This window comes from Eulemur rufifrons, chromosome 2 (genome assembly GCF_041146395.1).
Source record: "Eulemur rufifrons isolate Redbay chromosome 2, OSU_ERuf_1, whole genome shotgun sequence".
Classification (NCBI taxonomy): Eukaryota; Metazoa; Chordata; class Mammalia; order Primates; family Lemuridae; genus Eulemur; species Eulemur rufifrons.
The window spans coordinates 16,079,020-16,200,915 of NC_090984.1; the positions used below are offsets into that span (position 1 = coordinate 16,079,020).

General features: G+C 43.1%; 2 protein-coding genes and 1 non-coding gene across 5 annotated transcripts; 2 read left to right on the top strand and 1 right to left on the bottom strand.

Moving 5' to 3' along the window:
• Positions 1 to 120: 120 nt before the first annotated feature.
• Positions 121 to 226, top strand: LOC138381091 (U6 spliceosomal RNA). Its single transcript, XR_011233034.1, has one exon. It is a non-coding gene; the product is annotated as a U6 spliceosomal RNA (small nuclear RNA).
• Positions 227 to 59,847: 59,621 nt separating this feature from the next.
• On the top strand, positions 59,848 to 72,180 carry CLEC17A (C-type lectin domain containing 17A). Its single transcript, XM_069491716.1, has 13 exons — positions 59,848 to 59,881; positions 60,036 to 60,110; positions 60,920 to 60,994; positions 61,869 to 61,901; positions 61,984 to 62,034; positions 62,118 to 62,159; positions 62,322 to 62,363; positions 63,412 to 63,552; positions 63,638 to 63,700; positions 67,003 to 67,098; positions 67,307 to 67,458; positions 70,356 to 70,465; positions 71,962 to 72,180. The coding sequence occupies exons 1-13, from the start codon at positions 59,848 to 59,850 to the stop codon at positions 72,092 to 72,094; spliced, it is 1,047 nt and encodes a 348-aa protein (XP_069347817.1). The 3' UTR covers positions 72,095 to 72,180.
• Positions 72,181 to 76,404: 4,224 nt separating this feature from the next.
• LOC138401634 (adhesion G protein-coupled receptor E3-like) lies at positions 76,405 to 117,641 on the bottom strand. 3 transcript variants are annotated; one of them, XM_069497148.1, is made up of 16 exons: positions 117,617 to 117,641; positions 113,147 to 113,197; positions 110,809 to 110,931; positions 108,341 to 108,496; positions 105,472 to 105,509; positions 102,010 to 102,184; positions 99,689 to 99,808; positions 94,198 to 94,382; positions 90,814 to 90,981; positions 88,330 to 88,527; positions 86,659 to 86,894; positions 85,771 to 85,837; positions 85,457 to 85,548; positions 84,121 to 84,289; positions 79,088 to 79,194; positions 76,405 to 76,537 (listed from the first exon to the last, which is right to left on the bottom strand). In XM_069497148.1, the coding sequence occupies exons 1-16, from the start codon at positions 117,639 to 117,641 to the stop codon at positions 76,498 to 76,500; spliced, it is 1,950 nt and encodes a 649-aa protein (XP_069353249.1). In that variant the 3' UTR covers positions 76,405 to 76,497. The 3 variants fall into 3 exon arrangements, with proteins under 3 accessions (XP_069353249.1, XP_069353250.1, XP_069353251.1); XM_069497149.1 differs by lacking the exon at positions 108,341 to 108,496; XM_069497150.1 differs by lacking the exons at positions 102,010 to 102,184; positions 105,472 to 105,509; positions 108,341 to 108,496.
• Positions 117,642 to 121,896: the final 4,255 nt, after the last annotated feature.

Consider the following 121,896-nt stretch of genomic DNA (forward strand, 5'->3'; position numbering starts at 1 on the left):
TTTTGCTTCACAAAGAAGCCATTCAGTTGAAACCTCTGAGTCTAAACTAGGGTAGTTGGATGTAACAGGGCTAAGCCTCACCCATGACTCATCGATACCCACATACAGAGGTGGGGCTTGGTGCTTTCTCTGGCAGCACATATCCTAAAATCGAAACAATACGGAGCAGTTAGCATGGCTCCTGTGACAATATGATGTGCACATTCCTGAGACGCTCCATTTTTGCACAGTCCCTGGAAGGCCATTTGACTATTTGCTGACTAGCTCCACCAAAACTGTGTGAGTCCAGCACCATGGGCGGCACTCGATGTCGAAACTGTGATGGTCTTTACAAAAATATCTGTGTAAGGTAATCTATGAAATGAGAATGGAGCGTAGCAACACATGGCGTGTTGTGTGCACATATGTTGTTGGTACATAGCTCAGAAATGAGAAAATGTCAACTTCCTTTGTGGAACTTAAAAAGGTAGGATTTTATCTTCCATGTCGGTTGGAGATGAACATGGAGGTTAAGCATCATTCTAACAAAGGTCTGCTGGTTCAGAGTCTGAGCAGCTAGGGAGGGAACAGTAGTAGTCCAAGCCAGGTCCTGACATCTATTTGTTTTCTGCCCTTTGTATGACTGATTGTCTCAGTGATGGGGGACTGTAATGTTATCTAATTTAAGGAGATAATGTATTCATAAATACAGTTTGTTAAAAATTGTGAAATAGCTGAGATGGCCTGAATTATGAGCTACAAAAGAATAGAAGAACTAACAACAAAAATTAGATCTTAATAATATGTTCTGCAAAATGCAACATTTGAATATTAGAATCTTGAAAAAAGACAGATTGGGTTTTATTTGGGCTTCTATAATAGCTTCAACAATAAAGTTCAGGAACAAAGTATTCCATTGCATCACTATTTCTCTGAGCATTTAAAAAATGTTGTCTCAGTACCTTTTTATAACAACCTAGTTAAGAACCTAGTTAGGCAGTAAAATCCTTACTTTTAGAAGAAAATATTGAGCCTAAGAGAAGCAACATGGCCATGAACAAATAGCTGTTTGTGGAGCTAGAACCTATTCCAATTTCAGGATATTTTCCATTATGTCTAGCTGGCTCCAGTTAATGTAGTGAGTTCATTCATGAGTACTTCACCTTACTTTTTTTCTTCATTAATTAGAAGCTGTATAAGAAGTTTGTAGATCTTACAAATTTGAAGTGTATATAATACTATTCTCACATTGGCTGTGATATTTTCTGAAGTGCTCTAAGAATTTACTATATTTAGTAAAAGTTTTTTATATCTGTATTAAAATACTGATTTTATTTATTTTGTATATATAGCTTTTTCTACCAAATTTTCAAATATAAGGAAAAAATGAAACATAATAGTCCTCCTCAAAATTGCAGTCCAGGTAAGACTTCTAATAGTGAGTTGCTGTTGGTGGTTCTACCATAATAAGAGTAGGAGGTTGTGACCACAAAAGAGAAGTTAAAAAATTAATATTTAAATTTCTTAATTTCTTTCTTAGAAGCCTCAAATTCAGAATTACTTAAGAAGTTGGTTGTAGGTAATTTATAATGCAAAACAATATTATGAAAAAAAATTTACTTAATTACTTATGGTCTCGGAAATCTTATATGATATTTTTGTATGAATAAGAAAAGAGATGTTTAAGTTAGTATGTTGTAAATTTCCTCTATAGTCACATTATAATGAGTTAGACTTGCTATAAAAATGAATCTTCTATTTAGTATTATAATAAATGTTTTGCATTTAGTAAAGGAATATTCATTACTGTTGACCCTTGAACAACATGGGGGTCAGAGGCACCAATCCCCCTTGCAGTTAAAAATCTGCATATAACTATTTTTTTTGGAGACAGTGTCTTCCTCTGTTGCCTGGGCTAGAGTGCGCTGCCTCCTCATAGCTCTCTGCAGTCTCAAACTCCTAGGCTCAGGTGGTCCCCCGCCTCAGCCTCCTGAGTAGCTGAGACTACAGGCATGTGATACCATGCCTGGATAAGTTCTAAATTTTTGTGGAGATGGGGTCTTGCTCTGTTAATCAGGCTGGTCTCTTTTTGCCTGGTCTCAAGCAATCCTCCCAACTCAGCCTCCAAAATTGCTAGTACTGTAGGCATGAGCCGCCATGCCCAGCCGGTGTATAACTTTTGGATTCCCCTAAAACTTTGTTAAGCGCCTATTACTGACTGAAAGTCTTACAGATAACATAAATGGTTGATTACCACATAATTTTGTTATGTATTGTATACTGTATTCTTACAATAATGTAAGAATATTGTACTGTATTCTTACAATAAAGCCTAGAGAACAGAAACTATTAAGAAAATCATAAGGAAGAAAAAGTATGTTCATTACATGGAAGTGGATCATCATAAAGGTCTTTATCTTCCCGGTCTTCACACTGAGTAGGCTCAGGAGGAGAAGGGAGGGCAAAGGTTGGTTTTGCTGTCTGCTGGCGGCCGAGGTGGAAGAAAATCTGCTTATAACGGGGCCCCTGCAGTGCACACCCCTGTTATTCAAGGGTCAATTGTATTACATGGTGATTTCTGTCAACTAAAAAGGCAATGTCTGTGAACTCAACAATACCTTTGTGGTACCATAAACAAATGGCAATAAGAAGTGCAAAACGTATCCCGTGTGCACCACCAGCAATAGTTGATCATTTCTTAAAGATACCTACTGAGTAGAGAAGTCAGAAGGGCAATTCTTTGTTTTGAAGTACCAGGCATGTTACATATTCTTGTGCCAACATATTGTCACTATTATCGACTTCATTGCCCATAAGTTGAAATTGAATGAAATACATTTACTTTGTTAGAACAGGATGTGTTCTTCTCTCTGCTCGGTAATTGCCACAGTATCTATCAGCAATGTTAGAAGAAGATACTCTGTTACCACTGGCTAGAGTTTTGTCATAGTGTTCCAATAGAACAACTCTGGGCACAACAAATTGTAATAAAATTACAAAAATGCTTCACAGTAACAAAATGCTACTATGCCATCTCAGTCTGATACCAAATCCATTGTATAATCTAAATTGTAATGTAGTCTCTACTTCTGAAAGAATTTCTGTAACTTAAATTTTGCAAGTTGCAGGAGAAGGAAGATGGAATAGACTGAGTTTAGTTCTTTAATGTGCTCAGAGTGGAACTGTTTCTATTAAGAATTTCTGTGATTTTTCAAGAGAATTGTCAAAGAAATCATTTTTATGCAGTTATTCCCTTGCCCACTTAACAAATAACTATCAAGTGACTTTTAGGTGTGAAGCATTTTTCTAATGTTCTAGAAGACAAACATTCAAAAATACTGTCAGGAGCCAGTTATTATCATTGTCCTTTTTATTATTTACTACTTTATTCAGTGTTTCCCGTGTGTCTGATGCCCCCCGGGAGCACATAGTGACCACTTGTTATGTATTTATTATGTTAACTGTAACATATGCCTGACACTTTAAGTCCATGGGGAGAAATTAAAGCTTTAAGAAAAAAGGTAGGATGTGAAGTGAGCATGGCAGAGCGAATAAAAGTCTGCCAGATGAAGAGGCAGAAGGATGACGCTTGGCAGGAGGAACATCTTAGAGGATCGCGTGCTTGTCAGAAGGAAGGGCAAGTGCAAAATCTGGTACTCACGAGTGAACTTTGCAGGGTTTAAAGCAGTTCGGTTTCCTACAGCAAAAGTGTGATATGAGAGTGGCCGGGAATGAGGTGACTGCCTCGCTGAGATGAGCTCATGAAAGGCTTTTCAATGTACAGAAATGAGCAGATCTTACCCTGTAGGCCATGGGCAATTTATCAAAATGCTTTTTGCTGTAGACAGCAGATGACCTAACTAACAGTGGCTAAAACCATAGGGACAAGAGTTGCTTTGGTGGGTCAGTGTCATCAGGATCCCACTTGTCCCTCTTTCAGCTGTGCTCCTGGTGGCATTTTGCTCTTGTCTCCTTTCATGGTTGGCTAATTAGCAACAGCTCCAAGCATCATATTCTCACAGGACAGTATCTGAGGGCTGAAAGGCCTGCTTTTCTTCACATGTTTCTGTTAAATAGGGAGAAAACTCAGAAGCTTGCAGGGGACTTCCTGTAACGCTTTATTGGCTGGGTTACACCATGTGCTCATTCCTAAGCCAATCGCTGGGAAAGCAGATGTAATGACAGTGATAAGCTTAGAATAATCATTTCTGGTTTGGGAGCTGGGTTGGGGTATTGGGCTGAGAAATATCCAGCTAAGATTGTGTTGCCCCAGAAAGAAAGAATAAGGTGGCTGTTGTAGGGAGCCAGCAAAGTGGGCTGCAGGGATTCACTGGTGAATTTTGAGCAAGGGAGCCACAAGATTAGATTTGGTCTAAAACAGAGATTGGTTATGGTCTAAAGTAGAGATTGGCCAGCTCTTTACGCTAAGGGCCACAGAGTGAATGTTTCAGGCCAGGTGGTGGTCTCTGTCACATCTACTCAACCCTTGCACTGTAGTGTGAAAGCAGTTGTAGACGGTATGTAAGCATATAGACACTCCTGTGCTCCAGTAAAACTTTATTTACAAAACCATATGGCAGGCTGGATCTGATGAGTGGTCTGTAATCTGCTGAGCCCCCATATAGGGGATAGGTGGAAGGTAACCACATAAAGAGACTGGGAGACAAAGGAAGCTTTTGCAGTAGTCAAAGCCATCGTTTCCTTGTCACCAATTCTTGGAGTAGTCTCGATCTATTAATATTAGGAGGTTTTCACTGATCCATGGTAAAATACAGAAAGATAGAGAGCTCAGTTTGTTCATTTTAAAATGTTGGTCTTTTTCTTGGCGTTATGCCTTTTCATTTGTTTTGCTTAATGTTTTTTTAATTTAAGAAATAATAATAATAGTTGGCAGTTTATTCTTCCAGTGAAAGCCATCCATTAAGAGCCCATGTTAAACTAAGAAGTATGAATATAATTATTTTATATCTGAATATTTATGTGTATGTTTCCAGTGGTAGTAGAAACATAAAGCAGAGGCAGAAAAGAGGTACAGTTAATATGATTATTGAGCGTGAAATGTTAAGGGGCAGAGAGAAATTTCAAATGATCCATAGGCCGGGCGCGGTGGCTCACGCCTGTAATCCTAGCACTCTGGGAGGCCGAGGCGGGTGGATCGCTCGAGGTCAGGAGTTCGAGACCAGCCTGAGCAAGAGCGAGACCCCGTCTCTACTAAAAATAGAAAGAAATTATATGGACAACTAAAATATATATATACAAAAAATTAGCCGGGCATGGTGGCGCATGCCTGTAGTCCCAGCTACTCGGGAGGCTGAGGCGGTAGGATCGCTTGAGCTCAGGAGTTTGAGGTTGCTGTGAGCTAGGCTGACGCCACAGCACTCACTCTAGCCCGGGCAACAGAGCGAGACTCTGTCTCAAAAAAAAAACAAACAAACAAAAAAAAAAAAAACAAAAAAAAAAAATCAAATGATCCATAGATTTCCATGCTGTACACTGGCATTTAAACTGGACATGAGGAAGGAATAGGAAATTGTCAGGTAAGCAGAGGGGAGCAGCAGGTTAACAGGGAAGACTAAGTTTTTTCTGTACATGTCGCGTTTCCTGGGATATTCATGTAGGAGGTTTTCAGCAGGTAAGTGGATAATAGACATTTCTAGCTGGAGATGGAACACTGAGGTTGGAGACGCAGACTTGGAATAATCTTATTCTAATTATCAGGCAAAGTCGTAGATCTGAATGAACTTATCCACGATGGGGAAAATGCAGAATGAGAAGAAGTCCAGTGGGAAAACCCTGGGCATATCAACATTTCCCAGAGGAGAAACAGTTAGTGTAGAAGACTGAGAAGTGGTTAGGCAAAAGTAGGAGAGAAATCAGAGGAAATGATGTTCCAAAAATTTTAAAAAGTGAGAATTTCAAGGAGGGAGTATCTATTCTAACAAGAAACAATACATGACATCCTTTTCAAAAGAACAAATTTATAGTTGTAAAGCCTACTGTTTATGTGATTGGTTGTTCTTGCATCCAAATGTGGAGGAATATAGCTGCCAAGATCTTAATCAGTTTCTGTAAGTGCAGCAGCTACCTACGCAGGATGAGGGAAAATGGTCTAGACTGGTGAGTACACCTCTCAGCACTTCTCCAGAATTGCCAAAACCTAAGGGTCACATGTGAGGAAAAGTGTTGTCTTTCTTATCTGCCTCTTGTGGAATTACTTGTTTTGTACTCAAGCCCTTGACAAGCTGTTCTGCATACATTCCAAACCAAAAATCTGGCAGTGAGAAATGGAACGGGCTGTCAGATGTACCCGCCCTCCCTGTGGCACAGGATCGTAACACAGTCATGTTTGGGCAGCTTCAAGTTGTCATCAGAAACAGTTTAGAGACCAGCAGTGTGGAAAAACTGACATCTTTTAAATATTTTATTGCAGAAAACTAATATATATATATATCTCAAAAGAAAAATATAAGGTGATATGCTGAATTTACTAGTTCTCAGTATTTGGGGAACTTTGCTGACATCAGTAGAAAAATTAGCTCCTGACTCTTTTTTGTTAGTGTAATTCTCCTCTCATTTGCATTCTGCCGGTATCTCTGCTTTTACTGTTTTTTTTTTTTAAATTTCATCCCAAAGGAAAATACTATCATAACACATTTGTGACATATGTATGCTTGACAAATGTGTATTATTTCCTTTTGAGAGAATTGGCTGCCTGTCCTAAAGTAGATCTGGCATTCTATTGGTTTCTCTTTTCTTTTCTCTTCTTTCCTTTTCTGGATAGGGTCTAGCTCTGTCACCCAGGCAGAGGGCAGTGGTGTCATCACAGCTCACTGCAACCTCAAACTCCTGGGCTCAGACCATCCTCCTGCCTCAGCTTCCCCAGAAGGTGGGATTGCAGGTTCATGCCACCATGAGCAGCTAATTTTTCTATTTCTTGTAGGGACAGGGTCTCACTTTTGATCAGGCTTCTGTTAGTTTTTCATGCTAATCTTCTTTATATCTTTAGCACAATGACTGTTACCGATGATGGTTTGCCAGGAGTTTAAGAGTCTGTGGAATTGTGAAATACAAATTGTTTTATCTGACATAGTTTTCATGGGAAGCACTTTTCCATTACTATATTTCTTTTAGAAATTGGTAATCTGTGGCTTAACTAGAATATGTAGTTAATTGGATTACTTTACTTTTAACCATCTCTATGTAAGATAACTCCCCTTCTCCCTCAAACAAGTTAAAAGTCCTACTGAACCTTAAAGATTGAATCCAGTGTTTCTGCACAGCAGTGGATAGCTCCTCCTACAGTGTGGATACAATGGGTTTTTGTTTTTTTTTTTGACTTTTTGACTAGTTCTGTCAAGAATTGTCTTTAATAGGTGAACTATGTTTTAGTTTTATTAAGAGATTAAGAAAAAGATTAGAAACAAATAAAAGGAATTCTGTGATCAGTAGTACAGCATTATACTATATCCAGTGGCTTTGTTTTTTTACAGATATCCCTGTTACCTGAATGATGCACAATAATTTACTTATTTATTTATGTTATTTATTTTAAGAGGTGGGGTGCAGTGGCTATTCATAGGTGCAATCATAGCACACTGCACCCTTGAACTATCAGCCTCAAGCCATTCTTTTGCCTCAGCTTCCTGAATGGCGGGGACTGCAGGCATGTGCCACCATGTCCAGCCTGATGCAAACTTACTATACAAAGGAATTAAGCCTTTCTAAGTCTGAGAAAATTGATCCTGATCTTTTCGTATTCTTTCATACTTTCATACCTTTCTTACTATAAAACATATTGTCCATCATGAAGATTCTCTATGTTTTACTCTAGTTATAATAGGATTGTTGCTTGTGTCACGTGGTTTTCTGACATTGTTTCATCTATCCCTTTTGTGCCTGTATGCAAATGGGCATGGAAATACAGGCATTGCCAAGGATAATGTGAAGGAAATCCATTATGGAAACACATTCTTTGAAAACCTTCTGATTGTAGTCCACATAAAATATCAACTTAAATAACAAAAATTTCACAGAATGCAGTTGTGTCAGGGATTCTCAAGATGACCCCCATGTTTGGTGACTCACTAGAAAGACTCACAGGACTCAGAAAATACCCATACTCGGGCTCTGGTTTATTACAGTGAAAGGAAGCAAAGCAAAATTGCCAAAGGGCAAAGGTGCATGTGGTGAAGTCTGGAGGAAACCAGGCACAAGCTTCCAGGAGTCCTCTCCTGTGGAGTTACCAGGATGTGCTTAATTCCCCTGGCATGAAATTTTGACAACAAATATGGAATGTTTTCTCCCAGTTCTAGAGTCTCATTAGACGCTCAGTACCCAAGTTTTTTTAATGGATGCTAGTCATAGAGGCATCCTGTCCTTGGCATGGATCAAAATTCCAGACTCCCATAAGGAAAGGCACTGTCCAGAGTAAACCACATTGTGCAAACAGTTTAGGGACAGTGAGCCACTTTTGTCACTTAGGGAATGGTAGGAATCTTCCCAAACCTAGTTCCTAAGTGCCAGCAAAGGCCAGCCTTGCAAGCAGGCCTTTGTAAGGACGGCAGACTCATGCCTGCTGTATGAAATCATTTCTGCAAAGCAGTCATAGCCCTGACTTAATTTTTGGTGTTGTCTTGAAATTTTATGCCAAATAATATCACGATATAACATAACATGGTATTGCTTTTAGTTGCATCATCCATATTAGGTTGCAATACTGGTTACTTTTTTGATTTTTGGTGAATATTGAACAGGTATTTGTGTATTAGTTACTATGACAATATTAAATAATTATAGTCTGTCCTTATATGATTAACTTTGCAGTAAAATTTTTAGGCGAAATCAGCAGAATGATTTCTGATTTAAAATTAGAATAAAAAAGTCTCTTATTTTTATCATAGGATGGTCCAGTTTTGATTCATATTGTGTTAAATCCCTGTTTATAATTATAAAATAAGATAAAATATTCAATCTTTTATATCAATTATTTTCTTGCTTAAGTGTGCAATTAAAATTATTTGCTTTATGTATTTTTATATACTTCCATTTGGGAGATCCATTTAGGATCTCTCTTTAGCTCTTCTCCACTGGCAGCTGGAACATCTTTGCAAGGACCCTTGACCTTGCTCTGGTTGCTGTGTTTCGCCATGCAAGCATAGTACAGTGCCCACATACCTCGTTTTCTTGTGATGGGTGTCTTATGCTCAAGTGAACAGTTTCAACTGAAGAGGTAGAGAAGCTGTGTTGGGTCACAACAAAATAAGTACGGTCGTCCCCCCTTATCTCGGTGGGATGTATCCCAAGACCCCAGTGAATGTCTGAAACCATGGATAGTACTGCATTCCGTATGGACAAAGTTTTTCCTATGCACACATATCTATGATAAAGTTTGTAAATCAGGCACAGTATGAGATTAACAACCAATAATAAACCAAATTAATAACCAATAATAAAATAGAACAATTATAACAGCATACTGTACTAAAAGTGACATGAATGTTGTCTCTCAAAATATCTTGTTGTACTGTACTCACCCTACTTCTTGTGATGATGTGAGATGATACAGAATCTACCTGATGAGATGAATGAGGTGAACGATGCAGGCACGGTGATGTAATGTGAGCTACTGTTGACCTTCTGACTGTATGACAGAAGGAGGAGACCATTTCCTTTGGATGATGCTGGATCACCAAGCCATGGTGACGTTGAGGGCCGGATGTGAGGACTAAGGGGTGGATAGCTATACAGTGGGGGTCCACTGGACAAAGGGATGATTCACATCCTCGGTGACATGGAGCAGGATGGCTCACAATTTTATCACGCTACTCAGAATAGCACACAATTTAAAACTTATGAATTGTTTATTTCTGGAGTTTTCCACTTAATATTTTTGGACTGTGGTTGACTGTAGGTAACTGAAACCACAGAAAGCAAACCAAGGATGTGATATTTGGTCTTTGACCCCATTTCCTGGAATTTGACTTCTAATATCCTTAGACTCTCCAGAGTGATGTCTTTTTGTGCGGTAATGATGGACTGATGGCCAGCAGCCCGTAGGTAGCTTCAGGATGGGGGCTGGTCACCAGAAAGACCAAGGCAGGATTGGAGAGTTGGGACTTCTACCCTATCCCCCAACCTCCTGGGAGGAGAGAGGGACTGAAGGTTTGAACACCAATGGCCGGTGATTTAATGGGTCATGGCTGGTAATGAAGCTTTCCTAAAAACCCAAAAGGACAGGGTTCAGAGAGATCCAGAGAGCTGAATATGTGGAGGTTCCCAGAGTGTGGCCCTTCCCCCATACCTTGCCCTGGGCATCTCTGCATCTGTATCCTTTGTAATACCCTTTCTAATAAACTGGTCGACAGAAGTGTTTCCCTGAGTTCTGTGAGCCACTCTAGCAAATTCACTGAACCCAAAGAGGAGGCTGTGGGAACCCCAACTTGAAGCCAGTTGGTCAGAAGTTCTGGTGTGGGGAAGGGACAGCCTTGTGGACTGAGCCTCAACCTGTGGGATCTGATGTTATCGGCAAGGGGATGGTGTTGGAGTTGAATCAGAGGACACCCAGCTGGCGTCCACTGCAGAATTGATTGCTGGCTTCTTGGTGGGAAAAAATCCCCACATGTTTGTTCACAGAAGTCTTCTGTGTTGATGATTGTTTTGTGATGTGAGAGCAGAGGAAACATACATCGAGTGTGTTTTTCCAACACATCCAGCAATAAGGGGTCTACTATAGACTCTGTGCCAACTGCTCCTAGACCATTAGTCCAGAATTCACGCTCTTTACGGTTGACGCTGTCCTCATGTGACACTGAACCTGCTAATGACAGCATTTTCTGTCAGTGTAGCAGGCTTTGGTTAGGACCATGATTATTGTACACAGCAGGTCACATGTGGGAATTGAATTTTGATAGATCCCATTTATCCTTGTGTTTGCTAAATACAAAGGAGGGAAAGCACGAGTTAGTGCACTAGTTGCCTGCCGGTGTATAACTAATATTAATTCCGGTACAGTCTCCAGGTATGGTCCCCAAATAATATGTTGTAACAAAGCACCAGAGTCTTATTTTAACAAAGCGTAAAGCACTGACAAAAGCTTCCATGATTTTTTTTAAATGAAAGCAGAGTCCAGCTATGTTGTCCAGGTTGGTCTCAAACTCCTGGCTCCTCAAATGATCCTGAGTAGCTGGGATTAAGGTACCTGCCACCATGCCCCCCTACGCTTTTAATGTTCTGTATTTTTCTATTGTTGATTTAAAATGTCTTTTATTTTTTTCTTTAATAGTGGATGAGATTACTGAAGACCCTGGAATCAGGTAGGATTTTACAGATTTTTAAAAATTGCATGTTAACTAAGGCAATACAGAGGAAAAAAAGCTAATATTTGTTGAGTATTCTACTCTGAGCTAGACACCGTGTTACATGCTTAGCATTTATCATCTCATATAGTCATCCCAACAGCTTTGCAATGTATCTGCACTATAATGATCTAGTTTTTCCTAAGCAGGCCACTGTAGTTCAGAGAGGTTGACTGAATGGCCCTTGTTCCTGTAGTTAAGAAGCAGCTGATCCATGAGCTGACGTCAGTCTGTCTGGCTCCCAAATCCCTTCTCTGGCCTCTCAGCATAGCTTGACAGAGACCTGTGCAGCACTGGGAGCAAGGTACTGGGTCCCAATCAGATCACTTCAGAAGATCACGTTTAGCTCTATGTTAACTCTCATTCAGAGTTTTCCTCAGAAGCCCCGACATGTTTGACAATTGCAGTGGTAATGAGCACCTGGTTTTTACCATCAAAGGATTTAGGGCCGGTCTCGCTCAGCTGTGGCCACAGGACCAGGTGTGTCTCAAACTCCCGTCTCCTCAAATGGTCCTGAGTAGCTCAGTCTAGTCATGTGCGACCACGCCCCCTTATGCTTTTAGTATTTCTTCTATATGTAAGTGAGACCGGGGAAGTCCTAGAGAGGAATTATTTACCGTAAGTGAAGGACATCTGTGTACAGGCCATGTTATGTTAATTGCCTTTAGCATCAGTTGAGATGCTGTTTCTAGTTGATTTCTCTAGTTGCTGACGTCCCAGTTTGGTTTTCTCTTTAAGCAAGTTCCTTTGCCTAATTCCATGAAGGTTTTTCTTTTCTAGAGTCTTTTCTCTTCTATGACTTTTCTGTAATCTTTTATTGATTTTTTTAAATGGTCTTTGTTTTCTTGGTGTTCTTTTTGTTTTATTATTTTTTCTATTTCTGCCAGTTAAGAATCCCCAATTTTTCTATAAACAGACTCAAAAGCACAAAGAATTTCAGGATTTTAAGGAATCTTAGAGACTAATCAAAATATCCTCCTGAACCTCAACCTCTGTTGAACATCCTGGTGAAGTGGTTGTTCAGATGGAGAACCTGAAACCCAAAGAGATTAAAGTGACTTATTTAAATATAGCAAGTGGCAGAAATGAGACTGAACTCAGGTTCCTTAAATCAAAGCCCAGTACTCTTCTTGTGTCATCCTGTCAGTGAGTGTTTTAATAATAGAAAGCGAAAATGGCCTAGTGGCTGGAGATTGCTGAACTACATAGATCTGTGGCCCAGGACAGGTGTCCCCTCACCTCTGCCTCTTTTCCCAGTTCACTGATGTCCTTCCCATGCACCTGGGGGCTAGGGCAGGGGTAGGTCTGGCTGGTGAATCAGTCACGGAGCTTCAGGCAGGCAGTTGGTAACATGCCTGTGCTGGGGGCAGGTGACTGAGACTCCATTTAGCCTGTTTTCCAGAAGTGGGGAAATAGAGAGCTCCTACTCTGTATCATTTGGTCCCACCCTTTCAGGAACCTGTGCTTTTGTAGGCTGAGTTTTTAAAGGTTGGAGACTGCCATGGAGCCCTGCAGAAGAGGGATCTGGAAGCGAGAGACCATAGGGAGGACGATGATTACATAGCACTTAGGGAAATAGAGATACAGCTGCCGGACTCTGTTTTCCCAGCAGTCTCTGAGTATCTGAGTGCCTATGAAGGTTTTTAAGGGCTCCCTAATTTATGTGGCCCTGAATAAGGCAGGACTTACATAGGAAAAATTATTAGATTTTATAATTTTTAATGTTTTACTCTTTCTGGAAAGAGTATTCTCGATAACAACATATACATTTGTTCTTTGGCTTTTGTACGTTTAGCTTGGAAACATTCCAAATGGTTTACGAGACTCCCTGTACTGTTTTGGGGAAAGGGAACAGTGGGGCTTTCTTTAGTGGTGTCCATGCTGAAGAACGAAGACTGCCATTTCGAGTGACACCGATTAGCTTTGAATCAGAGATAGATGATGGAGAAGGGACATTGTATTTTTCTACCTTGTTTTAGGTTATCAGGTTTGTTTCAGTTCAGGTAACAAAAGTTATATCAGACCTTTACTGAATTTTCGGTTAGCCTGTATATTCAGTATATTTTGTGAAGACAAATTGTTCTCAGACTCTGCCAGTATAGTGGCTGTCGCTATTGGTTGTGGAACTAAAGGTGTCTCCATTGACTATTTCATAGGTCAGGAGAGATGGCGGTAGAAATAGATAACTAAAATATTTTTTTAAAACAAAAGCCATATTTAATTGTATCAAGAAACATCACTCAATATACAGACAGCTGACATTTCCCCAGAATTTTTTTGTTTTTGTTTTTGTTTTTTGGAGAGCACCCAGATAAAAACTGGCAGATTTTTTTTTTAAAGAAATGAACTCACTCAGTTTTGTTGTATGCTTTTGCCCTAAAGCCTTTGCAGCACTCTGGATTGTGAGGATGATTTACGGAGTACACCAGAGGTAGAAGACTTCAACTCTGCTACCAAGGTGAGGTTGTCGCTTGTGAAATTAATTTTCTCACTGTGCATCTAGTTTTGTACAGTACTTACTGTTAAAGTTTAGCAGTGCTCTACCTATGATCACCTTATGTCTGTAATGGAAAGTTGGTCAGAGGAAACCATTTCATAGAAATATGACTAGTGCAATGTTTTAAAAAGTTTTTATGTTGGTGAATAACAAAGGGCTGATAAATACTTTGAGGGGGTTGGGACTGAAAAAAAGAATGGGCTGAAAAATGCGCAGTGACAGGAAAATTATATTAAGAAAGGCTTTTCCACAATTGAGGAAATATGAAATTTGGTCAAGGTTTATTTGGATAGGTATACTTACTATGGCTTTTAAATCTTATTAACATGAATTTTATAATAATACTTTTGCCTAAATAAATCTTTAATGCATCCAATTACTTATTATATTATCATGGAATCTGCCTGGTGCTTTTCAGCTCCCCATAACAGCTCCCCATAACAGCTCCACATAACATATAGTTTCCCCCTTTTTTCCTTGTACACTTATTATAACCTTCCTATAGGTTTTGCAAGAGAAATTGTTCTCTCTTTCTGTCTTTGGTTCTGTAATTAGACTAAAATAACATTAGAAATTGTGGAAATTTAGCTGGGTGTGGTAGCACATTCCTGTTGTCCCAGCTGCTCGGGAAGCTGAGGTGGGAGGATCGCTTAAGCCCAGGAGTTTGACACCGGCATGGGCAGCATAGCAAGACCCCATCTCTAATTTTTAAAAAATTGTAGAAATAGAGAAATTTAAATTCTCTTTCTAAACATCTGTATTGCAAAGGGATTCCACTGTGTTTTCTAAGTCATTCGTTTAAGAGTATATTTAACACTTCATCTAATTGAAGAATTCATGTTTTGCCCCAAATAACAAACAGTTCTAGAAGCAGAGACTGTTAATAGCCATATGGCAAAACTTTAATTTCAGGGTTTTTTTGCACTGTAGTTTTAAATAGTATCCACTCAAAGTGCTTGTACCACATTCTTAAATCGCAAATTTCAGAGGTTTTTGTATTTAGTTATTTACATAATCATATTGAAGCCTCTGAATTAGTATGAGCTCCTGGAGGTTAGGAAATATATTTGGGTGTATCCTGGAGTGCCTAGAATAAAGTCTTACATGTCAGAATCATTTCAATATTTTTGAATAGGAATAAATGAACACCAAATGGAATTCTATATAATGGAATGTTATAAATAAATAATATGTATACTAGATCTAAGAATTAAATCTGTTGCATTTCTAAAATTATGGCTTAAATTTATATCCCCTTTTATTGTTTATGGACTTATGCAGAGAAAATATGTCATAATTTAGAAGAAAACAATTTGGAAATATGTCATAACTAGGAAATAGGATTACTGAAAAATTTCTAGTATCCTCCAACTGAAGGCCTAGAAAAGGATTTTAAATTAAAATTTCTCAAACTTTCTTAAGCCCCAAGCCATGTTCTCATAAATATATTTTATTCAAGCCATAAGTTTTCCTCTCTAAAATTCTGATTACCAATTATTTCTCCAAGTGGAAAATTGATGGAACATATATGTTTTTCCATTTGGTCTCTCTCTGTTGTCATTATGTTACAGCTTTCAGGCAGTGTAGATGAGCATGTTTAACTAATTGAATACCTTATTTTTTTTAATTATTTTATTGGATTTTCCCATTTCTTTCTTTCTTTCTTTTTTTTTTATTTCAGCATATTATGGGGATACATATGTTTAGGTTACATATATTGCCCTTCCCCACCCCCCCAACTCAGAGCTTCAAGTGTGTCCATCCCCCAGACGGTGCGCATCGCACTCATTATGTTTGTAAATACCCATCCCCTCCTCCCCCCTCCCATGTGCCTGATGCTCAATAAATGTTATTCCTATATGTGCACTTAGGTGTTGATCAGTTAAAACCAATTTGATGGTGAGTACATGTGGTGCTTATTTTTCCATTCTTGGGATACTTCACTTAGTAGAATGGGTTCCAGCTCTCTCCAGGATAATACAAGAGGTGCTATATCACCATCGTTTGTTATAGCTGAATAGTACTCCATGGTATGCATATACCACATTTTATTAATCCACTCATGTATGGATGGGCACTTGGGTTGTTTCCACATCTTTGTAATTGTGAATTGTGCTACTATAAACATTCGAGTGCAGATGTCTTTTTTTTAGAATGTCTTTTGTTCTTTTGGGTAGATTTCCAGTAATGGGATTGCTGGATCATATGGTAGATCTACTTGTATCTCTTCGTGGTATCTCCATATTGCTTTCCAAAGAGGTTGCACTAGTTTGCAGTCCCACCAGCAATGTATGAGTGTTCCTATGTCTCCGCATCCATGCTAACATTTATTGTTTTGGGACTTTTTGATAAAGGCCATTCTCACAAGAGATAAGTGATATCTCATTATGGTTTTGATTTGCGTTTCCCTGATGATTAGAGATGCTGAGCATTTTTAAATGTTTTTTGGACATTGTTTCATCTTCTTTTGAAAAGTTTCTGTTCATGTCCTTTGCCCACTTTTTGATAGGGTTGTTTGGTTTTTTTCTTGCTGATTTTCCTGAGTTCTAAATAGATTCTAGTTATCAGCCCTTTATTGGTTGTGTAGCATGCAAAATTTTTTTCCCATTCTGTAAGTTGTCTGTTTGCTCTCATGACAGTTTCTTTGGCTGTGCAGAAGCTTTTTAATTTGATCAGGTCCCATTTATTTATTTTTGTTGTTGCTGTGATTGCCTTTGGGGTCTTCTTCATAAATTCTTTGCCTAGGTCAATGTCAATCAGAGTTTTCCTCACATTTTCTTCTAGAATTCTAATAGTTTCACACCTTAGGTTTAAGTCTGTTACCCATCGTGAGTTGATTTTTGTGAGAGGTGAAAGGTGTGGATCCTGTTTCAGTCTTCTACATGTGTGGCTATCTAGTTTTCCCAGCACCATTTATTGAATAAGGATTCTTTTCCCCAGTGTATATTTTTGTCTGCTTTGTCAGAGATTAGATGGCTATATGAGGATGGTTTTATATGTGGATTCTCAGTTCTGTTCCACTGGCCAATGTCCCAGTTCTTGTGCCAGTACCAAGCTGTTTTAATTACTATAGCCTTGTAGTATAGTTTGAAGTGTGGAAAATTGATGCCTCCCGTTTTGTTTTTATTGCCTAGGATTTCTTTTGCTATATGGGGTTTTCTCTGGTTCCATATGAAGCATAAAATTTATTTTTTCTATATCTGTGAAAAATGATGTTGGTATTTTAATAGGGATTGCATTGACTCTGTAGATCACTTTGGGTAGTATAGACTTTTTAGCAATGTTGATTCTGCCGACCCACAAGCATGGTATGGTTTTCCACCTGTTTACGTCCTCTGCTATTTCCTTCCTCAGTGTATCATAGTTCTCCCTGTAGAGATCTTTTGCCTTCTTAGTTAAATATATTCCTGGGTACTTTATTTTCTTTGTTGCTATCATGAAGGGTATTGAGTCTTTGATTTGGTTCTCAGTTTGACTGTTATTGGCGTATATGAAAGCCTCTGATTTGTGTGTATTGATTTTGTATCCTGAGACTTTACTGAATTCATTTATCAATTCCAGGAGTCTCTTCATTGAACCCATGGGGTTTTCTAGATATACTATCATATCATCAGCAAAGAGTGAGAGCTTGATCTCTTTTGCCCCCATTTGAATGTCCTTGATTCTGCTCTCTTGTCTAATTGCTCTAGCAAGGACTTCTAGCACTATGTTGAATACAAGTTGAGATAGTGGGCAACCTTGTCTGGTTCCAGTTCTAAGTGGAAATGCTTTCAATTTTTCCCCATTCCGTATGATGTTGGCTGTGGGTTTGTCATATATGGCTTGTATCATTTTTAGGGAAGCCCCATCTATGCCTATTTTGTTAACCATTCTTATATAAAAGGGTGTTGAATTTTATCAAAGTTTTTTCTGTATCTATTGAGGGATCATACGGTCTTTGTTTTTGCTTCAATGTATGTGGTGAATTACATTTATAGATTTGTGTATGTTGAACCATCCCTGCATCTCTGGGATGAAGCCCACTTGGTCGTGATGGATTATTTTCTTGTTAAGCACCTGGATTCGGTTTGGTAGGATTTTTTTGAGAATTCTTGCACCTATATTCATAAGAGGTATTGGCTGTAGATCTCTTTCTTTGTTGCGTCCTTTCTTGGTTTTGGTATCAGGGTTATGTTGTCTTCATAAAATGTGTTGGGGAGGATTCCATCCTTCTCGATGCTGTGGAATAATTTCTGCAGGGTAGCACCAGTTCTTCTTTGTAGGTGTGGTAAAATTTGGGTGTGAACCCATCTGGTCCGGGACTTTTCTTTTTAGGAAGGTTTTTTATTGCTGTTTCAATTTCAGTTCTTGATATTGGTCTGTTCAGGAATTCTATTTCTTCGTAGTTGAGCCTACGGAACCTGTGTGTTTCTAAAAATTTGTCCATTTCCTCCACATTTTCCAGTTTGTGTGCATAAAGGTTTTTGTAGAATTCATAGATGATATCTTGTATCTCTGTGGCATCAGTTGTAATTTCTCCTTTCATGTTCCTGATGGAGGTTATTAGAGATTTTTCTTTTCTGCTTTTTGTTAGTCTAGCCAAAGGTGTGTCAATTTTATTTTTTCAAAGAACCAACTTTTCGTTTTATTAATCTTCTGTATAGTTTTCTTGTTGTCAATTTCATTTAGTTCTGATTTCATCTTGTTAATTTCACTTCTGCTGGGTTTGGGGTTGGTTTGTGCTTCTTTTTTCAGCTCTTTGAGTGTATTCGTTAGGTTGTCTATTTGTGATCTTTCTGTCTTTTGGATATGGGCATTTATGGAAATAAACTTTCCTCTCAGTACTGCTTTAGCTGTGTCCCACAGATTTTGATAACTTGTGTCTCCTTTGTCATTTAGTGTAAAGAATCTTTTTATTTCCATCTTGCTTTCCTCATTTATGGAATAGTCATTCAGCAGAAGGTTGTTTAGTTTCCATGACTTTGTGTAGAAATGAGAGTTTCTGTTAGGGTGGTTTCTACTTTCATTCCACTGTGATCTGAGAAGGTACACAGTATAATTTCTATTTTCTTACATTTTTTGAGACAAGCTTTGTGTCCTACGATATAGTCAATCTTAGAGAATGTCCCATGAGCTGATGAGAAGAACATATATTCAGTGGGTTTGGGTAGAATGTCCTGCAAATGTCAGTCAGGCCCATTTCTTCCAGAGTTCTGTTTAAGTCCATCATTTCTTTGTTTATTTTCTGTTTGGAGGATCTGTCCTGTGCTGTCACCGGGGTGTTCAAATCTCCAGCTCTGATGGTGTTGCTGTTTATCAATTTGTTTTTTTTTTTTTTTTTTTTTTTGAGACAGAGTCTCACTCTGTTGCCCAGGCTAGAGTGAGTGCCATGGCGTCAGCCTAGCTCACAGCAACCTCAAACTCCTGAGCTCATGGGATCCTCCTGCCTCAGTCTCCCGAGTAGCTGGGACTACAGGCATGCACCACCATGCCCGGCTAATTTTTTTCTATATATATTTTTAGCTGTCCATATAATTTCTTTCTATTTTTAGTAGAGATGGGGTCTCGCTCTTGCTCAGGCTGGTCTCGAACTCCTGAGCTCAAACGATCCGCCCACCTCGGCCTCCCAGAGTGCTAGGATTACAGGCGTGAGCCACCGCGCCCAGCCTATCAATTTGTTTAGATCAAGCAGAGTTTGCTTTATGAATCTGGGTGCACCTAAGTTGGGTGCATACATATTTAGAATTATTGTGTCTTCTTGTTGAACTGTACCCTTCACCATTATATAGTGACCCTCTTTGTCTTTCATTTACTTTCGTTGATTTAAAGACTAAGTTATCTGAAATCAAGACCAGGATGCCAGCCTTCTTTGGGCTTCCATTTGCTTGAAATAGTTTTCCACCGCTTTACCTTGAGTCTAAATGCATCCTTGCAGTTTAGATGTGTTTCCTGAAGATGGCAGATACTTGTCTTGTATTTTTTTGTCCATTGGGCCAGCCTATGTCTTTTGAGTGGGGAGTTCAAGACATTCACATTCATTGAGAGAACTGATAGGTGGGGCAAATTTCTGTTCATCCTGTTGGGTAGAACTTTGTTGGTTTATTTTCTCTCTTGAGCCATTGTGGTATCTGGCCTCTGATCTTTAGCTTTGGAGTGGTTTTACATTCACGAGTGTTTATTGTGCTGAACTGTGTGTAACTCTGTTTTGAGTACTTCTTGCAGGGCTGGTCTTGTCTTGGTGAATTCCCTCAGTCTTTGCTTATCTGAGAATGTCTTTATTTCTCCTTTGTATACAAAACTTAGTTTTGCAGGGTACAAGATTCTAAGCTGGGCATTATTCTGTTTCAGAAGAATGAGAATGGGGTCCCAGTCTCTTCTTGCTTGTAAGGTTTCAATTGAGAAGTCTGGCTTTGTTTGAATAGGCTTTCCTTTGTATTTTACTTGTTTCTTTCTCCTCAGCTTGTAGAAGGGCCTCTTTAGTGGATATTTTGGTCAGTCTGATGACCTCATGTCATGGTGTCTTCCTGTTTGCAGTGAATCTCCCAGGGGTCCTTATAGCTTCTTGTACCTGTGTATCTAGAGTTTTAGCAAGGCTTGGGAAATTTTCCTCTATTATAACTTCAAATAGGTTATCCAACCCTTGTGTATTTTCTTCTTCGCCCTAAGGGATGCCCATAACTCTCATGTTAGGCCTCTTCACATAATCCCACATTTCTTGTATGCTTTGCTGTTTTCTCTTATTTCTCTGCCTTCTGTGACTGACTTATTTAATTGGAAGATGTTATCTTCAATCCCTGAGATTCTTTCTTCTGTTTGCTCTACCCTGCTCTTGAGGCTTTCCACTGTGCTTTGTAGTTCCTTGAATAAATTCTTCATTTCCAGGAGTTCGGTTTGATTTTTCTTTAATATTTCAATTTCTTTCGTGAATTTTTCTTCCAAGTCCTGGATTTTTTTTTTTTTTTTTTGGTGGTTCCTTTGTGTTGGTTATCCATTTTTTCTTGCATATCATTGAGTTTTTTTACAATCCATGTTTGAAATTCTTTTGTCATTTTAGTGTTCTGAATTTGGTTAATGCCCATTGCTAGAGAGCTGGTGTTCCTCTTTGTGGGTGCACTTTCCGCTTGATTCCTCATACTCCCAGAGTTCTTTCACTGAGTCCTTCCCATCTGGATCAGTCGTTGCTTCCACCTTTCACTTGGGAAGTAACACGCCCTGTGTAGGCTCTGTTGCAGTAGGTGCTGTAGGAGCAAGGAATATCGCAGCTGCTGCCTACCAGCCCGGGTGTGTATACTTCTGTGGTTACTTGATCTGCCGCTAGGGGAAGCCGCTAGTATGTTGTTCAGGGTTCTTCTACCACAGTTGGGAGGCTGCTCCTGATGGGAGGGGTTGCTTGGGGAGCCTGTTTTGGCCTCTTGCCAGGATTTTTGTTCCCCGACCACGGACCCCACTGTTGGCAGCTGACCGGAGGCGGAAATCCAGCCCCAGAGTTATGATCCCGCTGGATGACCTAAACCGGTCTGAGGAGCAGAGTCGCTGGGCTGCCAACTGTCGATCTGCGCGAAGGCCCCGCAGATTCGCGCTAGTCACGGAGGGAAAGTGGCTGTTCCTGTCCCACCTCCAAGGGTGGAGCCTGCCGCTCTGGGTGCAAAAGATGCTGGCTGGGGGAGGGGGTGGCGCCCAGTCCGCCCAGCGCCCCGAGCCTGTAAGTCCCGCAGGCGCTAGCCGCCCCCCACTAGGGAGGTGTTCGGAATTCACCCGTCAAAACGGGGCTGGCTAGTTGACCACAGGTCGTGTAAGGGCGGAGCGTGTCGCCGGCGTCCCCGGGCCGGGGGCAGGGAGCTGCCCGACACCGTATCACTCCACCGCGGCTGGGTCGTGGACCCTGAAAATGGCGACTGCCGCCCGCGGAGCGCCGGCACCGGGGGCGACTGTTCAGGAGTTGGCAGGTGCCGGATCGGGAGCTTGGTCACCGGGATGCCCCGTCGTCTCTTTCATGTCGCCCTCCCACAATCTCACGCCTGTCCGGCGGGGGCTCTCGCCCTTCCTGACCCGCCCTGAGTGGGCCTATTTGCCCGCAGCGGTTTCCAGGTTGGAGTCCCCTGCTTGGTGCTCAGCTCCATTGAGCTGGACCCGCCGAGGCAAGTGACCTGTCTCCCAGCGGCCTCCAGCGGTGGCCAGGCCGGCCCCTCCCCGCCCGGTGCAGTCCCCGCTCGGAGCTGGGGAGGCCAAGATGCTTCCCGCTGTCGTCTCCCGCAGGGACTTTGCACCGGCTTCAGACGGGTCCCTGGCCGGGCGGGTGCGGAGGCCAGCGGGGACGCGAGACGCTGTCCTGCGGGATGAACCCGCCTCGCCAGGCTCTACTCCCTACTGTTTGTCGCGCGCTTTCCAGGTTTCGCGATCCTATCTCCCGTGCACCTTTTCCCCCCGTTTCGTGTGTCCCACACCGATTCTCTGCCGATTCTCAATGCTGTTCTTGCAGGGGAGCGACCCACTCCTGTGTAGCAGACCGAGGTCCACGCCGCTTTCTCCGGGAGCAGGAATCCGGGAGGTTATGTTTACTCTGCCATTTTCATCTCCTGAATCGGGTTTTTTGAATTCAGTGTTTTCATTCAATTTAAAAATGCACATTACCATAATAATCAGAAATAAATATGTGCATATTTAATAAAAGCACATATTATATCCTTGAAAAAATGTTAAAACATAAAATTTGAAAAACTGATTACCATGAGTTCGTTCACTCCTCTTGGTTTCATTTTCCAGATTTCAGAGTTCTGTATAGGTTTGCATTATTTAATTCTACCAGTTTAGTATATCTTACAAATACTTATCTTCTGAACACCATATGCTTTTCCTGAGTAAGGTCACCTATCTTTATTCCAAAAGTATTTATCAAGATCTGTCTTCTGTGTCCCCTGGGTGCTTCAAATTTGTTATGTCCCAAACTGAAGACATTGTCCCTGACCCTTCCCTGACTCTTCCCTATCTGTGACCTACTCCGTCCTCTGGTTTCCCCATCCCGGTAAATAACACCTAGTAAATATCACTGAAACATTGAATTAGGACAAGTCCTGCACTCCAGCCCTCCCTGAAATCCCAATCCAGTCACTCCCCAAGTTCATATTTTCCACTTGCTAACTAACAATTGTTCATACCTTGTTCCCATCATTTACTTTCTGACCTATGACTTTGAAATGTTCTTTCCTGGTTTCGCCCCTCTATGTTCCTCTGTCTTTACATTGCTACCAAGGTGACCTTTCTAAAGTATATTTGTGATGCTCTGAATCATCTCCTTATTGAGTGGATCCCACTACATGAAGGGAAAGTTCACGTTCTATTATGACACATGTCTTTTGTGGTCTGGTCTGATTCTCCCGTTTTGTCTCTCGATCTGATTCCTTATAACTGCGTTGCAGTTTTTCCAGAGTACTTGGGTAGCCCTCATTTGCCATGTGGTCTTATGCCTCATCCTTTTGCTCACACTCCCCTGTCTGGAAACCGTTCACACTCTCACTCTGCACCTTGTCTGCCTTTCAAAATACAGCCCTATCTTTGCAGCATTTCCTGAGCTTCCCAGGCAGAACCAGCTCTTCTCTCCTTCGTGCCCTTACTGTACTTTACTTTAAGTGTAGAACTCATGAATTATACTTTTCCTGTTTGTTTTCATATGTTTCTACCTCCACTTGAATATGGGACTGAATCTGTCTTCTATTTCTATTTTCAGATTCTCCCCAGATAATGTGTATGATTTGATAAACACAGTATATGTTTGTTGTCTTGCTGAGTGAGTGCATGAATGTGTAAATACCTTTTCTGAAGTTGTTGTTTTTTTTCTCTTTTTAATATGAGGAAGAAAGAATGGTAGAACGTGGTATTGGTATTTTTGAAAGGGATCCACCACAGCAAACAAGTAATGACAATTTTATTTTTGTGTACAAAAATACTACAGGTGGTAAGTTAGGGAATATCTCTGAAAATTGTTCAATGCTCAAATGCCATTATGAAAACACCAATTAATGGGTAGACCCAGATAAAATATCTATTTCTTTTAAATAGTTTTCTTTTGCTGTCTTTATACTACCAGCTTCTTCCTGGAACTGCTTCAAACTTCTGAAATTCTTTTTGGCTATGACTTTTATTTTCTTGAAATATTCATGAATGGAGATAGACTTGTACATGTCTTTGAAATTCACAGTAATAAATTTTCTCATTAATGTATCTGTGAATAACCTTTTATATATGTAATGTCCACATCAGGATCAGGAGAAAAGGAAGATAAAGAACCAAGTTTGTGTTTGGAGGTACTGTCTGTTGTTATTTTTTTTAAATATAGTCATTAGTGTTGTTAAAACATAAAGGGGGATGCTTTGACTTTATCACTTGTGCATATGCCTATAAGGAATTATTTTCTTATATTGTCAGCTCATAATTAATAAATATGTGCTAAGAATGTTACTGCTGCATGGTACAACTCTGCTGATTTGCAGGATTCATTTAAGAAGGCAGTGTAGTATAGTACAAAATAATAAGGCTCATGTAACAAGGAATCAGTTTGGCTTCTGAGATTATGTTTGTTTAAAAACTAGTCTAGAATTCTTTCATGCAAACCTATGGCCAAATGTATGATTCTGTGGTAAATATGGATGTGTACAAGTCCTAATGAGATCCAGACAGAAGCAGTTTGGACTGTAGTTTTTTATAACTTGGAACTTGAAAAGATAATGCCTGGAACTTGAAAGTGTTACTATATTTTAATTGTCCAGCATAGATCTGCAGCAAACATTTTAGGAGAAGGAAAATCATGGGGAATAGTGAATATGTGGGACTGTAATGGCTACAATTTGGTTTAGTGGTGTTTTAATAAGTAGAAATCATTTTTCAAAATAGAGCACATTGAGTACTTTTGTGGCAGCCATGCTTGTAGTAGCATCAGTATAAAAGATGATGCATTCTAAAGGGAAAACTGTGGAAAGAGATGGGAAGGGCCTGACCTCTTAGAAGCAGTGGCTGCACAGTGGTACCAGCGCCGAGTGGAAGTCAAAAGACATGTCATCCTGGTTCTGTCACTTTCTATGGAACCGTCCAAAATTATTTAATTATGAATGTCTGTGACATCACTCCTAAATATGGTGCTAATATCTACCTCTTAGGTATGTGTAATGAATACATATGGTAAGAAATGTGAAAACATTTTGTAATCTGGAAAGTATGTGTACAAATGTAAGACAAAATGATCCCAGTGGTATTTAATGATTTAGCAAATATTGGGAGTAGATTTTTAAACCCAAGGACAGTAGTATGAAGGCAAGAATCAGAAAGTTAGGAAAGTTAGTATGGGCATGTAGATTTCTAGTTTGGGGTATGATGAGTTTCAGCAGAGTATTACTAAAGATTTCCTATAAGAATATAGCGATTTGTTGCTTGAGAACTTCCCGATGAGATTTTACATGTTCTGATCTTGAACAAATTTTTGATATTGATTACCAACTATGTGCTAAGTTGTTAAACACCTAACATACAAGATGAGGACTTATGCTATAGTGGTAGGAACAGAAAAACAAACAGCCAACATTTCTAATTCAGTATAAGTGCTTCACATAAAGAAAACAGATAATATTATCAACTCATATAGAGAATACTGAGGAAGATTGTAGTTAGAATGGGGATGGGATTGGGAGCGGAGGTCTGCAGTCAGAGAAGCTCTGTCTGAAGGTGATGTTCAAGCTGCCAACTAAAGGATGAGAAAGAGCCAGGCATGTGAAAGTCGAGGAGGACATCTGGGGCAGAGAGAACAATGGATCACATGTGTTCATCACTTTACTCTGACCATCCTGGAAAGACCAGGAAGCAGGAAAGGGAGTGACCATCTTGATCATCAATTTCATTTTTCTTATGATGATGTGTAGAAAAGAAAATGTGCAAATACTTGCCTGGCATGCTTTAGATGCTTCAAAAATGAAACAACCCAAATGCCCATGAATTCATGAGTGGATTAGTAAATTGTGGTATATGTATACCATGGAGTATTACTCAGCTGTAAGAAATAACAGTTATATGGAGTCCCTTTTATTCTCCTGGATAGAGTTGGAACCCATTCTGTTAAGTGAAGTATCCCAACAATGGAAAAACAAGCACCACATGTACTCACCAGCAAATTGGTTTCCCTGATCATCACCTAAGTACACATTTGGGAATAACACCAATTGGGTGTGGGACTGAGGTAGGGGTGGGGGGAGGGGATGGGTGTATACCTACATGATGAGTGCGTTGCGCACCGTCTGGGGAATGGTCACGCTTGAGATTCACTCTTCTCCCTCCTGCCCTGCTCCACAAGTCTGCCTCCAGTGTCTGGTTGCAAATGGGCATCTGAACTCACTGAGTTTGCCAGCAGTGGTGCCAAAGGTGGGGGAACTCCCTGTCCAAGGTCCCAGCCCAGTCTGCAAGTGTGGCTTTCCTGTGGCGGGAGCGGTGCTCCACCTGTTTGCTGCAGTCTTGGACCCACGCTGCACTCTCTGTCAGCTGTGCCCACGTGGGCTCCCTTGCTTCCCCAGTTTAGTTGTCAGATCTCCCCTCTGTGCCTCCAAACAACCTGGTCGAATCCTGGGGCTACAGGACCTGGCCCACATGCCGATCCCACTGGCAGGCATCTCCAGGGAGTGCTGGTGGGAAGGGAACACCAGACCAGGCACCCCTATGTCCACCACAGGTCCTCAAAGGGAAAGATGTGGGCCCCACTCTCTGGGGAAACCTCAGACTCGTGGGTACAACAACACAGGGGACTCAGCCACTTTTGAGAGTCTCAGCTCACTCATTGCTCTTGGCTGCAGTGGGTGGGGGAGGAGGGAGGAAAAGAGACTGTGAACAGAGGAGAGCCAGCACTCCAGCCCCTTCCGGTCCCTCTCCCTGGAGGGAAGCCCACACAAACTGTCCAAGCTCTGGGATCACACAAATTCTCCAGGGCCACTGTCGTCTGGGCAGGAGCTGGGAGCAGGTGCGGGAGCAGGTGACGTGAAAACTGAAGGGCCGGTGCTCTCTGGGGTGGGCAAAGAGATGCCATCGGCAGAAAAGCAGTATGGTGCCTGCCATCTTGCTTCCAGACCATGGCTGTTTGGAGAGAGCCCAAAGGGGCTGGAAGCCTGATGCTTTATTTTCAAGAAGCTCCTACTGTGTTGGGTGCAGTAGCCCTTGGGGTCATGTGGGTGGAAAAGCTCCCAAGCAGCTTGGAGGCCGCCTGATTACCACAGGTGTGAGGGATGGAGAAACAAATCCCCCACCCACCCTCTCCATGAGGCTCCAGGCTTCTCTGGGGTTGATCTCTTTTTTCTTCCTGTTCTGCTCTGCACCTTCCTCCTGTGAAACCTCTGGCAGGCTCTGGCAACTTCCCCAGAACTACACTGGAGCTGTGCCCTTTGCCCCCTCTGCTTTCTCTGAAACCCTTCCTTCCCTCCAGGATGATCTGACAGCTCGTGTCTCTACTCAGCCATCTTCCCCTCCTTCTCATATAAATTTTTGAAACTTTGGGAGTCGATGCTCTATAGGATTTGAGGTTTGGATCCACCTTCTCTTTCCAGTTACATAGCCACTGATTTGCAACCCTCTCATTGTATAAGTGTACAGGTTATTTTTTAACTTCAGTGGAAATTATGATATGCCATTTTATTGAGTAACAGCTAACATGTTCCTTTGTTTCACTTAGAATTCCTCTAGTCGCAACAAAGAAACAGATCTGTTGTATAAGAATCACGTTGCGTGATGAAATTGCCCGTCTAAGACTAGAAAGAAACCCAATAAAAATGCAAAATGAAGAAAAGGAAAAGAAATATTTGGAGGACAATAAAATCTTACAAGAAAAGGGTAATGACCTTCAAAACACTATAAAACTCAATGAGGAAAGATTCACCAAAAGAATATCCTTGTATGATTGCAAGATCACTGTTCTAAGGCATGAGAATATAATACTAAAACATGAACTGGAAGAAGAAAAACAAAACATAGAAAAACTGAAAACAGAAGTTGAGTCATACAAACTTAGACTGGCTGCTGTTATTCAGGATCGTGATCAAAGTCAGACTGCAACGAAAGACCTAGGGTTTGTTTTCCAGCGAGCAAAAGATGAGTGGTCTGGTAGAGAGGAATATATGAATTCTCATGCCAACAACCTTTACCAACAGCTTCATGAATCTGAAAGTAAATTCAGAAGGCTACAAGTTGAGTTCCATTGTACAAGAGATGCTCTCCAAGAAAAGACTCTGGTTTTAGAAGGTGCACAAAGAGACCTCAGGTAGACACAATTTCAAAGGAAGGAAATGGAACGAATGTTCCAAGGTGAACAAGACAAAGTGAATAAGTACATCATAAAGCAGGAGCCTTTGGAGGAGAGATTATCTGAAGAGCAACGTAAAAACATGTTACTTCAACAACAACTAGATGATGCTCGCAAGGAAGTTGCCAATGAAGACAAGACATTAACTACTAACCAACACAAATTTCATGTGACTGTAAAAACACTTGAAGCTGAGAGTAAAATGCAAAGTCTTCTGTTAGAAGAGAAGTATCAGAAGTTAATTCATGAATATAATCATTTAAAAGAAAGAGTGTACCAACATGAAAAAGAAAAAGTGGAAAGAGAAGTATTAAGAAAGAAGTATTTTTCAAACTTCCTGGAAGAAAATTTCATTAATATTTAGTGATAGCTAAATGTTGTATCTGGTTGAATTGTGACAATATCAAGATGATAAATGTGTTTGTGATATCAGCCTAGACACATACCTTGTTTCCAGCAAATGAATGTTAGAGCTGAGAGATGCTTTACTTTGAATAAAGACAATGAGTCACCTAGGAAATTTTAAGAGTTTAAGTTACCAATTTTTAATAGATATTGAGTAATATTGCTAACATATTCTGTTAATACTGAAATAATTTAATCTCTTTATCTTGCCTCATTTTAAGACCATGATGATGCAGATAAAGAGAAGTGTTCGTACCTGGAATGTGTATTTGGAAGTTAAGATTCAATTAAGTGACTTACTTTGACAGTTAATACCAGCTTTTCCAGATGAACTGAAGTGTATTGCTGTACCTTGTAATACTTCTTCAGTAGATTTTTACACATTTTAGTTGCTGTAATTTTACTTTTATTCATGTCTACTTGACTTAAGTCTGAAAATATTTTAATCTTAAATTATGTATTTTATGATCATTAATTCTTTAAAGGCATCCACTTTTAATTGTATCATAATTTGGGACAAATGGGCTGAAATTCAGCAAAACTATATTTTATTTAGTCTTCCTACTAGTATTTATAATTTACTTTGAATATTTTTACAAACAATTTGCTCATAGTTTTCATTTCAACTCTCAAAGATTGTCATTTGGATATAACTTTGTCCAGTACAGAGATTACTGTAGCTATCTGTGGTGTATTAGTTTGGTACTGGATCCCCATTTTCAGAGCAGTCAGGGGTGGTAGGATTTATGTAGAGTGGGAAAGGACTGGGTAGGGGACAGAGTTTGAGGACCTGAGGTCGGGGAGGAAGGTGGAGTCCATGTTACCCAGGGTCCGGAGGGCCACTAGAATTTTACTTTTATTCTGAGATAGAAATCTACTGGAAGGATTTAAGTAAGGGATGGAATATGTGGGGAACTCAGAGGGAAAACGTTTCACGGTGTAGAACTGAGCACCCCCTGTCCCGCCCGCATACCTATGAAAGTGGTCAGTGGGTTGTTAAGCATTTCACATTCGTCAGGGGAGGAATGAATAGTGAAGTAAATCTGTGTGTGAGTAACAGAATACTGATCTGGCAGGAAGATAGCACCACCTGTGGTGTCCTTAGCCAAGTTCGGTGATAAACACGAATGGGTACACACAAGGAAAGGAAGGTGAATCGATGTATGTGGTGATATTTTTCAAAGTATATATGTTAAATATTGTTAACATAATTTAATAATGAGGTGATTTATAACATCAATAACAAAAATGTCTTATCAGGCAGTTGTGAGACAACTTCGGCAAGAACTGGTGGATACTGTACAAAAGCTCTCTAGGTCCCAGACTTCGCTAGAGATTAAGTCATGTTGTCACGCTCATTTAGAAGTTGAGGCCCAGGATTCAAAGCAGAAATTAAGTCAGATCACAAGTCAAGTATGTATGAAATTTAACTTGTCAACAGTTCATCTAGAGCGGGTTCAATAATATACAGTATTTTAGGTTACTAGTTTCGGTGGACAGCTTTCTTTCATATTTTCCTTATGATTAGTTTTATTACAATTTTATTATATTTATAATGCACTTATTTCTTAAACTGTGACTTTTGTTCTGGCATCTTTTCTTATAATTACAAGTATATTTTCTTATAATATGTGCCGCCCTTAGGAAACTTGAGGATTATGCAGCATTCTTCACAGAAGTTGAGAGAATGTTTTTACTGTTAAACAATGTTTTTAGTGATTTCTCTATTGCCATGGTGAGGCAGGCCAGATTAAATCAGAGGATAATGTCTAAGGGAATGTTCCAGAACATAGTCTTATTTCTTATCTTTGCTTTTCTGACTCGATACAGAATCGGCGTATACTTATGTCCTGGATTTCAGGTTAGCTTGTACAGAAAGGCTATTATACTATTCTTCAAAATGCAAATGTTTTAGGTTAATTTACGACCTTTTTGAAAGGTTAGTTTCCTTCATTTTCCTTTCATTTAAATTGTATCATAAAAGTATAGAGATATTCAGGGCATGTCTAGCACGTACGTCAAAACAGAATTAAGAAAATCATCCAGATCGTGCCCTTGGATTTTTATTGAGGTCTCATTCACATACCATGGCGTTCACCCATTTAAATGTCTCTTAGTATATTCACAGAGTTGTGTAACCATCACCACAATCAATTTCAGAACGTGGTCATCACTGTAAAAAGAAACCCTGCATCCCAGGGCCATCACCTCCACCCTCATCACAGCCCCCCAGCTCCCCCAGTCCCTGGTGACCACCATCTACCTTCGTCTCCATGGATTTGCCTGTTCTGCACGTTTCCTATACCGGAGTCACACGGGACGTAGTCCTTCATGCCCGGCTCCTTTCACATGGCGTGTTTGCAGGGTTCGTCCGTGCTGTAGCGGGTGTCACTGCTGCATCGCTTAATATTGTCCAGTAACACCCTATTGTCCAGCGACCCATTCAGCACTTGATGGACCTTTAGGTTGTTTCCACTTTTTGGCTATAACGTGTAATATTGCCATGAACATTCATTCACAAGTTATATGAATGTATGTTTTTATTTCCCTGCCATTGAATATTATCCTCAGAGTTAGTTGGCGGATTTCACCACCTTTCTGCCTTTCTCATGCTGTCCTTGCTGCCTTTTCAGTTTCTGGTCATCTGGCCTCATGCATTCAGACCTGGCGCACAATCTCCCCTTCTTCATGGAGCTTTTCTGACTGTTGTGACTCTCATTGATCTTATGCCTCAGCCCTTGTTGTCTAGTCTGTGCAGAATAAGTTAGTCCTTCATTTTGCATTGCTTTGATTTTTTTTATGAAAGTTAATCTTGTCTAATCATAAATTTGTCTAAGGGAGGAATAATATCTGATGTGCCCATCACTTATCCTTATATAAACTGAAGATGTTTTATCTTTATAGCTGTTAGGGTAAAATTAAATACTTTATACCATACCCAAAATTTCTTCTCTGTCAGATTGAGGTAATAAAATTTTATTCTGAATGTACTTTAAGCAATTAAATCTAAAATGGAAACTACTTAATCTAATGGGGAGAATTGTTCATTCAAATACTCGTGCCTTTCTCACTATAAAATAGAAAATTTAAATTAGTCTTCCTTTGTTACATAGTCAGAACTGGGATTTGTAGATGGGCACTGCTTTACCAACTGAAGAGCTCCGGCTGTAGCCTTTCTGATCTGCCACACCACGTGACACTAATCTGCTCGTCAGAGTGCTTGCCAGCGCAGCCCCAAATATACAGTTGCTGGGAACGAATTATTCCAGGCACCTTGATTTAGCAATAGGGTCCAGTGTTTTCAGGGCAGTGGCTTTAGCCTACCTCTGCTGGTCACGTCAGTCCCATGCTGCTCAGTCCTGGAGCTGGTCTGTGCACCGTGGTACGTGACCATCCCACTGAGTGCTACAGACAGAAGACAGCCATGAATTCTCATAAGTAGACAAAAGCTCTGCCGGCTAGTGGAACTGGTGACAGTTCTAGGAAGCACTAGGGACGTATTCTGGACCTCATGCTTCCTATTTGATGCCACTTTCAGTGGAGTGAAGAGTGATTCAATGCAACCGTAGGAGACCACTTCCATGGGCGCGCCACCTGCCTAAAATATAAAATTTTATTAGAACATAAAAAAATAATAATGTTAATAGTAAATATATACATCACTCACTATGTGCCTCATACTTTTCCAAGTACTTTAGGTATATTCCCCAATTTAATCTTTTCCACATCCCAGGAAGGAGGATACTATTAATCTCTCCATTTATAGATGAAGAAACCGAGCCGTTAGTTTGACCTTTTTGAGCAAGGTCACGTACCTAGGAATGGTGGAGCTGGTATTCAGACTCAGGTCTTCTTTCCAGCGTGTAGACCTTGCCTCTCAAACTATTCCACGAAACTTCTCCTTGTCATCTACAGGATCAACCCCACTGACCCTGTGGGTGAAAACGAAGACATGCTCCCCTCACTCTTCTGGAATCTGGAGGCTGCTATGGCCCTGTGTAGTGATGTGTAGAAGTCTAGCTTTTTTTCTCTTTTCCCTTTATATTGGACTCAGAGAGTTCACTGTGTCTCTCTATGAATATAGACAGTTCCACTTACCAACTGGTATCTATCTGCTTTCTCTTGTTTAAAACAAGAATAAAACTGTGTGGTCGTATGTGGTCAGCAAAGCATGGCTCTGACATGGTTGGGTAGGCTAAGTGGGCATTTTAACATGGCTTCTCCTTTGGGATGTTTAATTTTGAGGTTTAACAGGCATCCTCACAGTTTAAGATGGCACTTTAAAAATAAATTCTCTCCTAGTGATGATGTGAGCCCTGCCACGCGATGGGAGAGTCAGCAGAACCGTAGGGTCCTACTTGTAATTGACATTCTCTATTGCACTTTTGATCTTGTTTATTTTTAAATTGTCTTTTTCTCTCCCTGAAAAGGAAAGATGATGGTCAGTATCAGATGTTGAAAGTTTATAAGTTGCCTTGTTACAAAAAGCTAAATATATACATAAAAATAAAATAAAATTCCAGTTCAAGTGGTGGTGCTTGGAACACAAAAATAGAAATGCTCACCATAATGTAATTTTCCATCTTTTCCCATTTCACCACTTTTGTAAATTTGAGTATTTATCTGGTATGATGTAATTTGAAAACAAGAATAATGTTGTATTTTCATCCTAGAGCAGGGGTTGCTAAACTTCTGTGTAAAGGGCCAGATAAATCTTAGGTTTTGTGAGCCAGAAGGTCCCTGTTGCAACAGCTCCACTGCGCAGTTACAGCACAAAAGGAGCCGTAAATATATGCAGAATGAAGGGGTGTGTCTGTGCTCCAGTAAAATTTAGCTACACAAACAGGTGATGAGCAGATCTGTGCTAGATTATTATTTTTTTAATAAAAGTGTGTTAGTCTAAAAGCCGTGTTTTCTATCTACCACATTTTGTTGATCCATTCATGCATTGATGGAAATGCAGGTTATTTTCAAATGTAATTTTTAAAAAATTCCTTGTTTAAGCTACAAGAAGCGCACAATCAGCTGAAAGACTGGGCGACGTGCTGAGAAGCTGGAAGACCACAGGACAAAGTTCAATTTAAAGCAGCACAAAAAATGACTTGAGTATTATAAAGCAAATAAGCTTATAGTTTGAGAATTGTACAGTTATGATAATAACTTTATCTGTGTGAAGCCAAGGAAAAATTTCAGCTTTAAGCTATTTTGAAATGCATATTTTTGTACATTAGTTCTAAATTTGCACATTTTCCATGAACACAGCTAGAAAAAATGATAGTTGCCAAATCATCTACTTTTCAAATCTTTAAGAATTTATGTAGTGATATCTTCAGATGTTTGGTTTGAAATTACATGATATTTTAAAAAATTATCTGAGATTATTTTATAATGTATATTTTAGGCTCAAAATAGAAAATTCAAAATTAAAAGTTACCATCAAAGAGCAAGCGTGCAAATTTGAGCAGCGTGAGAAACACCTGTTAAGTGCAAGTTCAGTAAGTCAGTCTCTTCCTTTCTGTCATACCTGAAAGGAATTTTATTTCTCTCGTAGTACAGGTTGAGTATCCCTCATCCAAAATGGTTGGGCCCGGAAATGTTTTGGATTTTGGAATATTTGTAGATACATAATGAAATATCTTGGGGTTGGGATCCACGTCTAAACACAAAATTTATTTGTTTCATAAACACCTTATGCACAAAGCCTGAAGGTATTTTTATATAATGTTTTTAAATAATTTTGTGCACAAAACAAAGATTTGAGTGTGTTTTCACTGCAACCTGTCACATGAAGTCAGGTGTAAAATTTTCCAGCTGTGGTGTCATGTTGACACTCAGGAAGATTAAGGTTTTGCAGCATTTTCAATTTCAGGTTTTGATATTATGACGCTCAACCTGTAGTACAGATTCTCCTTGACTTACAGTGGTGTCATACCACGATAACCCCATCGTAAGTTGAAAATATCATAAAATGAAAACACATTTAATACACGTAAACTACTGAACATCATAGCTTTGCCTGTCCTACCTTAAACATGCTCAGAACACATACACTAGCCTATAGTTCGGTAAAATCATCTAATACAAAGCCTGCCATATGATAAAGTATTGACTGTCTCCCACACAACCTATTGCTAGTATTGCTAGCCTGGAAAAAGAGTAAAATTTGAAATTAAAAAATACATTAAAGTTGGGATGGTGTCATACCACAGTAAAGTCAAAAAATTTTAAGTTGAGCCATCATTATTATGTCAAAATTGCAATAGTTTCACACCATTATAAAGTCAAGAATTTGGAAGTCAGCCCATCATAAGTCAGGAGTATTTTATATTTTATACAATATGAAAAGTCTCATTGATAAAAATATTTATTCTATTTATAATGATAGTACTTACTAGGAGTCATGCAAGTCCCCATGACTTTATTGAAGAAATTGATTTAATTCCCAAAAATTAATCACGTGAGTAGTAAGATTTTAATAAAAAGACTGTGACAGTGTGAAAAAGTATGTTATTAATATGTATACCACATTCACATTTTGTTTATCCATTCATCCACTGATGGATATGTTGGATTTCCAAGTGTAAATTTTTTTAAATTTTTTGGTTTAGGTGCAAAAATCCCTGGCAGATCAATTGACAGAGGCTTTAAGATGGAAAAAGAAGATGGAAGACCACATTCAAAAGTATAACTAAAAGCAGAACACAAAATAACTTGAGCATTTATAAAGCAAATAAGCAGTGTAATATGAGATTATATCAGTTGTGATAATAAGTACATCTGTGTGGAGCCAAGGAAAAGTTTTAGCTTTAAGCTATTTTGAAATGCATACCTGTTGTACATTTTTCTAAATTTTGGACCTTATCCACAATTGCCAAATTATCTGCTTTTCAAATCTTTAAGAAATTATGTAATTATACTTTCAGATGCTTGTTCAGAAATTACTTGGTATTTTAAAAATGTATTTGTGTATTGTTTTAAAATATACATTTTAGCCTTGAAATTGAAAATTCAAAATTAAAAGCAAGGGCCGGGCACGGTGGCTCACGCCTGTAATCCTAGCCCTCTGGGAGGCCGAGGCGGGTGGATCGCTCGAGGTCAGGAGTTCGAGACCAGCCTGAGCAAGAGTGAGACCCCGTCTCTACTAAAAAAAATAGAAAGAAATTATCTGGCCAACTAAAAATATATATATAGATAAAATTAGCCGGGCATGGTAGCGCATGCCTGTAGTCCCAGCTACTCGGGAGGCTGAGGCAGAAGGATCGCTTAAGCCCAGGAGTCTGAGGTTGCTGTGAGCTAGACTGACGCCACGGCACTCACTCTAGCCTGGGCAACAGAGTGAGACTCTGTCTCAAAAAAAAAAAGAAAAAAAAAATTAAAAGCAAGCATGAAAAAGGCAATGGACAACATTGAGCAGTATGAGAAGCAGCTGTTAAGCGCAAGTTCGGTAAGTCAGTCGCTTCCTTTCTGTCACACTGAAAGGGAATTTTATTTCTGTAGTAGTACAGGTTGAGTATGCCTTATCCAAAATGCTTGGGATGAGAAGTGTTTTAGATGTTAGAATATTTGTATACACACAATAAAATTTCTTGAGGGTAGGATCCAAGTCTAAACACACTATTTATCTTTCATAAATACCTTATGCACAAAGTCTGCAGGTAATTTTATAGAATGTTTTTAAATAATTTGTGCATGAAGCAGAGCTTTGAGTGTGTTTGCACTGCAACCTGTCACATGAAGTCAGATGTGGAATTTCCCACTTGTGGTGTCATGTCCACATGCAAGAAGATTAAGGTTTTGGAGCATTTTGAATTTCAGATTTTCAGATTCAGGATGCTCCACCCATAGTATAGATGCTCCTTGACATACAGTGGGGTCGTAAACTGATAACCCACTGTAAGTGGAAAGTATCATAGGACAAAAATGCATTTAAAACGCCCAATCCACATAAGCTACTGAACGTGATAGCGTAGCCTAGCCTACCCTAAACATTCTCAGAACACTTACATTAGGCTGGAGTTGGGTAACATAATCTCACACAAAGTCTACCTTATAATGCAGTCCTGAATATCTCCTGTACCACATATTGCTAGCCTGGGAAAACATCACAATTAAAAATTCAAAACATATTGAAATTGAGATGGTTTCACACTATTGTAAACTCAAAAAATTTTAAGTTGAAGCATCATAATTATACCAAAATTTCAATGGTTTTATGCCATTGTAAAGTTGAAAAATTGTAAGTTGGGTCATCACAAGTCAGGGACTGTCTGTATATGAGTGTTTTAGCCAATATGAAAAGTCTCACTGATAATATATTTATTGCATTCATATTGATATTACTCGCTACTAGCAGTGCAAGTCCTCTTGACTTTATAGAACAAACTGGCTGCGTTCATAAAATTAATGATTTGGGTATTAAGATTTTAATAAAGAGATTATGATAGCCTGAAAAGAACATTTTATATATGCCACATTTACTTTATTCATCCGTTCATGGACATTGGGGTTGTTTCTGTGGTTTTGCTCTTGAAAATAATGCTGTGGACGTGGGTGTGCAACTCTCTGAGTCGCTGCCAACGGTTTATAAAATATTTTACAATTCTAAGAAGAGCTTTGAGGAATGATTCTAGAATTCTAAAATTCTCTTATAATCTAAAACTGTTCAGTAAGATTTTGAGAATAAATTGCTTTTAATGTTGTCATTTGTATTCCCCATCAAGAGTGGGAACTAGGTCATTATGCAAGATTGATTGTTCCTCTGAAGGGATGTGTTTTTTTCTTTGGATTTTAAAACAAAAGAGATGCCACGGAAAAGGTAGAAACAGCTGCTCTGGCAGGCATTACAGGGTGGCACAGTGCTCCTGGCACTGGAAGTTCAGAAACTAACTTTTTCCCTTTCACATGTGTTCATCAGTCTTTTTAAAGGCTTAAAAGTATGATCTCAGAAAAGACCGGTGTGTATTCCAGGATACTATAATAATTTATTGGTGTGTAGTGAAAACTATGTAACTGTTTACCATGCAGAACAGGAGTCTTGTGTCATCGTGCTTTCCTTTGTAGGGATGAAGATCAGGTGACTTCCTTGTGAGGACTAAATTGGAGCAATGAGGCAGATACACCTACTGACTAGTTTCTTTAAGTCACGATAGGAAGATTGATGCAATTCTGTTTACAGATACACCTATCGGGGAAAATAGAACATTGTTGTTGACTGGCCTTTCTCTTAGGTTTCATATAAATTGGTCACATTTTATTAGCATAGTTTTCATATAAGGGACATGACAATATTTTGATGATGAGTCTTCTGTGAGTGAGGATGGCAGGAAACATGCCCTAAATGTGTGTCTTACATGAATAGATTAAGGCATCAAAAATGGAAAAATTTATAAGAATATTCAAAACCTATTGAGGTTATTGAAAAACGAGGGATTTTTCTGTAGATTCCCATAGAAATGAGTTAGAAATACGGCCTAGAATTACTCACCACTTTGAAGTGTACCCTGCGAATCAAAAATGCCATAAGAAACAGCTTTGCACCAACTGAATCAATAGCCTTAACTTCTCCACAAGGCTCTCATCTCATGAATTCCTAAGCCAGAGACTGCCTGAGTTAAGGTATTCAATGGATGCAATTTTGAGGTGAAGAATCTGGATTGGGAAGACACAATCCTCCAAATGACTGAGCATCTGAAAGAGCTTTATAGGACTTCCATAAGGCCGCGTCTCTATGGAAAAGGAGATTATTCACAAGGAAACAAAGGCATATAATAGACAGTCTAACACTCATGGAAAAGTTTTGCATTATACAAAGAAAAAAAAGACAAAATATGCTGGTCAACAGCCTAAGGGTGAGGGTGCCCCCAAGATTAGAATATGACACTATGCTCAAAGTAGCACAGTAGGAAAACACACAGACTGTAGAAGAGTAGCTGTATCTGTCTGCACAAGTAATCCCCGGCAAGGAATGTTGCTAGTGTGTGGCTGAGAACATTGTCGGTGAGAAGTGAACTAGAAGGAGGAGCCCTCAGTAAAGAGGTCAGGGCTGCAGACATCGATCAGGGAATCTGGGTTAAAGCCTTGATATTTAAGGGGCTCTGAGAGAATTTAAAAAGAGGAATAGGAGGAAACATCAGGGGTGCTGCATTTAGAAATAAGGTGGGTCAGAGGAGCAGAGGAGAGGGTATGGTCAGTGCTAGCAGTTGGTGCTGAGAAAAAACCAAATTAAGGACTAAAAGTAGGTGCTTGATGGCCCTCAGAATGTTTTAATTGGAAGTATAGGATTGAAAATCAGATTTTAGTATAAAAGAAGACAATGATGAAAATAGATCTCTGGATGAGACTATATATTAAAGAATATTAGAGTACATCTAATCCCAGCCCTTTGGGAGGCCAAGGCAGGAGGATCACTTGAAGCCAGGAGTTCAAGGCCAGCCTGGGCAATATAGCAAGACTCCGTCTCTAAAAAAAATTAGCCAATCATGTTGACACACACCTGCAGTCCCAGCTACTTGGAGGCTAAGGCTGGAGGATCACTTGAGCCCAGGAACTCAAGAGACTGTAGTGAGCTGAGATGGTGCTGGTACACTTTAGCCTGGGTGATGGAGTCAGACGCTGTCTCAAAAAAAGAATATTAGAGTTCAATGGAAGGAGAGAAAAAAAGATGATAGAAAGACCACAAGAGGCCACACATGGTGGCTTATGCCTGTCATTCAAGTACTGTGGGAGGCCGAGGTGGGAGGATCACTTGAGCCCAGTAGTTCCAGATAAGCCTGGGTAATGGGGTAAGAATTCATCTCTATAAAGAAAATAAAACAATTACCCAGGAGTAGTGGTGTATGACTGTACTTCCAGCTACTTGAGAGGCTGAGGCAGGAGAATAACTTGGGCCTCAGAGGTGGAGGCTGTAGTGAGCTATGATCATGCCACTGTAGTCTGAGAGACACAGTGTGACCTGTCTCAAAAAAAAAAAAAGAAAGTAAAAAAACAGGCCGGGCGCGGTGGCTCACGCCTGTAATCCTAGCACTCTCGGAGGCCGAGGCGGGTGGATCGCTCGAGGTCAGGAGTTCGAGACTAGCCTGAGCAAGAGTGAGACCCCGTCTCTACTAAAAATAGAAAGAAATTATATGGACAACTAAAATATATATATACAAAAAATTAGCCGGGCATGGTGGCGCATGCCTGTAGTCCCAGCTACTCGGGAGGCTGAGGCAGTAGGATCGCTTAAGTCCAGGAGTTTGAGGTTGCTGTGAGCTAGACTGATGCCACGGCACTCACTCTAGCCCGGGCAACAAAGTGAGACTCTGTCTCAAAAAAAAAAAAAAAAAAAAAAAAAAAACCAAAACAAATCAAAACCCCCAAATTAAAAAACAACCAAAAAATAAAAAGCTTAAGAATCAGGCAAAAGATACATTATTAATGTAGACAAGACTTATACTTTATTTTGTTTTGTAGATTTCTAGAGGGAAGGTGGCATCTGTTTCTCCCTTTAAATATTTGTTTCCGTCAGCATTAAAACTAAACTGGTCTTTCAGATTAATGATTCTCACTATTGAATTACTTGATTATTAAGACCAGTTTGCATAAAACAAGAACATGAGGAAAAGAAAAAAATTTGATTTAGAGATTAGACCACACTCTTGAATTGTTCTTAAGATATACAGTTCAATTTTTAAGGATTTAAAGTGACTCTATTATTCTTTGAATTATCAGATTACATGAGTACTAAAATAAGAATGATTCCTTTTTTATAATTTGATTTAATATTGAATTACATTAACTAGTTGATATCGATGGTAAACATTTTAAATTTCTGCTTTTTTCACATATTTAAAATGACTCTCTGAATCACTAACTCAAAACAAAAAAATACAGTAACTATTCATATTATAATTATTTAAAAATGTGCACTTTCAATTTGTTTTAGACACGACCATCATCTCAGATGGAAACTCAGATGGATCTCAGCGTTACATGTGGGGAATCTGAAGTCTCCGCAATAGAAACTTCTCAAGACAATTTTGATGAAACCACATTTAGAAGACATAAACAACTCTATGTGAAAGAATTAAAACGTAGAAAATCCTCATCTGGTAAACTAAGCAAATAAGTCAATACATAGCATCATAGAAAATAAAGTAAGCTCATTAATTTGCCTCAGAATCGTAAGTTTTGGTGAGGGAGGCTCACAAGATTAGTTAGAAGTGAAAACTAACTAGATAATATCATTTTGGTAAATGATGTTTGTGAAATTACCTTTGACGTATTGCTTTAGGATAGTTCATGTCTTTCTCCCTTTTTCTGGTTTTATATACCTTTTTCCATGTAATACCATGTAGTTAACTTAATCTCTTAGTCCTTCAGCTAGACATGTTCGAAGCTTTATAATTTAGACAGTGGTATTGTTATAAATTGCTTGCCAGCATTTCCCTAAGTAGAAATGTTAATGAGCTTAACTGCCTTTTGGAAGATAGAACTTACACCACAACAGTCACGTGCTGCTGCGGCTGCTCTCTCATCATATTCTGGCACTTCGTAAATTACCTTCTTTTGATTGCCATCTTCGGTATCGTCACTAGTGGGCACCTTGGGACAGACTATACCGTGTAGTTTTCCACTCTACGTAAAGGCAGACTTGTGAAATATGGAAAGATTAACACAGGGATGAAGGGGTGGATACGTCACAAAGTGGTTAAAAGTGATACATTGTTCAGCCTGCGGGTCAGGTGTGTGGAAGACAGAAAGGACAGGTCCCACCTTGATACCTGGTAACAATGTTGGCAGCTCATTTTCACTGGAGCTGCATTAGCTCTTTTTGATCACCAGCTCAGTGACCTCATTTTCCCCTAGAAGTTGTTGCTCTGAATTATTCCTCACTGCCAAATGCTTAATTTTTCCCAGATAATGGGTGAAATGTACAAGGGCGGTGAAAGCAAGTGCTTGACAGTGTCTCTGACATTTTCTTTAAACCTCTGAACTGATTTACTAAATGAAAAGTATTTCTAGCTTTCTTCTAATTTTAATATTTTATTGTGTGTACTTAAGGAGTACAACATGATGTTTTAACACATTTACACATCACTAATTTATTATGGTTATTATAGTCTAGCAATTTAACATATTTATCATCTCACATAGTTACCCTTTAAACACAACCATTTTTAGTGGCGTCCTCAAGAGTCTTACAGAGAGAGCCGTTCCAGCAGGCAGCAAGCGTTGCCTGTTAAGCAGTGCATCATTGATGGCCATTTGTCTCCCAGCCATACTTTGTCTGAACTACTTGTTTACTAGAACTTTCTCTAGAAATAAATGTACATCTATGAAATGATTTTAAAAGTATGATTGCAAACAGTAGGCACGCTCTGACATATATTCAGTGTTAAAACGCTGTTTAATGGGAAATTTTATCTACTTATGGCAACTTTATAAAGTGCAAGTCATTTAGGAATAATTTACAAAAAACTGGAATACTAACCACTTATTTTTGCAGTCTTCATAGAGCTCATCAGACTCTAGCAGAGGTCGGGACCGAACTGCTTGAGGAGAAACACAAGAGTTCTTAATATACCAGTCCTACTGTGTGCGGCCAGTCCTACAGTGCTAACTGTGGACACTTAGATTACTCTGGGACATAGTTTGAAAGATACTAAATATGAGAGAAGCCGTGTACTTAGCTAAAATTTGTTGATCCATTGTTGTTTTGTATATTATGTTTTCATATACTTATATTTAAAAATGAAAAAGTATAAATGAAGTTTCAGATATGCTCTTTGTATTAATGTTGCTCTTGGAGCTACCTCTGCCGTGTGTAAACCTAATCTGTACCTGGAAATAAACAGAAAGGAACAGTGTTTTTATTAAAAGCAGTTTATGTATTTTACTCCATAAGGCTAAGTAGCTTTTGATTTAGTATTATGCATAAAATGAAGATTATCAGCTTTTTTATTTTTTCTGGCAACATTCAGTCTCTTCTAAGCTATTGCTCCACACACTTCAGGAGCCACTGATGGCACCTTGTCTGACTGAATAGGACAGGGATTAATATCACCAAGAGGTTTTTCTCTCCTTTTTGCTGTGATCTTTGCCAGGCAGTGTATTAAGTCACCCAAGTAGGGTCAAAAATTCTATATTTCTAGTAAGAGGAAAAATGTGTGATTCAATTATGAAAATAGGAATAAAATGAAAGGGACTTTTAACAAGTCCTTTAATATTTGCCAGTTTTCACTTATGAATATAGGCAAAACCACCCCAGCCTCCCACCAACTACCACAAAACTGGAGCCATCAAAAATCGAAACACTGTCACTAAGCGTTTGGGTGGCCGTCCCAGAGCAGCTCCCTCTCCATTGCCTGGGTCTGTCCCTTTTCCCTCTGAGCGCTCATGTTTGACCTGGTATCTCTTTCCCAACGTCAGTTGCCCTCAGCAGTCATTTGTGTGGTGACATATTCAAGGGTCAGTGAAAGGCTGCAAGAGACTTGATGGAGGCGGAGGACACTCCAGGGTCGGAATAGAGGCAGCTACTTCCAGCAGGTGCTCTTTAAGAGCTAGGAGAAAAAGATGGCCTCTAGTTAAATTTGTTACGCCATGAGACTTCTCTATCTAGAGAGAGATTTCTTCAGTGCAAAGGTAAGCAATGTGTTGAGAAGAGTACTTCATTTTTATCTAAGTGAAATGTGTGTTATGCAAGTCCCTGCGAAAGGGGTATAAAGAAGTAATAAAACCCATCACGCATATGTAGGAAATACTCAGGAGAAGAGCTCTTGGGGGAAAGGTAAGATGATTATACCTTAGTAGTTCCTCAGTTCAAGTGAGGCAAAGATGTACATTTTACATAGTTTTTATTAAATGTAATAAAAGATTCTTTCAATAAAGCCTTCTCCTTTTATCTGGTATTTAATCTTCGCTTTTGCAAGACCTAGTAGTAATGTTATTGTCACATTCACACATTTTATAGACCCCGTCCATAGTGTTATGGTCACAGAGATGTAATGGAAAACTGTCTCCCAAAATACTGGGAAATCTGTTCATCAAAAAAACTTTGTCTTGGCCAGGCACAGTGGCTCAGTAATCACAGCTTTTTGGAAGGCCAAGGTCGGGCGATTGCTTGAGGCCAGGAGTTCTAGACCAGTCTGAGTAATACCCTATTTCTAAAATTATTTTTAAAAATTAAAAAAAAAATAGTCTTCACACCTAAAATTTGTAAAGGCATTGGCTATCATATTATCATCACCATGACATATTTATTATGTTCAGTCGAGTATTTGAGATCCCGTTCTTGGCATTTAGTGAGAGAATACTTTTACATGAAAGAGTCAAGTAAGAGCCCTCTAGATGGGGACACTTGTAATATTGTTGAAATATTTTCACACATTTCATAATTTTGTTGCTAACTCTAATTAGTCAGATATTTCAAAAATTGATAGTGATTTCTGAAAAGAAGTCAAAGTTACAATGAAAGAGCAATAGATTCTTTTCTTTGTTTCTAATCCTACAAAGTCTTGCATCAAAGAAACTATGTTTGAAAACTGGCCTTAATCTATATTTATTCTTTTCTTCAAGCAGATTTTCTAAATTCTTTGTGTCTGTATGAATAAAGAAATGTCAGTAATAATACAGATGGCATAATATTTTAAATGTTTTGCCAGTAGAATTTTCATAGGACATTATGACAGTAACACTGTCTTCATGTATGTATTTAAGATTCTGTGCTGAAAACTTAATAGCATAGAACATGCCTTAAAATTCTAATTTTCAAAAACTGGAGAGTGGACAGTTGACTTTAAGGAAAAATCCACTGAAATTTAAAAAATGATTAAACTTTTATAAAGAAGAGAGTGCTGGTAAGAATGATAAAGAAATACATTCATTGCAAAATATGACTTAAATTATTTAACCTTTATATTAATAAGAGGAAACAGGCCGGGCGTGGTGGCTCACGCCTGTAATCCTAGCACTCTTGGAGGCCGAGGTGGGCGGATCGTTTGAGCTCAGGAGTTCGAGACCAGCCTGAGCAAGAGCGAGACCCCATCTCTACTAAAAAATAGAAACAAATTATATGGACAGCTAAATATATATATAGAAAAAATTAGCCGGGCATGGTGGTGCATGCCTGTAGTCCCAACTACTCGGGAGGCTGAGACAGCAGGATCCCTTGAGCTCAGGAGTTTGAGGTTGCTGTGAGCTAGGCTGACGCCACGGCACTCACTCTAGCCTGGGCAACAGAGTGAGACTCTGTCTCAAAAAAAAAAAAAGAAAAAAAAAAAAATAAGAGGAAACATCACTCCTCTGAAATGGTGTATATTCAATAGACCAATATTAATTGCGTTTTTGTCAGATTAATCTAAACAATTACACAAGATGTTCTTTCTCTGTTACATAAAATAAGTAGGAATTTTACTTATCTGAATATCTTTTTATTTAAGCAATCTGAAGTTAGCTCTCGTCTGTAAAAATATTCTTTAATTAAGGCCACATTTTGTAAGCAATATATTATTCCCATGATAATTTCTCTTAACTTAAACACTGTAAGTAATATTTGTCTTATTCCAGATACAAGAGTTGGGAGAAAGCATAACTAAGAAACTAGAAGAAGGTACATTGCCAAAATTTATTAATTGATATTGTTGATTTCTGAAATAAACTGTAAATATCAAGTGAAGCCCCTTTCTGTTGCTTGGTAAGAGATACTACATTAAATATTTTTTCTATATGATGCTGTTTTGGGTACTATAGCCTTATAGTATAAAGTCTTACAAGGTGATGTCTCCATATTCTTTTTGCTTAAGATTGCTTTGGCTATTTCTGCTCTTCTTTGGTTCCAAATGAAGCACGGAATTATTTTTTCTAGATCTGTGAAATATGACATTAGTACTTTGATGGGGATTGCATTAAATCTATTAATGACTTTAGGCAATGTGGACATTTGAACAATGTTGATTCTACCCATCCATGAGGATGGGCTGTTTTTCCATTTGTTTGTGTCATCTGTGATTTCTCTCATCAAAGTTTCTTAGTTCTTCTTGTAGAGGTCTTTCATCTCCTTGGATAAGTATGTTACTAAGCATTTCATTTTCTTTGTAGCTATTGTGGATGGTATTGAGTCTTTGATTTGACCCTCAGCTTGGCTCCTTTTAGTATATAAAAATGCTACTGGTTTGCGTACATTGACTTTGCAACCTGAGACTTTGCTGAATTTATTTACCAATTCTTATTGGTGGAGTCTTTGGGTTTTTTAGATACAAGATCATATCATCAGCAAGAAGCAATAGTTTGCCCTCTTTCCTGATTTGGATACATTTTATTGCTTTCTTTTACCTAATTGCTCTGGCTAGGAATTCCAGTACTATGTTTAGTAGAAGTGGTGACCATGGGCACCCTTGTCTTCCAGTTCTTAGTGGGAATGCTTTCAACTTATCCCCATTCAGTGTGATGATGGCTGTGGGTTTGTCTTGTATGTCTTTTATAGTTTTGAGGTATATTCCTTCTATGCCTGGTTTGTTGAGGGTTTTTAATCATGAAAGGGTGCTCGATTTTGTGAAATGCTTTTTCTGTATCTATTGAGATGATCATATGGCTTTTGTTTTTGCTTCTCTTTATGTCCTGAATCATATTTATTGATTTACATATATTGAGCCATCCTTGCATTCCTGAGATGAAGCCTACTTGATCATGGTGAATTATTTTTTGATGTGCTATTCAATTTGGTTTGACAGCATTTTTTAAGGACGTTTGCATCTATATTCATAAGGGATATCAGTCTGTAGTTTTCTTTTTGGTATCTACCCAAAAGATACCTGGGCTGCTTGCTGGCCACTGGCTCTGGCAGGGGGTGCTGGGAGGCACTGCCATGCCTGTCCCTGGGGAGTCTCCTTGCCCCCGGTGCTTTTGAGGGGCTGTGTCCACACAGCTGGACAACCCAGCTCCCGGGGGCTCCCCAAAAGCCCCTCCAGGGGAATTCTGTGGCAAGGCTACTGGGGGTACTCAGACTGCGACGGTTTTATATTTAGCTGGGCAGTGGCTCTGATGCCACTCGGGTTACATCTGGCATAGAAGCTGGCAGCGCCAGGGCAGGCTCGGCGCCTTTCCAGCACTGCAGCAGAATTTGATCATGCCTGCCTGGCCCAGAGCTGCTTCGCGTGGAGAGGCTGGTGGTGGGGGCTGACGGTGGCAGCTGGCGCTGCTGGCCACCCTAGGCAAAGTCGACCCGCAGGGCCAGCGGCAGGCGGCATGGACATGAGCTTGAGCATGGTGGCCCGGGAGACCAGCCCCAGCCTCGGGTCCAGCCTCAGTCCTGGCTTTGGTCTCAATGGGCTCCCCCGGCCCATGTCCCCCAAGGCGGCCAAAAAACCCAAAAAGGCCGTTCTCTTCTTCGAGGTGGAGATTCTGGACGCAAAGACGAAGGAGAAGCTGTGTTTCCTAGACAAGGTAGGACCGTTGCATTGGCTGCACTGGGCCGGGACCCCGCTCCTTCCAGCCCAGGAGCTGTCCAGCTGGTCCTTTGTGCCCCGCCCCTGCCCTTCAGAGGGCACGTGAGGGGTAGCTGTGACCCCTGGGTGTGGCCGGGAGCTGGCTTCCCAGCTGGGAAGGAAGCAGGGCAGCCTCACTGGACCCTGCAGGGCTTCAGGGCCTGGGGAGGAGGTGGACTGACTGGGACCTGCCCCTGCCGACGCCAGGCCTGGGGGAAGGGGTTCGGACCATTCCTGGGGAGGACAGAGGGCCTTCACTGTGGGGGAGTTGTGGGCGGGGGGAGGGGGTGAAGAGGAGGGCAGGGGAGCAGGCCCAGCTGCCCACGCTTAAGCCTGGCTGCCTGGCAAAACTGGAGCCCCCAGCCCACAGCTGTCCCCACGCTGGCAGGGCCCTTGCTGTTTCCGCACTGGCCGTGTGGGTGGGAGCCCGGAGCCCAGCTCTCCCCCTCCCCACAGTAGCAGTCTTGGCCCCCAGTCTGTCCTCTCCCTCCCGCACCCCCGTCCTGGTCCGGGCTCCCTCAGGGCGGACGTCCCTCCGGCCTGTGCTTCCCCAGGTGGAGCCCCAGGCCACCATGGCGGAGATCAAGAACCTCTTCACCAAGTCCCGTGAGTCAGGGGTACTGCGAACGTGTCCCTTCCGTGCTAAACCCTGCACGGCGCCCACCGTCCCAGGACAAAGCCCCGCTCCGAGCGCCTCACTCCTCTCCGCCCTCCCTGCGCCCGGGTTTGCTCCAGCCGTGCCCTCGGCCGGGGACGCCCGCACACTCAGGCAGGGCCACGAGCGGCCCCCGGACTCCTCCGGGCCGCAGCCGGAGCCGATCGCAGACACAAGGCGCGAACCTCGAACCCAGCCCGGGGGACCCTGGGGGCCCTGGGGTTCGGGTCCCGCGCCCCGCCCCCGCCGGCCGCGCCTGCGCACTGGGCCTCACCGCGCTCCTTGCGCTCGGGGAAGCCGAAGTCGGGCGGGAAGGTGGGCATCCGCAGGGGGTCGGGCTCCACCGAGGACTCGCCCAGGTAGCGGCGAACCAGGTGAGCCCCCATGGCTGCTGTGGCCACAGGTTCCCGCGGCCGCCGAGGGCCACCATTCTCCCACCCGGAAGCACTGCCCCCTTCTCCAGCCACGGCTTCCGGGTCGCTCGGGACGCTGTGGGGATAATAGAGATTCCAGAGGGTCGCTCTGGTTCGCCTTTCGCCACCTGGCGGTCAGGAAGAGGCATGACAGGTGCGGCGCCCCGTCGCGGGATAGAGTCGGACCCCAGAGGGAACGTCCCTGAATCTGGAAATCCATCTGGGTTGGCGAGAGGGAAACGAGGTGGGCCTGCGGCCTCCCTCAGCCAGGTCTGGGCCGCTCCTGGTAGCCCGAGTATAGAGCACAAATGTTATTTCTCATAAAAACGTTTTTGTTTGAAAACATTTGAATTTCTCTTAATGAAACCATACAATACTGATTATATAGTGAACATCATAATTGTTAATGAATTACTTAAAGTAAATATTTTGATTGCTTGAATTTAATTTAAATAAACAAATTAAAGTTATTTGTAACATTATTTAAAGCTGAAAACTTAAATCCTATTGAATATATTATATAATATATATATTTTCATCTGGCAAAGCATTTATTGGACATCTAGTGTGTACTGGGTCCAGTGGTCAACAAGGCAGATATAGTCCTGGCGTTGTGCAGCTACAATCTAATGGGAGAGAAAAACATTATATAAGAAATTATGCGGGCCGGGTGCGGTGGCTCAGGCCTGTAATCCCAGCACTCTGGGAGGCCGAGGCGCGTGGATCGTTTGAGCTCGGAGTTCGAGACCAGCCTGAGCAAGAGTGAGACCCCATCTCTACTAAAAATAGAAAGAAATTATATGGACAGCTAAAAATATATATAGAAAAAATTAGCCCTGCATGGTGGTGCATGCCTGTAGTCCCAGCTACTCGGGAGGCTGAAGCAGGAGGATTGCTTAAGCCCAGGTGTTTGAGGTTGCTTTGAGCTAAGCTGACGCCACGGCACTCTAGCCCGGGCAGCAGAGTGAGACTCTGTTTCAAATTTTTTTTTTAATAAAATTAAAATAAAAAAGAAATTATGCAAATAAGAATAGATTCAAAATTGTGATAGGAGGGGCCCATGAGAGAGAAGAAGGAGGGAATGACTTTAGTTTGGATGGTTGGGGGGTATAAAGGGATTTCCACTCCTTTAAAAAAAAACATTTCAAAGATGGGGTCTCACTCTGTCACCCAGGCTGGAGTGCAGTGGCACCATCATAGCTCACTGTGGCCTTGAACTCCTGGGCTCAAGTGATCCTCCTGCCTCAGACTTCCAAGTAGCTGGGACTATAGGTGCAGCCATCATGCCTGGCTCCACTCCTCTTTAAGAGCCTGAGTATCTTGCCTTTTAAGGAACACACTGGATTTTCACGCATTTTTTCCTTTTATTTTTAGTTGACATGTAATAATTGTACATATTTATAGGATACAGTGATATTTTGATGCATATATACTACGTGCAATGATTAAATCAAGTTGGAATATCCATCACCTTAAATATTTATCATTTCTTTGTCTCGTGGACATTCAAAATCTCTTCCAGCCTTTGGAAAACATGCACTAAATTTTTGTTAACCATATTCACCTTATAGTGCTAGCGAACACTAGAACTTACTGCTCCCAGCTAGCTGTAGTTTTGTCTGTTCACCCACCCCTCCCTATTCTGCCTCCCTGCCCCCCTTCCTAGCCTCTAATGACCACTATTCTCTCTACTTCTATAAGCTCGTTTATTTTAAGCTCCCACATATGAGTGAGAACATGTAGTGTTTATCTTCCTGTGCCCAACTTATTTCACTTAACATAACCTCCAGGATCATTTGTGCTGCTGCAAATGACGGAATTTCATTCTTTTCTATGGCTGACTAGTATTCCATTGTGTATATATGCCACACTTTCTTTATTCATTCATCCAATGATGAGCACTTGGGTTGATTCCATATCTTGGCTATTGTGAACTGTGCTGTGGTAAACACGTGGGTGTAGGTGACTCTTTGATACACTAATTCCTTTCCTTTGGGTATATACCTAGCAGTTAGACTGCCGGATCATATGGTAGTTCTATTTTTAGCTTTTGGAGAAACTTCCATACTGCTTTCCATAACAGCTGTACTAGTTTATATTCCTACCAACAGTGTATGAGAGTTCCCTTTTCTCTGAATCCTTGCCAGTATTTATTATTATTTTTTTTTATCTTTTTGATGATAGCCATTCTAACTGAGGTGAGATGATATCTCACGGTGATTTTGATTTGCATGTTCATGATGATTAGTGATGTTAAGCCTTTTTCCATATACATGTTGGCTGTTTGTATGTCTTCTTTTGAGAAATGTCTATTCACGTCCTTTGCCCACGTATTAACGGGGTATTTGTTTTTTTCCTGTTGAGTTGTTTGAATTCCTTGTATAATCTGGATATTAGTCCCTTGTTAGATGTATAATTTGCAATATTTTCTCCTATTCTACAGGCTGTCTCCTTGAAAGGGTGTGAAACTCACATGCAGACAGAGAAAGGGGCAATTAGGTGCTGTGAGTTTATTTCTCTTACGTTCTGTTTGATAGTTTATTTTTCTCTGTTAGGTTATTAGTAAGACCACCTTTCACTCCTCACTCTGTGAATTGTTTCCTTTGCTGTGTAGAGGTTTTTAGTTTGATATAGTCTCATTTACCTATTTTTGTTTTCGTTGCCTGTGCTTTTGAAGTCTTATGCATAAGATCTACTGAATATTTTTGTAGAAGTAAGACAAGTTGCAATTATATTAATAATATTCTTCTAGTTGTTACTGTGGAGAATTGGTATTGCATTTCGCATCTGTTACATTAGGGCTTACCTATATGCAAATTTAAGAGTGTGATACATTGTTTAATGTCACCAAATACTGAGCTCCTTGGCTTCTGTGTGCAACTGTAACAAATGCTGTGCTAATTTGTTACTCTCTGGAATCCTAAAGTGGAGCACAAAGAGAAGCCATTGAACGGGTGCTTGGCAGTATTGGGAAATACTGCTCAATTATGCAAGAATAAATTTCATTTCACATGCTGTCGTCAACTGAATTGTGTCTCCAAAAACGGGTTGAAGTCCCAATGCCAAGAATCTGGGAATATGATCTTATTTGAAAATAGGGTCTTGGCTCATGTAATCAAATTAAGATGTGGTCACACTGGCTTAGATGAATATTAATCCAGTGACTGGTGTCCTTCTAAGAAGAGGGGAATTAGGACACAGAGATACACCCACAGGGAGAACATCATGTGACAAGGGAGGCAGAGATTGGAGGGATGCATCTATAATCTGCAAGCCAAGGAATGCCAAGGGTCACAGGCAACCACCAGAAGGTAGAAAGGGGCCAGGAAGGAATCCCCCCAAGAGCCTTCAGAGGGAACATTGCTCTACCAACACCTTATTTCAGAGTTCTAGCCTCCGGAACTGTGAGATTATAAATTTTTGTTTATCAAAGCCACTTAGGCTGGGTGTGGTGGCTCACACTGTAACCGCAGTGCTTTGGGAGGCTGAGGTGGCAGGATCACTTGATGCTTGGCATTCCAGATCAGACTGGGTGACACAGTGAGACCCACGTGTACAAAAAATAAGAAAACTTAGCTGAGGATGGTGGTGCGTGCCTGTAGTTCCAGCTACTCCAGAGGCTGAGGCAGGAGGATGGTTTGAGCCTAGGAGTTTGAGGTTACAGTGGGCTGTGATCGTACCACTCTGCTCCAGCCTGAGTGACAGAGCAAGACCCTGTCTCTAAATAAAAAAAAAGCCACCTGGTTTGTGGCCCTTTGCTACAGCAGCCCTGGGAAACTAACAGGTGATGCAGTTTCCCTTTTCTCCTACTTAAACTTGCATGGTGCTCAAACAGTCCTCACTGTTTCTGTCATTGTCAGTGACACGACCAGAAGTCACAGGATTCAGAATATTGGCCAGAGAAGCAGGAAACCCTCCCCGGGGGCCTGGATGGGTTACTGCTGAGAGCAATGTTGCCATGTTTTGAATTACGATTGTTCTATGCCAGCTCTGATCACGGGATCCCAAGTTACCGTGGTGTTCTATGTTCTTCAATACGTTTTTTTGTGTTTATAATATGTGAGGTCCTCTGAACGAGCAGGGTGCCTCTGCCTGGGTGTTCCGTGACAGGGCTGTGTATGCAAAGCAACCCCCAAGTGCTCAAGGAACTGAGAAACCAAAGAACAAGGCAGACAGATCCAGTTTCGCGATATAGGATGATTTGTTTAGGGGAACTTACTGACAGAACATAGTCGTGGGTGGCTACAAGGTAGATCTCAACCGCAACCCCCTAGACCCAGCCAGGGCTTATGTCTTGGGCAAAAAGTACATGTGCTCTGGAAGGAATGTGTAGGTGGCCACGTCACAACTTATATATGCAACGACATCGAGGGCTGTTTTGGAGGAAAGGTGAAACTTACAAAGAGTGGGTGTTTCTATATAAAGAGGAATATGTCAACTAGACATTTTGGAGGCATTTCCAGACTCAAGGTTAGTCAGGCATATTAGCATTTAAAAATAAAGTCGCTCCTGTCCCCATACTGAGTCAAAGGGGAGTCCTGCTGTTGAGAGAACAGCCATCCTGGGTCAGAATGCTGGTCATATGGCCTGAGCACGTGCTTCCAGCTCTCTGTCATATGGGGATACCAATGTTAACATTGCACAGATTAAATGTGTTAATTTTTTTTGGAGACAGTGTCTCACTCTGTTGCCTGGGCTGGAGTGCCGTGGACCTGGAGGGGATGAGATTAGGGTGAGGGTGATTTTAGGCAGCATGTGTGAGGGTGAGGAGGCGGCTGGGCCTCACAGTCATGATCCATACCCTTCTTGTTTTTTATTTATTTTTGTGAATTTATTAATTTATCTATTTATCTTCCTTCCTCCCCTCCTTGGGGTCTCAGTCTATCGCCCAGGCTGGAGTGCAGTGGCCTGATCATAGCTCACTGTAGCCTCCAACTCCTGGGCTCAAGCGATCCTCCTGCCTCAGCCTCCCAAGCAGCTGGGACTACAGGTGCCACCACCATGCCTGGATATTGTAAAAAAAAAAATGTATTGTAGAGATGGGGGTCTCTCTATGTTGCCCAGGCTGGTCTTGAACTGCTGGGCTCAAGCGATCCTCCTGCCTCGGCCTCCCAGAGTACTGGGATTGCAGGCATGAGCCACTGCACCTGGCCCCCTTCCTGTTTTTTTCTCTGTCAACCATCTGACAAGGAAACTTTCTTGTGTCCCCTGCCCACCCCCGCCCCCAGGTGCCCTGGTTTGTTGCCCACAACTCCCCATCTCTCCCCCTTCTTCCTTCCCTCCCCCTCCTGTCCTGCCCCTTCTGGTCTGCACCAGGCAGGAGCTATATTAGCATTTTGTGAGCAGAGCAGCCTCGGAGGCCCATGTGTGGCCTGGTGGGGAAGGAGATTCTGAGTGGTGTCTGCACCTCACCATGGTCTGCTGGGTGGGGGATCAGGTGATCTTAGTCATTTAGTTTGAGGGAAAGGAGGAAAACAAGCTCAGTGAGGCCTCACCAGAAAATCCCTGGGGAAGGCCTCGCTTCCACCTAGGGGGACAGAAAAAACACCTGTAATCCAGGTGGGGCGCCAGGGACACCGGGGATTGCTGCTGTCTGTGTTGAGGGTGGCTGGCTGGTCTTGGAGGGATGAATGAGGACCTGCAGTGGCTTGGCCCTCGGGAGTAGCTTTAGTCAGGGCTTGCTTGGTAGGCAGGACGGTCACTCATTCATTCAACAAACATTCATTGAGTACCTACCCTGTGGCAGGCTGTAAGAAACAGTGAACAAAACAGACACAATTTCCTGTCCTTGTGGAGTTGAGCTGCTAACAGGAATAAGACAGGCAGTGAACAGATAAAGAATTGAGACACATGCAAGGGGAAAAATAGCCAATAAATATATGAGAAAGGCTGGCTTGAAATTTTAAATATGGCCATTTTATTTTATTTTTTATTTTTTTGTTTTGAGATAGGGTCTTGCTCTATTGCCCAGGCTAGAGTGCAGTGGCATCACCATAGCTCGTTGCAACCTCAAATTCCTGGGCTCAAGCGATTCTCCTGCCTCAGCCTCCTGAGTAGCTGGGACTACAGGTTTGTACCACCACACCCGGCTAATTTTTCTATATTTTGTAGAGATGGGGTCTTGCTATGTTGCCCAGGCTGGCCTCAAACTCCTGAGCTCAAGTGATCCTCCCACCTTGGCCTCCCAAAGTGCTGGGATTACAGGAGTGAGTCACACCATGCCTGGCCTGAGGCCTCTTTTATAAAGGCATTAATCTCATTCACGTGGGCAGAGCCCTCACAACTTAATTACTTTCCAAAAGGCCAATGGGGATTCAGTTTCCAACTGAATATCACCAATGGGGATTCAGTTTCCAACACATGAATTCTCGATGGACACATACATTCAAACCACAGCAGTGGTATATGTTTCCCTGTTAGTGCCACTTTAGCTGCATGCCACGTATTTTAGACACTATGCTTTCACTTTCATTCAATTGAAAATATTGTAAATTTCCATTTTGACTTCCTCTTTGACCCATGGGTGTTATTTAATTTCTAAATATTTGGGGATTTTCAGGATATCATTCTGTTATTTATTTCTAATTAATTTGGTTATGGCCTTAGAATATACTTTGCATGATTCCTAGTCTGTGATTCTCCTCTTTATTTTAATCCTCCAAATCCCCCACATATGTCTGATTTTCCTCTCCTGCTTTATTTTTCTCCTTCTCCTCCTCCTCCTCCTTCTCCTCCTTCTTCTCCGTCTTCTTCTCTTTCTTCTTCTTCTTTTTTTTTTTTTTTTTTGAGATGGGTCTTGCTGTGTTGCCCCAGCTGGAGTGCCGTGGCTATTCACAGGTGCAATCGTAGTGCACTACATTTCAAACTCCTGAGCTCACGTGCTCCTCCTGCCTCAGCCTCCTGAGTAGCAGGGACTATGGGAGGCCACCAGGATGATGAGCTAGTTTTTAAATATATATATTTTTGAGATAGAGGTCTTGCTATGTTGCCCAGGTTGGTCTTGCACTCCTAGCCTCAAGTGATCCTCCTGCCTCAGCCTCCCAAGTAGCTGGGACTACAGGCATGTGTCACCACATCTGGCTAATTTTTCTATTTTTAGCAGATATGGGGTCTTGCTCTTGCTCAGGCTGGTCTCAAACTCCTGCGCTCAAACAATCCTCCGCCTCAGCCTCCCAGAGTGCTAGGATTACAGGCGTGAGCCACCGCGCCCGGCCAAAGAGTGCTCTTGATAGGCAGAGATGCTGTCAGTCCTATATACCCACCTCTCCCCCATTTACTTTTTCCTTTCCCCTTGCCCCATCCATGTGGATCCTGATAATCCCCGTGAGTGCTTAGTAGGTGTTCGCTGAGTAGGCATGCTCTCTGTGTAAATTCATGGGGCAAGTGTAATTTTGTTACATGGATTTATCGTGTAGTGGTGAAGTCAGGGCTTTTAGAGTATCCATCACCCGAATAATGTACATTGCACCCATTAAGTAATTTCTCATCCCTCCCCTCCCCCCTTCCCAAGTCTCCACTGTCTATCATTGCACACTCTGTATTCATGTGTTCACGTTATTAAGCTCCTGTTTATAGGTGAGAACATGCAGTATTTGTCTTTCTGTGTGTGCCTTCTTTCATTTAAGTTGATGGCCTCCAGTTCCATCTATGTTGCTGCAAAAGACATGATTTCATTCTTTCTTAAGGCTGAATAACATTCTGTTGTGTGTATATAGCACATTTTCTTCATCCAGTCATCCGTTGATGGACACTTGGACACTCCATATCTTTGCTATCGTGAATACTGCTGTGATAAATATACGAGTGTAGGTATCCTTTTGATACAATGATTTCTTTTCCTTTGGGCAGACACTCAGTAGTGGAATTTCTGAATCAAATGGTAGTTCTACTTTTAGTTCTTTGAGAAATCTCCGTACTGTTTCCACAGAGGCCGCACCAATCAACATTCCCACCAACGTACGTGTCCCTTTTCTCCGCATCCTTGCCAACGTATGTTATTTTTTGACTTTTTAGTAATAACCATTTTAACTGGTGTAAGAGGATACCTCATTGTGGTTTTAATTTGCATTTCTCTGATGGTTAGTGATGTTGAGCGTTTTTTTTTTCATATGCCTTTTGGCCATTTGTAGGTCTTCTTTTGAGAAATGTCTATTCGTGTCTTTTGCAGACCGGCTCTTTTTTCCTTCTCGGACAAATCGACATTTCCCCATCTCTTAAATGGATACATGGTCACACCTGCCCACACGCAGCTTGGAAAGGTTCTATGACTCCAGGCAGCATCACTGGCAAAACCCCAGTCCCTGGACTGAGATTTTAAGGGAACGCGAGGCTGATTTGCTGCCGTTCTTGTACCTCGACAGGGCTGGGGCCACACCCCCTGCCCACGTGCTAGGAAAGGTTTTTTCCCTTGTGGAGACTCTGGCTTGCTTATTTCGAGACTGTCAGGTGAGACATAGATTCTATTTTGTTTAAGGTACTCTTGTTCTGAATCTCTGTAATGGAAACCCAACCTAACCTTCTAACTTGTACACGGGGCTGATGGATTTTTTTTCAAATTGTTTGAACCAATTTGAGTTGCATTTCCTCTTCCTTTTAGTGGAAAGCCCCCCCAAAAGGAATTGGGGTCTTTCCTTTTGGGGTACGTATGAGTTTCCTATGGTGACTCTAACAAATCACCACTGGCTTAAAAAGTGGAAACTGATTCTTTTACCGTTTTGGAGGTCAGAAGACCAACCATCGGTTTCACTGGGCTAAAACCAAGGTGTGGGCTGGGTCATGCTCCCTCAGGAGGCTCTAGTGGGAGAATCCGTCTCCGTGCTTTTTCCAGCATCCTTAGCTGCTGGCCCCGTCTTGCGTCTTCAAAGCCAGCGGCATAGCATCTTTCATCAGTGGCCACATTGCCATCTTCTGTGTCAAATCTCTGCCTGTCCCCCTTTTACATGGACACCTGTGATATAATTAGTTAATTAACTAATTAATTTATTGAGTCAGAGTCTTGCTCTGTCACCCTGGCTAGAGTGTGGTGGCATCATCATAGCTCATTGCAGCCTCCAATTCCTGGGCTCAAGCGATCCTCCTGCTTTAGCCTTTGGAGCAGCTGGGACTACAGGCATGTGCCACCACACCTGGCCAATTTTTTTCTATTTTTAGTAGAGATGGGGTCTCACTCTTGCTCAGGCTGGTCTCAGACCCCTGACCTCAAGCAATCCTCCCGCCTCGGCCTCCCAGAGTGCTGGGATTACAGGCGTGAGCCATGGTGCCCAGCCTTTCTGCCCTCCTTTACAGCAGAGCTCAAAGAGTGGTCCTTGCTATGGATTCTTTCCTCCACTCAAGGGTCTGGAGCCTCTCCAATTAGGGTCCCCCAACAGGCCTCCCCCGCCCACTGAAACCCTTCCAGTCAAGGTCACCAATGACCTCCACATTGCCAGGTCCATGGTCAGTTCTCGGTCCCCTTCTGACTCTGCCTTTCAGCAGCGTTTGGCATGGTTGAGTTCCGTTCCTTCCTCACCTGACTTTGAGGAGTCCACACTCTCCTGGATCTCCTCTCCCCTCTCTGGTTACTCATTCTTGGCTGCCTTTGCCTTGGATCTTGTGGCAGGTTGAATTGTGTCTCCCCAAAAATGATATGCCCAAGTCCTAACTCCCAGAACCTGGGAATGTGACATTTGGAAAAAGAGTACTTGAAGATGTCATTAAGTGAAGGAGCTAACAATGAGATCATCCTGGATTTCAGGTGGACCCATATCCAGTGACTCGTCTGTTTATACGAGAAAGAAGAGGGAGATTTAAGGCACACAGACTCACAGAGGAGAAGGCCATGTGACGGCAGGGGCGGAGATCAGAGTGATGTGGCCACAAGCCAAGGAACGTTTGGAGCCACCAGAAGGTGGAAGAGACAAGGAAGGACCCTCCTCTGTAGCTTCCCGGAGGCAGCATGGCCCTTGTGACGCCTTAATTTCACACTTCTCGCTCCAGAATTGGGAGAGAATAAATTCTTGTTTCTTTAAGAAACCAAGTTTGTGGTCATTTGTCATGAAATCCCCAGGAGACTAACACAGACCTTTGATTCATGCTCACTCCCTCAAGAGCTCCCCCCATCTCATGGCTTAAAATACTTTCTTTAACTGATAGCTCAAATTATATACACCTTGGCTGGGCACAGTGGCTCACGCCTATAATCCCAGCACTTTGGGAGGCCGAGGCAGGAGCATTGTAGGAGGCCAGAAGTTCGAGACCAGCCTGGGCAATATAGCAAGACCCTGTCTCTAAAAAAATAAAAATTAGCTGAGCGTAGTGGTGCACACCCACAGTCTGGCTACTCAGGAGGCTGAGGCAGGGGGATTGCTTGAGCCCAGGAGTTAGAGACCAGGCTGGGCAACATAGCGAAACCCCATCTCTACAAAATATTTTTAAAAATCAGCTGGGTGTGGTGGCACATGCCTGTAGTCCCAGCTACTCTGGAGGCTGAGGCAGGAGGATCGCTTGAGCCCAGAAGTTCAAAGCTGCAGTGTGCTTTGATTGTGCCACTGCACTCCAGCCTGGGCAACAGTGAGACCCTGTCCCTTAAAAAAAATTATATATCTCCTGTTTAAACCAGTCCCCTGACTTCAGCCTTGATTATGCAACCAGTGATTCTACCTCTTCTCTTGATTATCTAATGTGTATCTCACACTTCACGTGTACAAAACCCAAACTCCAAATTTCTACCTCCCTCATCCTTCCTCTCCCACTGGCTCTCACATCTCAGGGGTGTGATGTGCAGCTATATTCTTCTAGAAACTTAAGACAAAAGCTCTGGCATCATCTATGGCTACTTTTTCCTGCCATGGCTTCCCAGTGTAGTTAGAATAACGTCCAGTCTTTTCTCCACAGAGAGTTTTCAGCAGGAGAGCAACAGATTTTGATCAACATTTTAAAATGTTGCTCTCTGTTCTGGGGGGAGATGGATGATGCGGGGTGCTGGGACTGTACAAGCGCTCTTGGGCAGGGCACTTCAAGTGGCTTCAGTCTGGTCATTCCACAGGCTTCACTTGGATCACGGGAAAACTGCCACATCTTTGCCGTAAAAAGAGATGCAGCCACTTCCATTGTCCTTTTCCTCCTCCCCATGTCTGTCCTTTTGCTTCATGCACTTTTGGGTGTGAGTCAAAACCCCATCCCCTGGTTTCTCCAAGGGGTGGGCAGGCCTCTCCCCGTCTTTGTAAGTTTAACCTTTTAGATACCCTCACGCCAAGCTCAGGTTCTGCATAGACGACTCATATATGACTCTCAGATTTTGCAAGTTCTGCAGCTATGACTGTGACGGCCGGCCTTTAAGACAGTTTCTGGTGAGCCCTGCATCCTGGTATCCATGCCATTTTGTGGCCTTCTCCCAGAATGACTCAGAGCTGGCCTGTGTGATGGAGTCCTGTATAGTGGAGATCATAGTCTGTGACTTGTGAGGTTGGGTCATAAATAAAATATATATAAAACTAGATTATTTATTCCTGTGTCTCTTTACCGGTTGATTGTCTCTCCTTGAAGGAAGGAGCGTTCCACCTTTTTCACCTGAAGCGTGGTGCTCTCTCAACTGCAGGGGCCGTGGTCCTTGTCACCTCTCTGCATGGGAGAAAGGCAAGTGTGTGTGCGTCGGGGGTAGGTCTGGGGGCTTCCCCTCAAGGTAGGTTTGCATGTACTTGACTTTTAAAGGAAGAGGGAACTGAGAGAAGCCCAGACATCTGAGCAGGAAGGAGAGGTAGGAGCTGCCAAGCCCTGGCTGACACTTCTTCCACCGTGTACACCATGTACACGACCCCTGGGTGCCGGGACCCAACAGGTAAGGCCCGGCCGGGCTCGGGCTGGGGACTGGCGATGGTCGGGACCTAGGCTGCAGCGTCCTCACCCCGGGGCAGCTGGCCCAGGGCCCAGGGCCCGAGGGACAGAGGGAGGAGGGGACTGGGCTCTGACTGGCCTTGCCTTTCCTCTGGAAGGCTACGTGGAGGAGGATGACGGTGATGATTATGAGAACGCAGCACCATCCTACAAGGACCTTCCTCCCAAGCCAGGTAAGGGGACTTCCTGGAGGGCAGCCGTGTGCCCTGGGGGGACAGGGAGTAGAGTCGCCGGGGGGCGTTAGCTGGGAATCGCAGACACAGGCAGCCTCCTGTGTACCCAGCCCATGGCAGGCGCCACAATGGCAGGTGCCTTTGGGAACCCAGACCCTGCCTGTGAGGCTCTGTCGGTCTGATGGGGGAGGCAGTTTCGGGCACAGCGTTGGGTGAGCAGGAGAGGGAGCAAGAGATTGGGGAAATTCCAGGGAGAATTGGGAGCTCTGCCTGCAAGGTGGGGGGTGGGGGGTGTAAGAAGAGGTGACTTTGGAGTGGGACTTGAGGGACAAGAAGGCATTTGTTAGGAAGACAAGCACAGGAGAGAACTGCTGGGTGCAAAGGCCCTGAGGCATGAAAGCTGATGTTCGAGAAACTGCGAGTGGACGGTGGGTGCCCCGATCTCCTTGAATTTATACCCAAGGCCCAGGTTTTATTTAGATTTGGGCAGCCCTGCTTGAACAAGAGTCTGAAAAGTGGATATAATAGTGGAGGTTTGGGAGATTTTCCTGAGCTAATTCCCACTGGGGACACTGAGGCCATGAGACATCCTCAGGGCCCAGGCTGACAGGTGTGTACACCGTGTACACCACCCCTGCGTGCCCGGACCCAACAGGTAAGGCCCGGCCGGGCCCAGGCTGGGGGCTGGCAATGGTCAGGACCCAGGCTGCAGCGTCCTCACCCCGGGGCAGCTGGCCCAGGGCCCAGGGCCCGAGGGACAGAGGGAGGAGGGGACTGGGCTCTGACTGGCCTTGCCTTTCCTCTGGAAGGGTACGTGGAGGAGGATGAGGATGATGATTATGAGAACGCAGCACCATCCTACAAGGACCTTCCTCCCAAGCCAGGTAAGGGGACTTCCTGGAGGCCGGCCGTGTGCCCTGGGGGGACAGGGAGTAGAGTCGCCAGGGGGCGTTAGCTGGGCACCGTAGGCAGGGACCATGAGGACTGGGCTTCTCCATCTCCCATCTCTGAGTCCATAGTGGGGCCACCCTTAGTGGGGGGGCGTCCAGGGACACCGTGGAGCTCTGCATGAGGTAGGAGGTGACCTGGGCTGTGCCGTTTGACTGCCCCATCTCCAACTCCAGCACAGCCCTCACGTGATCCTCAAAGCCAGCTCCAGGAGCAGGTCCATTGTCACCTTCAGGGCCACCCCTTCCCCAGCCGCCCCCTCCCCGCCTCCACACGCAGCCTCGTATCTGTTTCCAAATCCAACTTCATCCCTACTTCGTACCCCGACTACAACCCAACCTTAGTGCCTTTCGCATTCCCAAACCCAGCGACGACTCCATCCTTCATCCCAACTACACCCCAAACCACAACCCTACTCCCATAGCCAGGGCCTCGCTCTGTCGCCCAGGCTGGAGCACAGGGGTGCAATCACAGCTCACTGCAGCCTCCAACTCCTGGGCTCAGGCGATCCTCCCACCTCAGCCTCCTGAGTAGCTGGGACTACAGGTGCGCACCACCACACCCGGCTAATTTTTCTATTTTATTGTAGAGATGGGGTCTCACTATGTTGCCCAGGCTGGCCTCAAGTGATCCTCCCACCTTGGCCTCCCAAAGAGCTAGGATTACAGGCATGGGCCACTGTGCCCAGCCCAACCCCATCTCCAACTCCAGCTGCAACCCTTTGCTGCGAGGCTAACTCTGTCTCCCTCACTTCCTTTGATCTCATTCCCATGTTCAGACCCGTCCTAACCCTGCGCTTCTCTCCTTCAGGCTGGATTGCTCCTCCGAGGCCCCCAAGGGCAGGTGAGTTGGGGCTGGGGGTGCGGGAGACCCAGTGCCGGCTTTGCCCTGCTCTGGGCCTGAGCAACCCTTCCTCCCCCTTCAGAAAAGAAAGCAGAGAACCCCCCACTCCCTTGCAAGGCTCCGAAGACAACAGGTGAGAGCCCACAGCTGGCGTCTTCCTGCTCATATGGCCGAAGCCCTACTCCGAATGACCGATGTCTTTCTGATCCCTTCCAGGCCTGGACCTGCCCCCCGTCACTTGTATATCTCCTCAACTGGGTGAGCAGTGGGAAGACTCTTCAAGAAGCCCACAAGGGGCCATTTGGAGGTTTCCTTCCAGCTGCCTAATTCTGAGCAGAGAGTAAAAGCAGAGGTTGTTGATCTTGGAAGACAGAGTTTTTAGGCACCTTCTGAATAAAACTCTCTCCCCTTTTCTCCCAGGGCTCGACCCGGAGCCTCCTGCATTTCAGCCGTCTCTAGCTGGTAAGTCCTCGTCCCCCTCGGGTTTCACCTCTCTCCCCTCTGACAGCGGCTAGTGTATCTGGTTTAGACCCACAGCTCTGGAGGGAAACCCTGAGTCAGGGAAACTTCTTTAAGAAGTTGCTCCAAGGCTGGGCATGGTGGCTCGAGCCTCTAATGCCAGTGCTGTGGGAGGCCAAGGCAGGAAGATCACTTGAGGCCAGGAGTCCAAGACCAGCCTGGGCAACGTAGCAAGACCCCATCTCTACAACAAATAAAGCAAAAAAAAAAAAATTAGCTGGGTGCCTGTAGTTCCAGCTACTCGGGAGTCTGAGGCAGGAGGATTGCTTGAGCCCAGGAGTTCGAGGCTGCAGTGAACTATCATGATGCTACTGAAGTGATGATGTCACTCCAGCCTGGGTGACAGAGCAAAACACTGTCTCTCTAAATAAATAAATAAACAAAAACAAACAAACAAACAAAAAACATCTACAGAAAAAGGAAGCTGCTCCTCCCAGAGTCAAGGCCAGATCCCCCCAAGGACCCAGGGTGCTTGCTGGGTAATCTTTAGAACCCACCTCTTGCTTGCATAAGATGTGGGAAATGTTCTTTGCCCCGGGACCAAGGGTCCAGAGGCTTCCTTGAATGGGGAGCAGCTTGGTCAGGGGCTCTGGAGAATAGAAGATGATACACCATCAATATTAAGCACAGATCTGAGTCCAACTCATGTGTAACCTCACCGAGCCTCCGTCTATTTACTTATGAAATGGGAATAATTCTTGCCGGGCATGGTGGCTTATGCCTCTAATCCCAGCACTTTTGGAGGCCTAGATGGGAGGATCATTTGAGGCCAGGAGTTTAAGACCAGCCTGGGTAACACAGCAAGACTCCATCTCTGAAAAAAAAAAATCAGAGCATTCACTCTCCCCAGCGCTCTCTTGCTGACCTCATCTGGTGCAATAGTCAAGACTATAGAGCTCTGGCCCCTGCTCTTGGAGGAAGGCTTAAGGATTCCTCCCTTACTCTCTGAAGCACTGGTGTCGATCTCTCTGTCCCCACTCCCATCCTCCAGCAACTCCAGTGCCTTGGCTCAGTCAGAAGTCTGCAAGTCCTGGGTGCTGCCAGGAGGACAGACTGGTGGTGTACCTGTGCGTGCTGGTGGCGATATCACTGCTCCTGGGCTGCCTCGGTCTCGCTGTGACCCTGATTAAGTGTGAGTAGGACCAGGATGGGGCAAGGAGAGAGACTGGGGACGGGACGTGGGAGGACCTGGACTCAAGCTAGACTCCTCCTCTTAGACCAGGAGGTGGTGGAAGAACTGAAGATGTTAACGTTTCAGCAGATGGCGTGGCAAGCAAATGGTGAGTGGTTTAATCATTCCTTCATGCCATGGATATATATATATATTTTGAGACAGGGTCTTGCTCTTGCTCTAGAGTGCCATGGCGTCATCGTAGCTCACTGAAACCTCAAACTCCTGGACTCAAGTGATCCCCCTGCCTCAGCCTCCTGAGTAGCTGGGACTATAGGTGTGCACCCCCCATGCCCGGCTAATTTTACTATTTTTTTGTAGAGATGGGGTCTTCTTATGTTGCCCAGGCCAGTCTTGAACTCCTGGCCTCGAGTGATCCTCCCACATGAGCCTCCCAAAGTGCTAGGTTACAGGCGTGAGCAACTGCGCCTGGCTTCGTGCCATGTATATTGAGCACCAACCCAATCCTTAAACCCAAATCTAAGACCTGCCCCATCCCTATCTTTGCCAGGCACTGAGTTAGGTACCAAGAGGTGGGTAGAATGGCGAACACAGCACACTCAGTCCCTGTCACTGTGGAATATGTGTGTGCGTGTGTGTGTGTGTGTCCAGACTTCCACTGTCCAACACGGCAGCCACAAGCCACGTGTGCCTGCTGAGTACCTGAAATGTGGCCAGTCTGAACGGAGATATGCCGTTAAGTATAAAACACACACCAATTTCAAACACTTGCTTCGAGAAAAGAATGTAAAATATCTGATGAGTAATTTTTAAACATTCATTACACATTCTGAAATAAAAAAAGAGAAATGATAATATTGTAGATACAGAGGGTTACATAAAAAATATTCAAATTGATTTTTACCTGTTTCTTTTGACTTTTAAAAAGGTGGCTACTGGCAAGTTTAAAATTGCATAATTGATTCACATTATATTTCTATTGGACAGCACAAGAATAGACAACCATTCATCAAATTACCACCCAAATGAATATAACATTACAGATTTTGATGAGTATTCCAAAGGAAGAGAGATGTGGTTCTATGAAAACGTCTAACAAGGAATCTGTTACAAAAATTTCAATAGATTTGGAGGGTACACATTGAATTCTGTTACATGTATGTATTGTACAGTGAAGTCTGGGCTTTTAGTGTACCCGTCACCTGACTAGTGTACGTTGTATCCAATAGGCAATTTTCACCCCTCTCTCCCCACTTTTAAGTCTCCAGTGTTAATTATACCACTCTGTGTGTCCTTAACAAGGAATCTGGTCTGTATCTTTGAGGTGGGGTCATAGAGGGCTTCCCTAGGGAAATGTTGCTGCAGCAGAGTGAAGGAAGAGAAGAGGAGGAATTAACCAGGTGAGAGATTGAGTGGCTCAGGCATGTGCAAAGGCCCTGTGGTAGGAGGCCCCATAGTAAATACAAGGGAGGAGGATGGTGTAGTTGGGCAGGTGAGAATGATGGTGGTTTGGATGAGGGCTTGGGCATGGGGATGGAGAGAAGAGGGTCCAGTAGAAAGGTTTTGAAGGCAAAATTGACAGGAGCTGGGGACGGATTGGGAATGGCATTGAGGAAGAGGGAGGAATGTCAAGGATGACATGTCTATATGTCTCATAGTTCTGTTTTGCTCAACTCCAGGGCCATTTACTGAGCTAGTGAGCATTGGAAGAGGGCAAAGTTCACGGAGGAATAGTGAGAAATACACACATTAGTTGTAGAAGAATCTCCTGGGCTGGGCTGGCCTTCCCCGGGACTGGTGAAGTCTGAAACTTGCCCTATGCCTCACCCTATGCCCCACATCAAGCCACTCTGCTGGAGGGTTCAGTCTCTGTTTCATCTTTCCCCTCATTCCTCCACACGCAACTCACCCATACGCAATCCCGACATTCTTTCCCACTTCTCATATTCACCAATAACAATAAATCATATTTTATTATGAAAGTATGACCTGTTCATATTATTAAACCTATGAATTTGATTCAAATGTGACCCATGGAGTACCATGATTTTATTTTTCATTCCAATATTTTGGCCTCAGTATAGCATTATTCTGTCTTTCTCACTACAATCCCCTATATTTCTCTCTTCCTTTTCCTTTACTCTCGAAGTATTAGAGTGTTAAAACTCTATTGCTGCTGTAATCCTAGCAGTCTGGGAGGCCGAGGCGGGCGGATCGTTTGAGCTCAGGAGTTCGAGACCAGCCTGAGCAAGAGCGAGACCCCATCTCTACTAAAAATAGAAAGAAATTATCTGGCCAACTAAAAATATATATAGAAAAAATTAGCCGGGCCTGGTGGTGCATGCCTGTAGTCCCAGCTACTCGGGAGGCTGAGGCAGGAGGATCGCTTGAGCCCAGGAGTTTGAGGTTGCTGTGAGCAAGGCTGACACCACGGCACTCACTCTAGCCTGGGCAACAGAGTGAGACTCTGTCTCAAAAACAAAACAAAAACAAAACAAAAACAAAACAAAACAAAACAAAAACAAACAAACAAACAAAATACTCTATTGCTGAAACCTCACCTGTGTTAAGTCTTCTTGCAATGTAGTCAAAATACTTTAGCAAAATACTTTAGTTGATATGTCATTTTTATTTTAATTCTGTGGCCCCACTTCCCTGATATTTTTAATCTTCTAGTCACCGAATTTTAAGGCAGGTGCAGAACAACATCTTTGTTTATTCTTTTAGCCTTCATTTTAGGAATTCCCTTCAATATTTTCTTTTATTGATTCTTCTATTTTCTTTATTTCATGTCTTTTTTTTTCTTGATTTATTTCCACATTTTTGTTGAACATATATGTTAATTGGCCACAGAGAAAGGCCACCTAGATGTGTTATTTTGAAGTCCTTTATGTATGCACATACCTTCACACATCGTTAGTATCCTTGGTGTGAATAGACTGATACATGTGAAATCATCTGCTCAAAACCCATTAGTGGCTTCTCATTGCACAGAGCCCAGTGTGAAACCTTTAGCGTGGCATTCAAGGACCCAGACATCAGACCTCATCCTACTTTGCGCTCAAGCTTCTCTGAGGTTCCCTTCCACCCCTACTGCACCTGCCTTCCCCAACCTACTTGCCTCTGCGTCTTTGCTTTTAAGATAGCCCCTGCCTCCTGCGCCTCCCCTCCCCCCAGTTACTGAATCAGTACCCTCTTCCTTCAAAACCCACCTCCTCCCGGATCCCCACCATGTCTACTCTTCCCAAAGTTCCAACTGTTGATCCTTCTCTGAGCCAATCTAGGACTCATGGACACTGAGCATGGGGTGTTTGAGTTTCAGCATGATCCACTAGAATTTGAATGTGTTAGGGAGCGTGACTCTTGCTTTTCTCTGATGTGTCTGCAGTCAGTGTGGGTGTCCAGATGGGGTGTTGAGTCTCTAACCTTCAAGCCCATCCCTTCTGACAGTGACAGGCATGGTGGGGCTAGCTGGTCTGAGGAAGGACATCGATCGTGTCAGAGCTGACACCAACCAGTCCCTGGTGGAACTTCGGGGCTTATTAGGTGAGTGGGTCTTGCATAACTGCCCGGAGATGTGGGACATGCAGAGCTGGGACATTGCATAGCTCCATGGAAATTATTCTCAGTGCAGTCTATGTGAATGATGCCTCCTGGAGTTGAGCAGTACGTAGCCTGCCCAACTGTGTGTGGCATACTCTGTACATGGCTCTGGCTCTTGGTCCACCCTAATATCATCCTATCCTGTCCCCAGACTGTCACAGAGTTAGCTGTCCTGAAGGCTGGCTCCCGTTTGAAGGCAAGTGTTACTATTTCTCCCCAAACACCAAGTCGTGGGACGAAGCGCGGAAGTTCTGCCAGGAGAATTACTCTCACTTGGTCATTATCAGTAGTTTTGCTGAACAGGTGAGTTGTCTCCACTAAGTCTTTGAGAACCGGCAGTGCCAGCCTGCCTCTCTTCTAGGATTTATCCATCCTTCCCTTCCCTGGATGGAGGGAAATTAGAATTACCTTTGAGCTACTAAAGCTTTAAGAGCAAACTCTTACTGAGATAGTATCAAGCAGAAGTTAAGAGGATATGCTTTGAGTCCAAATCCTGACTGTGTTTATTTAACCTCTACAAGTCTCACTTTTATCTCGAACATGGAAATATAATAGTGGCTGTCTCTTAGCTAGCACTTTCTATTTTTCAGACTTTATTAAAAATACCTTACATCTTACATGCATTAACATATGTAATCCTCACAACAACCCTGTAAATTAGCATACAGTCAAAAGAGGTTATTTTATGCTGCAGTAACAATCTCCATGGCCTAACGATGAATGTGTGTGAGGCAAACCATACACTGATCCTCCAAGCTTCCACTTACTGGCACACACAAAGCAAGTCACACGGACACTCCTATCCTTTAAGATGGTGGAAAAATAATTTCCCACCTGTGTGTGTCCAGAAGTAGAATTGGAATCTTTGTGAACAATTTCAATGGCTTAATACTACTGCAATTGGGTAGTATTACCGTTTGTACACAGTACATATCATTTGTAATTCAAAGGTGAGGAAACTGAGGCACAGGACACTTAAGCAATTTACCTGTGGTCACTCAACCAGTAAGTGTCAGAGCTGGGATGTGAGTGCAGGTAGCTGGCTTCACACTCTGTGGTCATGACCATAAACATTGTAGCACTATTTGATTAATGTTTACATGGTTGATCTTTTCCCATTCTTTCACCATCAACCAATTTATGACATCATATTTAAAATGGGTTTCTTGTAGACAGTATATGGCTGGGACTTGGGTTTTTTAAATCTGACCTGACAATCTATAGCTTTTAGTTGGTGTTTTTAGACCATTTACATTTAATATAATCATTGATTTGGTTGGATTTAGGTCTATTATCTTATTACTATTTTTTCTTGTATGTCCCCCTTGTTTTTTATCCCTGTGTCATAGCATCATTTGTATGAGTAGCTAAATAGAGGGCTTTGGAAGGGATTCCATTAGATAATGAAAATTGGGCAGGTACAAATCATATTCTCTAAACTCAGGTTCACAAGAAATGTAACTTTGTTTCCTTTAAATTATTCTTTGTAGTTTCTTTCTTGAGTTCCCATTATCCTGGAATGGTGGACATTTAATCTCAGTCAGTTGGGGGTCCCCTAGTTTTCTTCTGAATGGGGACAGCTTGTATGGGGTCACAGTGGAGGGGAGCACACATCTGGTCCTTGATGTCTTCACTCCAAACTGATATCCACTGAGATATCCACTACTGAATGATCCCAGACAAGTTATATAACCTCTCTGTGCCTCAATTTTCTCATCTACAAAATGGGTACAAGGCTAATACTTGCTTCGGTGGGTCATGAGAAGGACCCAGTGAGGTTATCTGTGCAAAGTGCATAGCTCACTGATCAATTCATTAATTCAACTAGGATTTCCGGAGCACCGACTATGTGCTACGCACTAGTCTGTATACTGGGGATCCAGCGATGGCCAAGACAGATGAGTTCCCTCTTCTTAAGCTGCCCTCATTCTGGTGTCTAGAAATAGCAAGGACTTTCTAAATGTTAGTCATTCTTCTAGTTTTCTGGCACTTGGCCATTGGACCACTTAGGATGCCCCTGAGGTCTCCCACTCTGGCGTCAGCAAGGCCTTTGGGGTGTGGAGGACTCTCTACCTCCTTCCCTGGTGTTCTTGGGCACAAAGGATGTTTCTGCTCCTTCTACCCCATTCTGGGGTCTAAGAAACTGTGAGGGCTGCCCAGGCTCCGTCTGTTTGATGGGACAGGCAGCCCTTTCCTCTGTCTGGTTTCCTGACACCTCCCTGGGGCTTTACCCAGGAAATAGCACTCAAGTTTCTTCCGCTTTTTAGAGTCCTCAGACCCCTCTGGGGTTTTTGCCATCGCCTGGGGCTCCCTGGGGTCGAGGTGCAGTGTCCCCTGGGACCATTCACGCGTCCATAACTTCCTTCCCGTTGCGATCTCGCACCCCACATCTTAGGGAATCTTGGTCTAGTGAGAAGTGGAGCGAGTGAGTCTGATTTGCATATGTTCAGTGAGTTTTGACAAATGTATACACCTATGTAACCGTCCATCCAACCAAAATATTTAATCTTTCCACTACCCTAGAAAGTTCTCTCATATCTCTTTTCCAGTTAATTCTTCACCGCTCTCCCCACCTGCAACCACTGGTCTGATTTTCTTCACCATAAATTAGTTTGCCTGCAGAAGAGTTGCTTTAAACCATATTTTCTTCCCAATCTTTTTGTCTTTGACGTAAGTTCTTTTTTCCAAAGCCCTGGGCTTTTGAATTATCAAAACCAGGAAACTTACTTTTCTTCCCCTTTTCACTCTATTCCTGAAACAATGAACTCCTTTGCTGCCTGCATGCACATTAAAGTTGCAGGTTTGGGCAAAAGACCCAGGAAAACTGAAAAAAAATTGCTAAAAATGTTATAATGCTCCACGTTAAGATGTCACTCTACTTGCTGTGTGCCAGCCGCTGTTCTGAGCACTTTAAATATATCAACCCATATAATCCTCACAAAAACCCTACAAGGAGGTAGCTGCTATTATCCCATTTTACAGGTGAGGAAATTGAGGCACAGAGTGGTTCACAGATTGCAGGAGGAAAAGTGGTATGATTATTCCCACCACACATGCTACAGTGGGAGAAGGGTGTTGATCCTGCTCTGGGAAGGGGAGGCATTCCCAAGCTCCAAATGTGTGGGACAGCGTAGAGGTCGGGCCCTCATTCCGAAGGTCATGTAGAGGAATTGATGGCTGACTGAAGGTTGTACTTGCAGAATTTTGTGGCCAAGGTTCACCGTTCCCCACGGGTGTACTGGCTGGGGCTGCATGACAAGGACAAAGAAGGGGACTGGAGGTGGCTGGATGGGTCACCTGTCACGTTAAGGCAAGTGCCCAGAATTTCTGGGATCTCTCTGCTTCCTCTGTGGGCCTTGAACATGGGGAGAGGAGAAGGAGAGCGGGTGTGTGCTTGAAGTCAGGAGCTGATTCTTACCGGTACAGCTGTACTGACTTTTTGTTTTTAATAAAAAATACAGATGAGGTCTTGCTATGTTGTCCAGGCTAGTCTCGAACTCCTGGCCTCAAATGATCCTCCTCCATCAGCCTCGTGGTTTGAAACATGGCAAAATTTCTCGCCTGGTTGGTAAATTGCCATTGTCCTTACACCCCTGAGGGACTCCCTGTTACCCTTTGGAACTCCACATCACCTGACAACCCAAGGGTTTGTGCCTGGCACAGAAGGGACCTGTGGACCCTGACTGGCGTGTGGGGTGCATGTGCAGCTCTGGTCGTTATGTTGATGTGCCACCCTGGGCATTCCTGCTTCCCTGTGTGCTTGTCATCCTTGCAGTCCAAGCCGACAGGTTCTCTAGAATCCCAGGCTGGGCTAGACAGGGGCAGCAAAAGGGGCTTTTTTGGTGACAGGGCTTCTGGTTCATGTACCTTTAAATTTCCCTCCATTGGAATATGTCAACCTTCTAGTACAACTGCTCAAATATATCAAGTCTTCCAAGGCCAATGGTTGGGAGAAAAAAAATAAATAAATAAACGGAGGCTGGGAGGATAAGTAAAATTTGGATTTGCTAAAATTATGAACAGGATTTCATTTTCTTTTGAGATGAGGTCTCCCTTTGTGGCCCAGGCTGGAGTACAGTGGCTCAATCATAGCTCACTGCAGCCTCAAACTCCTGGGCTCAGTCACCCAAGTAGCTGGGACTACAGGTGTGTGCCACCACACTCAGCTAATTTTTAATTTTTTTGTAGAAATGGGGTCTCACTATGTTGCCCAGGCTGGTCTGGAACTCCTGGCCTCAAGCAACCTCTCCCTTGGCTTCCCAGAATGCTGGGATTACAGGTGTGAGCCACTGTGCCTGTCCCCGTATTCTTTTTTTTTTTTTTTTTAATTAATAGACTTTATTTTTTAGAGCAGTTTTGAGTTTCCAGAAACATTGAGCACATAGTACAGAGATTTCTTATATACCCCACCTCTCTTGCACACAATTTCCCCTATATTAGCATCTTGCATTGGTGTGATGCATTTGCTACAATTGATGAACCTATATTGATACATCATTATTAACTGAAGTCCATAGTTTACATTAGGGTTTACTCCTTGTGCTGTACAGTTCTATGATTATACATATATATATATATTTTTTTTTTTTGAGATGGGGTCTTGCTATGTTGCCCAGGCTGGTCTCGAGCTTCTGGGCTCAAGTGATGCTCCTGCTTCAGACTCCTGAGTAGCTGTGATTACAGGTGTCCACCACTGCACCTGGCTAGTCCTATGAGTTTTGACAAATGCATAATTCCATGTATCGTACGGAAGAGTTTCACCACCTAAAAATCCCCTCCTCCCTGCCCACTTTTGCCCCCATACAGCTTCTGGGACCCAGAGGAACCCAACAACATGAACGAAGAGGACTGTGCTAGCATGAACAGAGGTGGCACCTGGAATGATCTCTCTTGCGAAAAAACTACGTATTGGATTTGTGAGCGGAAATGTTCCTGCTGAATCCCAGGGCTGGGGCTGGGGGTCCATATCCGAGTGTCCCTCGCTCCTAGAGATGAGAGTCTCCTGCCCTTTCATGGAAGGTCCTGCCTCTTCATGAACTGACATGGATGTGTCTTGAACACGTCTTGAACACATCATGATTGGCACCTTGGATGTAGCAAGTTCCCAGAGATGCGAGCCAGGCCATTTCCAGGTTGAGGACTTGGGCTCGCCCGAATACATGGTGAGCTGGAAGGATGCCCACGGTTGGTGGTGGATGGTCTCCCAGTTCTGGGGTCCAAAGGACGTTCACCAAGTTCCTGATCATGGCTCTTGGGAAATGATGCTGGCCCCGAGGGCTCCCTTACTGCCTATCTGATGTGGACTCGGTTCTGGGTAGTGGGTGGGGCAACACTATTTTTGGCAAGCATTTTTTTGATGTCTCGGGCAAGATTTGCCCAAGCTAGGTGCCAAAACCTGGCCCATGGAACTTCTAGAAAGATGTACCAGCTGAAAAGCAAGAGCCCACACTGTGTGGCTGGGCCAGGCCGTGACTTGGTGGGATCCACAGGACAGTGATGGGGATATCCGCCTGCATGTGCCCTTGGGCTGTCTGTGGGTTGGGAAGATCTCTGATGCTGTAATTCAGTCTATTTCTGTGTGGACTTTCTTGGGCTATTAGCTCTTGCCATGTTAGTGCTTCTCAAAATGCCACTTCCTTGGGTGGTCCTTGCCCACTGTGGGTGAGATTGCTAGGGCTACCATAACAAAGTACCAGGCGGCAAACAACAGAAATTTATTTTCTCCTAGTTCTGGAGGCTGGATGTGTAAGATCAGGGCGAGGTTGGTTTCTGCTGAGGCTTCTTCTCTCCTTGGCTTACAGGTGATCATCTTCTGTGTGTCTTCACATGTTCATTCCTCTGTGTGTGTCTGTGGCCTTATGTTCTATTTTCTTCTTCTTCTGGTTTTTTTTTTTTTTTCAGAGATAGGGTCTAACTCTGTTGCCCAGGTTGGAGTGCAGTGATATCACCATAGCTCACTGCAGCTTTGAACTCCTGGGCTCAAGCAATCCTCCTGCCTCAGCCTCCCAAGTAGCTGGGACTACAGGCATGCACCACCATGCCCAACTCATTTTTCTGTTTTTTGTAGAGATGGGGTCTTGCTATGTTGCTCAGGCTGGTCTTGAACTCCTGGCTTCAAGCGATCCTCCTGCCTCAGCCTCCTAAAGTGCTGGGATTATGGGCGCGAGCCACCCTGCTCAATTATCCCTTTAAAGCCCTCAGTTACCTCTTTAAAGACTGTATCTCCAAATACAGTCATATTCTGAGGTTCTGGGAGTTCAGATTTCAAAATGTGCATTTTGAGGGGACACAGTTCAGCTCGTAACACTCACAAAATGCCAGAAGTGCCCGCTGATTATTGTGACAACCAAAAGTCATCACCTAGAGGAGGACTAGTACTACTCCCAGCTAAGCACAACTCAACGTGGCAATCCCTGAATTGTATCCAAGAATGCGTAGACATTCTCCAGACCCACCAATTTATTGATCAACAAGTGCCCTCGACTAATAGCAGATTCTTGCCTGTTTTGACCGAGAGCAGGTGACTATAGCCGGGGGGCGGGGGTGCTTTGAGGAGAAAGGGGGCAGTGGGAGGGTTGGGGTTCACTTCACTTCCTGTTTTCTCTGTTCTCATCTCCTCCCACCTCTACACCTGCCCCGGCCTCATCACAGCCCTTTGTACTTTCGCAGCCGGCAGAGTAGGGGTGTGCAATATAGTCTAAGCTCTCCACCCAGGGGACTATTGGCCCAAGTGACTGTTTATCTGGGGTCAGGGGAAGTTCTCACATCTCAGAAGAGGGAACTTCAATTTCCTCTAATATGTGTGTTGAGAAATGGGGAAGCAGGGGTCTGTGGTCACGTCTCGGAGTTACGCTGGGGCCCCCGGCGGATCTGACCCCAACCTACCTCCTTCCCACCTCTCTCACAACTGTCTAATTGCAGACAGAGGCAAACGTGAAAGGGGTTCCCTCTTACCACTTTGGGTCTAGGGGAGCAAAGGCTGGATGCTCTTGGTGGATAAAAATATTAATGGTCATGGTTTAGCAAATGTATATCACGTGCTAGAGACATATTCCTATATGTGCATCTTCTCTGTGACTTTGTGAGGTTGGAATAATTACCAACGCTGTTTTACAGCTGGGGAAACTGAGGCCCAGAGGGGTCTCATGGCTTGTCTGCTGTCATTTAGTGGATACATGTCACAGCTGGGATTTGGGCTCCGTCTGTGCCTCCAGTGGTTGATCTCTTTCTGTGGCACCTGTCTTCTGAGCGATTGTCTGTAGACTTGACTTATGGTGTGGGGACCCTGACTTTGTGGTGTGGTGTGGTTGGAACAGACCCCCTGGGCTGAGAGAAGAGACCAGGGGCCAAGTTCTGGGTCTGTTGCTAACACTCTTTGTGGCTCTCCTGGGGCTCCTGCGATAATGTAGGTGAGCGTCGATGAACACCAGGCAGCTAACCATGAAGGTTGGAAGGATTCTGGATCTATTCTGAAGCTATAGCTAATAGGATCTGCTGAGGGATTAGATGTGGGGTCTAAAGAGAAGAGGAAAGAATGACTCCAAGGTTTTCAGCCTAAGCCACAGGTGAGAGGGAGGTGTCATTAACAGAGATGGGGAAGAAAAAATGCTCCTGAACACAACCCATTTAAATCTGGGTGGTTCATGAACTTTTGCCAAAGTTCTTAGAACTTCTCTTAAGTAAGAAGCAAGTCGAGAATGGAATCTTGTGTGTGGCAGACGAGATCATGCACTGCCTATGTTCTTTTTTTTTTTTTTTTTTTTTTTTTTTTGAGTCAGAGTCTCACTGTGTAGAGCGCAGTGGCATGATCATAGCTCACTGCAAACTCAAACTCCTGGCCTCAAGCGATCATCCTGCCTCAGCCTCCCGAGTAGCTGAGACTATAGGCATGCGCCACCACACCTGGCTGATTTTTTTATTTTTATTTTTGTAGAGACAGAGTCTTGCTATGTTGCTCAGGCTGGTCTTGAACTCAGGCTGGTCTTGAACTCCTGGCCTCAAGCAATCTTCCCGCCTCAGCTTCCCAGAGTGCTAGGATTACAGGCATGAGCCACCTCACCTTACATTTTTAGTGACTTCTAATAGCCAGCAGCTGCCACCAGAGTCCACCTGATCTGCCACATGGCAGGTGGGAAGTTCCAGGGGAAAAACGCTTCCTGGAACAGACTTCAGCCAAAGCCTGGACTTGGTGTATGTGTACTCCAGCTGCCTCGCCCCTCAGGAGAGAGGACTCCGACCGAGATGCATGTTGTACATGAGGGCTCCTGTTGGGATTAAGCTCCAGTTGCCTATAACAGTAGCCTGCTCAATAACACATCCTTTTAAAATTAAAAAAAATTATTTTATTTTTTATTTTTAGGGATGGGGTCTTGCTCTGTTGCCCAGGCTGGAGTGCAGTGGCATCATCATAGCTCACTGCAGCCTCCAACTCCTGGGCTCAAGTGATCCTCCTGCCTCAGCCTCCCAAGTAGCTGAGACTATAGGCACACACCACGATGCATGGCTAATTTTTTCTATTTTCAGTAGAGACAGGGTCTCCATCTTGCTCAGGCTGTTCTCAAACTCCTGAGCTCAAGCGATCCTCCCACCTCTGCCTCCCAGAGTGCTAGGATGACAGGTGTGAGCCACTGCACCCTCAATGTTCTGTTAATAAGGAAAGTGTGGTGGTGGTGGTGATGGCTGCTGAGTAGACAATCCACAGTGGCTGTTGCATTGGTTCTGGGCAGAGATTTTCCCTAAATGGAATCAGAATAAGGATGCAAAGATTTTTTTTTTTTAATATAGTGATGGGGACTCACTCTGTTGCCCAGGCTGGTCTCAAACTCTTGGCCTCAAACCATCCTCCCACCTCAGCCTCCCAAGTGCTGGGATTACAGGCATGAGCCACCACACCCAGCTACAAAGGTGTTTATGAGACAGAATCATTTCACATGGTTGGTCATGAGACTTAGCCTGGATAAGCAAGGAGGTAAAGCCAGTAGGAAGTTGATGGTTTGAAGGACTGAATGAGTTTAAAGAGTGAGTTTTGGACAAATGAGAGTAAGAACTTGAGGAAAGGGGCCTCCTCATTTACAAAAAGTCAAGGAAGTATTTGCAATGACCATGATGTGAGTATTCAGGAACAAGCATTGGCTGAACACATCACAGCAAAGAGAAATCTGATTCAACACACATTTTTGAGAGCCTGTTATGCAGAACGAACACTTCAGGAAGTAAAGGTTAAATATGTCCTCTCTAAGGATGATACATGTAATGAGTTCCCTTGTCCTCAGCTTCATTCTTCATGCTGCCAACAAGATCCATGGGTAATGCCTTTTTCATATGAAGCTGAATGTTCTAGTTTCAATATTTTCTTTTTACTTGTCCTGGAAAAACACCCCCCACAGAAAAGATGTTTAGATTAAAGGTAGTTGTAAGGATAAAATAAAACAAACAAACATCAGCAACACAGAGAAAGAGCATGAGTGAGGTAAAGCCAGTTCCAGCCAGCAGGCAAAGATGGCTTGATCTCCTAGCATTTTATTAATAGAATCCTAGGGCAGGTGGGCTCTTCTTTAGCTTACAGGGAGAGGACTTCTCAAAAATGCAGGATGAGGAATTCTTCTTTTTGATAAATTTTCAGACATAGTACAGACCACTCCAGAATTTTAGCCTCCTGCGTGTTGGTGTTTGTCTTTTAAGAAAGGCTAGACTCTTGTTGGTCTTGCTCTTTTTTTATGCCCATTTCTTAGCATAGTGCCTGACACACTGTAGAACTCAACAAACATTCTCTTTGCCCCCCAGCAAGTTATAGCTTGGTTTAGCAGTCCTAAGCTCCCTAGGGGAACCTCTCCTGTAGCAGCCCACGAGGTTAGGGGTTCCTGGCCTACTTATAACAGTCATTGTATGAAGGAAGTTCAGAGTTATGTCTTTCCTCCTGGTATTTATGTTTCTTTTGCAGAAATACCTGTCCAGATGCAATTTACCAGTCAAGCATGGCTTTTCCCATAAACAATGTTGCTTGGTTACACAACTGATCTTCCAACTTTATCAAGTTTCTAAGGAACAGAGCTAGAAAGTTAACCCAATGTCAAATTTATCCATAGAGAAGGAGAAAGACTTTCATTAACTTTTTACTCAAATCCTGTGCCTTGAAAAATAAAAGCCTAAGAGATTCTTTTAATTAAAACTAATGTATTTCTTAAAGAGAGAGTCATAGTTTTTATTTTATATTTTCCCTTTTCAAAGATACACTCATCTCAAGAGTGATAAAATAAATAAAAAAGAAAATATTTACAGAATAAAAAGTATGAAAAATAGAAAAATATAATAAAAATAAATACAAAAGATAAAAGGGAAGACTCACAAAATTATGGAAAAAATGACAACAAACGTTAAAATAAGAATCAACATAATAAGAGATTAAAAAAGATAAGAAGGAAGAAGAATAAGATAATAAAATGAAAAAAAAGAAAAAAGAAAGATCAAAAAGAAAAGATAGGAAAAAACCCCCAAACATACACTCATCTTATTCAGTTTCTACAATATTAAAGGACGATAATAAAAAAGAGTTTCCTTACTTCATTGTGGGAAACCAGTAAACCAGTAATTGGAGTGCTGGCCGCTTTGGGAATTATTCGGGATTATCTGAAAAACCTTTCATAGGTCATAGTCACCAGTCTGTATCTATAACAATTTTCCTCTTGTTGAGAATGATTAAGCCTAACATCAATCAACTTTTTTGATCACCTGAAATACCCCAAGACTTTTCCTGGTTCCATTTTCCTCTTGATCTTTTTGGAAAGATTTAAAACTAATTCACCTATCTCCCTCCCTAAAGAAACTAAAGATAAATGTTTCTTTTTTCCTTCCTTCCTTCCTCCCTCCCTCCTTTCCTTCCTTTTTTTTTTTTAAGAGACGGGATCTTGCTATGTTGCCCAGGCTGGTCTTGAACTCCTGGGCTCAAGTGATTCTCCCACCTCCGCCTCCCAAAGTGCTGGGATTACAGGCATGAGCCACCATGCCCAGACTTGAAACTAAAGGTAGATGTTTCTTTAGCGACCTCAATAGTTCCACTGCTGAGGAAAATCACATAGTATCTCAAGGAATATTGAAGATGATTTATCAGAAAATTCTCAATTTAGTTTAACTTAAAAACAACGTATTCTAAGGGTTTCTGGTGGGTGGATGTGGTGGGTGTGCACACGGGAGGTGTGAAACCAAGCCACATAGGAAGAGTTTTTACAGATGTAGAGCTTAGGAGCCCATCTTGGTGATCCAGGGATGGGGCTTCTTAGAAGTATATGCTACTGTTTCTCCAAAAGGAAGAATAAGGGACACATATGGGAGAAATCTCACATAGTGCTGGAAGCTCATTCTTTGGTGCACTGAGCCAGAGTTAGCTCAAAGGAAGAATAGAATAATACCAGCAAACCAGTTCCAGAGGTATCCTCTTTCGTTAGAGGATCCTCTTTCGTTAACAGGACCCTTTTCTCTCCCAGGGAGGCCCCATTATTTCCTGCACCCTCCTTCAGAAGTATGCAGAGCAGCGGGGGTGGAGTCCTGGAGCCCTTTCCATGGTGGGCTCACAACCACCTTCCCACAGGACGGTGGGAGGGATGGTGATTACCCCGCTTTGCCTACGCTTGTACATTTCCCCCAGTGGGATTCTACGTTAGATTACAGTGGTGCTGGTGAGATGTTTTAGCCACACCTCTTTGCACAACAAGAATGTATACAGAAAGCAGCTTGAGCACTGTTCGTGAGCAGGAAAGAGGCACTGAGAAACAATACACTAATAACAAGAATGAGGAACTCAAACCAGGTTATCAGGAAAAGGGTTCATACCCTCCAGGAAAGGGAGGCTGTACTATGACAAGGAGAGGAAGTTCAGGGTGTCAAGGGGTGCGTGCGTGTGTGTGCGACATTAGAATAAGTCACACGTTCTCTTACCTCACTGGGTTTTGAGTCAGGGCCCAACTTGCTGGAAAGCGTAAGTGTCTCAGACTCAGATTTTAGTTTCACGATCTCTCTAAACCATTTTTGGTATTGTTTCCGGACCTGGAACAGCAAAGGACGTAGAGGGATGTTTTTTGTTAACATTGGTGAAGCGGAGGAAAGTCAGTGAGAGGGAAAGAAGACAGCAATTTGTAATTAAAAGACCTTTTCCCAAAAAATGTGGCATATCCAATACAAAGGGATATTATTCAATAGCCTTAAAAAGGAAGGAAATTCTGACACGTGCTACAACATGAATGAACCCGGAGGGCCTCATGCCAAGTGAAATAAGCCAGACACAAAAGGACAACTATTGTGTGATGCCACTTATACGAGGTACCTAGAATAGTCAAATTCATTGAGACAGAAGGTAAAATGGTGGTTGCCAGGGACTTGGCAGGGGGAAATGGAGAGTTATTATTTAGTGGGGACAGAGTTTCAGTTTGGGAGACAGAAAGCATTCTAGACATAGATCGTGGGAATGGTTGCACAGCACTGTGAATGTCATGCCACTGAACTGTACACTTAAAAATGGGTAAAATGGGCTGGGCATGGTGGCTCACACCTGTAATCCTACCACTCTGGGAGGCCAAGGCACGAGGATTGCTTGAGCTCAGGGGTTCAAGGCCAGCCTGGGCAACATAGCAAGACCCCGTCTCTACAAAAAACAGAAAAATTAGAGGCCAGACATGGTGGCTCACTCCTGCAATCTTAGCACTTTGGGAGGCTGAGGCAGGAGGATAGTATGAGGCCAGGAGTTCGAGACCAGCCTGAGCAAGAGCTAGATCTTGTCTCTACAAAAACAGAAAAGTTAGCCAGGTGCAGTGGCACATGTCTGTAGTCCCAGCTACTCAGGGGGCTGAGGCGGGAAGATCTCCTGAACCCAGGAGTTTGAGGTTGCAGTGAGCTGTGATGATGCCACTGCACTCTAGCTTGGGCAACAGAGACGGGCTCTGTTTCCAAAAAAAAAAAAAAAAAGTTAAAAATGGTAAATTTTCTGTTATGTATATATGTATATTTGACCACAATAAAAAATTTATAAAATATGCATATGCAAAAGACAGACAATAGAAGTTACACAAAATTCTTCAGTCTAGTGAAAATCACTGATACTGTTTTGGTGGTATCCTTTCACGCATCTTGGTTTGGGTACCCCAGAAGCAGACGCTGAGACAGGGGTCAAGTGTAAGGAATTCATTTGAGGGGTGATCCCAAGGAACACCAGTAGGGTGGAGAAAAAGTGATGCAGGGGAGAGAAGGCAGCCAGCAAAGGATGCATAATCAAGGACGTTCCCACCGTGGACAGCCAGGGCTCAGTCTCACTGGGGTGCAGTGGAGAAGAGCATAGGACACACTTCAGAGTCCTGCCACTTGAGGGATGAGGGAGCCAGGGTATTTATCCACCAGCTCCCATCAGTCCTGGGTTGCTGGCTGTCCTGAAGGGCCATTACTCTCTGGCATCACCATCTTATGAGTGCATGAGCTAGATATGTCTCCTGGGCAGGAAGAAAGCCCCAGACACAGAGTCATAGGTATTTGCAATAAGCAACCCCGGGCATGCAGGGATAAATGCCAAAGGGACATGAGAGGGCTGTCAACAGCATCTGCTGCACCAGGGTTTCCCAACCTGGGCACTGCTGACATCTTGGGTTGGATCATGCTCCGTGGTGGGAGACTGTCCTCTACACCGTGGGATGTTTAGCAGCATTCCTGGCCTCTACCCACTAGATGCCAGTGGCATCCCCCACCTCCATTGTGACAATCAAACATGTCCCCAGACATTGCTGACTGTCCCCTGGAGGGAACAAAGCTGCTCCTTGTTGAGAACCACTCTGATATGCCATAAACACCCATACCCACATGTATTAATAAATAAGTACAAGACAATAACATAAACAATACATTTTTTTTTGGTAATCTGACTCAATGTTCAATGAAGCAATAAATGTTTATATATATTATATAAACAAATATAATGGAACCCTCTGGAGTAATGTTTTTGAAACTTGCTTTTTCACTAATGTATTTTGAACATCCTCCCAGACATAAAATATTCTTGTGCCTGGACAAATATTAACATTTGAATGCTCTCTGAGCCTGTGGTTGTCGTTTGATCTCTAGGGAATGTCTGCCCTGTCATCCCAGTTTCTTCCTTCCCCACCCTCTGAGGAGCTGTTCTGTCCTTCTTTCCAAGTTTGATTCTTTGCGCACCTGTATTAAGAGTGAGGAAAAGAGTAGGGGAAGGAGGGGGGAGAGAGAGAGAGAGAGAAAGAGAGAGAGAGAAGAGAGAAGAGAGATCACACCAGGAAAGAAAGGAAGTGTATCAGTCAGGACAGGTTTTGTGTATCAGTCAGGACAGGTGTTGCTGCAGTAACAAACATCCCCAAAATCTTAGTGGCTGAACTGCACAAGGGATACCTGAACTATGTATCCTGTTTATGGTATTGGAGGAGTATAAATAAAAAGCTTGAGTGATTTTGTATTTCTTCTGGTTGCCAGGCTATGTTTATTTGGCCCTTGTACCTTCTGATTTGGACCACATGGATCTAGGATTCATTGGGGTTTCAGTCTGTATCTTGTTCTATAGAGACAGGATAATTTAACTAAATTTAGGTAAAACATAGGTCAATAGCATAGAGTTGCATCTTGTCTAGAGGTTCAATTCTAGAGCCAGCATGCAGTCCGCATTATGCCTGAGCACCTCTTAGTAAGGGACCATCTTGAAGGCTTTTTTTTTTTTTTTTTTTTTTTTTTTTTGAGACAGAGTCTCACTCGGTTGCCCAGGCTAGAGTGAGTGCCGTGGCGTCAGCCTAGCTCACAGCAACCTCAAACTCCTGGGCTCAAGCGATCCTCCTGTCTCAGCCTCCCGAGTAGCTGGGACTACAGGCATGCGCCACCATGCCCGGCTAATTTTTTCTATATATATTTTTAGCTGTCCATATAATTTCTTTCTATTTTTAGTAGAGGTGGGGTCTCGCTCTTGCTCAGGCTGGTCTCGAACTCCTGAGCTCAAACGATCCGCCCACCTCGGCCTCCCAGAGTGCTAGGATTACAGGCGTGAGCCACCGCGCCCGGCCTTGAAGGCTTTTTCAATAAGTTCAAAGCAGCCAGTATTTCTCTAGTGTTGGGCACACATTACCATTTCTTTTGTTCAGCTGCAGACAAGTGAATTGCCTTGAATTTAGTAGCCATACTGAATAAAAACCGTATATCATTAAAAACGGGAGAGAAAAGTAAGTATAACTCTTTTGCATTGTGCTTACTCAGGTGCATGCATGCACTGAGGGGATGCCTACGGTTTTCTTTGGCTATACGCTTGCTTATAATGAGATGGATGAATAGATGGGTAGAAGGAGAAATATGTGATAAAGCAAATATAGCACAATGTTAATTACAGAATCAGGTGATTGATATATCCATGCCCACTGTATAACTCTTTAAATGTTTTTTAGATGTTTGGAAATGTTCATAATAAATGTTGGAAAAATTAGCTCGTTATGTAATTTCATTGCAGAACTCTTAAAACATATTAGTATGGAGACTACAGCACCACACTGAAATGTGTTTAAGAATTCATGTTAAGTAGCTTGAAATATTATTATTATTATTATTATTTTGAGACAGGGTCTTGCTCTGTTGCCTAGACTAGAATGTGGTGGTGTGATCATAGCTCACAGCAACCACCAACTCCTGGGCAAGCAATCCTCTTGCCTCAGCCTCCCGAGTAGCTGGAACTGCAGGTGTGCACCACCACACCTGGCTAATTTTTTTTAATTATTTTGTAGAGACGGGATCTTGCTATTGCCCAGGCTGGTCTCAAATTCCTGGCCTCAAGCCATCCTCCTGCCTTGGCCTCCCAAAGTGCTAGGATTACAGGCATGAGCCACTGCGCCTGGCCTAGATTTCATTATCGATCTCCATTATTCAATACTCTGTAGTAGTAGTATGGTTTGTCTTAGTCTCATGGTGGGTAGAGTGCTCATTTCCCATTGTTGGGCTTAGCTATTGACTTGCTTTGGCCAATGGGATATTAGCAGAGGTGATGCAAATAGAATTGCAGGTTTAAAATGACCTTGCCCAGTGGGGTTTCCCTACAAGGGCTGTCCAGAAAGTATTCAGCCATTGTTAATATAATTTTTCATATTACGTGGCTGAATACTTTCTGGACAGTCCTCATATTTGTGATTTTGCTATTGTTATGAGAAGAATATATGCCAAGGAGCTGTTCTCCCTTCTGCCTAAGCCTCAGAATGAGTCACAAGGAGCAAACCTGAACCTGATCTGCATCCTAGAGCCAACCCAAGCTGAGCCCAGCTAACCTGCACACCCAAGAATGAGAAAAACGAATATTTGTATTTAAACCGCTGATATTTTTTTGAGGTTGTTTGTTACACAGCATTAGCTGACTGTTATAAGCAGGAAAGCTGAAGAAATGATTTTTTTTATACAGCAATTATTTACTTTCTGAAAGCTTTAATAAATGATGTATCTTACAAGCAATAGCATATTTTTTAAACATAGCAAAGCATATTTAATTCAATTATGGTGCAACACAGTAAATTTAATTATTATAAATTGAATTAAGGTATAACATAGGAAAGCATGCCAAGTGCACTGACCCTAAGTGTACAGCTTGATGAATTTTAACGTAAGTAACCACTTGTGTAAGCCACCACCCAGATCCAGGTATGGAACATCTGAGCATTCCAGAAGTTTTCCTCATGACCCTTTCCAATCTACACCCCTAGTCCGAGCTCCAAGGTAACCACTTCAATAGCAGCATTTTTTCCCTTTGAGACAGAGTCTCACTCTGTTGCCCAGGCTGGAGTGCAGTGGTGTCATCACAGCTCACTGCAGCCTCCAGCTCCTGGACTCAAGCGATCCTCCTGCCTCAGCCTCCCAGCATGCTAGGATTACAGGTGTGAGCCACAACACCTGGCCCAAATTTTTCTTAAGTTTAAAACAACAAAGAGAGCGGTCATTGTTTACCTGCTGGCTGAGGATGCAGTAGACCAAGAAAATGAAGAAACCCTGAAGGCTATTGATGATGGTGAAGAGGTAAGCCATGACCCGGGCAGCTGGACCCACCTGCAGAATGCCCAGGCACCACGTGCAGCCCAGGATGAAGAGCTGAAGTGTTGCCTTAAGTGTCAACATCCTGAGAGGAGTCAGAGATGATGGTGTCAAAAAACTAATAATGGATATAGACACCCCTATAGTGTAGCTGTTAGAGTGAGGATTCTGAAGATAGAGTATCTGGGTTTAAAGTAAAGCCAGTGCTAAGTAAGTGTGTGATTTGAGGCAAGTTACTTTACCTTCTTGTAACTCAGTTCCCTCATCTTTATTACAGTCTTATTTCAGGGAGTTGTTATACAGATTTTTTTTTTTTGAGACAGGGTCTCACTCTGTTGCCCAGGGTGGAGTGTAGTGGCGTGATCACAGCTCACTGCAGCCTCCAACTCCTGGACTCACGTGATTCTCCTGCCTCAGCCTCCTGAGTAGCTGGGACTACAGGCACATGCATGCCACCACACTTGGCTAATTAAAATTTTTTTTTGTAGAGACGAGGGTCTCACTGTGTTGCCCAGGGTGGAGTGTAGTGGTGTGATCACAGCTCACTGCAGCCTTGAACTCTTGGCCTCAACCAATCCTCCTGCCTCGGGCTCCCAAAGCACTGGGATTACAGGCATGAGACACTGTCTCTGCACAGGAGTTGGTTATTTTTGATAAAAAAGTACCCCTGTATGTGTCTTGTGTTTGTATGGCAGAAACTGATGGCTCCCCCCTTCTCCTCCTCTTTTTTTTTGGTGTTAGATCTGTTTCTCCTGTGAGTTTTATCAGGGCATGTGGCCACCCAGTTAGAGACTACATTTCCCAGCCTCCCTTGCAGCTAGGTGTCATCATGTGACAAAGGTCAGCCAATGGGATATGAGCAAATGTGGAATGTGCCACTTCTATGACACCTCCTTCCTAGGGGATGATGGAGCAACAAAATAGAAAGAACCTGGGTCCCTGGGTCACTTTGCGGAGCAGAGCTTCTCCACTAGCCTGGGATGCTCACCCCTGGACTGTGACATGAGAGTGAAATAAACTTCCATTTCATCCTTCTTTTTTTGGGATCTTTTTGTCACAGCAGCTTAGCCTGTATTGCAGCAAGTACAGGTTCTCATGAACTGTGACAATGGAAGATGACCCTGGCCTCGCTAGTCCCTGGAGCATGGCTGTGGGGTATCCGTGTGTGTGTGTGTGTGTGTGTGTGTGTGTAGGAGGGACGAGTAGGGGCGGGTACAACAGGGAGTGGGAAGTACCATCTGTCACATCCTACCTCGTGTTCTGGATGGTTGACACTTCGCTACTGAGGGAGGAAAGTTTCCTTTTCAAAATCCAAAGGACCAAGAGAAAAAATACCAAATTCACCTGCAGGAACACACAGACAATGTAGAGTGCAAGTTAAAATAGCATGTAGTGTCCACTTTAAATTGCACACAAAAGCTCTACCTCCCTGCACATGGGTCGAACTGGTAGCAGGTGGAAAAACCAAATGACACAATGGAGGAGATGCACGCCCCTTGTTCTATCTTGTACCCGGCACTTCTGGCGGCTCTTCCTGGGTTAGGAACGTCAGAGGCACATACTCACACAGAAAATGGCACAGACTGGGCCAAGGAAACCCCAGATGAACCCCTGATCCAGGTTGAGCCAGCAGCTGGGAACAATTGGAAAAAGGGACACAAAGAGAGGTCAGAGGAAGCACATGACACGAACACGAAGTGGCACTTTCACTGTCAGAAAACGTTTCCAACTCCTCCTGAAAGTCAGCTGACGACAATCACGGCTTTGATTTCTCACTGTCATGTGCCAGTGTTATGTCAGACATTTTGATTTCGAGACAGGGTCTCGCTCTGTCACCTGGGCTAGAGTGCTGCAGCGTCATCATAGCTCACTGTAACCTCACACTCCTGGGCTCAAGCGATCCTCCTGCCTCAGCCTCCCAAGTATCTGGGACTACAGGCGTGCACCACTGTGCCCAGCTAATTTTTCTACTTTTAGTGGAGATGGGGTCTTGCTGTGGCCCAGGCTGGTCTCGAACTCCTGGCCTCAGGCGATCCTCCCCCTTCGACCTCCCAGAGTGTTGGGACTACAGGCGTGAGCCACGGTGCCCAGCTTACGTTAAAAAATTTAAGAGCACAGTCCCATTGAGTTTTCACACAAGAATTGTGAGGTTAGGACAATGGGTACAACTGTTCCTCTCATTTCACTAATAAGGGGACTGAGACGTGAGAACTCGAAGTTCCAGATCATGGGAAGGATGAAGCTGGGACCTAACCCCCAAATCTCCCTCCTTTCAGAACCTTCTGAACTCTCACTGCCGTCTTATCCAGACCCACTGGCAAAGAGGTTAGAGCTGCTATAAAGCGGAACAGAGAGGCCATTGGATATGTATATCCTCCTCCTCCTCATGAATGCTGCCCCCACAAAAGCTTTCCTAGGAAACCGTCCACGGCACAGGGCGAGGGGCAAGCTCACTGGTCAGGGGTGCCATAAAGGTGAGACTTAGATGCTGCACAAATGGCCACAATCGCAGCGGGGACGCCGTAGCCAGCTGGGAACATGAGCCACTTCATGAGTCTGTTGGTGCTGGAGTAGTTGAGCACCGTCAGGTTCCGCGCAGTGAGGAAGAGGTGCAGGCCCTCCAGCAGCATCCAGGTGAAGGAGGCCAGGTAGAGGTAGTGTAAGGCACCAGCAACGACAGCACACAGCACCTGGAGGAGGAGTAAGGTCACCAGAAGGGGCTGTCAGGGAAGAGTGTGGCCCCAGGACCTCTCCTTGACATTGGCATTGGGTTCTGAGCACCTGACGTTAGAGCAACAGCATTCATTTCTGTTTATTTACTTATTTATTTTTTTTTAGAGACAGGGTCTCACTCTGTCACCCAGGCTGGAGTGCAGCGGTGCAATAACAGCTCACTGCAGCCTCGAACTCTTGGGCTCAAGTGATCCTCCCGCCTCAGCCTCCAAGTAGCTGGGACTACAGATGCCACCGCCACACCTGGTTAATTTTTCTATTTTTAGTAGAGACGGGGTCTCGCTATGTTGCTCGAACTGGTCTCGAACTCCTGGCCTCAAGTGATCCTCTTGCCTTGGCCTCCCAAAGTCCTTGGATTACAGGCGTGAGCCACCTCCCCCCCCCCCCCAAAGTTTGGCCATTTTAGATTCTATATGTAAGTGAGAGATCACGCAGTATTTGTCTATTGTGCCTGGCTTATTTCATTTAACATAATGTCCTCCGGGTTCATCTATGTTGTTACAAATGAGAGGATTTCCTTCTCCTTTTTTTTTGTTTTTTGAGACAGAGTCTCACTCTGTCCCCCTGGGTAGAGTGTAGTGGCATCATCATACCTCATTGCAGCCTCAAATTCCTGGGCTCAAGCGATCCTCCTGCCTCAGCCTCCCAAGTAGCTGGGACTACAAGTGCACACCACCACGCCTGGCTAATTTTTTCTATTTTTTTTGTGTTGCTCAGGACGGTCTTGAACTCCTGACCTCAAATGATCCTCCCGACTCAGCCTCCCAGAGTGCTGGGATTACAGGTGTGAGCTACCGCGCCCGGCCTCCTCCTCCTTTTTTTTTTTTTTTTTTAAGGCTGAATAGTATTCTAGGACATATATCTACGAAAATGTTCTTTCTCTCCTCTGTACCAGGAGGGACACAAGTTGATCCCTGAAAACAACTTTAGATTCGTAACAGTCTGGAGCCAGCACCAGAGCAATCCACAAAACAGACTTTACTAACAAGCCTTTATCTATGATTTCTTTCCCATATTCTTGTCTTCCCACAATTTGCTGCCTCGAGAGACCCAGATCCTTTTCCTTTGTCTTGTTACTCCTCCAAAAACGTATTGTTCTTTGTGGAAGGTGCTGGTGCTCTAATCTACCTCTTTGGGAATTACTCATTTCCTGAGTATCTCCCATGTACATAGGAAATATGCACCCGTATTAATAAACTCATGTTTGTTTTTCTCTTGTTAATCTGTCCTTTGTTTCAGGGGTCCCAGCGAGGAACTCAGAAAGGTAGAAGAAAAATTATGTTTTCCTCCTCTACAGACACAAGGCCGTTGCATGAAGGTATCCCGTGCGGCATCGCTCCGTGAGCCCGCATCCCCTAGGGCAGGGCAGGGGTCCTCTTACGCCTCCAGTACCTTGGGTTCAGTCTGGTCGATCGCCGTGAGGAAGAGGAGGTGGGCCAGGAAGAGGCAGAGCGAGAGCTGCAGGTGCAGCGAGGTGCTGGTGTTCTGGATGGCTTTGCACAGGAGGAAGGTGAGGGCCGCCAGGATGAGGCACAGCAGAGAGAGGCCCAGCCCCACGTAGGTGATGATGGTCAGCACAGGATCCTCCTCCTGGGACCCAGAAAAGGAGAGTTCACGGTCATGCTTTCCTGCTCTCACAGTATGGTTCTCCTCCCTGGACTAGGGCACCCTAAACACAGGCACCAAGCCCCGTAATAGTGTGGAAAGTGTCTGCTAGGCTGCCCTTTTGGTTTGTTTGTTTTCAGCTTTATTGAGGTACACTTAATATATAAAAATTGTACACATTTAATGTATACATTTTTTTTTTTGAGACAAGATGTCACTCTGTTGCCTGGGCAAAAGTGCAGCGATGTCACCATAGCTCACTGCAACTTCAAACTCCTGAGCTCAAGCGATCCTCCACTCCGCCTCCTAAGGAGCCGGCGCTACAGGTACACGCCACCATGCCTGGCTAATTTTTGTAGAGGTGGGGTCTTGCTATTGCCCATTCTGGTCTGGAACTCCTGGCCTCAAGAGATCCTCCTGCCGTGGGCTTCCAAAGTGCTGGGATTACAGACGTGAGCCACCAGGCCCAGCCTAATGTATACATTTTGATGAGTTTGGACATACGCATAGGTAGGGTAGCAGAATAGGTCACCCCCCAAAAAAGTAGAATGGCAGTTGCCAGGGACCGGGGAGAGAGGGAATAGTTTAAGAGGTAAAGAGTTTTGGTTTTGCAAGATGGAAAGAGTTCTGGAGATTGTTGAGTGACAATGTGAATGTCTTTAACACTGCTGAGCTTTACACTTAAAAATGGCAACGTTGGTACATTTTATGATATATATACATTACTACAAGTTTTTAGAAAGTGTTTTTGTATGCTGAGGACTTGGGGCCATGCAGTACGTGTTTGATTAGAGGGTTCATGCTGATTATGTGATTTATGGTGAACAATTTTGTTGGTCTGGGGTCTGGGGGTCCGAGTAGTTAAGTGCAGCCATGTAGGTGCTGTGTACCTACGTGACCGACCTCCGGTACAAACCCCGGACATCGAGGCTCAGGTGAGCTTCCCAGGTTGACAACACTCTATGTGTGTCGTCGCAGGTCATTGCTTGGACAATGACCCGCATCTGTGTGGCTCCACTGGGAGAGGACACCCGGAAGCTTGCACCTGGCTTCTCCTGGACTTCTTCCCACGTGCCTTTTCCCTTTGCTGGTTTTAATCTATATCCTTTGCTGTATTCATAACCATGAGTATAACATTTCTTCCGAGTCCTGTGAGGGTTTATTTTATTTTTTTTTTTTTGCAGATCATCATGCCCCAGGGTCTTGAGGACCCCTGGCACAATGTGGACCCTAGAGAAACTCACAGAAATGAGCACTGGGGAGATGAGACCCACATTGGGGATATAGCAATATTGCTTTTTCTTCCCCTTTTTATTTATTTATTTTTTTTTTGAGACAGAGTCTCACTCTGTTGCCCAGGCTAGAGTGAGTGCCGTGGCGTCAGCCTAGCTCACAGCAACCTCAAACTCCTGAGCTCAAGCGATCCTCCTGTCTCAGCCTCCCGAGTAGCTGGGACTACAGGCATGCGCCACCATGCCCGGCTAATTTTTTCTATATATATTTTTAGCTGTCCATATAATTTCTTTCTATTTTTAGTAGAGGTGGGGTCTCGCTCTTGCTCAGGCTGGTCTCGAACTCCTGAGCTCAAACGATCCGCCCACCTCGGCCTCCCAGAGTGCTAGGATTACAGGCGTGAGCCACCGCGCCCGGCCGCTTTTTCTTCCCCTTGATGATTTAACACAGCAACAGTTCACTTCTAGCTCCTGTTACATACTCCACATGAGTTGACAGAGACCCCTGCCCACAGTCACTCAGAAACCCAGGATGACAGAGGCACCACCACTTTTCAGCTGAACCATTGGGGGGGTCTACTACCTCCTCATCACCCTGGAGGACCCCACGTGGGCTTTTCTATGATTTATCCCAGGAAAGTAGCACTGCAGTCAATAACCCCTGACTGGAAACCACCTAGATGCCCATTATAACTGTAGCATCGATAAGTAAATTGTAGTTTAGTCATGCAAGGGAATACTATACAGCAGTGACAACGAAAGAGCTAAGGCTATGCCCAACTCATAGGTGAACCTCACAAATGGAATGATGAATGAAAGAAGAATCTTATGTTTTAACTCCCATTTTAGGTTCTCTACTGCCCTGTTTATGTAAGAGGACAAGTCAGATATTCCCACCAAGTGTTGTTCTGGGGAGTACCACCTCCAACCGTGTGAGGAAGGGTGTGATCCAGGACATCTCACATCACTGGCAAATCCTCTGGTCCCACCTCAGGGCCCAGAAAGCCTGTGGTGGAGGAACAAAACGTATACATCATACCTGGGTGGTGAAGGCCATGAGAACAGCAAAACTAGACAGGTGGCTGCAATTGCATATGGTGTGACTTCCGTTCACTTGTATCAGGAAACAGCCATCTCTGGACCAGTGCCCACCCTGCTCTGTGCTCTTCCAGTAGACACAGAAAGCCTTTTTGTTACTGGGATTCATCTGAAAACAGAATGGGCTCGTCATCGTCATCATCTTTTTTTTTTCATAGAACAGATTTTTACTGAGCACCTATTATGTACACTCTCAGACACTGTTCCCGGTGCTGGTGATACAACAGAAGACAAAACAGACAAAAATCCCGGAACTTACAGAGCTCCTAGAGCTCATTGTCTCTCTGCTTCCTCAGTAGGAACAATTTTCAGTGTTGGGTCTATGCCAGGGCGCCACGTGCCGGGGCACCCGGGTGAGGAGCGACTCAAGCGATTTCTATTCTAAGTGGTTGCCAGGATCCCTACCCGGTAGCCACTGCTTTACTGGGATTGTACATAATGGAAAATAAAGCCAGTCCTCTCTGGAAGCCAGAGTTTTACAAGATTTCATTGGGTTCAGGACCTTGCCCCAGATTATGGGAGTCAAAAGGAAAACAAAACAAAACAAAACCCAAGGGAATCTCAGGCTCACATAACGTTTTCTCTAAAACTCTCCCTGAACGAATTTTTCCGGTCCCTTCCCATCAATTCTGTTCCCTAACACCGTATTACCACACAATACTTGCTCACGTGATGAGAGAAGCGGTGTACAGGAAAGAAACGTTACAAGGAGAGAGAACAAAATTAGCCTTTAATCTCTTCTCTTTGTCTCATGGCTTCACGGGGCCAAGGAGGTGGGTTGGATGCTCTCTGGTTTGGGGGCTGCATCTCCTTTGGTGATCTGGTTATCTCAGACTTCTTGCCCTGTTCCTCCCTTCCTCCTAATACCATACCTAGATTTTATGCACCAGATAGAGAAAACCTACATTTTCTTACCTTTCCTTCTTGAACTCTTTTTTTTTTTTTTTTTTTTTGAGACGAAGTCTCACTCTATTGCCCTGGGTACAGTGTAGTGGCATCATCACGGCTCACTACAACCTCAAACGCTTGGGCTCAAGAGATCCTCCTGCCTCAGCCTCCTGAGTAGCTGGGACTACAGGTGTGCACCACAATGCCTGGATAGTTTTTATATTTTTAGTAGAGACAGTGTCTCACTTTTGCTCAGGCTGGTCTCGAACTCCTGATCTCAAGTGATCCCCCCGCCTAGGTCTGCCAGAGTGCTAGGATTACAGGCGTGAGCCTCTGCGCCCGGCCTCCCTTTAACTCTTCTTCTTTTCTTTTTAAACTCTTATTTTCTTAACAGGACAGAAAGGAAAAAGTGCAGAGCAATTCTGTTATATCTCTCTATGGCTATTGAACTTCCTTCTTTTAAGAGTTTGAGCAGAAAATGGGAAAAGTCAATGGATTAAATAAAATTGTTTTGATGGAGTATATAGTCTTACTAATGAATATCAGGCTCTGTGTGAAAATGAATATCATGTCTCAGTTCAAATTTCACAAATCTGTAAGGTACCGGTAACTGAAATAATTTCACGCCCTAGACTACCATTGCCCAAGAAGTGTATCATGTGAGCCATCTATGTAATTTGAAATTTTCTGTTAGTTACATTAAAAAAGGTAAAGAAACAGATCAAATTAACTTTAATAATATATTTTATTTAACCCAGTATATTTAAAATTAGTATCCTAGGCTGGGGCGGGAGAATCTCTTGAGCCTAGGAGTTTGAGGCCAGCCTGGGCAACATGGCAAGACCCCATCTAAAAAAAATAGTATCTTTTAAATATGTTAATATAAATTAATAAATATAATTTTTTTAATTTCAGCATATTACAAGGGTACAAATGTTCAGGTTACATATATTGCCCTTGCCCCACCCGAGTCAGAGCTTCAAGTGTGTCCATTCCCCAAGTTGTGCACATCGTACCCATTGGGTGTGTATATACCCAACCCCCCTCCCCCTCCCATCTGTCTGACACCCCATGAATGTTATCACTATATGTGAAATAAGTGTTGATCAGTTGATACCAGTTTGCTGGTGAGTACACGTGGTGCTTGTTTTTCCATTCTTGGGACACTTCACTTAGGACCATGGGCTCCAGCTCCATCCAGGATAATATAAGAGGTTTCATGTCAACATTGTTTTTTGTGGCTGAATAGAACTCCATGGCATACATATATGACATTTTATTCATCCACTCCTGTATTGATGGGCACTTGGGTTGTTTCCACATCTTTGCAATTGTGACTTGTGCTGCTATAAACATTCGAGTGCAGATGTCTAATAAATATAATTAATATAAAACTATTGATGAGATGTTTTACATTCCTTTTTTCTTTTCTTTTCTTTTTGTTTTGATTTACTTGTTTTTTTTTAAATTTAATTTTAACTTTTTTTTTTTGAGACAAGATCTTGTTCTGTCACCCAGGCTGGAGGACAGTGGCATGGTCATAGCTTACGGTAACCTCTAACTCCTGGGCTCAAGCCATCCTTCTGCCTTAGCCTCCCAAGTAGCTGGGACTACAGGTGAGCACTACCATGCCCAGCTAATTAAAAAAAACATTTTTTTGTAGTGACTGGATCTTGCTATGTTGCCTAGGCTGATTTTGAATTCCTGGCCTCAAGCAATACTCCCACCTTGGCCTCCCCAAAGTGCTGGTATTACAGGTATGAGCCACTGCGCCCGCCATATTCTAATTTTTTTTTTTTTTTTTAATACAGAGCTTCACTCTGTTCCCAGGGCTAGAGTGCAGTGGCATCATCGTAGCTCACTGCAACCTCAAACTCCTGGGCCCAAGGAATCCTCCTGCTTCAGCCTCCCCAGTAGCTGGAGCTACAGGTGCATATCACCACACCTGGCTAATTTTTGTAGAGATGAGGTCTCACTCTTGTCCGGGCTGGTCTAGAACTCCTGGTCTCAAGTGATCCTCCCTCCTTGGTCTCCCAAAGTGCTAGAATTACAGGTGTGAGCCACAGCACCTGGCCTCAAATATTAATTTTTAATTGGCAAATTATAATTGCATATATTATTAGGGTACCATGTAATGTCATGACACCTGTTTATGCATACAATGTGGAATGATTAAATCTATGATTTAATGATTAATTAATTTCTTTTCTTCTTACTAAATCACCAAAATCTGGAAATACTAGATGTAAACCTGGAAATACTGTCTTCAAAATCTGGATTCAGACTGGCCACATTTCAAACGCCCAATAGCCACAGGTGCTCCTGGCTGCCACATGGAACAGTGCAGGTCTAGAACCACTGATGGGGACTATATTACGCACATTGTTTAGTCTGCCTCCATGAAACCTGACAAGCTCAAATCACAGTGGTGACCCACCTTCACATGCTGGAAACTCAGAGTCACAAACTTGGAGAGAGACGTGTTCCTCTTGGGTCCGATAGCAGCACTCACCACCTGGGAGTTCAGGTAAACTCGATGTTTCTCACCCACCTCTTCAAAAAATGATGCATTTATGATGTTTCCAAGAGAAGAGTAGGAAATAAAGGCTACTGCACTGGGCCCTGAGGAAACAGAAAAATGGAGTCTTTAAAAGTGCCGTCATAGCCGAGCACATCAGTGCACACCTGCAGTCCCTGTGACTGGGAAGGCTGAGGCAAGGGACTTCCTTGAGGACAGGAGTTCAAGGCCAGCCTGAGTAACATAGACTGCATCTCTAAAAAAAAATTAAAAAATCTTTTTCATATGTTTATTGGGCGTTAGTCTATCTTCTTTTTTAAAAGGTTCTGTTCAGTCTTTTGCCCACTTTTTTATGGGGTTATTTGATTTTTTCTTGAATTGTTTGAGTTATCTATAGATTCTGGTTATCAGCCCTTTATCAGATGTGTAGCATGCAAATATTTTCTCCCATTCTGTAGGTTGTCTATTCACTCTATTGATTGTTTCCTTGGCTGTGCAGAAGCTTTTTAGTTTAATCAAGTCCCATTTCTTAATTTTCGTTGTTGTGATTGCCTTTGGGGTTTTCTTCAGCTAAGATGTGGAATTAACCCAAGTGCCCATCAATACATGAGTGGATTAATAAAATGTGGTATATGCATACTATGGAGTACTCTGCAGCCATAAAAATGGTGAACTAATACCTTTTATAACAACCTGGATAGAAGTAGAGATGATTCTTCTAAGTGAAGTATCACAAGAATGGAAAAACAAACACCACATGTACTCACTATTAAACTGGAACTAACTGATCAACACCCATGTGCACATAAGGTAGTAAAACTCAGCAGAAACCAAGTAGGTGGGAGCGGGCAGGGGTTGGGGAAACTTACATCTAACAGGTGCAGTGCATGCTACCTTGGTTACGGGCACACTTGTAACTTTGACTCAAACTGCACAAAAGCAAAACATGGAATCAAAATGTTTGTACCCCCATAAAATTCTGAAATAAAAAAATTAAAAAATCAAAGTGCCACCGTTCCTTCTGTTCTCTTTCCCTCAAGATTCCTCAGGCAGTACCTTCCTTCCTTGTATCTGTCAAGCCCTCATCCTTACCACACCGGTGCTCAGGAACTGCCTAGCAAGCTACTTGGGAGGCTGAGGTGGGAGGATCACTTGGGCCCAGGAGTCTGAGGCTGCAGTGAGCTATAATTGGGCCACTGCACTCCAGCTTGGGTGACAGAGCAAGACCCTGTTTCTAAATAAAAACAAAATAATAAAATAAAATAAAAACAAAATAAAAAACAAAACAAAAAAACCCAAATAAAATAAGAAATAAAAGTGAATTGTATTCAGTGGCACAGAGTACATTCACAATGTTGTCATTACCTCTATCCGATTCCAAAACACTTTCAGCACCTCCAAAAGAGACCCTGTACCCATTAAGTAATCACTACCTTGGCCCTCCTCAAGCCCCTGGAAACCATTAATCTACTTTCTGTGTCTATAGATTTATCTATTCTGGACATTTCGTATAAATGCAATCATACAACATGTGGCCTTTTGTGTCTGGCTTCTTTCAGTCAGCGTCACGTTTTTCAGGCTCATCCTTGCTGTAGGAGATACCAGTATCAGTACTTCCTTCCTTGTTATGGTCAAATAATATTCCATTGTATGGACATACCACATTCTGTTTATCCATTCATCCACTGATGGACATTTGAGCTGTTTCCACCTTTTGGCTATTTTGAATAATGCTGCTGGGAGGACAGTGTATTCTTTTTTTTAATTTTTTTTTTTTTTTTTTTTTTGAGACAGAGTCTCACTCTGTTGCCCAGGCTAGAGTGAGTGCCGTGGCGTCAGCCTAGCTCACAGCAACCTCAAACTCCTGAGCTCAAGCGATCCTACTGTCTCAGCCTCCCGAGTAGCTGGGACTACAGGCATGCACCACCATGCCCGGCTAATTTTTTATATATATATATATTTTTTAGCTGTCCATATAATTTCTTTCTATTTTTAGTAGACATGGGGTCTCGCTCTTGCTCAGGCTGGTCTCGAACTCCTGAGCTCAAACGATCCGCCCACCTCGGCCTCCCAGAGTGCTAGGATTACAGGCGTGAGCCACCGCGCCCGGCCATAATTTTTTTATTAAAATTTTTTTAATATGAAAGGGGAAGTGAGAAGGGAGATTCAGTATCCCCCCTTTTTTTAGATAGAGCCTCACTCTGTCACCTACTCTAGAGTGCAGTGGCATTATCATAGCTCACAGCAGTGTCCAACTCCTGAGCTCAAGTGATCCTCCTGCTTCAGCCTCCCGAGTAGCTGGGATTATAGGCATGAGCCCCCGTGCCATGTATTCTTATGTGTATTAGTTTCAGCTATACTGGGGTAAGCCATTGTCTTAATTAGGACTTCACACTCTAGGTCTGATTAGCTCAAATCAGAAACACCACAGTTCAGAGATGGCTACTACAAATATTAATACTTCAGGTGTCTTTATCTCAGATCAAGCCAGACATTTTTCTTTTTCTTTTCTTTTTTTTTTTTTTTTGAGGCAGAGTCTCGCTCTGTTGCCCAGGCCGAAGTGCAGTGGCATCATCATAGCTCACTGCAGCCTCAAACTCCTGGACTCAAGCGATCCTCCTGCCTCAGCCTCCAAAGTTGCTGGGACTACAGGCGTGCACCACCACGATCATTTTTTCTATTCTTAGTAGAGACAGGGGTCTCACTCTTTTTTTTTTTTTTTTTTGAGACAGAGTCTCACTCTGTTGCCCAGGCTAGAGTGAGTGCCGTGGCGTCAGCCTAGCTCACAGCAACCTCAAACTCCTGAGCTCAAGCGATCCTCCTGTCTCAGCCTCCCGAGTAGCTGGGACTACAGGCATGCGCCACCATGCCCGGCTAATTTTTTTTCTATATATATTTTTAGCTGTCCATATAATTTCTTTCTATTTTTAGTAGAGGTGGGGTCTCGCTCTTGCTCAGGCTGGTCTCGAACTCCTGAGCTCAAACGATCCGCCCACCTCAGCCTCCCAGAGTGCTAGGATTACAGGCATGAGCCACCGCGCCCGGCCCAGGGGTCTCACTCTTGCTCAGGCTGGTCTCCAACTCCTGACCTCAAGTGATCCTCCCACCTCAGCCTCCCAGAGTGCTTGGATTACAGGTGTGAGCCACCACGCCTGGCCTCTGCCATTTTTTTTCACAAGAGTATTTCTCCACTGGAGCTGAGGTCATATGGACCCTGGAGGGTTCACTATAACACGCAGTGCTGGGCCCCACCCTCAGAATGTGAAATCATTCTGTCTGAGAGGGGACTGAGAATTTTCATTTCTATCCTGTTCCTGGGTGATGCTGATGCTGCTGGCTCGGGCACCACCCTTTCAGGATCACTGGTCTGAAAGGTTCTGGTTGCCTGACACCAACTACAATATTAACGGTACAGAATCCTGCCCCTGGGGTGTGGCTGCATCTGCCTCAAGGGAACCCTTGATTGAAGGTACAGCAGAGTCCTTAGAAGGACAGAAAGCTGGGACTTTGCTGCATTTACAGAACACGTTTTATGATTAGGATGTGTTGAGCCTACTCGGTAATAAATGTTTGTTTAATAAATTACTGGCACATTGGAGAATATGGTGTGAAACTTCCTCTTTTCTTCTTTGTGAGACAGAGTCTCGTTCTGTTCCCCACGCATGGAGACTTCATTTTATTGTAGCCTGGCTCAGGGGTAGGAAGGTGTGGCTAATTCTCCCCCACTTCTAACCACTGATGGCTACAACTGTCTATAAAAAAACAGAACTAGGCTGGGCGCGGTGGCTCACACCTGTAATCCTAGCACTCTGGGAGGCAGAGGCAGGAGGATCTCTTGAACTCAGGAGTTTGAGACCAGCCTGAGCAAGACCAAGACCCCGTCTATACAAAAAATAGAAAAATTAGCCCGGCCTGGTGGCTCGAGGCTGTAGCCCCAGCTACTCCGGAGGCTGAGGCAGGAGGATCACTTGAGCTCAGGAGTTGGAGACTGCTGTGAGCTATGATGATGCCACTGCACTCTAGAGCAGGTGACAGAGTGAGGCCCTGTCAAAAAAAAAAAAAAAAAAAAACCCAAAACAAACTAAATAGGTCATTTTACCATTTCAGAAGAACATAAGACCTGCCATTATCACCTTCCTGCTTTCATCTCTCCTTTTTCTCTTTTTCACTTTATTTTAGCCCCAGTGGCCTTTTTGCGGTTCCTTGAATATTCCAGGCATGTTCCTGCCTCAGGGCCTTTGCACTGGCTGTTCTTGCTACCTTAAACGTGTACTCTTTCCCCAGATATTATACCTGCATGGTTGGTTTCTGGCATTCTCTTTTTCTTGCTTTATGAGACAGGGTGTCGCTCTGGCCCCCTAGCTAGAGTGCAATGGTGTCATCATAGGTCACTGCAACCTCAACTCCTGGGTTCAAGCGATCCTCCTGCCTCAACCTCCTGAGTAGCTATAAGCCCATGACAATGCCTGGTCGGTGATGGTTCATTTTAATGTGTCAACTTGGCTAGGCCATGGTACCCGCATATGTGGTCAAACACCAGTCTGGATGTTGCTGTAGAGATATTTTTTAGATGAGATTAACATTTAAATCAGTAGATTTTGAGTCATGTAAGTTGCCCTCTATCATGTGAGTGAGTCTCATCCAATCTGTTGAAGGCCTTAAGAAAAAACAGGTTGAGGTCTCTTGAGGAAGAGGGAATTCTGACTCCGGACTATCTTTGGATTCAAACTTCAACATCAACTGTCCTTCCTGGGTGTCCAGCCTGCCTGTCTACCCTGCAGGTTTTGGACTTGCCAGTCTCCATCATCACAAGAGCCAATTCCTTTAAAGTATCTCTCTCTCTGTCTCTCCCCCGCTCCCTGCCCACACACACCCTATTGGTTTCATTTCTCTAGAGCGGGGTCCGCAACCTATGGTGAGCTGTTGAATTATTTCATTATATATTACGATGTAATAACGATAGAAACAAAGTGCACAATAAATGTAATGTGCTTGAATCATCCTGAAACCATCCCCCTCTCCCTGGTCTGTGAAAAAACTGTCTTCCATGAAAATGGTCCCTGGTGCCAAAAAGGCTGGGGACCTCTGCTAGAGAACCCTGACGAATATTCCCACTGATGTTTCCTAGGATAACCTCCCAAATAAATTCCTTACACTTGTCCCAGAGTCTGCTCCCGGGTGAACCCAAACCGAGACACCCCTGAACTGCAAAGAAGTCTCTTCCATGCTGAAGGATAGAAATCCTCCACGTTGGGAGCATGTCTTTTGTTTTTTAAAGGACAAAACTCGCATGACACAGTCTGACGGTAGCAAACATATTAGGGGAGGAGCCTACTGGGCTTGTGTCCCCACGACTCACGCAATGATGCTGCTCTGTGTGAGGGATTCTGAAGGCAGCTATCACATGTACCTTGTATGTTTCCCTGGACAATGTCATTGCAATGGATGTCCAATGAGTTCATTTGGGCCTTCAGGCTGAATGTCTTCTTTTCTTCAGAGCAATTGTCTGTAACCACTCGAGTTTCAATGGCTGGTAAGAAAAGCAATGGGCAGGCTTAGTGATGTTATAAAACATTTTCAAAATGTGCATAGTAGCCAGCTGTGGTGGCATGTGCCTGTAGTCCTAGCTACTCAGGAGGCCAAGGCAGGAGGATCTCTTGAGACCAAGAGTTCCAGTCCAGCATGGGCAACATAGTAAGACCTTGTCTCCCCCTCAAAATGTGCATAGCAACATGAACATCTCCATTACTGAATGTCTAGGATGTGCCAGACAGTAGGCTAAGAGCCTCATACATGTCATTTATTTTTATTCTTTATTTTTTGTAGAGACGGGGTGTTGCTATGTCACCCACGCTGGTCTTGAACTCCTGGTCTCAAGAGATCCTCCTGCCTTGGCTTCCCAGAGTGCTGAGATTCCAGGTGAGCCACTGTGCCTGGCCTCATGTCATCTTATAACTGTCTCCTATAACCCCGTGAAGGATCATTATACAAACGAGGAAACTGAAGTTCAGAAGTTAGGTGAGACCGTAACTCCTGCAATCACGTTCTAGCACATTGCCTTTGAAGCAATAATTCTATTTCTGTGCATTTATCCTCAGAAAACAATCATGGACAAGACGGCAGATTTGGCTACAAGAAAGTTCCTAGCAGCATAGATAACAATGGTGAAAAATGGGTTATTACCTAGACTTTCAACAAGAAACAATTCACTTTCTATGGCCATACCACCCTGAACGTGCCCGATCTCGTCTGATCTTGGAAGCTAAGCAGGGTTAGGCCTGGTTAGTATTTGGATGGGAGACTTTTGACAAGAAACAACTGATTACATAAGTGATGACATTGCCCCATAATAGGAACCACGCTTCCAGGAAAAATGAAGTCATGAAAGGATTGTGATCAAGAAACAAGCTCATGGAATAAAAGGTAACCAGGCGAGGTGATGGATGTGCTAACTTGATTGTGGGAATCATTCCACAACATTTGTATATGAAGTCATCACGTTGTGAATCTTAGAGATATACAATTTTATTTGCCAACTTCCTCTCAACAAAGATGGGAAACAAGAGGAATGAAGCTCATGAAAATATTTAGCTTAAAAAGCAGATGGCACAAGACTGGACATGAGTCGGAAATTGTCCAACTGGTTGATGGGTGTAGCAGGGTTCTTATTGTGTCTTTTGGTGTATGTTAGCAGGGTTAAGAAAAATCAAATAACAAAATAGCACATCAAGAATGATGCTATTTGGCCGGGCGCGGTAGCTCACGCCTGTAATCCTAGCACTCTGGGAGGCTGAGGTGGGCGGATCGTTTGAGCTCAGGAGTTCGAGACCAGCCTGAGCAAGAGCGAGACTCCACCTCTACTAAGAATAGAAAGAAATTATATGGACAGCTAAAAATATATATAGAAAAAATTAGCCGGGCATGGTGGTGCATGCCTGTAGTCCCAGCTACTCGGGAGGCTGAGACAGGAGGATCCCTTGAGCTCAGGAGTTTGAGGTTGCTGTGAGCTAGGCTGACGCCACGGCACTCACTCTAGCCTGGGCAACAGAGTGAGACTCTGTCTCAAAAAAAAAAAAAGAATGATGCTATTTCAATAATACTTTATAATACTACAGAGAAGAGAGATAGAATAATCATAAATATAGCAATCACCACCCTAGTTCTAAGTGCATTACATGCACTACTATTATTCCCATTTTACAGATGAGGAAACTGAAGCCCAGTGAGGTGAAAGCACTGGTCCCAGATCAAACAATTAGGACTTGGCAAAACAGCAGAGATGACCGTGATGCATAATCTGAAAAATGGTTTAATTTTGAACTAAAGTGTCTGGATTCCAGTTTCCCAAGAAGGTTAGGCATTGAATTTTCAACAAAAAAACTACTTTTAAGTTAAAATTCCAGACCTGGGATTAGAAACCATGGGCAACCTTTTTAGTAAACAGCTTTACTGAGGTGTACACACCAAAGTGTACAATGTGATGAGTTTTATTGGGTGTATACACCAGTGAAACCAACACCACAATCAAGGCAGGGAACATTTCCCCCAATAATTTCTCATGCCTCTTTGTCATCTCTCCCTCCTTCCCTTCCTTGTCACCATAGATACATTTGCATTTTCTGGAATTTTATATAAATGGACTCATGCAGTGCATTTTTTTTTCTAATTGCTTAACCCAAACCCAATGGGTAACTAGTCTCCAGTATGTATAAGGTGATATCATCTTCTTACCCACAGTACTGTTTTGGACTTCCTGGACTTTTTGCCCTGGGAATTTCAAAGCAGTTTTTAGAACATTTAATTCCACATCCCGGAGGATAGATGTAGCTGCGGATGCAACTTCTTGCTTCTTTTCCGTTTGCCATTTGGTGATAAATGACTCAACTTGGTCAACAATCTGTTGCAGCTTTAAAGACATAAAAATAAAAAAAAAATGTAATCTGATAGGTCCCATATCTAAAAAAAAAATGGCAGAAAGCACGAGAAAGCAGGCTCTGGAGCCAGAGGAACCAGGTTCAAGTCCTGACTCCATTGTTTACTGGCTGTGTGGCCTTGGGCAAATCACTCAGGCACTCTGTGCCTCAGGACAGTAAAAGGATCTCATAGTTTTCTGGAAGATTAAATGAGTTAAGAGATGCTATGTTTTTAGAACAGTTATCTGTATCTAGTAAACATCATGTAAGGATTTGTAAATATTAACATCTTTTTCCAACAGGGTAGCTGTAAGTTTGTTATAAAAAGGCCAGTGGTTCTCACCTGGGGGTGATTCTGCCTCCTCCCCACCACTGGAGATATTTGGCAATGGCTGGAGACATTTTTGGTTGTCATGACAAGGCACCTAGTGGGTGGAGGCCAGGGATGTTGCTCAACATCCTACAATGCTCGGGACAGCCCCCATCACAAAGAATGACCCAATCTCAAATGTCAATAGTGCCAAAGTTCAGAAACCCTAAAATAGAGTTATAGCCCAGAACACACTGCTGTTGGCCTTTTTAAATCAAGAAATTTGTCTATGAAGGCTAGCAAAGAGCTGGGTCAGTGGCTGGGGAAGAAGGAAGGGCCAAAGTGAAGTTTTAAAAGTCATAATAGAGGTGATTTAAAAGACTACTTTTATGCCAATCCCACCTCATCCTTGTAATCGAAGTGTGGTCTTTGAACCAGCAGCATTGGCATCACTTGGGGGCCCGTTAGAGATGCAGAATCTGGGCCCCAGCTCAGGTGTACTGAATCCAAATCTGTACAATGTGATCTGAGAGACCAAAATAGGTGACCCTGTATCAGCTAAAACAGACCCTGAGGTTAAGGGAAACAAAGGTTACCTATAGGTCTAGCGTTCAGGGCCCAGCTGGCATGGCGAATTTCTAAATTCTTATGCTACAAGAAAAACCACACCTTTGCCAAACTCCCTAACAATAGAAGCTACCAACTCTGATTTATAGCCCAGATCACTGCAGTCCTGACTGGACAGAATACTGGCCTTACAAAGGTTCTTTTCTCATAAGCAACTGCAGAGCTTAAGCCAGTTTCAATCAGTTTATAGAGGCTGTGCACAAACTGTATTTGTATCCTATAGCTCACCTTTTTGTCATCAGGAGCCAAATCCCACCTCATTTTAATGCTAAAACCCCAACCCTAGGCGACCATGGGCTGTATGTTACATATATGTTTACTCATTACTCGTGCGCTCAACTCCCCTCATAAATACGTATACAGTCTCCCCAAACCTGCTATTATGTGACTCCATTGTGGAATACAGACTCTGTGAGACACAAAGACCCAGTCTGTACCTTTCCTCCTTGAAAAGAGAGCACCTTCGGTCCACGTTGAAGACTCTCTCTTCCCAGTTTGCAAACTATTATCCTCAATGAAGCTCTCCTTCCTACTACTTAGCCATCCTGGTGTTCTTTTGGACACCCCTAATAAGCTCCCTAGGGGATTTCTGGGCACATGAAAGTACTAGACAGTAAGTTCCATCAGAAAAGGGATTTTGTCTTGTTTATCCCCATTTCCTAGCACCTAGAACAGTCTTTGGCAAATATTAGGTGCTCAATAAATGTTCATGGGATGAATGAGTGTCCTTATGAGGAATATGATATCACACCAAAGAGTTATAAGCAGAGTGATATCTAAAAAGTGTTGGAGAAACTTTCAGAACTTGGAATCAAATAAACCTTTTTGTTGTGCTGTTCTTTCAGTCCAATGAGTGTTCTTGGAAATTCTGAGCTGAGTTTTCTGGTTTAGGAGTAGCCTCCCCTTCCCTTGCCTGATACATACAATATTGCTTATCTCCCTCCTCTAAATCATGGCTGAAGTCTTCTTGGCTTCAACTCATTTTTACAGAATAGATGCTGAAGTATTTGCCCTTTGGAATTGCTACTTTAGTTCTGATCCAGCACGACGACCTTGTATTTATTTGGCAATGAAAATTTTTTTTTTATTCAGGTGAAATTCACATAACATAAAATTCATTATTTTAAAGTGGATAATTCAGTGGCATTTATACATTCACAATATTGTACAGCCACTAACTTTCTGAAACATTCCAAAATGCTTTTCTTCACCCCCAAATAAAATCCTGTGCCCATCAGCAATCACTCCCATTCCCTCTCCCCCAGCCCCTGGCAAACACAAATCTGTTTTCTATATCTATGGATTTGCCTATTCTGGATATTTCATAAAAGAGCCAAACACGGAAGTCTCCCAACCCTCATCTGTTCTTGCACCAGTAATTTTTTTCACTTGACAAAATATTGCAGACTCTACATTTAGCCCTACTGCATTCCTTTTCATAGCTGCCTAGTATTCCACAAATAATTTTTTTTGTATATCCCCAATGCTGAGGGACAATTATTTTGTTGGAAAAAATTTTTTTCACTATTTCACATAATGCTTCAATAAATACTTTTGTAGAAATATCTCTGTCCCCTCCTAAAAGTATATACATTTTTAAGCTCTATTACAGCCATTGGATATTTGGGTGTCTTTGTTGCAGCAGCTCAACATACCCTAATATGCTCTCTTAGTCTGTCTGTCTGTCTTGGTCTGGGTTAGCCCCTTGTCTTTAGAGGGCGGTACACACACACACACGCACTATGTGTATATCCATATCTATATCTGTACCTGTATCTATAAGTTATAGATGCCCACTGCCTAGTAAGAGATTGATTCACTTTGAGCTTAATCTCATAAATAGATACAGATATGTGGAGGATTGGTTCTAGGACCACCTGTGCGCACCTAAATCTGAGCGTACTCAAGTTCCACACTAGCCCCTTTGAAACTCACATATAGGGAAAGTTGGTCCTTCCTATATGTGTGCTTAGCATCTTGTGAATGCTGTATTTTTGAACCACGTTTGGTTGAAAAACATCTGAGTATAAGTGGACCCCTACAGTTCAAACCCATGTTCAAGAGTCAACTGTGTATATAGTGACATACCTGCAGTGAGACACATAGTGATATACATGTAGTGTATATCCAGTGATATGTATCTCTCTATATTTATATATATGACAGTTATATATAATATGTAAATACATAAATGTTATATAGTAATATGATATTACATAGTAGTAATATTATATAGTTATATATAATATATACACTCTGCCTTAACTCCACCACCACTTGCTAATTTGGGGGTTTGTAAATATTTGTTACCTGGCTAGGTTCCAGGCATCAGCCTCCACTCACCTCTTTCTTGCCTTTGTTTGTCTTTGAGGAGGTGGCGTCTGCAAAAGATATCAGGAGAGAGTTACTGTTAGAATTGAGAGTGACCACGTGGCGTGGCGGGCAGGTAAGGTGGGCAACTTTGCATCTGTGTTCACTGACAAGGTTATTTGCACACGGGGGGATCAGAGTATGAGTCCCTTATCATGGTGTATAGCAGTGGTTTTGAACTGGGGGTGAGTTTGTCCCCCAGGCAACATTCGGCAACGTCTGGAGATAGTTTTGGTGGCGACAACTTGGCGGGGTGGGGGGGTGGGGGAGATACTATTGCATCTGGTCGGTAGAAGCCCCGATGCTGTTCAATACCCTGCAGTGCACAAGACAGCTCCTACCACAAAAAATTATCAGACTCCAGTATTGCTGTGGTGGAGAAACTCTGGGCGTAGGGGAGGCAGAAAAATGAAAGCTCCAAATTCGTTAGTTCAGTCTTGGCTGGAAATTATAACAGAAATGGACGAGAAAACAGAAAATTACAAAAGCTTCATGTTTTTGAAGTCAGCCTATCTGGGAATTATAATCAAAACAGAAGCTTCAGTTTTTCGTTATTGGCTATTAACAAAGAGCTTTTTGTTGCTTCCTGTGCTTTGTGAGGACAACCATCTCTATTCTAGAAAGACGAGGGAAGGCTAACAATTGTTTACATATCTGTTACCATCAGGCTGAGGTTAAACCTATACTGATTCTGGATCTTGCTTTTCAGCTGAGTCTGTTTATGAAAAAGGGCAAAGAGCTTTATTGTAACATTGAAGGTTTTGTCTCAAGAGTTCAAGAACTTTGACTTACAACCCTGAGTCTAGAATATGCTTGTTATAAGAAAGAATTTTCATTGTAGAAAACTACCCTTTTGAGTGAAAACTGCAAACTCTGTCATGGAGGAATTGCTTGGACCTGCCAACCTTGGTAATACCTAACCCCAGATGGGCTCAGTCTGTGCCAAAGGACTGTGTGGAGCTTCTTTTTTTTTTTTTTTTTTTTTTTGAGACAGAGTCTTCCTCTGTTCCCTGGGTAGAGTGCTGTGGCATCAGCCTAGCTCACAGCAGCCTCAAATTCCTGGGCTCATGTGATCCTCCTGCCTCAGTCTCCTGAGTAGCTGGGACTACAGGCACATGCCACCATGCCCAGATAATTTTTCAATTTTTTTTTGTAGAGATGGAGTCTTGCTGTTGCTCAGGCTGGTCTTGAATTACTGGTCTCAAGTGATCCTCCTACCTCGGCCTCCCAAAGTGCTAGAATTACAGGCGTGAGCCACTGTATCTGGCCCTCTGTCCCTTTTATGGCTTCCCTGAAACCCATGTTGCAGAAGAGCAAGTGAATAAAGAATGTGGACTCTTAAGACAGGCTGATTCCATAGAGTATCAGAGACTGGGAATAGAGTGTGCACCCTGATGGTGTTGAGTTCCCAGTTGCAGTTAATTCCAGAAGCCCAGCTGCCTTTGTGTCCTTGAGTTCCAAGGCACATCCATGCATCCTTGGTTTAAGCCCATCTTTTCTGTTTAAGTTAGCTTGGTTGAATTTCTCTTCCCTGCAATTCAAAGTCAAAAACCCGCTTCTTGGTTGGTGACCTTGGGCGAGTTACTTAACTTCCGCATTCCTCTGTTTCTTTATGTAATAAAAGTGTTTACCTCATAGGATTACTGTAAATAAAATCATGTATGTAAAGCACATAGTGTAGCACCTGGAACATAGTACAAGTGAAATAAAAATTAACTCTTAGCATTATTGTTTCTCCATGTAATCAGCATTCTGGAATTCAGCTTTTTTTTTTTTTTTTTTTTTTTTTGACAGAGTCTTGCTCTGTTGTCCCGGCTAGAGTGCCATGGCATCAGCCTAGCTCACAGCAACCTCAAACTCCTGGGCTTAAGCAATCCTCCTGCCTCAGCCTCCAGAGTAGCTGGGACTACAGACATGTGCCACCAAGCCTGGATAATTTTTTTCTATTTTTAGTAGAGACAGGGTCTCGCTCTTGTTCAGGTTGGTCTCAAACTTCTGACCTCAAGCAATCCTCCTGCCTCGGTCTCCCAGAGTGCTAGGATTATAGGCAGGAGCCACTGTGCTTGACCTGGAATTTAGCTTTAAAGTCTTTCTGTTATGATCCCTACAGTAGCCAACACCTCATGGGCAGTCTTCCAAGTCCCATGTCTTTTCTACATATAGACTTTTCCCATGCATGTCGTTCCCATGGGAGTTGTCATGTCTATATGACATAGTACCTTCCCCTGGACGCAGATGCAAGGGTGGACTCAAACTGGACCAATTTGTTTATTCCCAAAGAATTTGCAATTGGTCCCAAGAGAGTGTCAATTAATTTCTCTTTGGTTGGTTGGAGCAGTAACAGTGGTAAAATCTGAAGCTGTTGGTGGTCATGTTTGTGTCCTGTGGTCTAGGAAGCAGAGACAGTCAGCCCATGGTGAAAGATAACAAAGGAACAGACCCAAAGAGGATCAGAGACAGCAAATGGGGCATGCGCCCTAATGGTGTTGAGTTCCCAGCTATAGTTAGTTCCAGAAGCCCACTGCATTCCTGTCCTTGAGTTCCAAGGCACATTCACGTGTCCTTATCATAAACTTATCTTTTTTGCTTAAGTTAGCCTGAGTGAGCTTCTCTTCCTTTCAATTCAAAGAATTCTGTCTCAATCATCACTTTATCACTTTCTCCATCTCCAAACTACACATGCCTTCCTCACCCCATTATTTCCCTGAACTTGAACTTCCTTCTTTCCTTTTCCCTTTAGAAAATAGAAGCATACCCTGCAGAAGAACGTTTTTTCTAGTGTCAGACTCAATAAAAAAAAAAAAATGAGGAAGGGAGGTAAGAGAAACAAGAGTTTTCTTACTCCGACAGGTGTTCTCATTGAAATTCTTGAATTCTGTGTCCCCAGAAAGGAGTTCATACCCGGGGACACAGCGGCAGTAGAAGCTTCCTTCGGCATTGTGACATTCAGCATTTAATCCACAATATATACTGAACGGTGGTTGACATTCATTGATATCTGGAACACAGAGGAGAAATTTCTCATTCATTTAACAAAGAATAGGAAGTGTTCAGAAGTTGTGCTCTTTTCCCTGGGGTCCGTGCTTGCTTTCCAAGACAAATCGGTTTAGGTAATGGTCATCTTTATCTCTTCACCTTTCCTCACTGAGTTTGGTTGGGTTCTCCAAGAAGCAGACACTGAGACAAAGATTCAAGGGCAAGTACTTTAGTTGGGAGGTGGTCCTAGAAAGCCCTGTGAAATGAAACAGGGAACTCCCTGTACTTTTTTTTTTTTTTTTTGTAAACATGTAATAGGTTAATTGCTGGTATTTTATTTTATGTTTAACAGCTTTATTGAAATATAATTCACATATCATACAATGAATCGATTTAAAATGTACGTACAATCCCCATTTCTCTCAGCCCTGAGTCCCCAGTACTTTCTGCCTGTCCTGAGCATGAGCTGAGTGATTTCCAGTAGCTAGAGAAGGCCTCAGACTTGGGGTGCCAAGGAATGGCAAATTCCGAGTGTATATAGGTATATAAATGGGATACTGACCATGCTGACTGTTATGCACTGAATATTCGTATGCTCTCCAAATTCATGTGTTGAAACCCTAATCTCTGGTGTGGCTCTATTTGAACATCGGGCCTCTAAGGAAGTAATTAAGGTTGAATGAGGTCATAAGCATGAGGCCCCAATTTGGTAATACTAGTGTCTTTCTAAGAAGAGACACGAGAGCTCTCTCTCTCTCTGCACACACTCACCAAGGAAAGACCAGGTGAGGACACAGTGAGAAGGCGGCTGTCTGAAAGCCAGCAAGAAAGCCCTCACCAGAAACTGAATCTGCCAGAACCTTGATCTCAGATTTCTAACCTCCAGAACTGTGAGAAAATAAATTTCTGTTGTCTAAGCCACTCAGTCTGTGGTATTTTATTATAGCAGCCTGCGAAGACTGATACATATGATAAACTGGCTAATTTAGATTTAGTTAGAATGTTTTTGTTAACTCAGTATGTCTCCAGTCCTGTGGCTTCTTTACAATGATGTCAAATCGGTAGTAAATAAAGTGTAGTTCTCTGTCTAGTACAGAAAATAGAAAATTTGGGATTTTCAGAGTATGACATAGTGTGGCAGATGCTGTTTGCTGCCCATTCAATTGTCACTCTACCCTCTTTTCTTGCTTCTTTGGGAAGTCAGTCACGATGATCTTGTTCCCATTTCTCAGATACTCTCTTTCCCAGCTTCCCTATCAGCTAGGATGGTCATGTGACACAGCACTAGCCAATGAAAAGTAACAAATAGTCTTCTGGGAAAATTGTGCTTCATGATAAAAAGGACAGGATTATTCAGACATTTGATTTCTTGCAAATGAATGAATTATAAGGGTTACATACAAGATATCAGGGAGGTAGATAATGGTTAATTTGTATTGCTAAAACCATAAAATGTTATTCTTGTATCTCCTTGTGGTAGATTAGATTAAAGATGGCCACAAATTCTCTTCTACTGAGATGTGGGATCAAGTTCCCCTTCCTTTGAAACTGGGCTGGCCTGTGCCTTTTTTGGCCAATAAAGTGCTTTAGAAGGCACTATATTGCCAGTGTTAGACCTAGACTTTAAGCGGTCTGGCATCTTCAGCCTTGCTCCCTTGGAAGCCATCTGTTGTGGATTGACTTGTGTTACCCAAAAAGATACATTGAAGTCCTAACCCTTGTCACTTGTGAATGTGACCTTATTTGGAAACAGTCTTTACAGAGGTGATAGAGTTGACACGAGGTAATCAGGGTGGGGACTCATGCAATATTACTGGTGTCCTTCTAAGAAGAGAAAAATGCCACGTGATGAAGGAGGCAGAAACGGGAGTGATTACAGGTGTGACCCACTGTGCTCGTGTTGAAATTTGATGGCGAAGGTGGCAGTGTTGGGAGGTGGGACCTAGTGCAGACATTTGGGCCATGGGGGCGGATCCCTCCAATGAACGCTCTCCTACAGGGGCTGTGCTTGTTCTTGTGGGATGGATGAGTTCCTGAGAGAAGAATCTGCTTCCTTGGTTTCTCTCTCTTGCATCCTCTCTCACCGTGTGATATCTTTGCCGATGTCTGCTTTCCCCTGCTTTCCACCATGAGTTCAAGCAGCCCGAGGTGCAGCCCGAAGTTTCAATCTTGAAACTTCCAACCACCAGCATCATAAACCAAAGAAACCTCTCTCCTTTATAAATTACCCAGCCTCAGATATTCTGTCATAGCAACCCAAAATGAACGAAGACAGCCTTCAATCTGTCTCCCTTTCTCTCGTGCCTCTGGGTGACTTAAAAATTACGCCTTTACCGTCACATGTTTCCAAGGGGAACGTGAAGAATTTCTTCCCAGATCCAGAAACATATCCAGGGTTGCAGGTACAGTGAGTGCCATTGACACAGGAAGCATTTGGGGGGCAGTGAGGACAGGTAGCTGCAGGGAAAAGAGAGGCAGTCAGATGTCACCAGGGTGACAAACTCTGTTATCATTGGGCCTCACCTCTGGGCAGGGCCTCTTGAAGCCAAGGAACCCTGAACATTTTCCCTTTGTGAGATCTCAGTACATTAAAAAATTAGAGATACCAAACCCAAGTTACAAAAAAAAAGTGGGATTCCTGTTCATGATAAAGGACTGGGGTTGGTGTTAAACAAGCTAATTTTAACACAAGCATTTTCAGGGCAGCATAGCTGTGCTATTTTCATCATTTCAGAATTTATAAAAAAAGGAGTAGTCGGTTAAGACCTTGGACCCTGAGTTCAACTCTGGCTCCCCCACTTACTAGCTGTGTGTCCTTGGGCAAGTGCCTTAACCTCTCTGTGTCTCAATCCGCTCATCTGTAAAATGAGTTATTATGAGGATGAAGTGAATTAATATGTATTAATAAAGTGCTTTGGGAATTGTGCCTGTCATGGAATAAGAGTCAGTTATGATTATAAAAATTTGAATTTGTAGGGTCTCATAGGAGGTAGATTCTGATAACGGTACACATTAAATTCATTTTTTCAGGTTTCATTATTTATTATGAAAATAATACATTCACAGAATTAAAAAAGATCAAACATCCTAGATGACAAGATCCTCTTGTCATCCTAGATTCTAAGCTGTCAACTGCTTATTGTATATTTCTCCACAAAATTTGAATGCTTATACAAATACATAAACATCCTTTTTTCTTTTCATGATAGGAATGTTAATATGTTCATATCATGTAAAGAATCACTTGCTCTGTTCTGTTCTTTGGTTTTCATGAAAAATTTTGTCTGAGAGATTTTTCCACAGCTTCACATGTGGAGCAGCCTATTTATTTATTTATTTATTTAGAGATAGGATCTTGCTCTGTTGCCCAGGCTGGAGTCCAGTGGCATCATCATAGTTCACTGCAACCTCAAACTCCTGGGCTCAAGCGAGCTTCCTTCCTCAGCCTCCTGAGTAGCTAGTAGCTAGGACTATAGGCATGCACCACTGCACATGGCTAATAGAGATGGGGTCTTGCTGTGTTGCCCAGGCTGGTCTCAAACTTCTGACCTCAAGCAATCCACCCACCTCGGCCTCTCCTTCCAATTTTTAACTTCATAGTTGATCAGGAGAGTCTGCTCAGAAGAGGTGATATTGTCCTCAGTGGAACAAAGTAGTCACCTGCTAAATATGCAAAATTCTCCGGAATCTTTTTTGACTCATTTCTGTTCCATCCCTTCCCTTACTCAGATTCTGCTTAGTTCAGAGTGAGCTCTGAAAGTCCACTCTTAATCTTTCCCAGGACTTAACAACTTACCATATTGGGTATACTGGTTTAAACAGCATCCTCCTAAAATTTGTGTCCACCTAGAACCTCAAAAAAAATGCAATTTTTTTTGGAAATAAGGTCTTTGCAGATGTAATTGAGTTAAGATGAGATCATACTGGATTAGGGTGGGTCCTATATGAACAGAGAAATCTGGACACAGACATATACAGAGAGAACGACATGTAATTATGGAGGCAGAGATTGCAGTGATGCATATACAAGCCAAGGAACACTAAGGGTTGTAGTAACCACAAGAAACTAGGAAGAGGTCAGGAAGAGTCCTCCCCTGGAGCCTTCAGAGCCCTGGAATACTTTGGTTTTGGACTTTTGGCTTCCAGAACTGTCAGAGAATAAATTTCTGTTGTTTTAAGCAATAAATAAATAAATAAAATAAAATAAAAATAAAAAAATAAAAAAGAATTGCAGACTCTCAGGCTCCACCCTAGACCTAGAATCTGAATTTAGTGAGAGTCTCAGGAGAGTAATGGTAAACAGAAACAATCTTGTTCGTTATTTGTTGACTTTATGATCAGAATGAAAGAGATTATCACTGCTTTGTCTCGCTCCATTACAATGCTTACTTCATAAAACTTTGTGTGTTTTATTTAATGCTTTATCTATACGTTGTGCCCCTTGTGGTCAGCAAAAACAGACAGACACTTTAAAAACCAGACAAAAAAATAAATAAAAAGATATCTACATTTGATGTCATGGTTAAACAAACAAGCACAGGAGCAAGCCTTCCCAAGTATTGCTCCCAAAACAAACACTTTTCTTTAGCCTGTTGGAGAACGTGGGTGGCAGCTGGTCCAGTCTTGGGCCACCTTGGGCCATACTCTCTCTTTTCTGGCTCTGAGCACTCACCTTTGGGCTTCTGAGCCACAGCTCCAGACAAGCTCAGCAGTAAGCAGAGTCCTGGAACAGAAGGGAAACAGAAGGGAGAGACATGAAACAATCAAAGAAAAATACCAGGAAATTCCCCAAGGGCTGCATATTGGTTAGCTACTGCTGCGTAACAAATCATCACAAAAATGTAATGGCTTAAAACAACATGTTTATTTTGTTATCTCTCTTGGTTTCTGTAGGTTAGGAATCTGGGAAGGGCTCAGCTGGGTGGTTCTAGCTCAGGGGTCTCATATGGTTGTAATCAGACAATGGCTGTGGCTGGAGCAGCTGCGAACTAACTGGGCATTGTTGTCCCTTCATGTAGTCTCAGCGGGTGGGTGAGTTTGGGCTTCCTTCCAACATGGCAGCCTCAGGCTGGCTGCTTCAAAGGCACCTCTAAGCTCTAAGCATTGAGTGTTCCAGCCAACAAGGTTGGATCTCCTCTTAACACCCAGCTCTGGAAGTCATGAAACTCCCATCATATTCTCTTTTTTATAAGCAAGTTACAAGCCCACTCAGCTTCGAGTAAAGAAAAATTAAATTCTTCCTCCTTATGAGACACTGGCAAGATTCTAGAAACACATCTTGGAAGGTATCATTTCCACCTTTTGGGAAAATAGTTTGCTCAGGCTGTCTTTACTGTGGCTGGTCAAGCACTCTTTTCTCTTTCCCCAAATTTCTCAATGTCTGGTGGAGTCACCAGTCACGCTCCTGTTTCTGTAAAGACCTGAAGACGCTGGATGGATAGACGGCTTTTCCTCTCTTTCTTTCCTAATAAATCTTACATCACTCTGATCACTTGTTCTCTCCTTACCTTATTTTCATTCTCATATGATTTCTGTGGGTCAGGAATCTAGGAAAGACTGAGCTGGGTGTTTCTGGAATACTTATTTCTAGAATTATTTGCCATTTTCCAGGATGATATCAAAAATATTTAGCAACTCATATGGTGCATGAATTGGCTGGTCAGGATAAACTCTAAAGACCCTCTCTGATGCACCAGGTATTAATCTCTTAGCTGCTGAACTGTGGGGAGGTGTGCACGCCAGGCATGGTGCTATGCTCCTTAGCACATGAGCCCACTTCAGCAGGTAGGCACTGGTAGCATCAGCCACATTTTTTGGAGTAAGAAATGGAGGCCCAGAGAGGTTAAGTAACTTGCTCCTTTCACCAGAGCTAGTCAGTGGCAGAGCTGAGATGAAACCTGGGCTCTGGGTTCTAGCTGCTCACCCACCAGGCCACACAGCCTCTCTTTCAGAACCCCCAGAGGGCCCTGCATGCATGCAGGTGCTGTTCAGATTGCAGACACTGTAGGTTGGCATGGTTACTGTGCCAGTGCTTTCCCCCCTAGAAGATGCCAATCACCAGATCAGACTGGAGTCTCAAAGTCCAGTAGAGGGTGATATGTTACTTGGTCATTTAGGGCAATCCAGCACAGTTGCAGGATTTCGGAGAAAAGGCCCTAGGGGCTAGCCGTGAGCCTTTAAGGCTGGCGGAGAGGGCAATACCAACTCTTTTTGGACCCCTCCGTACGAAAGTTTCCAATTGCTGCTATTGTAAATTACCATGAACTTAGTGGCTAAAGCAACATCAATCTATTGCTCTTACAGTTCTGGAGACCAGACGTCTGGAATCAGTCTTTCTAGGCTAACATCAAGAATGTTGGCATGGCTGGTTCCTTTTGAAAGCTCTATGGGAGAATCTGTTTACTTTTCTTTTCCAGCTTCTAGAGGCTGCCTGCATTCCTTGGCTCATGGACCCTTCCTGAATCTTTATTTATTTTTATCTTTTGAGATAGAGTCTTACTCTGTCACGCAGGCTGGAACGCAGGGGCATCATCATAGCTCACTGCAACCTTGAACTCCTGGGCTCAAGCGATCCTCCTGCCTCAGCCTCCCAAGTAGCTAGGACTACAGGCGTGTATGACTATGCCTGGATAATTTTATCTCTTTTTAGTAGAGATGGGGTCTCACTCTTGCTCAGGCTGCTCTCAAACTATCCTCCCACCTCAGCCTCCCAGAGTGCTAGGATTACAGGCGTGAGCTACCGCACTCAGCCTAGAATCCTATTCTCATTCTTGATGTGATGCTCATTCCATCACCCATTCCTGTTCCAGTCAGTGATGTGGGTGGAGAGTTCACAGATAACCGAAATTCACAAATACTCCATCTCAGAAGTGTCCAGGACTCTGCCTCCAGTTGCCAAAAAGCAAGCTTCTGTAATGTTTGATTTCATAGATATATACTGAATATCTCATATATAGAAGGTACTGTGCTAGGAACTGCAAAGGCAAGGGAGACATGGCATTTGCTTTTAAGTATAGCTTATATTATTATTATTATTTAGAGACAGGGTCTTGCTCTGTTGCCCACACTGGAATGCAGTGATACAATTATAGCTCACTGTAACCTTGAATTCCTGGGCTCAAGTGATCCTCCCACTTCAGCCTCCTCAGTAGCTAGGACCACAGGCACACAACACCAGGCCTGTAAAAATTTTTTAATTTTTTTGTGGAGATGGGGTCTTGCTGTGTTGCCCAGGCTGGTCTAGAACTCCTGGCCTCGAGTGATCCTCCTGCCTTGGCCTCCCAAAAATGCTGGGATTGCAGGTGTAAGCCACCGCGCCTAGCCTATTTTGATAGATTTTATGGTCTATCACCTGCCTCTAAAACTAAATAGCTGTGAGACTTTGAGCATTTCACTTAACCTCTCTATGATGCCATTTCTTATCTATAATGTGGAGATGTTGTGCAATAATGAGTATAAAGCAATTTTAGTCTGATTCCAGGCTAGAGTAGCTGCTTAGTAAATGCAAGCTTTGATTGATATCGTGGTTGTTGATATTGTTGCTTGCTCTGGGGCCAGAAGGAGGGATGAGATTTCAGAGTTGGGGAACCATCTGTACAGAGGTGGTGATTGAAGTCATGGAATCATGAGATTGCTTAAAGGGAGAGGGAGTAGAAAAACAGACGACCCTAGGCAGAATGCTGTGGGAAAAATGTTATAGCAAAGATCTGGAGCCAGAAGGCTTAGGTTCGAATCCTAGCTCTGCCATTTACTAGCTGTGTGACCTTGGACAAGCAACATAACCTCTCTGTGCCCGTTTTCTCATCTGTAACATGGGGATGATAATAATAGCATCCATCCTGTAAGCCTACTGTTAGGATTAAATGGGTTAAGACATGTAAGGTGCATAGTGAGTTCTCAAAAATGTTGGTTGTTATTATTTTATGTGCATGAATTTATGGGGCACCAGTGTAATTTTGTTATATGCACAGGTTGCATAGTGGTGAAATCAGGGCTTTTAGGCATCATTCAAGTAACTTACATTGTAGCTATTAAGTAATTTCTCATCAGCCACCCTCCTCGACCCCCCCACCTTTTGGAGTCTCCATATTCTATGATTCCATGCTCTATGTCTGTATGTACATATTACTTAACTTCCTGTTATAAGTGAGAACATGAGGTATTTGTCTTTCTCTGTCTGACTTGTTTCACTATAAGATAATGGCCTCCAGTTCCATCCATGTCATCATTATCATTCATTTTCTTGGCACAGGAAAAAGAAAAAGGAAGGGGAGGAAAGAATAGCAAGAGAGACAGGAAAACAGTCAGTGCAATGCTAGGTCATAAAAACTTTCAGGGAGGAGAGGACATCAATTAAAAAAAAAAAGAACTTGTGATGAAGAAGATGACGAATAACCCATTGCATTGGACCAAAAGGAAAATTTTGGCAATATTGGAGAGCATAGTCTGAATGGGTTGGTGAGGAAGGAAACCACAATCCAAAGGGAAAAAGAGAAAGTGTTCAAAGCAGAACAGAAGAAAGAGGAGAACGAGAAGACTGCTAATTGTTGAACCAAGTAGCTCCTGACTGGGGGTAGGTTAAGTGCAGTCATTGCTGTGGTCACCCTGAGATGGGGAACCAGCAGGGCCTGCTTAACACAGAATCAAAAGCCCTGACCACCCTGATCAAAAACAGGATGTGGTGACAGAACAAGTGAAGACAGGTCAAAACCAAGATGGCAAGGAAATTAGCCGCTGCTTGACCTTGCTGCTCATTACACCTGAGTTATAATATATTTGCATGCTAAAAAAGAATCTCCCACCAACATTTCCATGAGGGACCCTATAAAGCAAGGAAAGGGAAGGGTTCCCAGTTTTAGGAAGTCACTGCTCATTTCCAAGAATAACATGAATGTTCCTCCCCTGCTCAGCCTATGATTAAGCCATTGCTTAAATAAAAAATAAATAAATAAAAAAGCCCCAAAGTTGTACTTTTCAGCAGGGAGAACTAGCCCCTACTCTGCGGAGTACATCTTCTATACCTCCTAAATAAAACTTGCTTTTGCTTTACACCATAGGCTCGCTCTTGAATTCTTTCTTGCACGAAGCCAAGGACCCACTTGGACTCCAACACTGGGAATTACTCTGCTGCAACAACACGTACCTGGAAGAAGCCACGGCCGCCGCATTCCTGCAGTGCAGGTAACCCGCTCCAGCCGGCTCTGGAAACTCTCTGCTGTGAGTCAAGCCAGCCACCTTGCCTATCTCAGGAAATCTCATGAGAATTGACACATGCATCTCAGGTCAGCTGACTCAGGAAATTGCTATAGGAAAAGTGAACTTCTTCTGCTCTTTCACCATTTAGACACAGGGTTCTGCTTTTTATTTCCTAGGGTTTTGTTTATAGTTAATAAGATGTACTGTATATTTCTTTAAAAACATTTTTTTAATTTCAGCATATTATGGGAGTACAAATATTTAGGTTACATATATTGCCCTTGCCCCACCTGAGTCAGAACTTCAAGCGTGTCCATCCCCCAGGTGGCGCGCACCGCACCCATTAGGTGTGTATATACCCATCCCCTCCTCCTCCCTCCCATCTGCCCAATACCTGATGAGTGTTTTTACTATATGTGCACTTAAGTGTTGATCAGTTAATATGAATTTGATGGTGAGTACATGTGTGCTTGTTTTTCCATTCTTGGGCTACTCAGTAGAATGGGTTCCAGCTCTATCGAGGATAATACAAGAGGTGCTAGATCACCATTGTTTTTTGTGGCTGAGTAGTACTCCATGGTATACATATACCACATTTTATTAATCCACTCATGTATTGATGGGCACTTGGGTTGTTTCCACATCTTTGCAATTGTGAATTGTGCTGCTATAAATATTCTAGTGCAGATGCCTTTTTGATAGAATGTCTTTTGTTCTTTTGGGTAGATGCCCAATAATGGGATTGCTGGATCAAACGGTAGATCTACTTGTATCTATTTGAGGTATCTCCATATTGCTTTCCACAGGACTTAAACCCATTATTATATTATTATTATTTTTTTTTTTTTGAGACAGAGTCTTGCTTTGTTGCCTGGGCTAGAGTGAGTGCCGTGGCGTCAACCTAGCTCACAGCAACCTCAAACTCCTGAGTTTAAGCAATCCTTCTGCCTCAGCCTCCCGAGTAGCTGGGACTACAGGCATGTGCCACCATGCCTGGCTAATTTTTTTTTTAATATATATTTTTAGTTGGCCAGATAATTTCTTTCTATTTTTAGTAGAGATGGGGGTCTCACTCTTGCTCAGGCTGGTCTCGAACTCCTGACCTTGAGTGATCCACCCACCTCGGCCTCCCAGAGTGCTAGGATTACAGGCGTGAGCCACCACGCCTGGCCTCTATTATTATATTCTTGTTACTCTTGAAAATTCAGGTCCAAAGATATTCATTAAATCAACAAGCTAAATTTAGTTCCAAGTGCATGGGAACAGGAGTTAAGAAGCCTGGTCTTTGTATTTATCCATCAATGCATCCATCCACCATCCACCCATTCATCTCTCCAACAAATGTTTAAGATATGTCGTCTCTGTGCTTGGTGATTTTATGTTAGGTTGATTCATTTTACTCAATCTTTATTTTCTCACATTTAAAATGGGGTTACTCTTGCCCATCCATTTATTCTTTTCTCATCTCCAATTTCATTGAGATATAATTGACAAATAAAAATTGTATGTATGTAAGGTGTACAACTTGATGTTTTGCTACACATATACCTTGTGAAATAATCACCACAATCAAGCTAATTAACATATCTATCACGTCACATAATTACCATTTTTTTTTTTTGGTGGTAGAACACTTAAGATATACCCTCTTAACAAATAAAAGTATACATATAATATTTTTAAAATTAGAGACATGATCTCTTTCTGTCAGCTAGGGTGATCCTCCTGCCTCAGCTTCCTGAGTAGCTGGGATTACAGGCACCTAACTAATTAAAAAAATATTTTTTTTTGTAGAGACGGGATCTCTCTATGTTGCCTAGGCTGGTATCAAACCCCTGGCCTGCAATCCTCCTGCCTCAGCCTCCCAAAGCATTGGGATTATAGGCATGAACCATTGCACCTGCCCAGTATTAACTATAGTTACCATGCTGTACATTAGAAAACCAAAACTTATTCATCTTACGTCACTGAAACTTTGTACCCTTTGAACAATATCTCCTCCTTGTCCTCCCCCTCCAGCTCCTGGCAATGACTATCCTACTCTCTGCTTCTATGAGTTTGACTATTTCAGATTCTGCATGTAAGTGAGATGATGCAGTATTTGTGGTCTAGCTTATTTTGTTTAGCATAATGTTCTCCAGCTTCATCCATATTGTCACAAATGGTAGCATTTCCTTCTTTTTAAAGGTCGTTTATTAATAATATTCCATTGTGTGTATGTGTGTGTATATATACATATATGTATCTCACATTTTCTTATTCATTTATCTGTCAACATTTAGGTGGTTTTTATATCTTGGGGATTGTGAATAGTTCTCCAATGAACATGGGAGAGCAGATATCTTTATTTTTTTTGGAAATACACTCAGAAATGGGATTCTATTGTCAATTTAGTACTATTTTAGTTCTATTTTTAATTTTTAAAGGAACCTCCATACTGTTTTGCACAAGGCTGTACCAATTTGCATTCCCACCAACGGTGTACAGGATTCCATTTTCTCCCCATCCTTGCCAACACTTGTGATCACTTGTCTGTTTGATAATGGCCATTCTAACAGGTATAAGGTGGTAGCTCATTGTGGTTTTGATTTCCATTTCCCTGATGATTGGCAATGTTGAACATTTTTTCAAATACCTGTTGGCTATTTGTAGGTCTTCTTTTGAGAAATGTCTATTCAGGTCCTTTGCCCAGTTTTTATTTTTATTTTTGCTGTTGAGCTGTATGGGGGAAAGAAATACACTCATGGCATTAACAAAATTTGATTTTCTTTCCTTTATTTATTAACAAGTACATTTTCATGGAAATGGCTCTAGGGAATAAAATCAGTTGGTGCAAAGGAAGTTTGGGAATAGAAAAATAGCAAGGAAGAAAAATAAGGATGTTCCCATGTAATTTAGCTTGTAACACTGATATGTTTTGAGTATCTATTTGGTAAGGTCTGATGTTCCCCCAAATTAACCTTACAATAAACTAAGCTATAGATTCAGTATATAAGACATACAACATTCAAAATATGTGTTAATCGGCTATTTGTGTTATCAGTAAGGCCTCTGGTCAACAGTAGGCTATCAGTAGTTAAGTTTTTGGGGAGTCAAAAGTTATATGCGGGTTTTTCGCTACACGGTGGTGGCACCTCAACCTCTGTTGTTCAATGTTCAACTGCATATAAAAATATACACAAACGCCCCCTTGAGTATGGGTATATATTTTTGTAGGTGATTGGATTAACTTATGGATAAAGGTGGAGGGGTTTGGGGAATAAGGAAGGAGAAAAGGCTTAAGTTAAATACTGAGCATCTATCTCTAAGGCGCCCTGGGGGGTGGAGGCGCATCCCCACCCTTCAGGCTCAGGCCCCGGCTTCTGAGTGCAAGCCCCGCCCTCATTCCAGCACCCAAGCAAGGCCCCGCCCCATCGCAGCCCGTCGGGTTTAAGCCCCGCCCCCGTCCCTCGGACATAGGCCCCGCCCCAGCCCCACTCTCCAGGCCCTGTCAGACCTTATTCTAGAGCCTAACCTCACTGCCTCCCGGGGAAGAAAACTAGGATTTCTGCTCTGAGGCTGGATAAAGGAGGTGTTACTCTTCCCACCGCTGTCTTAGGCCTCCCTGGCCCCGAGAACCAGCACCCCCGCTACTTCCGTTCCCGGCGGCCCCGAGACCGGAAGCGGAAGTGCGCGCGGCGGCGGGCAGCCGCGGCTGTGCGGGCTGCGCGGCGCGTTGCGGTGGGAGTGTCTCCGGCCGGTCTGCAGGTGTGGCCCGGCCCCACGGAGGGAGGGGAGGGCTCGGCGGGCGCGGGGAGGGGCCGAAGGGTCAAGAACTGCCCCCCGGCTGAGGTGCCTCCTCCTTGCGGTAGTCCGGGGGCCGGCGTGAAGCCCGCACGTCTAGGGCCTCGCATCTGGGCGCCTACCCCCCGGTCCCTCGCTCTCGGGTACCCCCGGTCTGGGAAGACAGGTCTGTCATCCTGTCGAATGGGAATTCCTGAAGTACAGTCCGGGCCCCCCAGCTCAGGAGTGTGGTGACACCCGCCCCAGTCCTCACGTGTTCTCCCTGATTTGTAACAAAAGCGCATTTTTTCCGAGGGCCCTCCCTTACTTCTCGTACGCAGAATAACTGCGGATTAGTAAATAGCGTTTTATTTTGCATGGTATTTAATATCTTGCTTTGCAACTGGAAAGTTAGGTCTTGGTGCACATGTGCAAACTGGGTTGAGTGACTTGTCAAATTCACTT

Excerpts from the sequence above, each read along its gene's own strand:
- LOC138401634 (XM_069497148.1), bottom strand. The coding sequence starts at position 117,641 with ATGCGGCGGCCGTGGCTTCTTCCAG. Across the intron at positions 102,185-105,471 it reads CAAACAAAGGCAAGAAAGAG|CTGCAACAGATTGTTGACCA; the intron begins GTGAGTGGAGGC and ends ATGTCTTTAAAG. Across the intron at positions 86,895-88,329 it reads TCGACCAGACTGAACCCAAG|GTGCTGTGTGCTGTCGTTGC; the intron begins GTACTGGAGGCG and ends CTCCTCCTCCAG.
- CLEC17A (XM_069491716.1), top strand. The coding sequence starts at position 59,848 with ATGTACACGACCCCTGGGTGCCGGGACCCAACAG. Across the intron at positions 62,035-62,117 it reads CAAGGCTCCGAAGACAACAG|GCCTGGACCTGCCCCCCGTC; the intron begins GTGAGAGCCCAC and ends GATCCCTTCCAG. Across the intron at positions 67,459-70,355 it reads TCAGTAGTTTTGCTGAACAG|AATTTTGTGGCCAAGGTTCA; the intron begins GTGAGTTGTCTC and ends TTGTACTTGCAG.